The sequence below is a fragment of the Sciurus vulgaris genome, assembly GCF_902686455.1.
Source record: "Sciurus vulgaris genome assembly, chromosome: 8".
NCBI lineage: Eukaryota > Metazoa > Chordata > Mammalia > Rodentia > Sciuridae > Sciurus > Sciurus vulgaris.
The window spans coordinates 131,263,745-131,403,968 of NC_136468.1; the positions used below are offsets into that span (position 1 = coordinate 131,263,745).

General features: G+C 54.2%; 2 protein-coding genes across 6 annotated transcripts in view; both read left to right on the plus strand.

Moving 5' to 3' along the window:
- Positions 1-1,028: 1,028 nt before the first annotated feature.
- GRK3 (G protein-coupled receptor kinase 3) lies at positions 1,029-118,373 on the plus strand. 3 transcript variants are annotated; one of them, XM_079151334.1, is made up of 21 exons: positions 1,029-1,147; positions 31,786-31,862; positions 59,979-60,052; positions 70,193-70,294; positions 72,153-72,227; positions 76,165-76,226; positions 80,155-80,206; positions 81,611-81,702; positions 83,260-83,359; positions 88,015-88,093; positions 89,991-90,121; positions 92,277-92,371; positions 96,102-96,209; positions 102,625-102,691; positions 103,610-103,710; positions 107,375-107,441; positions 108,639-108,734; positions 111,929-112,091; positions 113,919-114,055; positions 115,861-115,974; positions 117,357-118,372. In XM_079151334.1, the coding sequence occupies exons 2-21, from the start codon at positions 31,799-31,801 to the stop codon at positions 117,516-117,518; spliced, it is 1,941 nt and encodes a 646-aa protein (XP_079007460.1). In that variant the 5' UTR covers positions 1,029-1,147; positions 31,786-31,798; the 3' UTR covers positions 117,519-118,372. The 3 variants fall into 3 exon arrangements, with proteins under 3 accessions (XP_079007460.1, XP_079007459.1, XP_079007461.1); XM_079151333.1 differs by lacking the exon at positions 1,029-1,147 and adding an exon at positions 9,593-9,845 and having other exon boundaries at positions 117,357-118,373; XM_079151335.1 differs by lacking the exons at positions 1,029-1,147; positions 59,979-60,052.
- Positions 118,374-132,476: 14,103 nt separating this feature from the next.
- Positions 132,477-140,224, plus strand: part of MYO18B (myosin XVIIIB) — a 223,701-nt gene continuing 215,953 nt past the window's right edge. For 2 of the 3 annotated variants that reach the window (XM_079151214.1, XM_079151216.1), the window contains exon 1: positions 132,477-132,621. The gene's annotated coding sequence lies outside the window, so the exon portion shown is untranslated. The remainder of the gene's footprint in view (positions 132,622-140,224) is intronic. The other variant, XM_079151215.1, reaches the window with a different exon arrangement.

The following is a 140,224-nucleotide window of genomic DNA, read 5'->3' on the forward strand; positions in this document are numbered from 1 at the left end:
TTAAGGAAACCAAATTAAATTGAATCATCAGAAAGTCACTGGAGATACCCCGAAACAGAGTTGAGAGAGTCAGTGTGTTTCCAGGCTGGATTCTGGGCACCTGTGGGGCTGTTTCTGCTAAACTGTGGGCTCATTTTTTTTTTCTTTTCTTTTTCTTTTTTCTTTTTTTTTTTTTTGTACCAGGGGTGCTTAACCACTGAGCAACATCCCCAGTTCTTTTTTGTATTTTGTTTAGAGACAGGGTCTCACTGAGTTGCTTAGGGCCTCACTAAGTTGCTGAGGCTGGCTTTGAACTCGAGATCCTCCTGCCTCAGCCTCCCATGCCGCTGGGAGGACAGACGGGCTCATTTCTCTAAGTGACGGTGACATCCACGTTTGCTCAGAAGTTTCCGGAGCGCTTACATTGCTCAGCGACAGAGGTAAAGGAAAAAGAGAGAGAGAGAGAGAGAGAGAGAGAGAGAGAGAGAGAGAGAGAGAGAGAGAGAGAGATCTAATAATAGCAATGGAAAGGGGGAGAGGGAAGTGACTGGGGAAAGCAGCCAAAGGGCTCACCCGGAACCAAGCCGCACGGAAACAGTGGTTTTTGGAAACAGTGGTTTTAACGCGGCGGGTATCAGCGGGATGCGGAAGGGAACTGCAGCTCTGTGGTCACAGAGCGTGAGATAGTTTGCCCGTCCTTAGGGGAAACAGGCAGGAGGGGGGGTCTAGGGAGGGCTGCTGGGGGGGGGGGTGGGAGTCTAGACATGGGAGCTCAGGACACCAAAGCTCTCCAGGGTTGTCACAAGAAAATGAGAGAATCAGACGTGCAGAGCTCAGGATCCCACGTGGGATCCCAGCTGTGGCAGGATCCCGTGCGCTGGGCGAGGGAGCCCAGGAGTGAGAGGTTTGTTTTGCCCGGGAGAACTCCAGGCAGCGTGCAGACCGGAGTCTCCACCTGCGAATGGTCAAGTTCACGCGCATAATAAATACATCTGGCGATGCTTTGGTGAGGCCCAGGTGGTAAAGAACCCGTTCGACTTCTAGGTGCTGAAAATCGGCCTCCAGCCAATAGTTGGCGAGAATCCAAAGCCCTGAACCGAACAGGCCACGTTTGATTGGCAGCAGCCGCGTCAGCTTGGAGGAGGATTCTTCCCCAGTCAAGCCTCAGGTGAGACCAAGGCCCCGGCTGACACACGCCTGCAGCCTGGCGAGACCCTAAAGGCGAACCCGTGAAGCCATACCCAGACTCTCCATCCCCAGAGACTTTGAGATGCTGGGGGTGTGTCGTTTCCAGGGGCCAAGAGCGCGGTCCTATCCCTGCGCCTCAGATCCTCCCACAGAAGTCCCGCCCCTGTGGGGAGACCTGTCATTCAGTTCAGAAGCGCAATCTGATTGGCCAACCCTTCTTAGTTTCAGGGCTAGTGATGGACAACCACAGGAGTCCAGATGGGAGAAAACCGCCCCGGGGAGGGGATGCGTCCGGCCTGTAACTCATGACCAGCAGCTGAAGCCTCATGGGCCAAACTGCCCAGGACGTCTGGGTGGTAATTCCACGGTCTTGGGCAATGACTCTCTCTCCGGCGCATCTGTTAGCTCTAAGCGTAATCGGAAGGGTCACGGACGGTCCGGAGCAGGCAGTTAGATGTAGCACCACTTCTTGAGCAAGGGTTCAGCCGGGGAAGCTTCCAGATCAATTCATTGCACGCTCTAGGTCCACCTAGGACAGCCTGCAGAGGGGAGCGTGCAGATGCTGGCAGTCCTGCCTGGGGCCCCAGGGTGACCCTGGAGAACTTTGTCCCTGGCCAGTTAGCCCACCAAGTCACCATTTGCATGTGGTCTCTATCTGCAGAGTGCACGCTGACCCAGGCTCTTCCGGGGAGGAGTACAGGGGCGCTTTGGTCGGCTGTTGCTTGGCGTTTTTGTTTGTTTAGAAAAATTAAGGCCTGGATGCACAGAGCTATCATTTATTTGTTTCCTCTCATTTCTATTTATAGAAAGTATTCCAGAAAAATCCAGCCCCCACCCCCTCCCCAGGCCTGCATGAAAGAGAGGGAAAGGTCATTATCCAGAGCACAGCCGGAATCCTCTTTGGAAAGGTCAGCCTGACCAGGTCACCTCCCTGCTTAATGCGCATGCAGGGTTCCCTGCTGCTCTCAGGACAAAGCCCTTCCTGTGACCTCCAGGGTCCTGCAGGCTCTGGCCTGTCTCAGGCTTGTCTCCTTGTCTCACAGCACTGTCCCCTGCTGTCCCTTCTTGCTCTTCTGCCCCCCCTCCAATTGTCCACGGAGGAGGCAGTGTCTGAACACTTCCTGCTCATTCTTTGGCTCAGCTTAAATGTTACCTCCTCCCAGAAGCCCTCCAGAACTCGCACCCAATTGTGAAGTGTCCTGTTCTAGGATATCTATATCCTTTGGGCCCGTAGCACAAGTTGAATTAAACAACCAATTCACTGCCAGATCCCCCCAGGCCCTGATTAGAATGTTGTTCTGTGAAGTTAAGGGCTATGCCTGGCTCCCACGATCAGGTCCCAGAGAATATTTGCTAAATAAATGATGGATGGAGCAACGGAGGTCAGTGTAACAGAGGAACCCCCCGGGGGCGGGGGAGGGGGCGAATGTCCTCACCCTCCAATGGTAACTGCAGGGGCTGCAGAGGACTGAGGTCTGGTTTGGAGACAGATCCGCAGAAGGTCGTGGGGTAGCAAGTCAGAGGGTGACCTTTGCTGGTTTACAGGGACAGGAGGGCTTTGGGTTTGGCGCCGTTCCAATCCCCAATTAGGTCTTAAAGCCTTCAAAACTGGCCCCGAGTCTGTGGCTCTGGCCCAGTGGTCAGGATTCCAGGACATTTTGTGGTCTCCTGCCAAATTCTGGGCTCTGTTCCTTCCGGAAGCAATTATGTGCGGATAGGGCCCTGGGAGTGCGTGGGGTGCCTTCAGGCCCAGGCATGGGGACCCTAGGCCTGACCTCCATGCAGGCCATGTGGCGCGCCCTTCCTGGTGTCTCGGGATCGTATTTATGGAACCCTCTCGCTGACCTTGATTCCCTCACCTTCAAGGGGAGACCCTGTGTCCAGGGAGGGGCCGGCACTTATCCAAGGTCACAGGCAACGTTAGGGGTGGGGTTCAGATGGAGGCCTTTCTCATTGTGCTGTCCACGTTCTTGCCTCTCAACTACATCACAGCCCTGAAATCTCTCCACTTCCACAAGTTCTGCCTGGATGATTCCCAGGTTTAAAGAAAAACCTGTGGCCCCAACGCATCTCCTCTCTCTCTCTCTCTCACACATGCACACACACCAAATAATCCTGATGCATGGAATTCTTTGAAGAAGGGTAAAACTTACTATTTTATAAGCAAACATAGGATTTAAAATTCACACCTTTCTGGGAAAGTTGATCCCACCAAAAATCAAAAATTCACACTAAGGTGTAAATGACTAATAGGACTTTCTTCTTCTTCTTCTTTTAATAAGAAGGAGAATCTGGAGAAGAAGAGAGGAACATTTTTTGCTTCAAGGACTAAAGGAGAGATAGAAGCAAGAGGAGAGGAAGGGAGAAGAGCGGATAGTATAGGAAAGAGAGAGGACCCTCAGAAAAGAAGCTTTGACAGATTTGTACTATGGCTTAGAAGTGGCTCAGTGGCTTCTCTCCCAGGCAGCTGCCAAGGGCAGTGTCTGGGCAGAGATTTGCCTGGTGTGGAACCAAGGAATCCTTGAAGGACAGGATTCTAGGCAAAGGAGACGGAGCAAAGCTCCCAGGCCTGGCGTTGGCTTGGCCCGTGTGGCCCGAGCTCGTTGAGGGGGACCTGGGAGGCCATTTGGAGAGAGAATCCTAATTATTTTCTTTGCAGGCTTAAACATGGCAATGCTATCTTGTTTGATTCAGCAGCCCCATGACCCAGAGCACAAGGACACTCAGAGGACAGGGCTTATGGGGATCAGAGGGCCTGGGTTCAAATCCTAAGAATTCTGTTCCTTTTTCCACAAATGACTTGAATTTTTTTTTTTTTTTTTCAAATAGTTAAAACCAGACCAACCACCATGATCACAGGCATTTGGGGAAGATTTGATGAGATTAAGTGTTTAATGTGATAATGGACACGACTTAAGTTCTTAACAAAGGTTGTTTATTATTTTCATCTTCTAATAGAAGAAACGGCTTATTTGGAAGAGTGCTTCAATGTAGTTCTAAACCTCCCAGGATGTTCCCGTATCTTGGCAGAGGAGTGATTCCTTCAGGTAGCACACTCCTGGTAGTCCATCTCTGTGGAACGAGTGAGACTGTGAACTCACGTGCCAGGGGTCAGGGGAAGAGAGGTGGAACACAGCAGTGTGCGTGGAGGAGTTGGAAGATAATTTGGGAGGCAATGGGGAGCTATTGAATGTTCTTGAGCAGGGACAAGGGAGCATCTGGTGGATGGAAGGAGGGAGGGTTTAGAAGTAGGATGAGGCATTGGCAGGTTGTGGGAATCTTCCAGAAAGAGATGTGACAGAGACTGGTTCTGGGGGTTCTGGAGAGAAGGAAGGGGGTTTCCTCTTGTACTCACTATTGTTTAGGGGCCTACAAATCACCCCAGACCTGTGTGATGTGCCGGCCTGCCTATGGGGCCACCTCATCCTACTCCTGGATTGCTACCCGAGACCCCAGGGTCCCCCTTATTCATCTGTCCACCCTCCGACTGGTCCTGCTCCCCAGCCAGAAGACGTATGTGAAAAGGCCCATGTGATTTGGTTTCTCCCTGATTAGGGCCTCGTACCGGCTTCTGCTGCCCCACAGTGACCCCCAAGTCCTCTGGCCCATCTTTCCCTCCCTCCTCTCGTCCCTTGGGGCTCAGCGGATGTGCCCCTTTTCTAATCAGGTCTGAACAACCTCGGGGTCTGGACTCAAGGTTCCGGGGTGACCTGAGTCCCCCACACATTCCTGTGTGTGAGTCCCCTGGGCCTCGGGTTCCATGGCAGAGAGACTGTCCTGTTGACCAGGCCAGCAAGGCGGAGCCGGCCAGGCTGGGAAGAGATGGAGGTGGCCCATGTGGCAGGCCCCCCAAATGGCTCAGCCTTGCAAGGGGGTGACTGGGGGACCTGTAGGACTTCTCTGAGCAGGCGGGGGCTGTGGTGGTCTTTCTTGCGTTGGTTGTGATGTGACTTCCCAGCTGAACGGCACAGGTCCTTTCGGACAGAATGTCATGGAGAGGCCACCAGGTTAAGGCCACCAGGTTAAGGCCACCAGGTTAAGGCCACCAGGTTAAGGCTATGCAAAACAGCCCAGCCTTTGTGACTTCCCCGTCCGGAACCACGGCCGTCTTGGGTGTCTGAGGACTCGGGGGCCACTGCCTTTGCCCACCTGACGTGGCTCCTTCACGCTGGTCCTCGTGTGGACCCCAGGGCGGGCGGCGGTGTCCTCACCCAGGCCAGGGCCGCTGGAGAGGCACTGCGTGTCCCTCACTGCGGCAGGTGAGGGCTCGGCCCTGCTCCTGAGCGCCCCTGTACCCGCCTCGGGCTGGCCGTCGCTGGCCGCTCAAGGCCTCCCAGCTCCTCTTGCGTTAGGCAAAGGATTCGGTCCTCTCGGTCCCTGGGCCTGAAGCCCCTGGACTCACCTTTGCAGAGCTAAGCCCATCCGGGTCCTTCCCTCTGCCCACCTTTCCAGACCCAGGATCTGTGGGGACCTGGTGGTTTGGGCTCATCCTTTTTTTAAAACAGGTTTTTAAATTTCATTTGTTCTCATTAGTCCTGCATGACAGTAGAATGCATTTATATATTTTGATAGATCCGACATAAATGGAGGGTGATCTCTCATTCTTCTGATCGTACAGGTTGGAGGGTCTCATGGGTCATGTAGTGACACATGTCCGCGAGGTCACAAGGTCTGTTTCACTCCCCTGTCATTCCTTCCCCACCTCCCTTCCCCTCCCTTTTCTCCCCTCCGCCTAATATAAAGTGACTCTATTCTTCCCTATGGGCTCATCCTTTAATTGGCACTTAGATTTTCGGCTGATACAAGGTCGAATCTTTGGAGCAATCTGCGATCTTTATGTCAATCACTCGTTCACCTCCTCACTTACCGATTCCACATGGATCTATTGAGCAAGGTCGAGCAATCCCGTTACTGTCTGTGAGAGCCAGCTGCGGCACAGAGAGGCTAGGCAACTTGTCTAAGTTGGCACAGCTTAGAAGTACTGGTGCTGGGTTTTCATTTGACGTTCAGAAATCGTCTGCACCCAAACCCTCCGGCTTCTCTTTAGAGGGACTTCCTGCCCGGGAGTCCCCGCCTAGAAATGTTTATACCCATATAGTTAAAGGAAGTTACCTCTGTATCGAACTCAATTTCAGTGCTAGTAAAACCCAAACTGGTCTTGCACATTTCAGCAGATCTTTTAAAATGTTGTGTGGCTGCCATTAAAATCTGCAAAGCTGTGCCGACTCCGGTGGCATGAAAAGCAGTATATGGTCTGTGAGGGACGATGAGCAGAAGCGGGACCTTCGTTACAGGTGGATGGGGGCGGTTGGCTAGAAACGCCCGCAGAGACATTTATCCGGGAGGAGGTGGTTGGAAATGATACCACTCAAACCTCTGTTCCGTGTGGTGTCCTTGAGAAGTGACGGCAGTTCGAGGGACCTTCACGTCCCCTCAAAAGTCCCTCTGACCCGGGAGGGATCTGAATAGCGAGATTTGAATGAATGAGGATCAAGCATGTTCTGCAGTTCTCAAACATCTTTCAGTTGGCATTGATCTTTCTTTTTTTTTTTTTCATTTGCGATTGATTTTTGGAATGACATTTCTCCCTGCCTGGCTCCTTTCCGATTTTATCACCCAGGGATTCTGTGAGTAGAAAGACCCAGTCAATCCTGGAATCTAAAACAAATAAGACCAGTCCTTCCTCCTAGTAGCTTGTTTCTGCCTTGGAAGCTGTTATCAAAATAAACCCCGGAGAGCTTGAACTTTAATGTATTCATCTCAGCAGCATCTCCCCTCCTGATGGAAATTGTAGGGAAGAGCAAAGGGAACATAATGAACCTTGAGGGAACTCTGGAGTCTCATCTATTATCATGAGCAGCTTGAACCAAGTCGTTTAAATCTCTGGGGGCGGAGGAGGGTGGGAAACGTCATTATTTGTAAGGGAGCACTACTGGCTAAGCACCAATGAGCTGCTATTTGTTTTCTCTCTTCGTCTTAGGGATTACAGGCTGCTGGTGGTGTTTAGCGACAGGATCCAGCAGTTCAGTTATGACAACTTCATCACTTTCATTAACGCCTTTGGTTTGCAATGAGCACAGAAAGCTGTTTGGTACGGAAAGCTGTCCAGTCCAGGGATGGACTGGAGCAAGGGGGTAGAGAGATTGGGGGAGTTCACACATTATTAATACCAGAGAGAAATACCCCCGGGTAATGGAAACAGCCGATTTGCATGGTGCTCAGCAACCTGAGCACATTTTGAACTCTCTATTCTTTCTGCTAGAAGAGTGATCGCTTGTTTATAAATGCTTTTTTTTTTTTTTTTGCCACTAGGTTCCTAGGAGTGCCCTGGGGAGATGTTATTTTTGGTAAGGGGTCTTCCTGCTTCAAGTGCAATGAATGACTGAGAATAACTAGTTTCACTATCTTCTCTAGCATGCAAGGGGGAAAAGAAGCAAATAAGAGGAAGTAAATTGTTGAGCTAGTAGGTGTCTGCAAGGTGGGTTTGTACATGTGCACACGTACAGCTCTGTGCTTTCAACAAACCCCTGGGGGGCAAGTGACCTCTTTATCACCTGTGAGCTCGAAAAAGAACAGAGAGGTAAAATGTTGCTTTGGAGATCACTCTGCTAGTTAGAATAGAGCCGGGAGTTGATGTCAGGGGTCTTGTTCCAGACTCACTACACGGTTGCTATGGGAAAAACAAACACTCCCCCACTGTACATGGAGCTGATGTCCACGTGGACCAAGAAAATGCAGGTGCATGTATTCATCTGGTGATGTGATCATTGGATATGATAAAGACATATTGGGAAAAAAATTGTATTAATTAAATTGTAAACTTCTGTCTTGGGGACTGGGGGAACTTACCCTTCCTCCTGGGGTGTCCCTTGATAAGACAGTCTGTTCCTGTTTTTAGGCAAAAAAAAAAAAAAAAAAAGTGTGTGGGGGTGGGGGGATGGAAACTCCACGTTGGGCTCTGCACTTCTGTCTCATTAATAGATTCGCCCCTAGATCCTGGCCCAAGTTTCGGACTTTGTGCTGCCAGACCAGTTTCCTCCACTCACATTCCTACTTCTTAGAGCCCTCTTGTCCTTTTCTGGACAACTTGACGCATATTGTGCCTCGGATCTTGAGAAATGTCTGGAAAAACTGGCCAACTGCAAGGGCAGCCTTAGCAGGGAAACAAGGAGGAGGGCGGCCGGGTGGGACAGAAAACAAAAGCCAGCAGGGTTCCTGTGGTGACGGAATCAGGCGTCTTCTGCTGTGACATTCCATGAACTAGCCAAAATTTGACCATAACCACTTCTGGTGGATCCTGTTAACCCTGTCATTCTAGCCCAGTGTAGGCTCAGGGTGCAACGTGACCAATTCTGGAGAATTAAAGGGATTTCCTGCTCCGGCTTTTTTTTTCAGATTTTCTGGATGTCCTTTCACATCACTCTAGCCTGGGTGGCACATGGATTCTGAATGCAGACTTCTGTGCACCATTGCAGAAAAATAAGAAGTAACTGAAAACCCCGGGCGGGGGTGGGGAGTGGTGAAAAAAGATACCAACTCTGAGGATCAGGAAGCTGGAAACTCCCTCCTGCCTTGTGTCGGGTCTCTAGCTTTTGCACTTCCCTAAAGTCGCCCCTGCGGTGGGTCTGGGTCCTCAGTAGGTGCTCTGTAATTGTCTTCTGAACCGATGGCAAAACCCGGGAGTCAGAGCCCTGGAGCGCTAAGCGATCGTCCGAGCACCCGCTCCCACTCCTTTCCCCTGAGTGCAAGTGGGCAGCGAGCGCTTCCATCCGAGCTCTGCTCCCTGGGGGCGACTCCCACCGGATTCGGTCAGGCTGAGCACGCGACAAGCAACTTTCCTTAGCTTTTAGGTTTCTCTCCGCTGTCTTTACGGGGGTGGGGGATGGCGTGCAGGGTCACGAGGGAGGCTGGGGGCGCGGCCCGCCGGAAGTTGTTCAAAGGTGGCCGGGACCCTCCGCGTGGGCAGGTGGGACACGTGCGTTTCTGGGATCACCCCAGACCTCCCGGAGGATGCTGATTGACAGTGTCCAGTTGGAGAAGAACCGAGCCCAAGGCGCAGAGACCTCCCGCATGCCCCCTGGGTGGTGGGCATCTGGCCCCGGGCTCTCCTCCGGGAGAGGGCTGGCGTGGGGGTGCGGAGAGCTGGGGGCGGGAAGTCGGGGCGGCGGGTGAGGACGGGGAGGGGGAGGGAGGGGAGGAGCGGGGAGGAAGTCCCTCGTGGCCACCCGAGGGGAGGGTGCCCGCGGGGCTTGGTCAGGAGGCGCGGGGCGGGCCGCTGGGCGCGTGGGGCACTGACGGTTGGGCGCGCGCTCCCCGCGGACCCCCGCGGCTGGGGCCGGGCCGGGGGCGGCGGCGCGTGCGCGGGGCGGCGGCGGCGGCGGACGGGGAGCGCGCGGGCGCGCGGGGACCCCGGCGGGCGCGAGGCGGCGGCGCGCGAGGGCGCGCGGCGGGCGCGCGCGGGGGGGCTGCCCCGGGGCGGCCCCCCCACGTCGGGGCGCGGCGGGCGGCGGCGGCGGGAGCGCGTCCCGTCCCGGTGCCCAGGAGCCGCCGCCGCCGCTCGCCAACATGGCGGACCTGGAGGCCGTGCTGGCCGATGTCAGCTACCTGATGGCCATGGAGAAGAGCAAGGCCACCCCGGCCGCCCGCGCCAGCAAGAAGATCGTGCTGCCCGAGCCCAGGTACCGGCTCCCCGCGCCCGCGCGGCCCCCGCGCCGCCGCCCCGGGGCCGCCAGCGACCCCCTGCGTCCGGGAGGGGCGGGCGCTCGGTGGCCGCTGCCCCGGGCTGGCGGCCGACCTCCGGGAGCGGGCGCTGCGGGCCCCGCCTCGTCCTGCCGCTCCCTGAAATGGGGCTGCGGAGCGCGGCTGGGGGCGCAGGAGAGAGCGCTCCGAAGTGCGCCCCGCGCAGCCGGCGCCCCAGCAAGGGCCGGCGGGATGCGGTGGGGACTTGGCCGGACCGGCCCCTTCCCTGCCGCCCGCTCCTGCCCCAGCCTGGCCGCCCTCGGTTCCCCGTCCGCCTTTCCAGCCCGGTTCTTAGGGTCCTGCTTGATCCCCTCAGAGCGGTTCCCTCTTGCCCTCTCCCTGTCCCTCGTCTCGCCCCATCTCTGTCACCCACCGATCCCGTCCCTGTTCTCCTGAAGCCCCATCCTTAGGGTCCCCTCTGCCCCAGCTCGTCATTCCCTTGAGCCATCCTGGTGGTTCTTTCCCTGGTGCCCGCCGTCCTCCTTTCCAACTCCATCCTTTGCTCGGCTCCCTCTGGGCGCTTTAGCTGGAGAGTGCAGGCTGGTCGCCTTTTGTCCCAGGTCAAACTGGGGCTTTCAGCTTAGCCCCTCTGGAGGTCTGTCTGTCTACTCAGCTTCCTGGGCTGTATTCCTCCCTATCGCCCCAGGCAGGAGTGAGTGGATATTGACCTACTCAAGGTTCTCTTTTGATACTGAGTCACCTGAGCTGCTTTTCTTAACACGTCTCCTGGTGGCACTTTCTTAAAAAGGTTGCAATGGGATTCGCTTAAAAACTCACACAGAACGGGTGATGCCAGACAGGAATTGTTAAATTAGCAAGGAGGGGGCCACCGTTGAATTGTCCACCCGTTTGGCAAAGTCCATCCAAGTTGTCATTTTATCTCGAGTGATTCATGATTGATTTTACTAGGATTTGTTTGGTTTTAGGGTTTTACTAGTTCGTGTTATGAGCAGTAGCCCAGAAGAGATCAGGTTTTTAGTGAGTTTTAACTCGATCACCAGAGCCACCAGCGTAGGGTGTATTTTCCCAGCCTCACATCCATCGTGAGTGGTTGTGACTCCTTGATGCAGAATAACCCTGGATGGGAAAACGGGTGAAAAGAGGCATCATCTTTATGGGGGGGAGTAGAACCCATGCAATTCTGTAAAATGCTGGGATCTAAACCCAGGCTGTTCTCCCTTTGAAATCAGTGGTCCTTGAGGTGTTAGATGCCCAAGATAACTCAACTGTTACCTGACATAAGAAACAAACTCCTACAATGGTCAGTGATCACCAGATTGTGTTTACAAGTGCTCTCATGAGCTCTGTGATACAGAAAACATCCATCCCTTTGAGTTATTTGCTTTGAAAAGTCAGATCCTGTAAGTAAAGACATGCTTGCTGCGTATTTTTGGTTTGTAGGATGTGCTGCTCTTGATAAGCAATGCCAAGTGCTGAAAAAGCAGGAAAAGCAAGCACAGACCTCTGTGGGTTGCTGCGGATCGGATACTCCTAGAGTTGAAAATATCTGAAGCTATTGGAAAATCAGTGCTGCTTAACATTTCTGGCAGATGCGAAATTTACTTTGTGAACAAGATCCCCTACACCAAACCTAGAGTTCAATCAACATCATCATCAACAACAATAATTATGCATTTCCATAAATGCGATAGAAAGATGCCTCATTTCTTTTTCTCCTGCCTTTCCGAAAAGGGTGGGGAGCCTTCAATATATAGGTCTCTATATATAACACCAATTAATCTCAACTTCTGAGTAGGTTTATTTTGGGGGGAGGGGCATATAGTATCACTAAAATCAGGCCCTCGTCTTCATCGTCTTTTTTGGTGTTTAAACTTCTGCCTTTTCAGCGTCCCTCTCAGGAGCATGGCTATGGGCCCGGGGTACCCACTTCCTTGTGTGGAAGCCTTTGGTTTTTAGGAGTATTTTTTGGTAATGTTTGTAGGGGAGAAATAGGTGATGAAGAGCTTATTTCTTTTGACATTTTTAGAATTGAGGAATGTCAACAGGAGAGTAACTGAAGGAAAAGGCCCTTTGGTGATTGTTACTCTGTTGCTGTTTTTCAAACAGGCTCTTGAAATAGGCCAGTGGAACCTCCTCCCTGGATTCTACTTTGCTTTGTATTTATCTCAATGACTTTGGCTCTACTTTTGTAATAGAACCGTTTACATAGTAACACTCACTCCTTGGGCTCTGCCTGGCTCTGGGACATTGGTAAAGCATTTTACAGATTTTTTTTTTTTTTTAATCTCAGCTAAACGATCCACTGGATCTAGGAGTGGGATTCGCAGGAAAGTTAATGTCATGTTAAATCGTCTCAGCATAGTGACTCAGAGACCAGGATGCTGCTCTTCTCTCTGGGTAAAGGGACTGGTCAGATGCTTTGCTCTCAGCTTCCAGAGTTGACCAGTTTCTCTCTCCGCTTCATTGTGGAGGGAACCGTGTCAATCACTATGCTGATTTCCGGCTGATTAACTGAAGTTACTGCAGCGTTCCCTGGGCTTCCCTATTTTAGTGACTCTGCTTTGCCCCCAGCTTTAAAACAGAAAACTTGAGGACCAAGCGACAGATCGCTAGTTGAATCGAAGCCCCACTGGGTCTGCACTGCTCTCCCTCCTCTGCCTGTTCCAGGAGCCTGACAGAGTGGAACATTTAGTCCAGGGGGAGAATTTGCTTCCCTGAGATGGCGAGAGGCAAACGTTTTGTTGTGTTGACACATTATTCAATTAAGGAACCAATGAGCATGAATCCTGCAAAGACTGACTATTTGTTCAAATCACATAGCTACTTTAGTTTACTGAGACGTTTGTGAAGCTAATGTAGCTGCTAATGGGACCTATTGGGAATGATGAACTGGGACCCACGGACTCACCGTGCAGGCCCCGATCAAACAGGAACAGGAAGACGCCAGGGCTCATTGGACACTGTGCTAGAAAAGAAATTCTTGATTGCATCTGGGTCTAGTTCCTAAGCAAAGGCCGGGTGTGATTAAGACAGCTTCTGCCTTAGGTTCTATTTCTCTCGTGGCCTTTTTCAAACAGAATGAAATTGAACTGACTCGCTATCAGACAGTTGAAGGAAGTTGAATAACTAGAACTTGATCTTTCCCCGGGAGTCTCGCTCCTGTTCATTGAACATTGCAAAATGTAGATCAGCTATGGCAAAGCGTGTCGTGTCAGTGATTCGTACAACATGACGGGAAGATCCGAAAAGAACATTTTCACATTCTTTAGGCTGTTTAATACCCTAGTTGAGTACATAGTGGTAGAGCCATTTCCATGAGCTAGGTGTGGGCGTGGGGACACTGACAAACCCCACTGCAGCCCCTTCCTTCAAGGAATCCAGTGGGAAATGTACAGAGCTGAGTCAAGAAAGGCGTTTGCTTTCAAGTGCAGTTGCTGGAAGATTCTATTTAGCCATGGACAAGCAGCATTCAGAGGACTTTTATTCTACAGGCACAGAACACATTATGCCCTCTAAGTGTTTTGTAATAATTTGCTAATGGCTCTTTTTGAAGAACCATCCAGACATGGTAACACAGTTCTATGGCAGTTTGCATCTTCCTGTTTTTAAAACTACCACTTGTAATTGATCTTGCAAAGTGGTGCAGTTTTAAGTGGTGCAGTTTTCTTCTTTTGTGGAAATGTGTCTATTTTGTAATTTGGTGTCTCTCACCAGCGAGCGGTCGGTGGGTAACGGGAAATATTCCTCCATTTGCCTCAGTGGCTGTTCTGTGGCCACACTCTTCTGACCCCAGAGCCTAACTTGGAGCTGGAGAGCCCATGTGAGAAGAATAGAGAGGGCTGGGTGTGTTATTCAGAGGTAGAGCACTTGCCCAGCATGCAGGAGGCCTTGGTTTTGAGTGCCAGGACCGGGTGGGGAGAAAGGAAAGCTTTCAGGAAGAAAGGATTCTTTTCTATCCATCTGTGCTAATATGAATTAAAAAAACAAAAACCAAAAACCGAAAAACAAAAACAACAACAACAAAAAACCAGTGTTCTTCTTTCCTCTTTTTTTTTTTTTCCACAAGACACAAATTCAAAAGGTAATTTGTTCTGACCTCTCAGTTATTGTTTCATTCTTGGTCAAAGTCAGTTTGTGCCAGGGACTTCAAGATGCAAGGGTTGTATGTAGCTGTCAGTTCTTAGAATCCGATGCTCCAGTGCAATTGGTTTTGGACCTAGAATCTGCCTTGTCCTTGCCCATTACAAAATGCTTTGAATCAAGAGCCCCATAGATCTCTCCAGGTACAGGAGGTCCCAGCCTTGAAGCAATCAGTTCTTAGAGACAGCCTTTTCAAGTGCTTCCCCAGTACACTGCACTTGGCTTTACCAAGCATCTGTGTGGGCAAGGATGGAGACTGAGAGGAGAGCATCTGCACGTAGGGAAGGGCAGGGCAGGCCTTCTTCAGTCTGGGGTGGATGGCCAGCAGAGCCCTGAGATGCTGAGTGATAGGAAGCAGGACTCCTCCGGGCCTGTAGCCCCGAGAAGGGAAGAGGTTGTGTCCGCCAGGTCATGCTGTAGTAACTGTTCTGGGTTGAGAGCTTACCCTCTGGCAGGCAGTTGGCGGAAGCAGTTCATGTGTTCCTCACCCTCGACTGACCGGGTGAGTAGTAGCACTGGCACATTTTATAGAACAGCCAGGTGCTGAGGGAGGTGGGGAAGGTGAGCCCAGGTAGCAGTGACAGCTCTGGGGGTGGGATTGGAGCTCAGCCCTTCCCACCTTGCTGAGCCTCTTGGCCAAGACCAGGAGCATGTGCTTTGCCTCTGATTTTTCAAGGAGTGGCTGAAGCCATAGTTTATATATATATTTTTAATACATATAGTATATATGTATATATACTATGTATACTTTATATATATATAAATATATAAATTATATTTTATATATAGTATACATATAGTTTATATATATATATATACACATAGCATTTATAGAATTTCTTTTAACCTGAAGCCAAACCATGCTGCTGACGATCCCCATCAGCAGCTGAGCAGTGAGACTGTCCTCAGAGGCTGCTGGAGAACAGCTGTCCCTCCGGGACCCGCGCAATTGGTGATCATGACTAAGTGAATAGGCAGTCGGCTCCTTATTTCCCACGAGGAGCGCGAGGGTTAATGCCCGTTCTGTTTAACAGGAGAAACGCGATCTTGCTGGTGTTGGTGAGAAACTGTGCAAGAGACCCCTCCCCCCCTCCACACGGCCCGTCTGGATTTCTACCTGGGTTCTGATTCGGAAGAAAGGAGAGTCTGGCCCCTCCCCGGCCCTCAGATGGATTTCTGGGAAAAGAGCAAAAGGGGACAATGATATTTTTGGCTTTATTTGCAATAAAAGTCACTTTCCCCTTCAAGCAACCTTCCTGTGTGATCACAGTGAGGAACGCTGCTGTGGGGGGAGGTGCACCCCGGAGCACCACCTTTTCGGCCTGTCCCTGTCCCTCTCTGGACACTTGCTGTGAGGAGGCGGGATGGCCAGTTTGCCGGCCCTGCCTCTGCTCTGGTTGGATCCCTTACTTGGTGCGTCGTGTGCACGCTGATGGGCCGGGTGTCTGGAACCCCCCCCACACACACTTTCTCCTCTCCTTTCTATTTTTATCATTGATTAGAAGCTGGAACCCCCGGGTCTTTTCTGATTGCTCTATGGGCCTAATATGCAGAAGTAATAAGTCGGTTCCTCGCATCCCATAAAAGCATTTTCTAATTTTGGAAGTCGTCTTCCGGGTCATTGATGCTTCAGCTGGAGCATAAGCATACTTTAATTCTCTGTATGGCTTCATAGAAAAGGCCTGACACAGTACTGTGACAGCACTGTGCTGCTCAGATACTGGCGACAGGTGGCACGGAGGTGCCCCGGACTGGCCCGGCCTGGCCTGCCTGCTACCGTTACCTTCTCCCCGGGCCCCTGGGAGATGACCTCCCTGCTCAGAGACTTGAAGGCCCGCTCCTCCACCACCCCTCCTTTCCCTGCCGTCCCTACCACCTGCCGTGCTGTGCTAACAGGGGAGGTTCTAGATCAGGAGCCCAGAGACCCAGAGCTGCCTCCGCGGCAACTTGCCAGGGACCTCAGCAAGCCCCCGAAGCCCAGCGTTCAACCTCCCTACCTGTAACAGGCGCTGTTTGTTCGTTTCTGAAAATAAAAGTGTCCCAATAGAAATCTCGGTCTCATGAGCATTTTTTAAAAATCCACACATTCATAAAAGTGGAAACAGTAAAATCACATTGGATTTCAGATACAGAAAACTCAAAAGAAAAAGGTTGGAGGAACTATTTAAAAACTCGAGTTTTCTTTAATTCACACCGTAGGGCTTTTGTGGGGGGACTGTTTGCAGTAGGAGATGGAACCACACCTTTACAAGGTGCAGAAGAGCAGCGGGTGGTGGAGCCAGGAGACCCGAGCCCTGCACTCCGGGGGGCGGGGTGCTGGGACTTTTGACAGCAGGTTGTTGGTTGGCCGGTGCAGAGAAGGGCAAATGCTGACCCTCATCCTGCAAGCAGGGGAATCTCCCGGGTTTCCCCTTGGCTTTCTTCCTGGTCTGCTTGTCATGGCCCTGTGTGTCTAGAACCCTCCCCACTGGCCGCTTTGCTCAGTTCTTTTCATCCTTCCCTCCTCCTTTCAGCGGTCACTCTGGGTCTGTCCATCCAGCGGGTCTGGGCTCTGGTGCGTCAGTGGCTGAGAGTTCCCAGGCATGCCGCTCCTACATGCGGGTAAGCAGCGATTAGGAGACTGACTCATTCCCTGGAGGTCTTTGCTTCAGGAAGATGAACCAGAGTCATGATGTCAGAGCAGCTGGCTGCAGGGTATGGAGCCCAAGTGACTCACCCCCGTCTTCCTTAGACACCAACAGATTCCACGTTAATAGCCCGGACGGTAGCGCCTCGTGCCGGGAAAGCTCTTGGAGGGCGTCCGGTCCAGTCACGCATGGACAGGCATCTCCGGTGAGCACCTTTGGACACTCTGGTGTTAGAAAGCTGCCTGGTAAGACGTTCTGCACATTATCTCCTGTGTCCCCTTGTGGTCCTGAGTCCCTATGTTGTCCCGTAAGTGACAGAGCTTCACACATTTGAAGGCAGCACTTTGTGCCTGTGGTGGCTTTTATAGAAGCTGTCCTCGTTCCTTTAGTTATTCTGCGTATCATGCTGACGTCCACATGCTTTGCTGGGGTCAGTGTCAACATTACTCAGCCAGTAAGAACGTCACGATACATGAAGATATTAAAACAGTATTTGTGGCATCCTCATGATTAACTCAGTAATGATAAAACTAGTAATGCACTCGATTTCGAGTATACACATAGGTTCCCCCTAGAGTTCCACTGTAGGAGAAAAAATTGGGGCTGATGATTTACCTTCCTGATACCCGATTGCCGAGGGGTAGGTGTCTGTATCAGCCAGAGCTCAGGAGCAAGGTGGGGGTCCCCTACATATCAAGATCACAGCTGTGGTTTGCCGAGTGCTAAGTGACTTGGGCCCATGTGATTGTGAGATTATGATGGGCCAAAATATCTTAGGGAGAAGATGAGCTTCAATTATGCTGAAAAGTCACCTTTCTGAGGACATTTCAGGTATTTAAAAACATAAAATCCCATTAACCAGAGAAGATAGCGGGTTTCTTTAATTTTAGCAAGAAAACATTTTAAAATAATATTCTTGCATAATATCTTCGGAATATTTGTGCTTCGTGTGATTAAGTCAGCTCACTGATCTTTATTATCTTGTGTGGAAGATCCTAAGTCTGTTGATATTTTCAGGTTGTTTCTATGGACTTTTCTGTATCCATATTGCTTTCGATAAGAGTCCAAGTCAAAAACGAGCCAGCCAGGTACTTGGAATGGCTTTTTTTACCCAGCCGTTAAAATACTGCAACCTTCCATCTTGCTTTGAAAACGTCTAAGGCTGTGCTGAGATTTTGGATAGATCTTCTTTTAAGAGCACGTGGGGGCGGGTAGCTCAGTGGTGAGCACTCACCCAGCTGCCTGAGCCCTGGGTTCCGTCCCCAGCACCTCAACCTCAGCAAGAGGGGTTTGGTGGCAGCGGATCTATGATTCCCTCCACAATGGAACTGGTCCTAATGGGGGAGGTGGAGGGACGTGACACCCGGTGTGTGGCTTTACTCGCCCGTTGGAGTTCCTGTTTCTCCGATGGTAAGGACACCCCAGTGGGAAAGGATTTGTGCAGCGAATCTGTCCCCACAGCAGAGCCCGGTGTCCTGTGTCTGGCCGTCCCTCTGTTCCTTCTTGGACCCCTTTCCTTCTCCTTCCTTTCCAGCTGCCATGGAGAGGAGCTTATTACGTATGCACAACGTGCCGATGGCAGTCGGCGTGGGAGGAGAGTGACTTTGGCCGGATGGCACTTCTTGGCTAACAAATGAGAGGGTTCTTCCAGGCTGACTTTGCTCCCCATGAAAGGAACCGGGTGTGGACAGGGGTTTCTCAGGGCTCCATCGTCTGGTCGATGGGCTTCTTCAACTCCACATGGAAAACCAGCTGTATCATCTCTGCATTTTTGTCCATGGGATGGAGCGGTCTCCTTGATGCTGGATCCATGTTTCCAGTTGTTTCATGCAAAATTCAGGTTACGCCGTCGGAAGAGCTTACGTGGGTGGGAACGCTTTCCCCTTAGAACTTTAGACCAAGAATCACAGAGCGTGGGATCTCGTGAGGATCTGGCGCAGCGTACACGATCTGGCGGGAGAGATGGAAGAAGACCAACGCCGGTGGCCGGGCTGCGCCCAAGTCCCTCTTCCCCTCACTCCCGTGTGCTGCACAGGGGCCAGTGCTGACCTGAGCAGCCAACTGACTGGGCTTGTCATTTAGCGCTGGGTGTGTGCACGTCACTCGTCAAACCTGGTGACAACAGATGAGAATTCTTTCACGTTGGAAGCCTAGACTTGAACGGAGAGCTTGCTTGTTTATGTAGAGATGGGTCTGGCTATGCTGCCCGGGCTGGCCTTGAACTCCAGCTCAAGTGTTGCTGCCTCACCTCCCGCACAGTGGGGCTGCAAGTGGCCCACCACACCCGGACCACTTAACCCCACTGATCCTCATACATGGTGCTTTGTAGTCACATGTGAATCTACTTTTTTTTCTTTTAAATAATTATCTATAGTAGGCAGAAATTTTTAAAAACTGAAGAAAATTACTCTAGACAGGTCCATCAGGAGAAGGTGAGAGGTAGATTCTGACCATCTGGGGAGACCCAGCTCCTTAGACCCTCAACCATGGAGCCTGAGTCTGTGCTCAGGGCGGGCTGGCTGTCCTGTGGTTGCCCCGTGGGAAGCAAAGTGACTCTCAGAGGTGGCCTGGTGCGCCCAGGGCACGGTCCATGGGTCAGGTGGGTAAAGCATAGCTCTTTAGCCCCAGCCGTTGGACCCAGCCCTCCGAGGCGGCGTCATGCCCATGTAGAACGTGAACTCCTTTCCACGGGTGGCTTCTGCGATGGCTGATCTTGCACATTCCTCCGTCCGCTGCTGTCATGGCGGGCAGGCCTCCACTGAACTTGATCACACAGGCGTCCCACCCAGGCCCCTGGAGGGTTCTCGGCCCGCCGTGTTACATATGGTCATGGTCTGAATTCTGAGGCCGGGCCAGGCGTCTGTCCTTATTTGGGGAGTCTCGGAAATGGCTCCACAACGCTCATCATTGCTGTTGTAGGAGGAGGAAATTCAGGATGAGGGAGACGTTCCTTGCTCAAGGCCACGCTGATAATGAGCAGCACAGCTGAGCCCAGCCGGCCTCCCGTCTCCAGGTCCATGCATGGTAATAAAGCCTCCGGCTGGGAGGCTGGCTGTTTCCACGCACCTCTGCTTCGGGGGCGAACGCCGTCACTTTCAGGCACCAGTAACAGTTTGAAAACGCATCATCCTCGCTGCGTAAAGGTGATCAGCTCCGAGTCGGAGCAGCGCAGCTTCATCAGACACTTGCACTTCGTGGAGAAAGTACCAGTAGTTCCCTAGAGGACCAGATGGGGTAGCAGGGTAGTAATTACTTAATAGTGATAGCAATGCTGTCCCTTGAGAAAAGCTACCTGTCAAGGGTTCTTAAAGGTCTTTACCTCAAAAACATCTCTTTGTAATTCCCAGGAACATCCTTATTTTAATTATCATTATTATTATTATTATTTCGGGTGGCACTGGGGCCACATGCTGGGCCAGTGCTCCACCACTGAGTGAGACATTTGGTCCCATACTTATTTTATTTTATTTTGGTGCCAGACATTGAACCCAGAGGCACCTAACCACTGAGCCACCTCCCCAGCCCTGTTTCATAGTTTATTTAGAGACAGGGTCTTGCTGAGTTGCTTAGGGCCTCACTGAGGCTGGCTTTGAACCTGTGATCCTCCTGCCTCAGCCTTTGGAATGACAGGTGTGCACCACTGTTCCCCGCTCCACCCTTATTTTAAAAAACAAAATCAAAATCCATCCTTCTCCCTGTTTGTAGGCAAATGGATAAACTCAAGTTGACCACAACTTGAGTTTACACTAGATACATAAAGGATTTTTTTTTTTTTTTTTTTTTTTTTTAACTTAGGGCTGATACTCATTAGTGATCCATTCCTAAAATGTGTCGGAAAATTACTCGGGCATGTTGCACGTTCAGCCGTTTCGGGGAGAGCTTGTTGAGCTTACGCTGGGGCTCCTGCATCAGTTCCCTGGGCACCTGGGAACCCGGGTGGGCTCTCCCCTGTCCCTAGGGCTGTGCTGTCTCCATCCCTTGAGTGGCAACCTGAGACGTCAGGACTGCCGTGTGCCTCGCCCTCTGCTCGCTAGGGTGGATACTTCTGCACATTTTCCTTTGGTACGACGTGTGAGACTTTCTCTAGGATCAGTGCCTAGAAATAAGTGACGTCTGAGTGTTTTGCTGGATGATGTTAAATTGTCCTCTGTGTTTGAAGGATAAAGAGAGCAGCCAAGAGATTGTGGGCTCCGTTCAGAAGTCACTATTTGCAGGAATGTCCTTGGTTTGACGTTACTGCGTACAAACCATGGAGATGTATAATTGGGTAAAACGAATGCTGTGGTTGGTGGGAACCAGGACTTTAATTGTAAATGAAGAGAGGCTCGAGGATGACTTGAGAGTTAAGGAAAGACCCTGTGAGGTTAAATTTGAACTTTAAAGTCACCGGAAATCCGTGTTTCTTTCCCCTTTTCGTGTGTACGTGTTAGCTGCAGCCGTGGGAAAGTCCAAGAAACCGTGGAACCCTTCCCCGTCGTCACACCCCGCACGGCCGTGCCTGGCCCCAGGTGTGCAGGGCCACTTGAGGGGTGCCTGGGAAACCCGTGCAAGAGGGGTGGGGCGCCACATCTAGCTAGCTCAGCCGCCAGAAGAAGGGTCTCCGCTGACCAAAGGTGGGGCCACTGGGACATCGAAAGGACTTGAATCCAGTTGATTAAAACACGGAGTATAGGAAAACCCATTGAGGTGGGAGGGACTGGCCCTTTAAAACGTCCCGCCCCGTCCCCTGCACCTGTGCGGACATCATGTCCCACAACAGAGGGGTGTCACGGTTGCCCGTGGAATTAAGGCAGCCAGGGCCGATTTAGGCTAGGAGAGAGTCTCCCGGGTTATCAGGAGAGCCAGGGTCCCTGACACAGCCTGGGAACGAGTCCCTGCCCTTGCTGGCTTTGACGGTGGAGGAAGGGGCTGTGGACCCCTAGGATCTGGGCAAGGCAGGACAGTGGGCTGTGCCTTAGAGCCTCTGCAATGGAACGCCAACAGTGTGACCCCCGGCCCAGGGAGACCGGTTCAGACCTCCGAGCTGTGGATCTGGAAGGTAATCTGCTGTTGCTTTAAGCACCAGTAGCCAACCGAAGCACTCATGGTCTCCAAAGAAGAGGTCCCCAAACAAAGCACAGCAGAGCGTGCTCTTTGATCCCCACGGGCAGCAGACCTGGTGATGTGGCATGTGGCCTGAGATTTGCTTCAAGGTGCTTTAGCAGATCAGGAAGGGGTGGACCACAGGACCCGTCTAGAATCTTCATCTCTGCGTAGGACAGCCTGGACGGCGGGTCACTGGGCTCCCTGTACGGTCCTCTGCCCTTCTGTGTGTTGGAGAACTCTGACTGATGTCTAAGACAGCAGCTGGGTGGTCATGGGAAGATGACAGCCGTCTTCCTGCAGGACCAGTGCTGGCTGGCATTCGGGACGCACGGGTGACCTAGCCTGTAGATCCCTGTGACAACCTTGTGCACAGAAAGGAACGCACGCCTGGTGACGGCCTCCACTTCACGGAGGCGACGGGCTTCTTGGAAGCCTCATTAGATGACTCAAAAAGAGTCTCCTTGGCTCTGATCAGGGAGTTGTGGGGAGAGTTTTAATAAGCTTGTTTGCAAACCAGTGTCCTGACTAATCCTGTCAGTGTGGACAGATTTACAACCCGGGACCGGACGATTTCCAGAGGAGAACCAGGAGGAAATGGAGGGGAGAAGCACAACTATACTTCCCGGGTGCGAAACACAGACCCAACTCCATTCAGATCTTGTATTATCTGTTAAATCATAGTCCTAGTGTTCAAACTCAGCAGGCAAGTAACACCCCTGCTAGCTAAGACGGCCGCCCTCCAAACACGCTGATGCACCTACGGAAATCTTTCTCGTTAAGATTACTTCAACAGCTCTCTGTTTTTAAATCACATGAATGTGAATATTAATTTGTCAAAACATTTCAAAATGATTCCTTTAAAATAAGTGCTTCCTAATGTGTTACACTGAATCGGCCCCCACTAAGTAATTACCATCAAGACGAGGGTGAGGAGCAGCCGAACCTTAGTAAGAAGTGAGAGAAAACGTGAATCAACAGACAGCTACCACCTATTACTCGAAAGGGGCTCCATCTTGTGCAGATGTTGATTCTCAAATCCGCGGATTCAAGATCAAAATCCACACGAGATTCTGAAGAACCTCACAAGCTGCTCTTCGTTGATCTAGAAGAGAAAATGGGCCAAATAACCGGCGGAAGGCCTCTAATCCCAGCAGGTAGGGAGGCTGAGCCTCAGCAACTTAGCAAGGCCCTAAGCAACTCAGTGAGACCCTGTTTCTAAAATAAAATATAAAAAGGGCTGGGGATGTGGCTCAGTGGTTAAGTGGCCCTGGGTTCAATCCCTGGTGCCATAAATAAATAAATATAAAATTAAAAACACCAATATATTTGGTCTGTCCTACCAAATATAAAGCATTGCTATAGCAATTAAAGCTGTACATATGCATATGTATTTGAATGTGGTTTATGAGCAGAAAGGGCTGTGTGTGGTAGCTGTCATAGAAAGTCATAATCCCCTCGAATCACACACAGAAGTACATTCCAGGTCGTTTAATGAGATAATCATAAGATAGCAACAGTGCAGAAATAGGAGGGAATATATTTTTGTCGCTCTGGGGTACAGAGGGCTTTCCCTAGCAGATCCCAAACCTAGAAACCATAAAGGAGGTCAGTGGTTGTGAGGACAGGAAACAGAAGTTCTCAAGGGACAGCGTTGCCATCCAGCAAGTTAAAAGACAAGTGCAGACTGAGAGTGTCCCTTATCTGAAACGCGTGGGCAGGGAGAGTTTTGGAGTTTGGGTTCTGGAATTCTTGCCGTGCATAGATGTCTCAGGGGTGGGACCCAGGTCCAAACACAGATTCCACTAATGCTTCCTGGACAGCCCGATCACACAGGCTGAGGGAACTGTATTCAAAATGTCCAGTGCCCCTGCATCCCGGCTGCCTTCTGTCACGGGAGGCCAGGTGTGGAACTTTCTACATGCCACACCACACAGGGACTCCAAAAGTTTCAGGTTCTGGGGCATTTCAGATTTTCACATGAGGGATGCTCAACCGGTAACAAAAACTACTACCTGGGGCGTTTCGCTAAGTCCTGGCCTGGGCCTCCCTGGCCTAGGCCCAGCCGGAGTGGGCGAAGTGTGGCCACTGGATAAGTCCGTGTGTTGCTGTTGTGACTTCATCTGTCAGTCACAGGGAAGAAGAGTTTGCTAAAAAAAAAAAAAAAAAAAAAAAAAAAAAAAAAAAAAAGAAACCCACGGAAACTGGACGTTAATGTCATGGGTGGTAATTTTGGAATTTCTTCTCATATAATGGCAAAAAGTGAGTCCAAAAGTGGGGGCTGTCTGTGGCCTGGCATTTCGCTCTGTGTGTTTCTTCTTTTGCATCGTTGCCCTCCCTTGGCCACGAGTCCCGTGTTTGTGGTGCAGGCTGAGGTGCTCCTTGGGCCCTTGGCCAGGCCCTGGCTGCTCCCTGCCACCCTTGCCAGGTGCCCCTCGCTGCCGCAGGTCAGCCGCAGTGAGCCGCACTCTGTGGCCACACCCCGTGGCGGACCCCGTGGTAGCCACGCACCACCCTGGACGGGCACTGCCTGTCCACTCCAGGGCCACCCTCCAGATGTGGGCTCTGTAAGGCAGGGCGGTGGAGCACAATGCCTGGCGCATAGTAGGGATGCAGCGCGTGTCTTTTGAATGAACGGGTGACAGGTGAGTGCGCTTCCTCGTCCTCCCCAGGGGCGCAGAGGTGGGGGCTGCTCTGGTAGATAGACCTGCCGGAGCAGTGGGCTCCCGAGGCAGCCGCGGTGCGTCAGGAATGCCGGGCACATCTGAACGCTGCGGCGTCTTGTGCACGTTAGGGCGTGATGTTCAGCTGTGGAGTTGGATTCATTTGGCCTTGGAGCTTTTTTGAAGCTATGAAGGTGCGCGCTCTCTGAACAATGCTGCTTATGCGAGAAGAATACTGGCCAGAGAAACGGATTTGCTATTGATTAATGCGATACCAGCAAGGATTGCGCAAGGGGAGGGATGGGGGCTCTAAACTCCCGAAGTCCTGGGGGAGACGCTTCTGGAAGACTCACTCGCTCTGAAAATGTCTGAATGCTCTGTGTAGGGAGGACGAGTCAGCCAGGATCCCGGCTCTTCTGCTCTCAGATCTTCTCTTTAGACCGAAATAATTTGAGTCACTTAGACAAAGGGAAATCTGCTGTCCTTTGAGATGTTACTGAAAGGCCATTTCTCCCTGTTAGTGTGTGGCCTAAGCCATGGTAACACAGACCCCAGGATGCAGCCACCCACGTCTCGGCCACACCACAGAGCGGTTCCTTCGTGGTCTCCGAGGGAAGGCGAGGCACTGGATTTTAAGATCCCTTCTCAGGTGGTCCCAGAGTTCAGCCAAGGCTGAGAACTCCCGGGCAGAGTCACTCTGAGCTGACCAGGGAGGGAGCTAGGTCTGCAGCCCAAGGCCGGCCTTGACCGCAGCCTGCCGAGGAACCTGGTTGGGCCAGCCTCCGTGGGAGGGTCACCTTGGGGCCCAGGCGGGAGCTCGGACCATGAGAGGGAAGTGGGGAGGCGGAACAGCAGCTTCCAGGGAAGCGACCGGGAAGTAGCGTGAATCACTTCTCTTCATCAGGTTCTGTTGGTGAGGCTGGGTCAGGTGACCTGCCTGTGGCATTGACCTGGCTGGCTGGCTGGCTGCTGCTGCTTCCTGGGGCGGGAAGGTGTCCACTGCTGATGGTGGAAAGCCTGATGTGTGCGTAAGGCGGCATCCGTTCGCTGGCTACCTTCGTGGCTAATGACCAGGTCTAACTGAGCAGATCGGGGGGCTCCTGTGGGCGGCCACGTCCATCTGAGTGCATTTACACCCGGGCACACATGAGCTCAGGCTGCGGGGAGCCCGAGTTTCCTGTTGATACTGACCGTAAGGTCTCGGCCGGCTCCTCCTGGCCGCGTCCTCTGTGAGAGCGGACCCCTGCCGTCGCTTGTTCCTCACTGAGTTGGTACAAGGCTTGGAGACCCAGGAAAGTGATTCCGATCAGGCCAGGCCAGTGACGCCCACTGAGCTCCTCGGTCCTCGCTCTTGAAGAGTCTGAGAGTGCAGTTGGAAGGGGACGTGGGTCTTGGTAGCCTGTCCCATTTTCTAGAGACCCTTCTCGTCTCCCTGGGCACGGCCTCATTGTAGGAACCATTCCCGGGGACAGAGCTGGTGTGAGTGAGTGAAACCTGTTCATCCTTCTGTGTTTGTGGCCGGGCTCTTCCGGGCCCCTAGCAGATCCTGAGCGCACCCAGGCTGATGGAAACACGCTGTGCCGTAGCACGTCATGGCCTCTGTTTACGAGGACGATGGCTTCTCATTCACTGCCTTGGGGATGCACGGAGGCAGCTCAGGCCCTGTGGGAGGGCAGGTGGTGAGGGATGCTGACTGGCGTCCCTCAAGATGCACCTGTAGCAGGAGACTGAGACACAGTGGCCACTGAACATTGTGGGGAGCCTGGGGTGGGGGTGACAGACAGCCTGTAGCGGGTGGGGCTTACCTGTAGCAGTTGGGGGTCACAGATCCATATCTTAGAGGACACGTAGGATATGTTTTCCCATGTTGGAAAAATAAAAAAACATTCATCGGATGGGTATTTACAGGGGATTGAGTCATGAAAGAGCCATTTCACGGAGAGTGAGGACAACCCAGTGCACCCCCAGGTAGGGAGGCAGCATACAATGTGGCCGCTAGGCCTGGCCGTGGCCACAGACGGGAGACGCCTCTGCTCAGGGCTGGTCCAAAAGGGCCTCGATGAGCTGGTGAATGGAATCCACGATGATCATTGTATCCAATTTAAAGAGATGATTTGGACTATGGCAGTTTTGTGCCGTTAGTTAGGTAGATTGACGAGCCTATAAAGCTGTCCAAGTAGTGCCTGTGCCCCGTGACTTTTGTGTGAGGACTGCTTCTCTTTCCTTCTTCTTTTTTTTTTTTTGGTCAGTGACATTCAAATACGTTTAATGTCACTTTAATATGCAGTTATACATAGCAAAGAAAGAGGCATTCAAAGCAGTGTGGACTGCCAAAATATTGTAGGGCTGGCACATGGGGACTTAAATCCGCATGCCGTTGATTGGGTTGTGATCTTCCGTCGTGAATGGGCCTGGGATGAACCGGTTGGTGCCGTGGGAATTACATGCCAGACTCCTCTGCCAAAGGTCTGGTGACCAAGGGAACTTGGAATGAGCTGACCCCAATTGATCCTCGTAAAATACTTGCTGCTTCAGGATCCACGCGGTTTTAAATCTAGTGGGAAAGTTGGTTTTCTTTCCGTTTTTTTTTAGCTGCCAGTGGATCTTTATTTTATTTATTTGCGGTGCTGAGACTCGAACCCAGGGCCTCCCGCGTGGTAGGCAATCGCTCCCCCACTGAGCCACGTCCCCAGCCCAGTGGGAAAGTTTTGATTGTGACTTTGGATAACTAACGTAGCTCTGTTCTGCTGATTGACTAGTTTGTGGAAAATATCTAGCAACTGCCTTTGAAAAAAAGAAGCAGTTTCATTTTGAGGAAATTGAATCTTGGCGTGAGAGCCGAGTCATCTTAACTTAAAATGAAGTCTGCCTCCTGGGTTCCGTGGTGGCCAGGAGTGGGAACACCTCCCATCTGGAGCCGCTGGGGGTTCACCAAGCACCCCACCACCCTGGCCGCCCATCATAGCGGTCGCCTGTGCTACCAGCTTCTTATTTTTCTTTTGATCATTTTTTGTTTTTGTTTTAAGGCAATAGAGCACATTTAAATGTTCTTAAAATGCATTTTATTTGGGACATTACAATTTAAAAAATTCAACCTCTTATGGACTAGGGAGGCTTTTGATAACGGTGGCTTTCTGATGATACTATGCATACTGTCGTTTCTCTGCTGCTGAGGCGAGTCCAGGTCCAACAGCAGACCTTCCCCGGGGTCCCCGGGAGGGGGTCTGGCGGCTGGTCTTTCAGCCACATTAGTCGTAGAAATGTTTGAAAAATCGTGACACAATGCTGGTCCTACTTACCATGCCGTCACATAGCAGGGCCTCCCCTCCCGCAGGTCATGGCGAGGAGGGTGGGTGGTCTCCAAGGCCTTCGTGCTCATTTATTTTAGTTTTTGATGTTCATTTTTAAAATACACATTGGCCCTCCAGTCAGCATCTGTGGTCTTCCCGGGCCCTATTTTGGTGGGGAGGGTGCAGAAGTTATGATCCTGGAGTTCAGAGGCCAGAAGTTGATTCTTCAACGCTTTCTGTAATGAAGATTCCATGCCCCTGCAGGAGGAGGGGACAGCAGCGTGACCTTGACGCTGCCGTGGCAGGTCCGTGCACAGCCAGTCTGGCTTCCTCCGCACCTCAGCCCGTCCTCGGTCCCCCCATACCTCCTGTGCGCCTGAGATGATGTCGCAGGACGCCTAGACAGAACATACCATTTTATCTGAAGTACTTCTGCATGTGTTCCTAAAAGATTAGAACTCTTTTGAAATACAAAGCAACTGTTGAAAAAATACTTCCTTAATATGCTCCAATATTCAATTCATGTTCATATTTCTCCAGTTGGTTTTTTTTTTTTTTTTGGGGGGGGGGTGGTCCCAGGGATTGAACCCAGGGTGCTTAACCACTGAGCCACCTCCCCAGCCCTTTTTATATTTGATTTAGGCACAGGGTCTCACTAAGTTGCTTAGTGCCTCACTAAGTTGCTGAAGCTGACTTTGAACTCATGATCCTCCTGCCTGAGCCTCCCAAGCCGCTGGGATTTCAGGCCTGCACCACCTCACCCAGTTTCTGCAATTTTTAAAAAGTTTATGCCACCTGAGAAGAACCAGGCATGAAAGACCACATTCTGCCATTCCACTTATACGTATCTTCTAGAAAAGGCCAGAGGAAGCAAGACAGAGGGAAGACATGGTAGCTCCCACACTCTGGTGGGAACAGGGTTTGGTAGCCTGAGGGCACAAGAGAATTTTTGGCACAATGAAAAGTGCTTTCAAATATGAATCGAGGTGACATAAGTTTAGTAGAAATCAATGAAGCAGACCCTTCTAAGTCGTGTGCAATATCAATTATAGCTCAAGAATGCTATAAAGAAAAAGAATAGATGGGAAAACCAATCAACCTGGATCCAAACCTACTATAATTGCATTAAATGCAACCCGTGTAAACATTTCAGTGAAATGTCAGCTGGGATGGGAAAGCAAGATCCTGTTGTAAGCTATGAACTCAACACTTCCTTCAAACAGAAAGACAGATACTGGAAGGGAAAAAAGACAAAGTCAACCCCACGGGAACCCTAGCGGGTGTGACCGATCAATAGCTGGTGCAGCAGACTGAGCTCACAGTCGCCAGTGTCTCGGGCTCCCTGTACTGACGAGGCCCAGCAGTCTCAATTGCTGCAAAAGTCCGTGCCAGAGACAGACTCAGAAGGCACAGTGGACAGTTCACAACTGCACTCGGAGATTCCAGCACCCTCCTCTCAGTCATTTATGGAAGAAGTAGACAGAAGGTCAGTAAGGATGTAGAAGAATCTCAGCGACATTGTCAACTTGCTGGACCCCATTGACATTTACAGATCAGTGTGTCCAACAAGAGCACACACGATTCTGTTCAAACATACACAAAATACTCAACAAGATAGATCCCCTTCCAAGTAACAAAACAAACATCTACGAATCTTAAAAGAACTGATTCTTTCAGCATGCATTCTGTGGATACCAAAGCATGAAACTGAAATTCAATAACTGAAAGAAAACTAGCCGTCTCCAAGTGTTTGGAAAAGAAGCCCCACAGTATTAAATGACTAACAAGTCAAGGGACACACGTATCAAGGGAAATTAGAAAATAATTGGAATTGAAAGAAAATGAAAATAGAACGAATCTCCGCCTGTGAGATGCAGCTAAGTCATTGCCTACAGGGAGTTGAGGACTTTGAATGCTTGCATTAGAAATGTGTGAATTTGTCAATCCACCTTCTTAAAAAGTTAGAAAAACAGCAATTAAGACAACACAGTATTTATGTAAGGAGAATCCTAAAGATCAATGCCACAGGTCAGTCCAAGGGTAGACCTACACATTCTTGGTGTTGAACCAACCAAGGCACCAAAAGGATTCAGTGATGAAGGATGCTCTTTTTAACCAGTGATCCTGGGATACGTGGGGATTATGAAGAAACTGGGAATGGTGATTCCTGCCTTATACTATGCACAAAAATTCATCTGAAATGGAAATGAGACCTGAATGTAGAAGCTAAAACTCCAAAAGAAAAATACAGATCAAAGTCTTCATGACCTTGGGATGTCATGACTTCTTAGCAGAGTGTCCATCAAAGAAATAATCAAGAAACTGATAGAAGAGCTTAAATATTCTACTCTTAGCAGAACTCCATGAAGAAAATGCAGAGTTAAGGTGCTATCTGGGAGAAAATATTAGCACCACTAAATCTGACAGAGCTCTTATTGCCAGGCTACATAAAGACATCTCACCCCTGAACGATCAGACGTTTCCATTAAAAGGCAAAAGGTTTGACTACACACCTCATACAAGAAGGTGGATGGATTCCATTAACCGTGTACAAACTTGCTCATTGTCATTATCCATCAGGGACATGCAAATTAAAATACAAATTAAGATACTGCTACATGCTCAACAGAGTGGCTAAAATGTAAAAAGATGAGTAACCCAAGTGTTGACAAGAACACGGAGCCCTGAAGCCATCCTGTGTCGGCAATGGGAATGTAAAATTCCCATTCCCAAATGTAAAATTCCCTAGCTGGGAGCCCAGCTAAGAATAGAGGTAGCTCCACCATTCTTCATGATGTGAAATATACATTACCACGTGACCAACAATGTCAGATTTGGATCTTTATGCCCAAGAAATGAAAACACATCCATAAATTGACTAACTCATAGATGTATGGAGCACCTTTCTTCCTAATAGCCCCCAAATGGAAGCTGGGGAGGCTGAGGCAGGAGGATCGCAGTTCAAAGCCAGCCTCAGCAACTTAGCAAGGCTCTAAGCAACTCAGTGAGACCCTGTCTCTAAATAAAATGCAAAACAGGACTGGGGATGTGGCTCAGTGGTTAAGTGCCCCTGAGTTCAATCCCTGGGAATAATAACAATAATAATAATCATCATCATCATTCAGGGTATGTGTGGCTAGGTTTATGTGGTCTCTGTTTCATTTCATTGATCAATTTGCTTATCTCTTCTTAATTACTTAGCTTCATAATAAGCCCCAATATCTTCATTTTCTTTTTTCGGAGACATTTTGGCTATTTTTGATCCTGTATTATTCTGTATAAATGATAGAAAAAGTAAATCGTTTTCTGTGTTCTACAGAAAGCCCTGTTGGAATATTGATGGGGATCATACTGATTTTATAGTTCAATTTGGGTAGTGTTTGGCTTTTTACAATGTTAATTCTTCCTGCTCATAACTGTGGTTTATCTTTCCATTTATTTGGATCTTCTTTAATGTCTCTCAGTATGATTTGTAATTTTCCCCATAAATTTCTTAAACATATTTTGACAGATTTTGATTTTAAGGCTTTGGATTTTATAAAATTTCGTCATGAGTGAACTCTTTCTAAATTAGTTTCCTATGGTTCATTGTTGGTGTAGAGAAACGTGATTTTTTAAAAATATGAATCCTATGTATACAGGACGCCTTTCAGAGAGAAGCTCACGAAACGCCGGGTGTCGATGCGCATGTGGTGTGTGTGCATGTTGGTGCGTGAGGATGTTGGTGTGGGTATGTGTGTGTGTGTGCGTGTGCATGTTGGTGCGTGTGTGTTGGTGCGTGTGTTGGTGCGTGTGTGTTGGTGCGTGTGCGTGTTGGTGCGTGTGCGTGTTGGTGTGTGTGCGCATTGGTGCGTGTGCGCATGTGTGCATGAGATGTCCATCGAGGGCGAAGGGGCTCCAGGGTGCCCATGGGTGCTGGTCCTCAGTTCTGGGAGAGCAGGTGCCAGAGCCCTGAAGTCACCAGCTTCAGTCTGCTCAGCCCTGTGGCGGGGCCCCAAGACAGTGGGAAGGGGTCTCCTCTAAAGAGAGTGTCTGGGGCACAACCCCCGCCCCCACTTCCTCATGGTCACTCATGGAGGAGGCTGTGTTTTAAAGATGTGCCACCTTCTCTTTCAGTATCCGGAGCGTGATGCAGAAGTATCTCCAGGAGAGAAACGAAATAACCTTCGACAAGATTTTCAACCAGAGAATCGGTGAGTCCTGCTCGCGCGTCTGGCTGGCTGTGATCGCGGTGCAGGAGCCGAGCGGAACTCCGGGGATTTAGAAATAGGACCCCTGGAAACTGTGTGCGGCGAGTAGGATTCTTCATGACGGTATTTCTGACGTGTCCTGTGAATGAGCTCTTGGGACACGGACTAGTTCAGCTGGGTTTTAAGGCCGTTTGGGGTTTCCCAAATTCAAAACGCAACTGAACGCAATGGCCCGCCCCTTGGGGGTGCAGAGCTGGTCAGTAGAGTCAGGAGGTGAAGGGCAGAGAGATTTATTACTTGCAGCCTGTCAGGGGTGCACTGGGTGTTTCCCAGAGCCGTGTCCCTGAGCACCTGGGGAGTCTCAGCATCTGGGGCAGAGGTGGGCCACTCCTGGGCATGCTCAGGTAGGGCATCACGTGCTCAAAGATGGGGATGGGATGCCCCCCGGGTGGGATGAAGCGCAGAGTGAGAGGGTCCTCAGCAGAGCCCGCTCCAGGTCACCTGGAAGACAGCAGGTGGGCGGGTAGGTAGTGGGTGTAAGCCAGCTCCTTGTCCTGTTGTCTGGAGGCCTGATCAGAAACAGAAGTGACTTCCAGGGGAGTTGGCAGGTGGCAGCTTGTCCTGGAAATTCTTGTTGTCCAGGCAGCCAAAGGACAGGGCTCCTGGTGGTCAGAGAAGAAGCTCCCCCTGGACCCCTTGGCACTTGTGTGTGGGCCCCTCCCTCTCGCTGAGAGCTCCTTGGCCTCTCCCGCTGTGGGCTTTGCTTGGTGGCTGGGGGCTGGGGCGTGTCTCCGAGGCTGGCTGTCTCCTCTTCCGCCTGGGGCTCCGTCACTTGGTGTCATCGGTTTCCATGGGGGGTGGTTTCCTGTGCTCTTCTTTATCATCAGGACCACTACTGGGCTACTCTTCCCCCTGTAGCTCATTCCATTTTCTACTCTGCGGGCACCAGGACACTGGCCCAGGTCAGGGACCATCTCTTCCTGGTTCATGCCCTACCCTGGCCAGTGCTGGTCTCCTCGGGTCAGGGGTACCGTGATGCAGGGGCGCCGCGGTGCAGGCTACTAGGCTGCAGGGGTGCTGTGTGCAGGGGCGCCCGCGGTACAGGGGTGCTTCTGGTCCACTAGCCCTCGGTGCTCAGGGAAGGCAGGGTTGCGCAAGGATTGCTTTGGCAGCATTTCGGGGCTGGTGAAGTCGTGGGGAACATGGTCTCCTCCACCTTCCAGGGCTGGCGGCTTGTTTACAGGCGCTGTCCTCGGGTCACTTAGACCCACAGCCTTTCTGCCGCCTTCTTCTCTTCCATCCCATAGAGAGTTCCTGTTGTCCAGATGTTTCCTAAACACACTTCCCTCCACCAGGGTAGGATGTGCCTACCTGGTAGCCAGACCGCGATTCCGCCCGCAGCGCTGACCAGGCTGGTGATCCAGGGTTGCTGCGGCAGTCAGCCATGGAGCGGGGAAAGCTGGGTGCCCCTCCCCTCCCCTGGCGCCTGGCCTACCTCGCACGCCACTTGGAGGTCTGCTGGGGAGCATGTGTCTTAGCTTTTAAATTATTTTATTGCTGGAGGAAATGACTTTATTGCAATTCTAAGAAATCAAAGTTCCCTGGGACTCTATTTGTGTGTACGGTCAGCCCTGCCTATCCGTGATTTCTGTATTCGTGTAATCTCCTGGCTACAGATGGAAAATATCACCAAAAAAAGAAAAAGAATTGTGTCTGTACTAAAGATGCACAGTGCTGCAGCCAGGCTCCCAAACCATTCAGCGAGACAGCTATTTCCGAAGAATGTACATGGCGCAAGGTATCGAGAGGTCATTTAAAGCGTGCTGGAGGTGCGCAGAGGTTACAGGCAAATCCTGTGCCCTTTTATGTAGAAATGGGACTTGAGCCTCTGTGGAGGTTGGTGTCTGCAGGGGTCCAGGGATGGATGCCCCTTGGGCAGCAAGGACAACTTCTGTCCCTAGAAGTAATGGAGACTGCCAGCCCTTCGAGACAGCAGGTTCTTCCAGATTCTTCTGGACTTCCTCTGTTTGCAGATGAGAGCGTAGACTGACCCAAGGGAGGGAAGTGGCTTCTGATTCCCAGTTCGCCTAGATTTTTAAGACAGAATCATAGTGTTCTTTTTTTCTTGAGGTGCAGTAGAAACCCGAGCAGAAAGTCTTTGGATTTTTGTAAAGCACTTTCTAAAATCTAGTATGCAAAATTAGCCATTCCATGAGGGTGGTCTTCCATAGGAGCAGCTTCTGTGCCCCTGGAAGTCACGTGGTAAAGAGCGTGGGGGGGAGGGGTGGAGAAGCAGGCATGGCCGAGGGAAGCGCTTGGCCGGCTAGTGTCCCTGCTGCATAGACAGAGTTCATCCTGAGCCTCAGGTCATGGCTGGGAGCAGGTAAGGTGAATGGTTTTAGCTCTCCTGTCTCTGGTCATAGCTCTCTGCCATTATTTTTGTGGTGTTTGCTACTGATTTTGTGCTACATACCTTTGGAAGGGAAAGGAAAAGTAGTTATCCTTCTATTTGTTGATCAAGAATTGCAATTTTTATGGGTTTATTGAGATGCATTTCTCTCTCTCTCTTTTTTTTTTTTTTTTTTTTGCGGTGCTGGGGATTGAACCAGGGCCTTGTGCTTGTGAGGCAGGCTCTCTACCAACTGAGCTACATCCCCAGCCCGAGATGCATTTCTTAGAGTGGACAGTCCACCCACTGGACTGCACAGCTCAGCCGTGTCGGGTGGAGTCGGCGCCGGGTGGCTGTCTCCAAGGTCTATATTACAAGGTCTTCATCACTCTTAAAAGAGACTCTGCCCACCACCTGTCCCCCTGCCCGTCCCCAGTCCCTGGCAACCACGGATCCACTTCCTGCCTCTGTTGGGCATGGTGCAGAAGCAGATGGCACGCCGGTGGCCTGACTCAGGACTCTGTGCCGTGCTTTCGATGACTGTCCAGGTCTACCTGCATCCGAGCTTCGCTGCTTTCTGTAGCCCAGTAGGATTCCTCGGTGTGGCTGAGCCCCGTGCTGGTTATCCGTGGTCAGCTGAGGGACGTTGGGGCTACTTGTGCTTGGTGGCCCTGTGGTAGATGCTGTTGTCACAGGAGGGAGGTTTTTAACCACGTTTTGCAGGCGCTTCCCTGTTCAGACCTCACCGTGGCCGGGGGTGAGGCTGCCTCCCCGGCTCAGCTCGGGCCGGTTTCTGCAGCACTGGGGACTCGCCCTTCCTCCGCATCTTCTGCTCCTCTCTCCCTTGAGCCCCTCCCCTGCCTGTGCCCACCGGCACACCTCCAGCCCCCGATGTGTCTTCTCCCCGGTTTGTACTAAGCCTGGCTCCCTGGCACTGGAGCACGTGCCCCGACAGCCTGAGGTTGACGTGGCCTCTGCTCTCGCGGTTGAGGCCTGGTGGGCTCTACTCTCACTGACGGGGTGGGAGTTGCATCTTGGCTAAGCTGTTAAAAAATAACACAAGACAAAAATGGCCTAAATGAAGGATTATTCCTCTCCTTCTTCTCAGTTTCTAAGCTTGGAGCTAGGCAGGAGAAGCCAGGTCTAGACAGGAAAGGATAGTGGCTGACTGGGGCCTTGGACAGGGACAAGTGACGGGCTGGACCCCGCTGTGTCATCATGTGTCCCGTTTGTCTGTCTGGCCTGTCCCTTTGCTCCACAGCATTCCCACCTCTGCCTGGTGAGGTGTGGCTGGAGAGGAGTGGAAGGTGGCCTGGGGGAGGGGCTTGTCGGACCCTCCAGCTCCTCTTTCCCTCTTCCTGGTCCAGTACAGACCCTGCCTCTCCCCTCAGCTGTCCTGTGCCCCTCTCTGGTTCTCTTGTCCCCCCCCCCCCCCCCCATGCCTGTGACTTGCTGAGACACCTGTCGGCTCTGGAGGTTGCCCTTCAGCCGGTGGCTGACTGGCTGGCTTGTAAATTAACTTTGTGGGACACAGACCTGGAGGTCTTTCGTCTCCTGGCCTCTGACGCTTGTGGGGTCACGGCGGTCTGCGGGCCTGTTGGCTGCGCTCACATGGTTGCTCAGTCCTTTCCTATCTGCACAAGGGGGATTTGGCGGTGACACCCGAGGCTCCCGCAGCCCGGGCTCTCCGTGGGCACGGAAGCTCTTCAAACTGTTGATTGGAAACATTTCATCAGTCAAGAGTGGACCCAGTAATGAGCTCACGTGTGCACACCCAGACAGAGATGGGAGCACACACATGTGTACGTGCACACACACATATTCATCCATGCCCCCCCTGAATCAGTGTTTCTCAACATTTCACTAGCCTCGTTTTGTCCATCCTGCCGTTTTCGGTGGTCACTGGAAGACTTCAGCCGGGCGCAGTGTTCTGCCCCTGCGGCCTCTCCACAAACGGAGCCTGCGTCCTGGCCACCCAGCGCTTTCACCCGGCAGCGGCCTTCACGAGGCTTCCTAGTGTGACGCCGAGTGTATTTTCCCGATTATCTTAAAAATATCCTTTTACTCTGGGTCCCACTATTGTCCTTGAGGTCCAGCCGTGACGTCCCTCTCTGAGTCCAGCGCAGGCCTGTGCGCACAGGCGAGGGACCGCTGAGGGCGCGGCCTCGCTTCCCGCCACCTGAGAGTCAGCGCTCACCGCCAATCAGACTCTAGGCCCCGTGCGGTGCTGGGAGCGCGGCGCAGGGTCTCCCTCCTCCGCCCGCTGCCGCCCGCTGTAAAGGGCGAGCTTCCAAACTGTCCTGCCCCTTCCGCTCTTGCTGCTGGGACTCGTTCCTCAGTCTGTGTAGTTGACTACACAGTTCATGTAGGAAGGTCCCGGTTGGGTGGGATCCCAGGACGACAGCCCCGTCTTTGCCTGCTGGAGGTGCGCCCGCCAGTGCGCCAGTGCGCCAGTGCGCCAGTGCGCGGCTGAAGGAGACTTTGCGCGCGCGGGGCAGGTCCTTGTCTTTGCTGGCTCCATCCGCTCTCGTGAGCCCTTTAACAGCAGCGTGTCCCAGGAGACCACGGGAAGAGCAGGTGAGGAGACAGATTCCAGTCGTGGTTGCTGGCTTTGCAGATGGGGGACGGCAGGACAGGGGAGGTGGGCATTCACCAGGAGTGACGGTGACCCCCAGGGACCTCAGTCCTTCCAACAGGGAGGCTGCCAGCAGGTGCAGGGAGTTTGGAGCCGCCCCAGAGTTGCTAGGTAAGAACCCAGACCTGCTCGCACCACCAGCCCACCTGGATTCTGACCTGTGCGTTGAGAGGTACCAAGCGGCTATTGCTTTCGAGTTTCCAAGTTTGCAGTGACTTTTACAGTGATGGGGAACTTCAGCAGTCGAATGCCTGACTCAGTGCCAGCATTCCACACAGAGGGGTTAGACAGGAGCCACTTCCATGTCCCCCTCCTCCCTGTATGGAAATCACACCTCTTAGGAGATGTCAGTAACTGGTTACTAACTCGCTGTCGGTCAAGATCGCGCACCTAAACCTTCTCAGCTTGACTCACTGAGAGGCTGGTTTTAAAGGGATACTGGTTTCTGAGCGGGCCGTGACATCAACGTATCAGTCACAGCTAAGATGACTCCGCTACTATTTTCTCCAGTAAGGTGTTGAAATGGCAGTTCCATCATGTGCCAGGGAGGCACATGGCATCAGTGTGTTCCATCTGCCTGGGGACCGCCAGCTTAGCGGCTCTGTCTCCATACCCCCTCCTGTTAGAGGAGGATGTTTCAAATCATAAGGAGGCTCCAAAATAGATACTTAGTGCACCAAGTATGCAGATGTTATTCCCATGTGTAGAGAACATCATGTTAATGAAATATTACATGACGTGTTGCCATGGAAGCCATTTCATTTTATAACACTGACTCCAGAGCTGAGTCCAGAGTTGGAATGTTAATCTTTCTGAATTTCTGTGAAATAATTGGGTGTCTGATACTTGATTTTTGGTAGGAAAACACTGTGATTTTCTACTTCGTAAAAAACAGGTCAAGATAGTTTTTGTGTGGAGAAATATATCTATTGTCATTATGTAATTTGATGATCTTTTATTAAATTTCTAGAGTTACACGACCATCACCACATCACCACAATTTGAAGACATTGCCATGCTATGAAAGACCCCTTTGTGCCCACCGCTGGTCACTTCCGGCCCCCACCCTCTGCTCTGGCAGCCCCAGGTCTGCTTTCTGCCTCTGTAGATTTGCTTTTCTGGGCATTTTGTAAAAATGGAGTCAGGTGGCTGGTGGCCCTGGGTCTCCTCTGTGCCTGAGGTTTTGGAGGCGCGTTTGCCCCCTGTGTGTCAGTGCCACGTTCCTTTGTCACTGTGTGGTATCCCATTGTGTGGCCGCAGGTACCCAGTGGATCCCTGTACCAGGTGATGGACAGTAGGTTTTGTTCCCACTTTGTGTCTGTGTTGAACAAAGCTGCTATGAATGTTTGCATACAAGTTATTCTGTGGACAAAGTGTTTCCGTTTCTCTCCGGTGTGTACCTGGGAATGCAGCTGCCGACTTGAAAGTCCTGTTTGATCTTCTAGGAATCACCACATTGCTTTCCAGGTGGCTGCACTGTCTTATGTTCTCAACATCAGACCCAAGGGCTCGGAACACCAAATGCTCCTTGCTACTTAGTATTGTCTCTTTTCTTTTCAGGGGCGGGTACCGGGGATTGAACTCAGGGGCACTCAACCACTGAACCACATCCCCAGCCCTATTTTCTATTTTCTTTAGAGACAGAGTCTCACTGAATTGCTTAGGGCCTCGCTGTTGCTGAGGCTGGCTTTGAACTCTCAATCCTCTTGCCTCAGCCTCCGGAGTACACTCAGCTAGTGTTCTCTCTTTCTGACTGAAGTGGTAGTGACATGGTATCTCATTGTGATTTTGGTTTGTATTTCCCTCACAGTTGATGAAATGCAACACGTTTGGGCTAATTAGCCATTTGTATACTTTTTTGGTGAAATGTCTTTTTAAAGCTTTTGCTTATTTGAAACCTGGGATTCTCTTCGTCTGTGTTATTTATCATATATGTGGTTCACAAATATTTCCTTCCAGGTGGTGCCTCTTCATGTCCATTTTCTTAATGGTGACTTGAAACACAGAAGATTTTAATACTGACGAAGTCCACTTTATACATCTTCTCTTATAAATCATACTTCAGTGCCATTATCTAAGACAGTCTTGTCCAACTGAAATGCCCAAAGATTTTTTTTTTTTTTTCTGTTTTTCTTCAAGGGCTATTTTTTGTTTTAGCTTGTACATTTAGGTCTCTGGTTGATTTTGAGTAACTTTTTATGCACAGTGTGAGGCAGAGGTCGACGTCTTCTTTTCTGCAGGTGGGTATCCAGTTGTCTGAAAAGCATTTGTCAAAAAGATGTTCTTTTCCCACTGGATCGATTGTCTTTGTCATTTTTGTTGAAAAGTAACTGACCATCCATGTCAGAACTTATATCTCTGGACTCTCGACTTGGGTCCTTTACCTGCGTGTCTGACCTTCTCGCCAGTTCCATCCTGCCTCAGTTACGACAGCTCGTGGGCTTCAGAAGTGGGAAATAACAATCCCCCTGGTGTTCATTCCCCACCCCCCAAGTTTGGCTGTTCTGGTCCTTTGCATTTCCATATGAATTTTTTAGCATGAGTTTTTCAGTTTCTGCCAAAGAAGTGGTGCTGGGACTTTGACTGAGGTTGATTGGAAACTACGCTGTAATCGGGGAGAATTGCCATTCTCAGGACATCAAATCTTCCAGTCCGTGAACGTGAACCAGCCTCACTTTCTACTTTAACTTCTCCCAGCACTGCTTTGTCGTTTTCTGTCTTGAACATCTTAGTAAATCTATTCCTGAGTATTTGAATCTTTTTGATGCTGCTGTGAATGGGGTTGCTTCCCTGGTTTCATTTTTGATTGCTCATGGCTAGTACATGGAAATGGAATATGTTTTGGTAAGCAATCTTGAATCCAGCAATGTTCCTGAACTGGTTCATTAGTTCTAGAAAGTTCTCTGTGTGTGTATGGGCCGGTGTGTGTTTCTTAGAATTTTCTCTATTCTGTTTGAATAAAAATAGTCTTATTTCTTTCTAATCTGGTTTCTTTTATTCTTCTCAATTTTTACTTTTCATTTGTATTTCTTAATTTTTATTTTATTGGTGTCAGTCATCTTTGGTACGATTTAAAAGAACATTTATCTGGACAGAATGCATCACTTATATTTGGTTCTTGGGACCGAGACATAAGGAATATATCTGCCATGGGCTTTGAAGATGTTTTATGATAAAAAATAATGCATTGGTAAAACTTAAATTACTGTATTACAAGGTCCTTTTTTTTTTTTTTTTTTTAAAAGGAAACATTTCTGAGCTGTCCCTGTAGAAATAAAAGTGGACACCAATACATGATAGGTACTTATTGTTAAAAATGTACACAAACCACAAAAACACCAGTAGAACATTTTTGGATTACTTTCTTGTCTGTTTCAGTGGACAAAGGTGCCAATTTATTTTATAATTCACAAAGTTATTGCTTGTGGTGTTTTGTACTTTAAAACAGAACGGATGGGTAGAACGTGAAAGTGTTTGTAACTGGGCAGTTTTCGTATTCAAAGGTGGGGTTCAGTTGTAGCAAATGGACCCTTTGCCTGTGGCCTTTGGAGGGAAATCTGAACCTGGGAACTGGCTTCAGTCTTGGTTTTTCCTTTTGTTTCTACCTTTGTTTGGAAGTGTTTGCTTCTGTCACAGTGAAGGGCCTTCCCCTGACTAATGCCCCAGGTTCCCACCCTCTCTTGTCAATAAAACTCTCTCCAGCTCAGAGCAACCAACCTCTCCAAGGGAAGACAAACCTGGGCCTGTCCAGTTCTGCAGCGGTTACCCATGCCTTCCTGGAGACTGTAGGCAGGGAAGGAGTTAAAGAATGAGTCATAAGGTGAGTCTTCTCACCTGACACCCTTCTCCCTGCTGTGTTGACCACAGTGGGCTGGCGTCTACTCAAACTGAGGGGGTGCCACCCTGTCCTGAGTTGCAGCCTCTGTACTTTGGAAAATTTGGTACATCTGAGAAGTTTGGGGCAAGGAGGATTTAAAAAGGATAAAAAGGCTACACCAGTACTCAGAGAAAACTTTTTTTTTTTTTTTTTCCAATTCATGCAAGTTCTAAAAGCAGCTATAATGATCATTTCCAGAAAAAACAAAAACTCAGAAACACAGTCAGTGAGCCCCTCCCCACCAATCGCTGGGCCTGCAGGCATGCTGGTGTGTGGCCACCGAGCCTCCGTCCACGGGCTGGCAGATCTGGGTTATCTTTCACTTCTTTGCTACTTGTTTTTTCTGGGCTGTTTGGAGTTGATGATTGACAGGGATTGCTGTTAGCTCAGGACACTGATGGTGTCCTGCACACTCGACACCCTGCTGCGTGTTTTATGTGCCAGCTCGTGAGGAGACCAACTCACGCCACCCCTGGGAGGCAGAGCCTGGGCTGGAAGTCATCCTGGAGTGGAGTCCTGTAACCAGGAAAAGGCCAGCACACCCGTGGACTTCCTCCCTCCCTTCCAAAAGCATGAACGGTGCAATTCCCACCCAATAAATAATGATACTGAAATCCAGACTCTGGGGCCAGGCACAGAGACTTCTGGGGCTTGTCCTCTTGGCTTGCTTTGTTGGATGAGAACTTCATTATGGAGTATGTGCTGAGTGCTTCACGGGACACCTCAGCAAGCAAAATGGCACCCGGAGAAGACCGCGCCAGGCCACAGGGAGCTCCCTGCCAAAGATGGGCACCCAGGTGTTTGCAAAACCCGCAGGCCTTGCAGTCCAGGCACCCCCGAGATGCATGCTGGGGCTGCTGGTCATTTTTCTAAGGCGTGAATTTAAAACCCAAGGCCAATGTGGGGATCAGCTGTTCAGCCAGGGGATGAGCCTGGCAGATGAGCCCACCTCTGCCAAAGCAAGGACTTTGTCGCTCTGCCCTGCGGGGGGCACATCCAGGAGGCTGCTGCTGGGGACGTCAGTTACCCACAAGCTTTTAAACTGGCAGTGGAGGGCGACTGGTCCTTGAAGGAATGTGAAGGTCCTCTGAGAGTCTGGCCGTTCCAGGCGGCCGTTCGAGGTGTCTTAAAACACCCTGATTTTGGCTCTTTTGCAAAGACCTTTTCTGAAGGTTTGATGCTTCTTTTCTTTTTGTTTTTAACCGATATTTTTTTATTTATTTGATTTATTTATCTGATTACTTCACTCTTGATTTATCTTAGTCCTTCTGCTTCCAAAGCCCACACGTTCTAAGACAACTGCCGGACTTTTGTGGAAGCGGAGAGAGGGGATGGGGAGGGGGCTGGTCTGGGGTTTGCATTTGCGTTGGAAAGGACACCAGCAAAGACCCACCCCCTTGTGTTTACCTGGGTGCCAGGTGCCCAGACCCTCAGCTGGAGCTGCAGGGGGTGGGGGCAGGGAGCTGGGTGGGAGGAGGCTGGAGAGGCCGTGAGCCCCTGAGGACTCTGGCTGGGGGTGAGGACTCAGGACACTGTGAGCCCTGGGTAACGCAGTGAGGGTCAAGGGTCAAGGATCAGTCTGGCTGCTGTGGAAGCATGGGTGGGGAAGATGAGGGGGCAGAGTCAGAGCCCTGGGGACGGGGGAGGCCCTGAGAGGTGAGGCTGGCTTTTCGACCAGGGAGGCCGGGGCTGAGGAGAAGTCCTTGCCTTCCGGATTCCGAAGGTGGAGCCCCCAGGATGTGCAGGTGGCCCAGGGCGTGCGCGGAGGGGCGTGGGCACAGTGTCCCCAGGCTCAGTGAGGACTGGAGGGGCCGGGGCATCGGCGGTGAGCCTGCTCCTGGGGTGGAGGCGACGTGCGTGCACAGGGCCACGCGGGGTCTCCCCAGGCCCTTGGCCGCTGCCCCGGGCCCTCGGCACCTGCCCGAGGCTAAGAGCCGCGTCCCCCTCGAGAGCTCCCTTGTGGCTCACAGGAGCGTCGCTCCTTCCCCACGTGGGTCAGGAGAGTCATCCCAACAGAGGAGCGCAGGACGCGGGAGGTCCCCCGGAGACCGTCCACGACCTTGGGGCCCTGAGAGGGGAACCAGGACAGCTTTGCCGTTCTCACCTCGCAAAATGCTCTTATTTTCCAAGTCTTTTTTTTTTTAATTCAAATTTTCATTTTTTTGGTCATGGGTGAAAGGTTAAAAAAAAGCATCGCTCTTGGTCTTCAGAGTGGGCTCCTGAGGAATGTGCCTCCTCAGCGTGTAAGGTACGACTGCTGAAGGACATGGAGAGCAGTTCTGGTCTGTGTCTTCGGATTTAAGCCAACAGGCGAGTGTGGAGCCGGAGCTGGAGAGGGCTGGAGGGAGCAGCCTCCGGGACCTCGGCGTGGGCTGCCTTCCTCCCTGGTCGTCTTTTAGGTCGCTCTTTCCAGAAACATCTGACTCCTTCCTATGAGCTGCGCACGAGGGAGAATCCAGTGTTGCTTGCCTGCTGGCGGACGCCTCTGGGCTGATGTTTTTGCTTCTAGAACAACTTTATGGATGCACAAGATGCAAACAGCAGGTGCATCCGTTTGGAGCATGGAGGTCGAGTCTCGACCCCTGGGCTACCTGCGCACCTGCAGCCACCGACCTCTGGGTGGCTCATGTCACTCTGGCCCTTGGCATTCATTGCCCAGCCTGGGACCCTGGACCTGCATTCAGCCTCCATGGATTCCGTTTGCCCTTTCCAGAACTTCACGGGATGGACGGGAACGGTACACACGTCCTCTGGCCTGTGTGACGGAGGACGATGTCCTGGGGAGCCCCCGGGGGCTCATTGGGGATTCTGCCTCACTGTTGTGTAGTACTCCACCGTGTAGAACCGGCACCGTTCACCTGGTCAGGAACACGGGGTGGTTCCGGTTGGGCAATTGGGAATACAGCTGCTGAGGCTTGCTGAGAACTCAGCCCCTCCGTTCTCTTTGGCATGCGGATGGCGGGATCCTCTGCAGTGCGCGCGCAGTAGGACCACGGTCACTTTGAGGAGCCGACCTTTGCCTTAGTGCGATGTCCTTCCTGGCCTGGTGACAGACTGCTCTGACGTCCACTCTGCCCAGTGCTGACTTCCTCCTGGCCGCCGGGCCTCGGTGCCCGCCTAGATCACCTCCTCTCCATTCTCTGACTGGCATGGTCTGCGTGTACTTGAAAGTGTTAGTTCAGGCACAAGGTGGTCGAGTTGGTTATTTTTTAGTAAAACGCTAATGATCTGTCACCTAGTTGGAATGTTTAGGCCATTTACATTCACGCTTATCAGATTGTTGGACTCAAGGCTCTTGTGTGTGTTTGTCCCTTTTTCTCCTCTCCCTGTCCTCTTTTGAGCTGGAGATTTTGGCGTGTCATGTGGCTGCCACTCTGGCTTATTGACTGCATTTTATTTTATTTTTATTATTATTATTTTTGTTTTTTGGTACTGGGAATTGAACCCAGAGGCTCTTGACCACTGAGCCACGTCCCCAGCGAAGGTGCTGAGGCTGGCTTTGATCTCGTGATCCTCCTGCCTCAGCCTCCAGAGCCGCTGGGATGACAGGCGTGTGCCCCCGTGTCCGACTGGCTGGACCTCTCGTTACACCCATTTATTTATTTATGTTTTCGGGACCTCAGCTTCTCTGAGTGCCTGCTGCCGTCACTCAGCCAGGCTGCTGTGCTCGGCTTGGCTTGTGCCGGCCCTCCTGGGCCTCCTGGTTCATTCCCGTCGTCTCTCATGGGCTGCAGCCCTTCCGCATCAGAGGCGGTCTCTTGTATACCCGCTTCGGTCCAGTTTTCCGGCAGTTGATGGCGAGGGATCGGGTCTGGCCCCCAGTGCTATATTATGCCCTCAAGTGTCATTTTATCTTTGAAATAAAACATTTGGCTCCGGGTGGGCAAGTGGGCAAAGCCTTTGAAACTGGGCTCTCTGTGAAGTCCTCGACACCCAGCCCTGGCTGTGACCCCACAGAGCAACAGGAGGACGAGGACCACGGTGTCCCCAGTCACGGGGCACGCCCGGTGGCAGAAGCTCTGAGGGAGCCGCGCCCTGGCCCTAGCAGGTGGTGACATCACGGCGCCCTGGGCGCCCCGGGCTCCGCGTGGACCCTGCTGAGACTCCGGAGCAGCCCTGTGAGGAGGGCGTCCTTGGCCCCTTAGTGAGGAGCCCTGAAGCCACGGGACTCATGTGTCCTGGAGCGGCATGAGCTGACGTGGCTACAGACCAGGGCCACCTCCCGTCCTGTGCCGAGCTGCCCGTCTGACCAGCTAGGACCATCCGAAGCTGGTCTCCGACTGTGGCCCGAGGTGTGTGGAGGCAGCGTGGCTGAGGCTGCCAGGCCTTGGGCTTCCTTCCTGCGGCCGCGCCCACCGCGGCCAGCACACCTCCCTTCAGCCTCCCTCCTCCCTGCCTGTCACCTCCCCGGCCTATCAGAACAGCCAAGGAGCGCGCAGTCAGGTGGACCCGGTGAGACCCAGGCACACACAGCCCTCGGCCCGGGTCTCATCCCCCCTCCTCCTGCTGATGAGGAAACCAAGACCCCTGGGCAGGGAGGGAGGCTTCCCCACAGCTGCTGGTGCACAGGGGCCACCAGGACAGGGTGTGCTGACCATGAGGGGGGCCAGGGCTCGGCCAGCGGGGGACGCCGTGGTGACAGCCAGGAGGAAGTCTGCTCAGGGACCCAGGGACAGTGACAAGCAGGGGACAGTGGGCGGAGACCATGGGCGGTGCTCAGGGTGATTGTTCCGGGGACATTTCTTCCAAAAGCCCAGAGAGAAGGGCACATCCCCCGAAGCCCGGAGGGGCAGCACCCTAGGCAGGGGCAGCGGGGACAGGTAGAGCCGTCTGTGCACTGAGATGCGTGGGACAGGTGGTCGCAGGCCCTCCTTGACAGAGTGGGCGGGTGCCTCCTGCTTGTTCTGCCCCTGTGTGTCCCTGTCCCCTGCCCCGGGCAACCTCCGCCCCTGCCCATAGCCACAGCTTCGTCTCCAGCCCCGGCCAGCTTGCTGCAGCCCACGGCTCCTGGGCTGGTGGAGGATCACTTCTGTGTACTGTGTCACCCGTCACCAGGCCTCTGCCACAACCCATCCCGGCCTCAGCAACCGGCCCCTCCCACCAGAGACGCCAGCTTTCTGTGCTGGGACCAGAACAGCTGCAGAGCAGGGAGAGTTTATGTGGGGGCTCCTGCTTCTGGAGGTCTCAGTCCACAGACAGCAGGCTCCCTTCCTGGGGGCTCCAGGTGAGGCAGGACGTCGTGGTGGCAGAGGGAAGTGGTTCACGTGAGGATCGGGAGGCAGAGAGAGAGACTCCACTGGCCAGATACAAATGTATACCCCACGGCCACGTCCCCGATCCCGCCCCTCCAGCCACACCCCTCCACTTCAGGGACTGCTCAGTCAGTCCCGCCAGGGATCGAGTCACTGAAGGGTGACGACTCTGACCACCCCTCACTTCTCCTCTGAACCTTCTTGCATTTTCTCACGCGTGAGCTTTTGCAAGGCCACCTCACCTCCAAACCATAACAAGTGCAAAATGGTGTCGGCCTTGGTATAAAATCCGAATTTACGTCACTTACTCTCCAGAGTCAGGTTGCGCCATGACAGCCGTGGGATGTGCCGGTCCACAGGGGGTCTCCTCCCTCTTCCCGCCATGGGAATCTGCTGGGGTGAGTGACAGGTGAGCATCTCTGCAAATACCGAGATCTGCTGGGCAGAGTGACAGGTGGTGGAATAGCGGCCCCCTTGTGGTCCGAGGCAACCCTGCCGGTGGCCGTGAGCAGGCACTGTTAGTCCATAGGCGCCAACACCGCCTATGTGACTTTAGGTCAGGGAAGGGGACAGGGTGCAAGGCCATCTGGGGAAAGGCTTGGCCACAGGGGAGTGTCATCTTGCAGAGTGCAAGGGAGGGAGAAGGTACGGCATCACAATACTGAATTCCGACTCTGCGCAAAGGGCTTCTGCTCTAAACTTCTGCCTTAGGAGCCTAAGTTTTTATTTCTTTGCAAAACAATTGCCCATTTATATTAAAAACTATTCCCAGCAGGCATTTTGGCACTTGGATGCTTTCAGTGGACATGAAGTACGGAGTAATTGATAAAGGGAGCCCAGGTCTGGTGGTGAATGGGCCCCTGGGCCTGCTGGCCACGGTCCAGCCCTCGCACAGCCGCCCACCTTGGCCACCCCGCCGGGAAACGTGGACTTCCTGCCCTGAGCGCTCGCTCTCCCCGCCCTCTCCTGGCCCTCCGTGGTCCACCCACCTCAGCACGTCCAGCCTCTGCACCTCCCGTCTGAAACCCTCCTTGGTGACCCACAATCGTGCTGCGCCTCCCTCCACGTGTGAGCCGAGTGTGTGTTGAGCCGTGAGTCCTCCTGGTGTCATGCCGGGTCAGCGGGAACAACCGGCCAGAGCAGGGAGGGCTGTGTCCCTAGGCCTGACAGCCTCCGGGCCGGCCGTTCCAGTGGCAGGGTGCGCCGAGCAGGAAAATGCTGGAGGGGTTTCCGGCTCGAGGAACAGGACAGCGAGCCAGACGAGGACCACACAGGCCACCCAGACGGCCATGGTCTCTCCAGGTGGGGAACTGGGGGCCCGAGGGCAGCAGGACTGGCTTCCCACAGAAAAGCCCTGGACACGCACAAGCAGGGCACACATCGCCATGGCCGCCACAGGCCGGAGCTGTCGGAGGTGGGCACTGAGAAGGAACAGCCGGAACCTAGATGGGAGGAAGAACTTCAGTCTCACCGGAAAGTGGGAGCACAAACTAAAGTCACTCGAAGGACTTTTTAAATGTTTCAAATTGGCAAGAAAAAAAATCCAAAAGTTCAAGAAGGTGCTTTTGCTGTGGGCTTAAAAGCAGGCCACCCAGCCCATGGCTGGTGGGGGGCAAACAGGTCCCCTGCACCGGGGCTCCCGTGCTCAGGGCTGCACAAATGACAGGGTGTCCTTGGGACCTTGGGCACAGAAGTCCCCTGGGGGTCTCCTCGCAGTTCTTGAACACGGGAGCCACGCCGGACGGACGTGTGCAGGGTTGTGTGTTGCAGGAGTTTTGTAAAAACAGGCTTTGAAATGATCCAAGTGCCCACCACGGCGGGGGGGGGGCAGTCTGTACATTGAGATGTCCCTAGGGTGGGCTGTCACACAGCCCCCAGCGGGAACCGGGGAGCGCTGGTGACAGGCCCGGAAAGAGGTCCAGCAGAGCTGGAATGCAGGGGCTGGCGGGGACGGTGTGCGGCCACGGTGTGGACACGGCATGGATGGCGTTGGATGGCGCGTGGGTGATGTGTGGACAGCGTGTGGATGGCACGTGGACACCACGTGGACGCTGTGTGGACCCCGGGCAGCAGAGCAGGCCTTCTGGAACCCCCGTTAGTGGAGGCGCTGAGGCAGGGCAGGCGTGGAAAGAGAGTTTTATTTAAAGAGCGGGTCACCTTGGTGATGGGTTGGAGCAGGAGCGGAAGGGCTTGGGGAGTTGCAGGCTGGGCGGCCTTTGACCTTTCCCACCAGCGCCCTTTCCTGATCGACCCTGGGGTTTAGGGTCTGTGTTGACTGGCTTTCTGTCCCGGCTTCTTCCCCCCTTGTGGCTTCACCTCCCCGTGTGGCCTTGGGAGCTGGTGCAGACCCCGCCCCACAGGCGCCACAGGGCTGCTGGAGGGTGACAGAAAGACAAAGAGGAGGACGGTTGTCACTCGGTACCTTGCAGTGTGTTTAGAATTCGGCACCCTACTGTCTATTCACGTAGCAAAGATGAAGAGTCGCACTAAAGTGGGCTAATGACTTGGAAACGGTAAGAACCCAGGGCCCTGGGGACACTGAGGAAGGACCACGCCCCTTAGCCTAGAGGGGAGGACATGATGCGTGGACATGGCAGGGGGCTCACGCGCTGGGACCTGGCTGGGTAGGGCGGAGCCAGGTGTGTGGTGGGGCCGGCGGGGCCTCTGTGCCCTCTCACCATTCTCTGCTGCTTCAGAGCAGGGCAGGGGCCTGCTCAGATCCAGCAGCAGCCTGAGGGTGACTCGAGCGGAGACTGGCCGAGTGGCGGGGAGCCCAGGGCATCTCTGCCCTACAAAGTGGAGTCAGCACCTACTGCCAGGCCCCCAGGCGCTCCCTGTGCAGGTGCGGCCAGCAGAATCACAAGCGCTTGAGCGCACACCTCTCAGGAGGGCGGCACGCGCTGTCACCGAGCAGACGCACACACGTCAGGTGGCTGGCTGTGCCTCGTCTTCTCCTGGCGATCCCGGCCATCTCCATCTGTCCTGGTCACGTTTGGTCTGCAATGTTCCCAAAGAGGCTGCGCCGATGGCCCTTCTCCCGGAGTTGGCAGACTTCCAGCCGCTCCGCCTCCTCAGCAGCACTACGGTGATCTTTCCCTTTTGCTTTTCTTCTGGGTCGTAGTTTGCACTTTCCCGGTGACTCCCGAGGTTGGACACCTTTTCCTGTGCTTCTTGGCTTTTCCGTACCTTCTTCAGCGACAGCGTTCAAGTCTTTGCTTAAAAACAAGTTTTAGAGCGGATTATGTGTGCTCTTATTTTTGAGCATTGAGGATTCTTCACATACACTGGGTGCAAGGCCTGTATGGACATATAGTTAGCAAATAGTTTCTCCAAATACGTGGCTTGTCTTTGTGTTTTCTTTAAGCAGGTCTTGATGAGCAGACCTTTCGAGTGTAAGGAAGTGCAGTCTGCTTTCTCTTTGGTAGATCACGTGGGATCTTAGTGACGTGTGCTCACCCCAGGGTTGGAAAGATGTTCCTATGTGATTTCTTTCTGCAGAGGTTGTGGTTGAAGGTCCATTTCAGCCTGTGTTCCATTCTGAGTTCCTGTTTGAGAGGTTGACTGTTTCTGTACCTGGATCTTCCATGGATCCAGCTCCATTTCCTGGAGAGACTCTTGTTTCCACGTGGTGCCTCCTTCGGCATCTCTTCTGATCCGATGTGGGGTTCCCCTTTTCTCCGCAGCACGCTGCCTGGATTATCGTAGGTTCACAGTGTGCCTTGAAACCCGACTGGGTGAACCTCCAACTTTGGTCTTCTTTGGTCTTCTTTTTCAGAAAAAATTTTTTTTTCTCATTCCTTTGCTTTTCTCCACGTAATTTTAGAATCAGTTCATGGATTGTGACAAAAATTGCTATTGGATTTCTGACTGGGATTATGCTAAGTCTGTAGATGGATTATGAGACATTGAGCCTTCCAATCCGTGAGCAAGGTCTTCATTTATTTGGATCTTTTGATTTTGTTCATCAGTATCTTGTCATTTTTTTTATCATGCAGATCACACACATACCTGGTCAGATTTCTGCCTAAATGTTGCAATTTTCGGTGCTATTATAAATTTTGCTGATTTAACTTTAAATTTCCCATTTTTCATTGCTGGCGTGGAGAACTCATTTACCAATAGTGGTGTGCACAAAGTATACCAATGAAAATATTTAATTAGTTGACTGCTGATATTACAATGGAGGGCTCTTTTGAGCCCATCACTCAGTAAAATAATGTTGGTTCTATCATTTCAAGAGAGCATTTTAAGGAATTCATTTTTATGTTGTATTTTTTAATGCTTTTTGACCAACTTTCAAAAGTTTATAAAAATTGCATTAAAATAATTTGATTATGGGGCCTTTTTGTTTTTCCATGCAGCATAATTATGGCGGGCAGCCACCATCTGCTCTTTGGATAATTTAATTCTTGCTGTCAGACCACTGTGTTGCCGCCTCCCGTTTGGACCGTGACCTTCCAGGCTTCCGCTAACTGGCTTGCCTCTGGGCGTCTCCTCTTCCCTCTCGACCCCACAATGACCAGCTCTGTTTATGCGCTCCTTACCATTCATTCCGTGACTTTCTAATTTGACGAACTTTATTGTATTTAGAGAAATAGAATTTTAGGATCGAAGATATTCTGGGAATTAATCCAAGGCCTTCCTCTTTTAAACTTGGAGGGAAAAAAAAAAAAAAAAAAAAAAAAACAAAACTCTCACCAGAGACACTGGGCGTGCATTTTGCTAATTTGCTAATTTTGCTCATTTGTCCAGTTGGGCAGTGAATGCGCAAGGTCAGCTGTGTAATGCTGCCCGCCCTGCAGCGGGACCCTGGGCCGAGCCACCGCCTGTGCTGTGGCACCGCATCTCCAAGCGTGAGGAGGGGTGGGCGGTGGAAGGGGATTTCTGGACACCCGGGAGTTGGTGGTGTGCGTGCTCCGTGGGGTTCAGGCCACGGGCAGGGAGAAGCGGACGGAGCATCAGGCAGCTGCGTGCCTGACCGGGAGCCCGTGAACACGGCCGCCTCTGAGGCATGGAAATAGAACCAGGAACTCGTGGCTGTAATGGGCTAGTTACGGGGGCGCCCTGCCCTTCTCTGCTGCCGATCTGCCCAGCGTTGCTCTCGTTGGATCAGCGTTCGCATCCTGTTGTGTTTGTTCAAGGGTTAAAAGTTGTTCCCCCCCCCCCCCCCCCCCAGTGTCAAACTCTACTTCTTAGGCTTTTAGGAAACTGCTGATTATAAAAGAAAGAAATATTTGAAAAGCCAAGTCGACAGCAATCATAGCTATTATTAATCACATACAGCCTTTAGCTGTTAAAAATCAGGGGTTATTTTTCTCTAGCACAATTACTCTTTTCCCAATAATCACATAGCATTTGAGCCATGAGTTATTTTTACCACTCTACCTCTTTCCTTGGAGCTTTATATTTTGGTGTAATTTTAAACCTACAGAGAAGCCCAGCAGCCAGCGCAGGCGCGCTGGACCCTGTGAGCGTCCACACCCGCACCCTCTTCCCGCCTTCGCTTCCTGCTGTTTTCCCTCCCCTTAACTTTTCCTCCGAATCTCTTGGGGTGTTTTGGAGACATCACACCTCCTGGCCATTATGTAGGTAAGTCTGTATTTCTTTGTTTTTCTTTATTTATGTATTTTGGTACCCGGGACACTCGACCACTGAACCACCTCCCCAGCCTTTTTATGGATCTTATTTAGAGACAGGGTCTCGCTGAGTCGCTTAGGGCCTCGCTAAGTTGCGGAGGCTGGCTTTGAACACACGATCCTCCTGCCTCAGCCTCCCGAGCTGCTGGGATGACAGGCGTGCACCACAGTCCGGCCAGGTCTGTATTTCATAAGAACAGGTCACTGTCTTGGAGCGCCACAGCGGTGTTCAAGATCAGGAAATGCGCCACTGCTGTCCCACCCAGGGTCCGAGCTTGCGCTCCAGCCTTGGTCCCGATGCCCTAGTTCCCTGCCGTTTCTGGGTCTGGGGTCGCGCCTGCGCTTAGTCCTGGGTCTTCCCTCTTGGAGGGTTTCCTGAGCAGCATCTGTCAAAGGTGCAGGACAGCCGTCCCGCAAACCGCCCCGTACTTGGCTCACTTCTGCATCCTCAGAGCGGCTGGAGGTGGCTCGCGGTGCTGTTCCCGCAAATCAAGTCGCGGCTCTGCCGACTCAGTAGTTGAGAGCGGCGGTTCTGGCCCTTTCCTTCAAGTGGGTGTTGAGTCCTCCCTCGTGGCTTTGCACGTCTTCCCGTTTTGCGGGATGTGATTCTGATGCCATGGAAGTCGATTTTGCTCCTTATGGGACTTTCCCCACTGCCTTCCGCACCCAGGGGTGCTCCGACTACACCCCTCCTTCTGTGATGTCCGGCTGTAAGGAAAGCTTTCCCGTCTCCCTGTTTATCTCCTTACTTATGCGGTGCCGACGGAGGGACCCTTAGTTTAGCGAACGGGCTCCCTCGTCTATTTTGTTATCATGATTGTCACTCTTTCTGCGGGGTGGGGGCGGGTGGGGGCCTTGCCACAGCGCCACGCCCCGCCCACGGTCCTCTACTTTGAGCCTCAGTTGTCCGGGTTTGGGCTGGAGGAGCCCCGCAGGCCGGCTCTCGTGCCTGCCGGTACCTCCCTGTGATCTTTCCAGAAACTTCTTCTGGGCACAGGTGTCTGGGCCTCTCGCTGTCTCCTGCTCCTCTTCCCGCCTGGGCCCTGGTTCCCCTGGATGGAGAACGGTGTTTAGAAACCAGCTCTCGGGCCCTGGAGTCACTCCCTCCTTTAGTGGAGAGATCTAGAAAGTGTGTGTGTGTGTATGTGTGTGTGTGTGTGTGTGTGTGTGTGTGTGTGTGTGTGTGTGACCGTCCATCTGTCCGTCTGTCCATCCACCCTGCTTACAGTGGTGCGTCCACACAGACACTCGAGACACTCCAGCTCCAGCGGGTGCTGCGGCCGGCCTCCCTGTCCCTCCGCTGTCCTCTGTCCTTCAGGCGGGCTCCAGAGTGTGCACGGGAACGCCCTGGGGTGGTTTCGGAAGTGTGGACCCGTGTCACCGCAGGCCTCCGGGCTAGAGGTAATATTTGTTCCGTTCTTTTTTAAAAGTAAATCTGCTTGTAGCTTTGCACACAGTTTAACTCTGATAAATACCTTAGCCCATAGAGACCCCACCTCTCTGGAAAGACAGCTCGCTCTCACCCCCAGAAGGTTCCCTCGGGCCTCGTCCCAGGCAGCTCGTGGCTCTAGGGACGAGCACTTTCCTGATTTTTTAAGCCACAGCTTTTCCTGTTCTGGGATTTTGTACGTAGGGAGTCATACTGTGTATTTTCCTGGACGCATGGCATTATTTACCCAGAAAAATGTCTGACATTTACTCAACGCGACGGTTCATTTTCGGTGTCCGCATGACTGGTTTCAGCAACACCCAGAGAGCTGGTTTAGCACGGTTCTAGGTGTGTCCGTGACTCTGCGTCTGGAAGGGATCAACTTCTGAATCAGTGGACCTAGTAAAGAGGTTGCAGTCACCACTGCGGCTGGGCACCGTGCAGTCCATGTGGGCCTGCAGGAGTGGCACAGGCGGGGCCAGGCAGACTCCATCCTGAGCAGGTGCCCGTCCCCCTGCCCCCGGACATCGGAACTCCTGGTCCTCAGGCCGGGGGCCCCGGGATGTAACCCCGCAGGCCCACCCGGTTCTCAGCCCTTCAGACACAGGCTGCCCCTCTGAGGGCCTGCTTCTCCCACCTGCAGACAGCTCCCCCGGGGCCTCTCGAGCTCCAGGATGGCCTGAGCGAATTCCTGTAGTACGTCTCCTCCTCAGCATGTGGGCATCTGCTGCGGCCGGCTTCTCTGCAGAACCTGGCCTGGCATACTCAGGTCTCTGGGTGTAGCAGTAATTCATCTTATTGCAGAATAGTTTTCTATTTTATGAAAAGACCACCGTTTGCTTATTTTCTTTTTGATAGAACTTGGATCATTTCAAATAAATTATGAATAAGGTGCAATGGCAAGCTGGGCTTGGTGGGGCACGCCTGTCACCCAGCAGCTTGGGAGGCTGAGGCAGGAGGATCTCGAGTTCAAAGCCAGCCTCAGCAACAGCAAGGCCCTGAGCAACTCAGTGAGACCCTGTCTCTAAATAAAATACAGAATAGGGCTGGGGACGTGGCTCAGTGGCCGAGTGCCCCTGTTTCAATCCTGGTACCAACAACAAAAGAAGTCGCTATGACGATTCGTGGACAAGGTCTCCTGGAGACATGTTTCCAGATAAACACCTAACAGGGATCACCGAGTTTTGTGTTGTGCGTGTTTAACTTTGTAAGAAGCTTTGACTATTTCCTCACATGATTATATATTCTCTGGCTTGTTCCAAAGCTGCATATAGAACCAGCAGCGTGTGTGTGTAGATTTACTAGAAGGAACTGGTGCCTGTGATCTTGGAGGCTGGCAGTCTGAATCCACAGTGCAGACCGGCAGGGTGCAGATGGTACCTGAAGGCGCCTACTGGGGTTGCCCCTCTCCAGGGGAGATTGGACTTTGTTCTCTTCAGGCCTTCAACTGATTGGATGCGGCCCACCTACTTAAGTGATCACTTACTCAAATTTTGCAGATTTAAATGCTAATCGCATCCCCAAGCGCCTTCCAAATTGGCACATAAAATTGACCATTACAAGTCTACTTGAGCCAACTTGACACTCCCCTGCATCTCTTTACACTGTAATTAGCCTCCAAATAAAGACTAAGTCAAGGCCATGTTTCTGCCTAATGGCATATAATGACACTTCCTGCACCTGAGAGCCCTTGAGCCCCCAGCACACAAGGGGAAGCCAGGGCCTCGGAGGGTCTTTCCTGTCCTCCCTGGTGCGATGTGGAGTCACCACCTCTCACACACCGTGGCAGTGTGTCACTGCATGGTGACAGAGGAGAGGGGAGAAAGCAGAGGTCGCTGTGCGTACACACACACACGCATACACACACACACACACACACACACACACACAAGCAGTAAGGAGGAACCAGGTGTTGATGTGCTGCTTCTGTAGCTGGTCGCATGGTCACTCATGGCTGCTGTTCACGCTATGGACTCACTTGCCTCCCATTCCCTGCTGCCTGGGCCACCGGCCGGCATCTCCAGGGTCCTCCACCTGGTGCGGTGGCAAGCCTGCTCTGGCCCTTGGCACTTCTGCATGCGTTGGGTTGCAGCTTCTGTCGGCTCTAATCACAGGGCCAGGCCTCCTGCCCTTCTGCCCTCTTCACCTGCCGTGGAGCCCAGTCCAGCCTCCCTGACAGTCGCCCTCACCCTGCCTGCTGTTGAGGGCGGGGCAGGAGGAGCCCAGGGCCCGCCCACCAAGACCCTCCCCCGCTGCCATCCCTGGCCCCCCCCACCCCCCCCATCTCTCCCTGGGAGACTCCAGCCTCTGCCCGTTCCTAGTTCTTTTGGGTGGTTCCTCTTCTAGGAATCCACTTGCAGGGGTTTTGTTTGTTTGAATGTATATAAACAAGGTCCTTTTCTGGTGTAGATTTCGGGAGATGCCCCGGGCTGTGGCTGGTCCCTTCTCTTCACAGTGCCTTTTGATGAGAAGTCCTCCATCGTGAGAAAGTGTGATTTACAAGTTTTGTTTGTACTCTTAAGAAATGCTGTGCATAAATATTTTCAGTGAAGGTATTTTATGATTTTTCCCTTTTTGTTTTGTTCTGTGATGATTCTTAATTTAATTATTTAGAGGGCACGGAGTAACAGCTCCTCTCATCCCAAGGCCCACCCCAATTTTGATGTCTGTTTTTCCAGCATCATTTGCTAAACAAACTTGAATCGACTGTCTAAATATGGGTGTGTTTCTGGACTCTGTTCTGTTCCATTGATCCAGCCTTACACCAGTGCCACGCTGTACCGATTCCCATAATGGCATGATGAATCTTGAAATCAGCGCATGTCACTCGACTCTGTTCTCCTCTCCCTGGATGTTTTGGATGCTCAGTTGCTTCTGCATTTCCATATAAGTTTTAGAATCAGCTTGTTACTGCCTTTGAAAAATCCTCCTGGGTTTATGTGCAATTACATTGAACCTGCATTTCACTGTGAAGATAATTAACATGTAAGCAATACTGAGTCTTCTGATCCATGAATGAGTGTGCGTTTCCATTTATTTAGATTTTCAATTTCCCTTGGTAATATTTTGTAGTTTTTAGCATAGTGGGTCTTACCTTGTCTCTTGTTTATTTATTTCTAAGTATCAAGTATATTTGATATTAGTGAGAATGGATGTGCTTTTAAAATCCCATTTTAAAATTGTGTTCTGTGAGCGTGTAGGAATTTCACCGAGTCTTATCCAATGACCATAAATCTTTTCGCATTTCTAACACGTGTGTATTCTGGTAGTTTCTTTGTATGTAGAATTTGCTATGTAGGTAACCAGGCTGTCTATGAATAGAATCCATTTGGATCTTCCTTTCCAATGTGAATAACCTTTATTTCATTTTCGTACCTTATCGCACTGGCTAAACTGCAAGTGAACAGAAGGTGTGAGATCATACATCCCAGCCTTTGCTAATCTGGCATGTCTTGTCTTTTTTCATTTCGCAGCTCGAAAGTTTTCATAGACTCTTCTATATGAAATGCATCTTCCTTTTTCATAGTGCAGCTTAGCTTGTATTTAATTCCTCTTTATTATTTACCCAGCACAAGTGCTGTGTGTTTCTTACGCTGACCTAAACCCCGGAGGAGGAAATGCCATCTGTCTTCCCTCTGAATCTTCAGTGCATGACATATATTCTTAGTAGACACTCAGTAAATCTTTTGTAGAATCACTCCATGCTAGTAGATATTTCAGAAGTTACGCAATTGATTCTCCTTCCCAGTGTTTAACCTCCTTGGCAAAAATGAGGGAGAGTGGTATTTCTCGCAAAGTGTTTCAAAGTTCTCTTTCACCCTTTATAAATTTTGGAGGTCAGATTTCACATTTTTTCACAGAAACCATGTATGCATATTTAATGCTTTCAAAAGGTCTGAACTCATTGATATTTTCTAGAAAGCATTGCAATTCTTGGTACTAATTTTTGCAAACTACTGTAGTGGCAAATTGGAATAGATTGCCTTTCCGGGGTGTTGTCTACACTAAAAAGTCAGTGAGCACTCAGGAAGTGAGTGTTCAGCATTCAGGAAATCGCAGTGCCTCCAGTTCAGAGTCAAGGTGTAATGCATTCCACCGTTGTCTAATGGGGAGGTGTTGAGTTTCATTTTTATTCTTTAAAATGTGGCGAAATTAAGGCTGGCAATGTGGCTCAGTGGTTAGCGTGATCCCCTAGCGTGCGTAAGGTCCCAGGTTCGATCCGCAGCACCACGAGAAATAAAACAACCAAAATGTGGAGACATTGCAATGGAGACTTGAACTTGTTAGGCAGAGTATTCCTTTTTGTGTTTTGAGACGGGGTCTTGCAAAATAAAAAAAAATAAGTAAAAATTAAAAAAAAAGGACTGGGGACGTAACTCAGTGGTTTAATGGGTTTATTTTCCTGGCCCTGGGCTTAATCTCCAGTCCTGCAAAAAGAAGACAGAAGGAAAGGAGGGAAGGGAGGGAGAGAGCGGGGGAGGTGTTTCCTTATTTTGCCCGCTGGCCTTTGGTGCGTGCTCCCATCTGAGGGGTGCTTCTTCGCTTTCTGCGTGATTTCAGGCTGGGAAGGCAACTTGCTTTCAGCCTGGTGCTCTGGGGTCCATCCCAAAGGCAAAGTATCTGTCTTCTTGCTGCCTCATTTGAACAGCTGCGCTTAAACAGCTGGTCGAAAGGAAAGCTCCCGTATAGACCGTAGCAGTGTGTCACAGCCAGCCCTTGGCTTGTCTACACCTGACCTTGGAAACCGTGTGAAAGCAGCAGGTGACAGCATTGAACTTGAAGGCCCTTCACTCGGCCCCTCCCCCTCCCTCCCTCAGTCGTGGGAGGTAGGCATAGGGAAGTCACCGGAGGCCTGTGGGCACTTTGGCGGTCACAAGTGCCATCCACCAAGTGCGCTGTGCCCCGCGTGTGTGTGAACTGAGAGAAGGCCCTGGAAGGAAAGGAAGTCTGGGCGGAACCGGGGACAGCCGGGGCGGAGCCCTGAGGAGGAAGAGAGGGAGCCAGCTGGGTGCCGGGCTGGAGAGGAGCATCATCCGCAGGTTCCAGAGGCGCCGAAGGCTCTGGCCAGTCCATCCCAAGAGCAGGCCAGGCCAGTGGCCCAGCGGGTGGTTTGTTTTGTTTTGTTGTCATTTAATGTCTCGAAAACGTCTGCGTTTTAAAGTGATCCAAATATCCAAGTCCAAAGTCTCATCTTAGTCTTCCAAAAAGTAGAAGGAAAGGCACACCAAGCAACAGCGGAGGCCCAGCCAAGGAGACCGGACACACCCACCCGACGTGTGGGCATGGCCGGGGACACCGTCTGGCGAGGGGGCGACCCCGACCCTGGGCGGGTGGCTTCTGCTAATTGTCTCTGTTCCTCTGAAGGAAGCACCGTATCCTTGAAGAGCAGAACACGCCGTTTGTTCCGGTGCCCGGGGGCATTCCCTACACAGGCCAATCTCGGGCCCACGTCAAATCTCAGTGAATTTAAAAGCATGGAAACCTCCCTGACCACAGCCCGGGTCAGCGGTCATCACTACCTGAAAACACCCGGGAAGACCCCGCCTGCTTGGAACTGAAACGGCCCACTTCAGAATGGCCCGCGAGTCAGAGGAGAGATGACGAGGGACATTAGGCGTGACTGTATGAACAGCCGGCCACCACTCCTGTAGGACAGAGGGCCGGAGTCGCGGCTCAGAGCCCGTGTCCCTTGGCCTCCCGCCCCCTCCGCCGTCCAGGCGCTGCGCGTCTGCCTGAGAGGAGCCTGGCGGGGCTCCCAGGGCCTGCGCGCTCCTGACCCTCAGTCCTTCCCTTTGGTTCCGGTGCCCAGACACTTACCATCTTCTAAGGTGCTGTCCTGCAACTGCGGAGGGGACTTTACGGGGCAGGAAACACGCGTGCAGAGTCCCTGATCCTCGTGCCAAGGCTGATTAAGATCTCATCAACGCCGCTTCCTCTCCCAGTCTCACTTGGGGAAGAACGTTCGTCCACCTCCTCCCCACACTTCAGACTTCCTGCCAGTCTGTGGTTCCTCCTGTGGTTCTGTTCCTGCTAACAGTCCTTCCGTCCTTGTGACTTCCTGGGGTTTTCCGATCTCCAGCTGTCTCCACGTAGACTGGCGTTGGCTGGTCCCATTCAAGCGCAGTGAGGTTGAGGTTGGAGGAGCAGGCGCGAGGCCAGGGGCTAGCTTTGCAGGGGTGGGGGACTTGGTCAGATAGGTGACAAGAGAGTGGTGGATATTTTGACAGATGCACAGGGGCAGAGTCATGGAAACAAATATTCACTCAGCAAACACCTGCTGACCTCGTGTGGGGCAGACTCTGTGCGGCAGGTAGCATCTGACTTGTCAGAGCAGAATTCAGAGCGGAGGTGGCTCTTGGGTGCCCTGTGAGGTCTGAGCCAGTTGCCCTACAGCCCAGAGGAGAGCCGGGTTCTGGCGTGTGGTCCTGATCCTCTGGAGGTGAGGCGTGGCTCCTGAGGGAGCAGAGCGGGAGGTGGCAGGGGACGAGGTGTTTGGGGCAGGTGGAGGCAACAGTGGGCAGCAAGGCCGCCGGCCTCTGTCTGCTAAGGGACTTGGTCTTGGGCGTCACCTCTGAGCCCTGTGGTGACTCCCCTGCACTTCCTGTTCTGCGCACCAGGGGTCCCGTGGGGTCGTCCCTAGCCTAGGGATGGTGCATATTCCGATGGGTGGGGTGTGAGCAGGGAAGGCCCCCAGGTGTGCTGGGCTCTCACCTGGAGTGCGTCCCTCCAGGTGCCATTAGCCTCTTGAAATCCTTTTTTCTCTTTTTTTCAATTTTTAATTTTTTTTCCCTAAGGTAGGGGAGGAAGAGGTTGAGATATAAACTCACTAGTTTGAAGACACCCTCTGGGGTAAGATTTCAATTTACTGCCCACCCTGAATATTTTTATTCTTTTCCTTTAGGTTTCTTGCTATTTAAAGATTTTTGTTTGAATGAAATTAATGAAGCTGTACCTCAGGTGAAGTTTTATGAAGAGGTAAGAAGTGACTGTTTTACTGATGCTTTTACTTCAAAAGCATATTTCAACTGTACTTTGGAAAGTATTAATATGACTAAATGTCTCATATCTACTTAGAAATTCGGTAAAAGCAGTTAGCAGTGCAGCGCACGCTGCGTGTCAGCAACGTGGAGAACGCCTGCAAAATCCAGGCGTGCGATACAGATCAGATAGATCCCCACAGGCCTCTGAGCTCCGAGAGGCCAGGGAGAGTAGCTGGGCCGGAATTCCAGAGAGTGGGATCCTCCAGGGGCGTCGGGGTGACCAGCCACTTGAGTTTTGGGGGAAGCTGATTTTGGAGACCTGCCGGGTTTGACAGAGAAACTGGCAAAGGCTTTTTGGCCATGTTGGAGTAACAGACTGGGGCCTTGGGGGGCTTCAAACACACGGCTGCTTCCCCCGCAGGCTGGCTTACATGTGAGTTGCAGGGACTGAGGGGAAGAGGGCAGAAGTTCTGGAAGGCACACTGAACAGAGCTTTGGGAGGAGCCAAGCAGCCCTAGAGAGCCTGGCCTGTGCACCCTGAGGATCTGCGGCCGCTTTCTCCCGGGGCAGCGCTTGATCTGGGGAGCAGCGGACAGATGAGGATTCAGGCTTGGCTGGTGACAGGAGGTTGCTTCTGGGGGACAGGCCAGGAGAGGTTCTGGGCTGGACTGAAAATGGTGTAAGGCTGAAGGACCCCAAACATATGCTGAGCCTCCCTCCTGAGACATCCCTGAGAGTTGGGAGGCCAAGGAGCTGAGCAGGGAATGTCTTCAGGGAAAAGCTCAATCTAGTGCTGAGGAGACAGAAATCCCCCGCTGAGACCCATGGTGGGCCATGCCTGGGGAAGGGGACCACCCAGAGACAAGCAGGTCCTACAGAAATGGTAACCCAGACCCAACGCACCTCAGTCCTATGATGGCCGATGCGCCCCTCCCCCAGGTCTTGGAAGAGTCCAAGGGACACTGTGTCTTTCTGTGCAGATGTAAGATAATCATACATACAGACGTTATAGTATTAAGGATGCAGGAAGAACCGCTAGACATGCTAAGAGGAAAGACCACAGGGCTCACAGGCAGGAGAAGCAGACCCCCCAGGTGAATGGGGATCGGAGTCAGTCGACAGAATTGTCAATTCAGAATACCCGTGAATAAGGCGTTCTGGAAAACAAAAAACATGGGCAAGGCAGATGGAGGGCTGTATGATTTCAGCATAATTTGAATTTATTATGAAGAATCAAATGGGCATTCTAGAACAGAAAGTGAAATGTCGAGGATAGAACTTAATGGTGGGGTTTGGGCTGGGGTCGTGGCTCAGTGGTAGAGCGCATGCCTTGCACGTGTGAGGCACTGGGTTTCATCCTCAGCACGGCATATAAAGAAATGAGTAAAATAAAGGTCGTCGACAACTTAAAAAACAAAAAGAACTTTATGGTGGGGTTTATAGCAGATAGGTTCAAATACAGGATATGATTAATAAATAGGAAGGCAGATCAGGAGGTAACCTGAAAGCAAAACACAGAGAGAAAATTAACAGGGGGGGGAAAAAAAAAGATAAGAATATCAAAGGCATGTGGAGCATAGGCCTGATTCAGGTAGAACTGGAGTTCCAGGAAGAAGAGGGGAACAGGGCAGAAGCAGCATTTGAAGAGTAAGATCATAGCTCTAAATCTACTTAGGTATAATGTAAATGGACTAAACACCCCAAGTAAAAGACATGTTTCTCAGAAAGAATGAAGAAACAAAACCCTGTATTACACAGTTTATAAGAAAAATACTAACAAACTAACTGTAAGGATAATGCTAACAGTTTCACTACAGGATGAAAACCAGCTGATTATAGTTTAAGAAACAAATTGAGAAAACTGTCAGCAGAATGAATACAAAGGAGACATATCTTTAGACACCAGTTTAAGGCTATGAACATTTATGCAAAGCAAAACCTCAAAAGCAGCCCACGCCCAGACAAGGAAGACACGCTACTTTTAAATCCCAGGTTTTCAGTTCTGTCAATAGTCCAACAAAATCGACACAAGTGCATTGAATTAAATAGGTTGGAAATCATGATCTAGAGCTCACATATAAATTATATTATTATGTTATCATCATATTCTTATTTTAATAACATTATGTTATATATTATCTACTTGGAGTTTTTACAGGTCTGCCATATCTGGGCCAATGGACCAAAATGGGTGAAGAGAAATGATTCTGTAAAAAAAATCAAAGGCACCACAGTGATCAACCTAGAATTTTATACCCAGCAAAAATGTCCTTTGAAAGTGAAAGAGAAATAAAACTCTGTCCAGACAGACAAAACCTGAGGGGATGGATCAGATGGATCATACTCCCTTTGCGGAGTATCCTGGAGAGGTACTTGAGGCAGAAGGAGGACAATCCTGGTGACATTGGAGGGAGGAGCAGTGAGCACTAAAGGGTGACCCGTCAGTACCCATGAATGAGTGCTTCGCTGACTATGCAGAACAGTAGCTCCTCATTTCTAGAGTCAAAATGTACACATAACCAAAATGACTGCCAGACAAAAGGCAGGAGAGGGTGCTTGAAGTTAAAGTATCTTAAGGTTCTAAGATGGTTGGGGGGGTCATCAAAGTGAGGGTTCCCATTGGGCTGAGCCCCATCAAGGGTGTGGATTGTAACCTCTAAGGTGACCGCTAAGAAAGCAAAGTGTGGATATCTAACAAGTTAAAACAGAAAAACAGAATGAAATATTTGATTGATCAAGAAAGGTAGTAAAGGAATACAAGGAGGAGATAAAGTAGTTTAAACTGCAAACAAAGCAGGGTAAGATCATAGCTGTAAAGCTAATTACATTTAATGTAAATGGACCAGAATCTCCAAGTAAAAGACTTGAGGTTTTCAGACTGGTTAAAGAAGCAAAACCCTGTCATTATCCCATTTATAAGAAGGATACTTATAACAGAAAGAGGAAGACGATCTATAATATACCCACCAACCAAACAAAATTGCTGCGACCACACTCCTATTAGACAAGCTACATGGTAATGCTACTTTGAGATGGAGAGAGGGGTTTCTTAGTGATAAAGCGTTCAATCTGACAAGTATAAGTCTTAAACCAGTATGTTGCAAATAACACAAGTTCCAAGTACATAAAGCAAAAATAGATAAAAAAAAAGACAAATCTACAATCCTAATGGAAGATATTAATATACTTCCTGCTTACAAAACAGATGAAATAACTAATAAGGACACAGAATATCTTGACCTGATTGACATATATAGATGCCACACCTAGCAAAAATAGAATTCTCCTTCTTTGAAGTACACATGGACTTTTAGCAAAATAGATCATGTACTGGCCCCTAAAGGAAGCATCTAAAAATTTCAAGATTTAAATGGCTGTTCTTTTCCGATCACAATAGATTTGAGCTCAAATTGAATAAGAGTTAACTAGGAAATCTTAACTGGCTGGAAATTACTATACCTCCAAATAATTAGAGGTCAAAGGAGAAATTAAAATAGAAATTAGGAAATATTTTAAATTAAAATATACTTAATAAATGACATGCTACTAACATTTTTTTTTTTTTGCTTTAAATGATCCAATGCAAATGTAGCATAATTAGGGCTGATACTAATAATCTTGAGGCAAATTTGAAAATCAGAGAAAAACTCCTTTCTTTTTGGCTTTTTGATACGTGTGTGACAGTGTCATAGTTTCCACTTTTAAAAATTATATCGATGTGTTTTCAGGAAGAGGTTCAGATGTAGAAAAGTAAACTAAGAAAGAAACTAAGTATCACATAAGAAAAGTAAACTAAATCTAAAAAGATTTTACTTGGTCTAAAGTAAACTTATGTGAGCCATAACCAGTTTTATCTGGGTAAGTATCATGCTTCATCTGTCAGTTTTTTCCCTTCTTGTGTTCCTGAACTCTGCATTCCAGCACGGACTACACACCTTGGCAAGGAGCGAACCTCCCTCAGCAGAAGACCTTGCCGGGTTCAAGTACCTGGGGCTCAATACCAGTCTCGAACCAATGTGGACTTTGCACACTGACATTTTCAGTAGTTTTTCCTTGCCCCGTTGGTTTTGTTTATCTAACAAATTCATCTTTAATTTCTGGATGTCGTTTGACTCCTGTTCTTAGAGAATTCTGCTGCGGCATCTTGAGGCGCACATTTTGCAGGGTCCATTTCCGCTGTCCCGTGGCTGGAGGTCCCAGCTGCTCATCCCGGCATTTGCCGCATCTGCATGTGGCTGCCTTGTGTTACCTACCTCCACGCCCCAGTCTCTCCGCCTTCCTACCTAGAACTTGCACTCGAGCCGGTCCGGACAGCCAGCTCTCCTGGGCCTTCTCTGGCCTGTCCCCACCTGGAGGGCCACATCTCCTTCCTGGCTTGCGGACGCCTAGCGTCATTTAAGGCTAGCTCAGGATGGACGGCCTCACGTTCTCTCCAAGCCCCTGGAGGAACACAAGCGCCCAGCCCCAGGATGGCGCGGTCGGTCTGCGGTGTCCCTGGCCTGTTTGCCAGGTGCCCCTGTCCCTGTGCGAGCCGCAGGTGTTGTCCTCGTCCCCTGGCTGGGATCTGGTACAGCAGAGCCTCCTCCGCGCCGCAGGCACCGGGCAGGCCACTCCCTGCCCTGAACCACACCCCGCGCCGGAGTCTGGGCGCACGCATGCGCAGGCGCCGCTCTGGCTCTCGAGGGGCTCCAGGTGCCCCCTGTCAAGTGAGGGAGGTGGTTGTCCCTGCCCGCTTCTCAGGCTGCCTGCAGGCTTCAGTCAGCATGCCAGGAGAGCGGCGGCTTTCTAAACCGTGGTGACCCCGATGAGCTGTCCGGCTGGCGGCACAGCTGTCCCAGCGCCACAGTGGTGGAGAGCTCCCGCCGCACATCAGGCCGCCCGGGTGTGGGCTGGTCTCCGCTGCCTGCTCGCTGGCGGCCTTGGCGAACCGCCGAGCTGCTCTCCACCGACGGGGTCTTTGCCCAGAGAGGACGGCAGTGCTGGCGCCGGTCTCACGCGTGCGTCCCACGCTTAGAGCAGCGTCCCGCCTGCAGTTGCTGCTCAGTGTGTTGAAGTGCTCGCTTCGGGTTCCAGTAGGACAGTGAGGAAGCTGCGAAAGTGCCCGTGAAAGGGAGAACAACAAGGTCAGAGGTCAGGCTCCTGCGAAGAATTGCCGTCACTCATTAAACCAGTCTCTGGACACTGGTATCCAAAGAAGAGCGTCCTCGTCCTTGCTCCCTCGGAGCTTACTCTGAGAGCAGACTCAGCCCAGAGTGGCATATGGCTTGGTGGCCGCGTTAGATGGACGAATCAGAGAACATGAGCTTGTCAGGGGGCTGTTCTGGAAGTGGAAGGAGGAGAGCATTGTAGGTTAAAGTCGTGGCCAGGACAGAGTCCCTCTCATGGTGGGGCGGAGCTTGGCTGCTGGAGGACGGCAGGAGACCGGGGTGGTGTGGCAGTGAAGAGGGAAGCCAGGGGCGTGGCATGAAATTGGACTGAAGAGTATGTCAGTCAGCTTTGCGTTGCTGTGACAAAACACTTGAGAAAAACAACTTAAAGGAGGAAAGGTTTATTTGGCTCACGGTTCCAGAGGTTCCAGTCCACAGATGCTTGTCCCCATCACTGTGAGCTTGCAGAGAAGCAGAGCATCGTGGCAGGGAGTGCATGGTGGAGTGAATCTGATCGGCTGGTGGCGGCTGGGAAGCAGAGAGTGAGAGAAGGGGGCAGGGACAGTACCCTTCTGGGGAATGCCCCAGTGACCTTCTTCCCCTTCCACCTCCTGGAGTTCACACCTCCCAATAATGCCATAAAACGGTGACTCCATCTGCGGACTGACCCACTGATGAGGTCAGAGCCCTCTGACCAGTCACTTCCCACAGTCCCCGCTCCGAACATTGCTGCCCTGGGCTCAAGCCTCAGTACCTGGTCCCGTGGGAACATTTCATAACCACACCATGACAAAGAGGGACACAGGGTTTGGGGGAGGCTGGAGCCACAGATCAGATTCTATTCTCCAGCCTAGGGAAGAGGTTAATCAGGAGCGAGAGGGGTAGCGTTCTGTAATTGTCCCAATGGGGTCAAGGGGCATGGTGGCTGATGTGCCCCACCGTCTGCATCCGCGTCAGCTTCCTATCTGATTGTCCTGCTAATTGACAAGAAGGGCGTACAGATCTCCAGTTCCAGTCCCAGAACACGCATTCCTTCTCCCTCTCCTGGTGTTTTTGTGTGACTGTGGGCTCTGTTCCTAGGTGCGCGCTCAGGTCTCAGGGATGTCTCTCTGTAGAGCAGAGGCCCAGCCACAGCTTAAGCTCAGAGAGCAGAGCCGCGCTGGAATCTGCCTCCTAGTTGCTGGTGACATTTTGGGCCTTGAAGCTGGCTTCCCTGGGCCATGGAGCCAGGTCAGCCTCTCGTGCTGGCGTCTTCACGGTGGGCCTTTCCCAATCCGTCTGCCGGGTCTGCGTTTTTATTTGCAAAGTGTTTCCCGTAGGTAGACGTGGAAGGGTCTTGGCCAGCCCTCTCCTCTGACAGTTTCCACTTCTTAGTGGAATGATCTGAGCCGCGATGTGTATCTTTTAAAGGATCTGCTGAGTTTCTTCAACCTGTAAATTTGTCTTTCACCAAATCTAGGAAAATTGGTAGAATTATTTCCTGGAGCATTTTTCTACCTCTTCTCTCCTCTCTCCTTCTGGGACTCCAGGTGTAGGTATGTTTGATCTTTGGATATTCATCCCGTGTCTCTGACGCTGTCCTCAGGTTCAGCCCTCTTTCTTTTGGCATCTCCACTCGGCTCTCCATCCATCCCTTCAGGGTTTTATTTTGGATGCTGTATTTTTTTCTTCCGGAATTCCTGTTTGGGTCGTTTTAGAATCATTCTTTTTTTCTTTCTTTTTTTTTCCTCTGCCATTTCCTATCTTTTTCTTCATTACACGAGGCGTTTCTGTCGTGTCCAGTTATAAGAGCTGCTCTAACATCCTCGTCTGGTGGTTCCAGGCTCCGGGTCTTCTCGGATTGGTTCCCGCTGGTGGGCTGGCTGTCTTCTTGCCTCCGGGGCATCTTCCTGTTTCTTCTCAGGCAGTGACCCCCGAGGGCGCCGTGAGCAGGCGACCCCCGACCCCGTCATGCTCTCTGCTTGTCTGGCAGGCAGCTAACCCCAGCTCTGTGCCCCCTGCCCTGGGCCGCGGCCCCATCTTGCTCAGTCCTCCCCAGCCTTTGCAGGGCTGCCCAGGGTCCGCCGTGCTCACGTGTCATTTGGGGCCCGTTGGAGGTTTTGACAGAATGAGCGCCTGGGACTTTGGAGCTGTCCTTCTGTGACTTCCTGTTTTCAGCTGTGTCTTCCCTCCCGGCTTCTGTCCGACGCCCCTTCTCCACTGTGTGCGTGCTTCGGGGTGTTCCCCGGCCCCGCTGTGTCATGGTGCTTCCTGAACGTCCCACGTTCACGGCTGTCATCTCAGGAGCTCGACGCCCCTTACTTACCAGAAGCAGAGCCTCGTTTAGTGATGCGCTTTGAAGGTAAAGCAAACGTGATTTGTCGGCGAGTTGGCTGTGGAGGGCCCTGATGACCTGGGTGAGGGCCAAAGGTGGAACCGGGCCGGTGGTTCGTTTTTGGCTTAGTAGAGGGGAGGGTGGTTTGGACCTGTCTGGCTACAGAACAGAGGACAGGGAGTCGGGTTGGGAGTCTGGAGGTGCTTTCTAGATATTCAACTGGAATGGTGAACACGGGCTGGATACTTAGAAGCTGGAGCTCAAGGTCTGCAGTGTCACCCCAGCACAGCTGGTACCCGAAACCATGGGACCCGGCGGCTCTCCCCCGGGAGGAAGGAGCTGGGGGGAAGGGATGTCCTGGGAGCCCTGCAGGGTTCACAAATCAAGCTGAGGAGGACGAGCCAGTGACAGAGGCTGAGAAGCTGGGGCCAGCCCTGGAGGGAGAGATCCTGGTGGTCAGAGAAGCAGGGTTCATGGTCGGCTGGCTCCAGTGCTGTTGAGAAGCTGGCCAAGGTGGGGACAGAGGAGTGAGCCTGGGACTGGGTGGGGGATGACTTGGACCATCTTTCTCGTCCACCTCACTGTGGGCAGTGGGAGACATGGGTGGTGTGACCTGCAGCCCTGGCAGCTGTGGACGGAAGGTGCTCGCTCTCAGGGCTCGGGTGGTCTGGGCCCCGTGTCCAGCCATGAGTGTGTGCCCACAGCACACAGGAGCCACACCCCGGCGCGTGTGCCTTGCCGGAGGCCTTTCCATCCGGAGGCGGGGAAGACTGTCCACCTGCCGTGTGGACCCCTGCTTGCTCAGGCACCTGGACGGGAAACCCGCCAGAATCCTAGTGGCCGTGTGCCGCGTGCTTGCTGTGATGAAGGACATTCTGTTCCAGACGCCCTGGAGCTTGGCTGCCTGCTCTGCAATCCGTGGCCTTGGTGGAGAATGAATCTCAGCTGCGGCCGCAGGGCCCGCTCTGCCTGCTGAGCCACCTTCCCATTGTTCAGGTTGAGCTTGCAGGCTCAGGGCTTTAGGGAAAGTCAGCCTCGTGGCTCAGAGCGTGTCTGTGCGGCCGGGGCCGCCAGCTCACAGAAACGTCCAGGGAGTGAGCACTTGCTCAGCCAGGCGCCCCTGTGCCCGCGGGCCCCCTGGAACGTGGACTTGCCTTTCATTGCATGTGTGCTCTGCTCATGAGTGACAGCTCCGTGGAAGGTTTGATTTCTGGAGGCCGATGCAACGTCAAGGCAGGGCCCTTGGCCTTGGGTCAGCAGCGGTCTGCTCTAGCATTCGAGCATTCTGGGGGCACCTGCCGGAAACAAAACCCCCGTACGCATCGACCGAGCCCGAGACCTTTGCTTTCTCATCCAACTGTGGAGCTGCCTGGCTGCCGTCACCTTGCGGCTGGCAAGTTTGCAGCTGGCGCGACGTGTGCGGCTGTCCGCCTGCTCTCCCCGGGTCCTCTGGTGGTGCCTGCGCCCTGGACAGAGCCCTTTCCTCCTGGACGGGGCTCGGCCCACCCCAGCTTCCCTGCCTTTGTGTCTGAGCTCATGTCTGTTCCCAGGGAACTGCCTTCCAGGCCCGGTAGCAACCTGAGTGTGAACTGCCAGCGTTGGTCTCACTGAGGGGCTCTCTGGACACTGGGACGATCCCAGTAACTTCTCGGTGTGTGAACCACCGACTCGCCTGTGGGATCTCAGTGGCTCCGTCCCATCCTCACCCCACCCCCACCCCCGCCCCCCGGAACCGAGCTGTGTCTCTATCTGGAATTCCTAGAAGGTTTACAGGTGTTGATCTGAGCTGTCAGTCCGTCTGCAAGGCACACGGGTGACTTATTTCTGTTCAGTTACGACTTGCCCACAGGAGTCCCTAGCCCAGCTCGTAGCCCCCAGCACGAAAGCGCTCAGGTGCTGGGGAAGAAGCAGCCCACCATTAGACATCTTCCCAAAGTCAGCCTTAGGTGCCGGCCGCCCTCGCGTTGCCGGTCTCTGCTGCGGCTGTTCCCCCAGCTCCCTTCCCGTCCGTGTTTCACTCTTGTCCTTTGTGTTTCTGTAAGTAAGTGGGGACGCCTTTCTGAGGCCGGCGGAACCCTTCCCCAGGAGGCAGCCTCGTTGTCCAGCCCGCCCCAGCCTCCCCAGCTCTCCCAGGGCAGGGTTTGAAGGAACCGTTTTACTGATGCTTTTAGAGTGAGAAAACCACTGCTTTTATCCAGGGGTTAACTCCTTTCTAAAATATTTGCTTTAGTTGATTTTCAGGAATCTCTTTGTAGGAATCCTGACAATATTTTTTTTTTCTGCTCTTAGTTGTGGAATACCATGGCCGGGTGAGGACAAACCCCATCGTAACTCTTAGATCTGAATTACAGCCGAAGTTAAATGATTTGTGCTGGGGCCAAGGACAGGCAGGGCCGGCCAGCCAGGGCTAGTGTAGCGGCGGGTCATCGTAAGCACAGCCCTGTGGTCTCCTGACACCATGTGCTTCTCCATGCCCGCGGTGAGGCCCATGGTGGAGGAAAAGCCCTGAGTGTGTGTCTCCAGCTGAGTTTAAACCGCCACCTTGGGAGTGGCGCCTCCTGGGGACACGGGGGCAGTCTTGCTGGAACCCAGGAGGTAATGTCCAGGCTGGTAATGTCACCAGATGACGTGTCCAGGTGCCCTGTCTTAACACTGACCACTCTTCAACTCCCAGATCAAAGAGTACGAGAAGCTGGACAACCAGGAGGACCGGCTGAGCCGGAGCCGGCAGATTTACGACACCTACGTCATGAAGGAGCTTCTGTCCTGTTCCCACGTAAGCCCCAGCTCCTCGGGAGCCGGTCAGCCTGAGGGGAAGGACGGTGGGCGGTGCCTAAGAAGGACGGTCCAGGGCGGGGCCTGTCCCTTGCCCTGCTGTCACCTGCCGGGGAAGATGGAAGGGGTGCCTGCCGTGTCTCCATGGCTTAGGACGTTCCCGAAAGCCGATCCTTGCTCTGCAAGAAGCTGAGGAACTAAAATCGCTAGTTTAGATGAATCGAAGAAAAAGTCTCGATTCCAGACTTTCCAGAGAAAACCCGGCTTTACTATCTGTAACGCTCTCCTCTCACAAGTAGGCTAATCAAGTATCAATTGGTGTAAATCTTAAATGGTGTCAGTGAGTTAACAAGCAGGATTGTAATTATTTTCTTAGTTTTGTTCATGAGTGGTGAAATGCCGACTGGAGTAAATGCTTTTCCTTGTAAGTCGATGAACAGTGACATTCAGCCATAGGATAAACGAGGTTCTTCGGGAATTATTTCACCAGAAGTGAGTGGAATACTCGGTGATGAGAATTCGCTCTGCGAAGGCTCTGCATTAAGAACATTTTCAGCCAGGCGCAATGACACACGCCTGTCATCCCAGCGGCTGGGGATGCGGCTCAGTTGCTCGAGTGCCCCTGGGTTCAACCCCCAGTACCAAAAAAAAAAAGATGTTTCTTAAAGGAACCTACTGACAGTCCTGGCTGCCCACATTCAGTACAGTAGCCACGGGCCACGTGCATGGCTGTTTGAATTTGTTTGAATTATTTAGAATCAGATGGGATTAAGAATTTGATTCATTACTTCCTCCCGAGTCACATTTCTGGTGCCCACAGCCCACGTGGCCAGAGGCTGGCCTGCCCGGAGGTGCAGGTTCATGGCTGTGGTCAGGGCAGGACGCCCCTTGCACCCCTGCCCAGCATCCAGCTGCGCACGGCTCTCCAGAGGCTGGAAGGGCTGTGGCTGCTGGTGGCCTCCCGGGCCGCGCAGGTGGCTCCTTGGTCTCTGCACCCACCTTGCTTTGATGGAAGCAGTTTCTGGGCTGGAGCTGATTCTCTGCACCCAGGCCCCGCTACTTCTGGAATGGCTGAGCCCCAGGCGCACGCCAGTGTTCGCAGGAAGGCTTGTGAGCTCGGTTTTTAGGAAGTGCAGTGGCTGGCGGAGTTTTGAGCCCTAGGAGGTGGTTTTATTTTTTTATTTTTATTTTTTTTTGCGGTGCTGGGGATCAAACCCAGGGCCTTGTGCTTGCAAGCACTCTACCGACTGAGCTATCTCCCCAGCCCTAGGAGGTGGTTTTTAAAGTTATTCTTACTGAACGTTGTTCCAGAAGGCACAGGTAAAGTTCAGGGGGGCTGCAGTCTGTAGTTCACCTCAGTGGGGGCTCCACCTGCACAGCTCCCCATCCTGTGACTGCAGCCAGGCTCCCCTGAACGCACAGCCTCTGGCTGCCGTCACTGGGCATTTGATTTTTAGGTGAGTGTCCACGTGCCGCTTTACGTAGGAGGAGGTTTATGGTTTTAGAAGGCGGTTATCAGGGAGCGCAGGTGTCCGATTGCCCGCAGCTGTTGCGGGTGTTCAGTTCCTTTACACTCTATCATCCCAGTGACCTTGACCTCCGTGGGAGTAGCCGTCCTGTCAGGCCCCTGTGCTGCCACAGCCCGGGCTTGGGTCTGAGAACCCCGGACACCCGAGGGACAGGTGTGCATTGGGGCAGCCTCGCCGCAGCTGGAGGGTCTTGGAGGATGCTATAACCAGCACAGGTCGCCATTTAGCGACTGTGGTGTTAACGAGTCACCTGTTGCGGTATCGGGAGCCACCGAGGTTCCTCAAATCCATCATCATTCAAAAATCATTGTTTTTGATTTTTTTTGAAAGCCATTCTCCAAGCAAGCCGTGGAGCACGTGCAGCGTCACCTGTCCAGGAAACAAGTGACGCCGACTCTTTTTCAGGTAAGATAGAATTTCTTCAGGATAGGGGTCTCCGATCTGCTTTAGCAGTTGGACTTGGCGACGTGCCTTTTGCGGGTGCGCCTGCCCTAGAGGGCAGGTTCGAGGCCAGGTCCTCGTCTGGACCGGCGGGGGCTCAGCGCCACTTGCCTTTTCATTGAAATGGGCGCCTCTGCCAGCGAGCATGGTGCACTCCCTGGAGAAGGTCCCTGGAGACGGTCCCACGAGGACCACGCTCTAGAAACCCACCCGGGTAAGACAGTGGAGAAGAACGCCCTTCCACGTTTGACACTTTGATGCCTGCGGTGAACAGGGACTTCCCGAGATGCGTCCTCGCCGCCATCACCCTCCCGACCAAACAGGATCTGCTTTCAGGAATCAAGGGTGACTCCTCGGTCACCCTGGAGTCACAGCGGAGGCTCCCCGTTCCCTCAGTGCTCCTGCCTCCACCCAGCACAGCTTGGGGAGCTGGTCCCCAGCTCTCGGCCTGGGTGTGGCGGCTCCTCCCCGGAGCCTGGGCATAGAGGTGGCAGGAGGTTTGCCAAAGCAGTCCAGCTCTCAGAAGGATGAGGGAGTTTTTCTATTTCTACAAATTATTTTAAAAAAATGAAAGAATACCACTGTTGACGGTAACGATTTTCATAAGTGAAAGCGATCTTCCCTTTTCTTGGATTTTTCAGTCAGTCACAGGGAGGTAAGCTGGTTTTCGATTTGCCATCTTAGGACAGTATCTCTCGATGCAAAATCCAGAGAAGATACTGATTTGGCTCTTAGAGCAGTTGGACGGTCACAGATCGGGTGTCACCTTTCAGTCAGAACAGTCAGACGGCCTTTCCAGGAAACACAGGACCCGTCCGCAGGGTCCAGGGCGTCCCAAGCTCAGGTTCTGGAATCGGTCAGCAGCTGAGTTTCAGCTGAGGGGAAGCAGAAGCGGCCTCCCGCTCCCGTCCCTCGTCTGTGAGGGAGGTGGCGGGCCTGTCCCTCACGGGGGCTCTTGAAGATTCTGAACAAGGTCGCTTTTCACGGTCTGCCCACCCCAGTCCTCCCTGAACGTTGGGTCTGATCAGATTTCGCAGCGTCCACGCTCTGACTGCACTGTCTGCTCTGTGTTGTCTCCGTGCTGTTTTCCTGCCAGAATTTCGGTTCTCAGCTGCCTCTGCCTCGCGAGCAGAGCTCTGCGGTCGCTGCCGTGAAGGCCGCTCAGCTCTCCTCACCCCACCTGCCGTAGCACTCAGCTTTCCTTTAATCTAACGAAAGGCTGGAACCTGGATAATGCATGAAGAAAAGAGGTTGATTTAACTTGGTGGTTTAGAGGCCAGAAGTCCAAGACTGGACAGCCCATCAGCAGCCTCTGGCGGGGCCCGGTGGCTGCGGCACATCAAGGCCTGTGGCGCCATGGCAGGGAGGTGCAGGAAGGAGAGGGCACACCCCAAGGCAGGAGGGACGAGGCCAGGGAGGCCCGCTGCGCTTTGTAGCAGCCCTCGTGAGAACCGGCCGGCGTCCCCGGAGGGCTGCTGAGTCCCTCCAGAGGACAGCGTGGCGCCTGCTCCCTGCCCCGGGCTCCAGCTCTGACCAGGTTCTACGTGGAGGACCAGGTTCCAGCCAGTGACCCTGGGGACACGGTCAGGCCGTTCTCATTCGGGGTCAGCTTTTCCTCCGGCACAGGCGACGTCGGAGCCAGATCGTTCCAGGTGAGACAGGAGGGCACCAAGAGTCCTCTCGCACCTGCGAGCACTTCCGTTTAGAGGCTGTTTCCTCAGCCTGTCTTCGTAGGACACTTTACTCATTTGGTTCATTAAGAAAAAAAACGCAGGCGTGGTGTCGTGGTGACGCTGATGTGGCAGGGTGGAGTCTGCTCCACAGGCCAGGAGATGCCACTCGCCTTCCAGTGAGGAGTGAGTCGGTGCCACTCACGGGGTCCCATCAGAGCACGGCCGTCGTGTGGCCAGGAGTTGCCTTTGGGCCTCCTGGCTATGGCCGTGCACCGACCAGCGCGTTGGTGGGATCCACCGTCAGAACTGTTCTGAGGGCAACAACGAAACGCTTTTTGTTGACTTCCTTTTGTTCACCGAAATGACTTTGGAGACCTAAGTGCAGAGGCAGGTGTGGGGGCGGCAGCCGGGAGGGGTCCTGGTGGCGTTTGGGTGCCTTAGCGGCGCCCAGCCCTGTGCTCGGGACGGCCTCGGTGTGCTCGGTCCTCCCGGTGGCCTCGCGAAGCAGGCGTGACTACGCCTTTGCGGATGCAGGGAGCTGGGGACCAGAGAGCCGCGCGGTCGCTGGTAGCTGCACAAGGCTCCTGCCCTGCTGCCTGGGCATGTGGGGTGGCTCCTTCTGCGGGAGGGGGAGTTTCGGTCCCGTTGAGAAGCAGCGGTGTCCTGGGGGCCAGTTCCTGAAGCCGTCTGTGGACGGAAAGGGCGGGAAGCTGGGTGAAATGGGACAGCTAGGCAGCGGCCGAGGTTTCAGTGACTAGAAAGCCCGCGATAGCTGGAGTCGGCCCTTCGTAGATGGTGAGTAGCGCTGGGTCTGCTCTGTGTTTTGGAGTCTCTTGAGCCTCTTGGGACTTAAAGGACTCAGCCGAGATGGAGGTTGCACGTAGATGTGTCCTTGGGGGGTTTCGGTGCTGGAAAGAACTTCAGAGGTCATTCACCAAGGAGAACACAGTCCATGTGGTTTCAGGGACCACTCTCAAGACAGCGATGGCTTATCCTCGCCAGCACAGTCTCCTCTGGTGGCGGGAGAGGGTCCCCTGAGCAGCCCCGGGCGCTCATGGGCACGTCTACTTGCTGTGGCTCCTGCAGTCTTCCTACTCTCAGTCCGTGGAGACTCCTTCCTGGTCTGCTCACCCTCTCTCCTAAACTTTCAGGGTGATATATGAAGACACGGGAAATTTTAAGTCTTGCCTTGTTTAATGAACCTAGGGTATCAAGATATTGCCCCAGCCTGTAATCTGAGTGACTCGGGAGGCTGAGGCAGGAGGATGGTGAGTTCAAAGCCAGCCTCTCAAAAGGGAGGCCCTAAGCAACTCAGGGAGACCCTGTCTCTAAATAAAATGCAAAATAGGGCTGGGGAGGTGGCTCAGGGGTCAAGTGCCCCGGATTCAATCCCTGGTACCCCCTCAAAAAAAGATTTTCCCCCAAAGATCTAATTGACTGTCAAACTGTGAAATAGGGCCCTTTGCCTTTTTCTTGTTCTTGACTCAAAGGTCATCCATGAAACAGAAAAGGCCACACTGTTTATTTCATAATATGCGAAGGGTGCCCCCTGCCCCCCGCCGGGGAAGGTGGTGCAGGAGGCCTGGCTCAGCCCGCTCAGCCATCCCTGTCAGGCAGTGGCAATGCACCTCTCCAGCCCGGGAGCCTCCAGGTGCCAGAGGGCCGGGGTTACTTCTCCTCTGGTTCCCTCACCATTCTGAGGGGTATAAACCCCATTGCTCACGTCACTAAATATAGGAATTTACCTCTGTTGCTCTATCAGCGTTGAGTCTTCAAGCCTCAGTGTTAAGACAGATTGCAGAGGCTTTTTAGTTGTTTGCAAGATGTGCTACTTAGCTCACGGGCCCCATCCAAAATGATCCCATTGTTCAGAAATCATCAGGAATTTCGAGATGGTGACCGAGAACATCAGCCACTCCCGGGTTCACCCAGCAAGTCCCAGTCACTTAGGAAGTGTCAGCCACTTGCCAGGAGCCCCGTGAGGCAGGTCACAGTGGCCAGGGTGCAGGCCTGCCCTGCCCTGGTGGCCTCTGGTGGAGACGCTGTAATGTAAGTCGTACTGGTGCTAAGTCTGCGCACCCTGGGCAAGCACCCAGAAGGTTCCGTATAGAGGTCAGCGTCCCGCGAGCGTGCGGCTGGGGACCTCACCCTGAGTCTCACTGGTCTGTGTTTTCACTTTAATTCATGCCCATTCACACAGCATGGAATTTCTTTTCCATCCTTTCCAGCCATACATAGAAGAAATCCGTGAAAGTCTTCGAGGCGACATTTTTCAAAAATTTATGGAAAGGTATGAAACTTTATGCTTATATACGAAATCTAGTATTATGTGGGTGTCTGCCATTCTGCTCTGTCTGTGCTGTCCTTAAAATGTGTGAGAAACAGCTGGGCTGTGGCTCAGTGGTAAGCGCTTGCCTAGCACGTGCAAGGCCCTGGGGTCCACCCCCGCCTGGCGCTGCAAAAGAAAAAAAAAATCTTTTTAAATGTGTTAACTTATTCATTCGACAGGTGTTTGTTGGCTGTGACCCACGTGCCGGGCTGTGCTAGACTGTTTCCTCAGTATTTTGTGTTATAATTTGGGGGTTTATGCAGCCTCGCATCCCTCTGAGCTTCAGGTCTCTGGCGACATGTTCTGAACTGTAACTGGAGCAGGCAGGGGACCTCCCGTTTCACGCGTCTGGTCGCGAGACCTTGGCTAACGCACGCTCGCTGATTGTCATCGGATTGGCTGGCTTGGGTGCTGAAGGCCGACTCCCAAGCCAGGCCTAGGTGATGTGGGTTTGTGACCCTGTGCATCGCTGACACACCGGACAGACAGGTCCCTGTCGGTCACTCGGGCCGTAGCCGTGTTGGTCATAGAGTTCCGGAGTCTGTCACGGGACATTGCCCTCCTGTGCCTTTCCAGCCACCTCCCGGCCAGCTTCAGTGTCATAATGTGCTATGGGAATTGGACTTTCTTAAAAACAAATCTGCATTCACCCTGACCGCCCTTCCCTCCATACACCCGGCTAACTTCCAGACAATTGCCGTGACGATGGTCTCTCACGGCGGGAGCCGCGTGCAGCTGCTCAGAAATCGCCCATAAGAACAAAGGCTACTTTCTCACTGTCTTCTTCCCATCCTCAGAGAACTAAAGCAACAAAAGAAAAAGAAAAAAGAAAAAAAGGTAGTGTTGTGATTCCACTGGAGTCTGAGAATTTGCCTGGAGTAGAGTCAGTAGTTTGGGGAACTAATATTCATACAAATGGTCGCCCTCTTCTGAGTAGCAGCAGAAACTTCGCCAGAAAGCAGCCCAGAGAAACAGGGTGTGGGGCGCATCCGGCCGGGTGGCAGCCTTGGCCCTGGCCGTCGCCGCTGCAGCTGCTTCTGAAATCGACCTTTCCCTCCTGTGGGCCAACCTTGCTTTGATGTCATCCCCCTGGAAGAGGGAAGAGGCGGGGATGGTAGTTAAGTGGCAGGAGGCTTCTCCCTGGTGTCCGCTCCCTGGGCTGGGTGACTGCCCCTTGCTCCCAGGCTGGCTCGCGGGGTCTGGTCCTTTTCCTCCCCAGTTAGCCATTCGGGTGCAGCTGCTTGGAGTGTCAGGAGCACACTGCCTGTTTGGAAGCACTTACAGTTTGATGCAAATAAGTTATTTTTAAAGTCATTTTATGAATCCATACACCTTTTAGTTCTTTTGTGTTAATGAATTTTCAAGTTCAAAAAAAAAAAAAAAAAAAAAATCCACGTCAGGTCCAGAGTGTGGAATTCGGGGTTTTGCAAAGCACCTGCCCTCCAGACTCAAGGCGTTGTGGTGATCTCGTTGGAGCCCCAGGGGGCTCGTTGGGGAAGGTGACTCCCCACCTTTGCGGTGTGATAGGTGAGAGGACGCCCTCAGCTCGCAGGGTCTGTCTCTGCCTCCTCCTAAGCCAGGGCAGGGTGCAGGGTGGGTTCTGGGGGCTGGATCTGGGAGGAGGCCCATCCATGCCTTCTGGTTGAGGCCCAGGAGCAAAGCTGCTCAGGAGCCCCGAGGCTGCTTCACATTACAGCGGAAACGGTCTCCCACCCTTGCTGCTCCCATCAGGCATTGCTGGGCCCTTAACCTGGGGCTTCCTGAGGCACTTTGGGGGCGTCTGCAGGACTTGGCGGCCTGACGGTCACAACATGTCCCTCTGCCCCAGGTACTCATTAGGAATAATGAGCGCTCAGGTCACCGGCTGGAGGAGCTGAGCCTGGACACCCAGGGGCCCCATGCCCCCCAGAGAGGCACATTCACAGTAGACTCGTGCCTACTGGGCAAGATGCGCGTTTCCCTCTTCCTGGTTGGCCAGGCCTCCAAGGCAAGTTCCAAAGGTGTCAGATCACCCGTCACCAGCTCTGAAGTCCAGAATTTGTGAGAGAAGCCGGTGAGTGGTCCCTCAGACTGAGGGACCCTGCAGGCGGGCTGCGGGCCCATCGGTGCGGAGGCCACACAGGCGGAGCTGTGCCCTCTGCCTACGCCGTGCTCTCGAGAGCCGTTTGGAATGCCTCGAAGCTCCCCCTTAATCCACCACTTCATAAAGACGTCGGGGCAGAGGACATCCGGACGTCGCTTTAGATTCATGGAAGCAGGTCGCTAGGCGATGACAAAGAATTCTTCTGGTTTTGGATTTTAGTTTGATTATTACCCTATCCATAAAGGATGCTCACTTCTAAAAGGCCTGTCAACGAAGTCCCAAGGGAATCGTGATGGTTGGCCGTCTCCGGTGTTCTCCTTGGCGGACTCTGATAAATACCTTGCCCTTGAGGACAGCGTCTCCTACCCCGTTTCTTTCCCTTTCCCTCTGTTGATTCTAAGAACCCCAAATCCCGTGCCTAGCCAGGAACCTCGCCAGGGCTAGACGGGACCCAGCCATCTCCAGGAAGATCCTCTGCTTGCCAGAATCAGCCTAGTGGCCACCCCCACCCACCCTTGTGTATTTACGTGAGAATTTATCTCCTTATTTTTTCGGCCTCGTGCACACTGAGCAAGCCTCCACCACTGAGCCCGCCCCGTGAAGGCTGGTCGCTAGCAGACGCCTGGCACAAGGTGGCTCGCAGATAGGAGAAGCCACCCCCAAAAGGTGGCCCGATGTAGGGTGGGAGTGGGTGGATGCTCTTCCTCCCTCCTGGGTGAAGACGCTGGTCCCGCTGCAGACCGCTGCAGTTGAGGGAGCAGCTCTGCACCTGGGCCTGGGCCCCTCTTCTGCACCATTTGTATCTTTAGGAGCCGGCCTGAGTCTGGGGACAGATGCTCTGGGCTGCGGCGTGGCTCTGCCCGCTCTCAGTGGCCAGTGGCCAGGCCACTGGGAGGCCTCGGTCTTCTCAGCTGGCAAGTGGGGGTCCCAGTGGAGCCTGGGAAGGAGGAGGTGAGCAGGCCCAGCTCGCGGGGAGCCTGCGTTCCAGTGTGGGCTGCTCTTAAAACTATTTGCAGACGTTGATTTTTCATGTCCTTTGGAGCCACATTGTCCAACAAGACAGCCACTAGCCACATGCAACGACGGAGCCCTCGAAGTGTGACTGGTCTTAGGTAAAATGCAGAAGACGCACCAGCCACCAGAGACGGGTGTGAACAGGAGTGTGCAGGAGCTCACTGGTGGTCTCCTGGGGCTCCCGTCAGAGTGGTGGTGTTTCCATGGGTACACGGAATACGTCATCAAAGTCAGACTCTACGTGTGGCTCGTCTTGTCTCCCTGTTGGACAGTGCTCATTCCAGGACAGATCTCAGTGTAGCTTGTGATGGCTGAAGGAGACGTGGATTTTTTTTAAATCCATGTGAACTAAAGATATTATTTTATTTTAATCGTGAACTAAAGCTAAGGATGCCAGTGAATGCTTTGTGGAAAAAAAGCTATTAAAGAAAACTTGGGCAGGGTGGGGTGACCCATGCCCGTGATCCCAGCGACGTGGAAGGCTGAGGCAGGAGGATCTCTAGTTGGAGGCCAGCCTCAGCAATTTAGTGAGAGCTGGCTCAAAATAAAAAAATAAAGAGGGCTGGGCATGTGGCTCAGGGTTAAGAGGGCTGGGCATGTGGCTCAGTGTTAAGCCCCTGGGTTCAATCCCTAGTATCCCCCACCACAGAAATAAACTGCCCGCAGAAAAAATTGCCCTGTTTCAGAAACAACCCAAATCGTGCCATTCTGGTGTATCTTATAACATTGTTCTATACATCCGATTGATTTGCTATTTAATTTTCCAGTAACTATTTTTATATTCTCTTTTAGCGACAAATTCACTAGATTTTGTCAGTGGAAAAACGTAGAATTAAATATTCATGTGAGTATCATCTTTTTATTTTTTTCCTTCTTTAAATAAAAACTTCCCGTGGCTCCTTGCCCCCCATCCCGTGAGAAAATCCTTCATTCTGGACCCCACTCCCCGAGGGGTGAACAGATGTTGTCCTACCGTTTCGTTGGTGTGTTAGAAACCCCCCTTCTTCCCCCCAGCCAACAGCTGGAGGTTAACCGTCTCACATTCATGGCCAACGTGCTTACTGACGGAAGAAAGGGTATTTTAAGCAGCGACTGACCCTTTGACAAATATGATACTAAAAATACGCACCTCCTCTTTAATGCAACTTCCACATTCCGTCTCTCTCCATTCTTACAGTTTCTTCTCTTTTGCTTTTTATGGGACGTAACACTACAGTCAGGTCTACTCAGACACTATGATGTCATCAGCAAACAGGGCTTGTCTTGCAGTCACTGTGGGGTGACAGACGTGGACTTGGGGCCCTCCTCCCCCCTCTTCAGGGGTCTCGACTCTTAGCTCTAGTGTCAGTGGGTCCAGGGCGGCCCCTTTACGTCATGTCCCCAGCGCAGGGTCTCCAAGCTCCCTCCGTCCGCGAGGCCTGGAACTGGGCAAAGGAGTGGACTGGATTTTTATTTTCCCCTAGCCTCCCCTTGACAGCACATTTCCCGGCAGGATTTAAAAGCAAGAAGCAACAACGCACTTTTTGCGATCCCTCCTTTACCCTGGGGGTTTCTCTCAGTCGCTGCTCCTGGGCTGACCTGGGGTCCTCGGGACTCAGCATCCATCGCAAAGCCCAGGGTCCAAGAGCAGGCTGACGGGAGGCGGATGTGACGCTCCCAGGGTGGGGGGGCCCGAGAGACTCTCATCCTCAACTTGCTGGGATGTGTCCATGAGTCGGCCTTTGTGGTGGCCTGACGCCCCTTACCCAGGAGCCCTCTCCCTCCCCTGATGTGATTGACAGGAGCTCCCGTGGCTGCCTCTGCTGGGCCTCCCGGTCCTGTGGCCCCCAGTTCCGAAAACAGAGCCCCCCGCCCCCGACTCAGGCCCTTCCTGCCGTGTGGCAGCCAGAACTGTTGGGTTCCCCGGGCCTCCTCCTTCAGGGTAGCCGAGGCTGCTTCTCCCACTTCCGGATTCCCACACTCGCTGTGTCTGGCGATCTAAGGTCGCACGGGTGGCCAAGGACTGGATCCCGCTGTCCTCTTCCCGCGGGTGTCCACTCTGGGCCTGTGCTCCTGGGAGGCAGGGCGGGGGGGGTCAGGGACAATCTCACGCTGTGCACCGCATTCTTCAGCCTAGGGACAGTCTCCTGGAGGGGAGGGGATCCCGCAATGGAATTGCGACATGTATCTCGCATGAAAAAGAATATCTGTGACGACCTGCTGTGTCGTGTGTGATTTCAGGTTTTCACTCTGTGCTCTGATTTCACAGCTGACCATGAATGACTTCAGTGTACATAGGATCATTGGACGAGGCGGATTTGGGGAAGTATATGGTTGCAGGAAAGCGGACACTGGAAAAATGTAAGCCTTCGGTCTTCGCGTGTTTTACCGGAACTAGTAAGGGAAGTGTTTGCTTGCGTCCAAAGGAAATCCCTATGTAGCAATAGGGACGCCACGATCTCTTTCCCGAGGTGATTTACTGCAGAAGGGAGTGAGCCAGAGGCCTGGCACTCCCAAGCTGGAAGTCCGGGTGGTGCTGAGACGGTGCAGCCGGGCCGTCCAGGGGAGGGTCCTGGGGTCACACCAGGGGAGCAGGTCAGGTCCACGCTGTCCTGGACACATGTGGCCCCTGTGCCTCTGGATCCTGGCCTGTAAAAGCAGCAGGTGGACGTGGCTCGTCGAGAGACTGAAGCTTGGTTCCTGCCCGTTGGGGGCTGGCCCGGGGACTTTGGTCCTGCCGGATGCCCGTAACTGTCACTTGCACTTCCTTCACTTGGGTTGGTTGGTTTCCTCGGGTCAGCCTGTGCAGGTAGTCCACACATCCACTAAGTCGCACGGTGTTGCAGAGTAAATCATATGGCCTCATCCCTTCCTCCCGAATTATTATTTCCACTGACACTCAGGAAGCCCCAGAGGGCTCGTGCCCACCCTGTGGCCCGGGCCTGGGCGCGCTGGGCATGCTGCTGTTCCCGGCTGCCGGGACGGGCCCGGTGGAAACCTCAGCAGAGAGCCGTAGGCGCCAAGCAAGGTGTTTTGGAAATTCCTTTCGTGAACATGAACCGTTTGAAGAACACACGGCTCTGTTTGCTCCCTGTACTTCATCCCTAATGAGGCCGATTAGCGGCCGTTGATTGATAGCTAGACGCCTGGAAAGCGGCAGGGGCGTCCACCTGGGGCACTTGGCTCAGCCGCCCTGAGCTCTGATTAAGGAGCCCTGGTGGGTCTCTGGGCCCCAGCCCGCGAGACCACGTGCGCCTGAGCTCCAGGCGCGAGGCCATCAGCGGGAAATTCAGTCACACGCGCAGAACTGTCGGTCCCCAGAACTCCTCCTCGGCCGCCTCGGCCGCCACGGCCCTTCAGCTTTCGGTAGCCCTGCTACAAGGCTCCCGGCGACTGTGGGATCGGCCAGACCCCCTGGCTGCGCGTCATTGATATGAAGTTCATTGGTTGGCAGTGGTCTTCTCCACGAGCTTTAACCGTGGATATGCAAATCTTATTTATTATTTGAAGTATCACAGTAGGTTAGATATCGAGATTAAAAAGAGACCAATGTGGGACTCTTGGCTCAGTGTCCCCTCATCAAAGGCTGGCCACTGATGAGTTAATTCATGATTCCTGCCTGGTGACGGGCCCCACGCACCCCTAGTAGGCAGGAGCAATGCCCAAAGTTCATTCATATCCTCTACTTGATGCTCTATTTAACTGGGACTTCCGCCCCTGGGATGATGGAGACGTCCTAAGTCCCGCTAGGTGTCCCCCCCGTACCTGCAGAGCCAGTGTTCCTTCTGTGACACCCGTGCTGTTTTCACTCTCCGAACATCGCCTCCATCTTTAGAAACTGGCTGCGGCCGGCTGCATGGCGTTCGCGCCGGTCAGAGGCACCTGCGGGGCCTGTTCCAGGCGTGTCTGTGCTTCCAGGTACGCCATGAAGTGCCTGGACAAGAAGCGGATCAAGATGAAGCAGGGGGAGACGCTGGCCCTGAACGAGCGGATCATGCTGTCCCTCGTCAGCACAGGGGTAAGTGTCCCTCCTTCCTCTTTGCTTTTGACGTCTGTCCGTCCGTCTCAGAGCAGGACAGCTTATGTCCTCTGCTGACCACAGGGTGGAACAAGTCCTGGGTGGTCTTCCTGAGTCTGGCAGTTGGGGGGTGTAACAGCCTTCACCGGGCTCCCAGGAGGTCTCGAGACGCTGCCCTTCATTTGTCCTTGACTTCCTGAGATGGCAGGGAATCATCATGACAGAAAGAAATCACTGGAACATGGCAAAATGTTGACCGGCCCCGGAGGACCCCGGGAGAGGCAGCTCCTGCCTCCACCCGTGCATCACAGGGCGCAGCGGGGCTGACGGAGTCCGAGGGTCCTCCGGGGCCTGGGCAGCGAAGCCTCCACAGGGGACTCATCTCCCTGGCGGAGCCGGCTGCTCCCTGCCCCCCCCCCGGGGCCTCCGACGTCCCCACCCCGCAGCTCATTCCCATTTCCCGTCTTGTTTACGTGCCAGCCCCAGTTTTAGCGCAGCACTTGCAGAAATGACCCCTTCCCCCGTGTCCTCTTCATTTCCGAAGCGGCTTCCCGTTCTGACTGCTGTGTGCGGCCAGTGCTGTCACGGATCCACACCTCGGCTCTGCCAGGGGTGGTGGTGAACACCGGTGATCGCGGCGGCTCAGGAGGCTGAGGCAAGAGGACGGCAAGTTCAAGGCCGGCCTCGGCAACTTAGCGAGGCCCTGGCTTGAATTATTAAAAGAAGGCTGGGGGCACAAAAAAGAAGAACAAAAGAAAGAAAAAGAAGCTGGGGAGGTGGCTCTGTGATCAAGCAACCCAGGGTTCAAATCCCAGTACCAAAATGGATAAATAAATAAACGAAACCTCGGCTTTGAGGCTGCAGTGTCCTCGGGGTGGGGCACTTGCCTGGCACGCACAGGCCCTGGCTTCCATCGCCGGCTCTGCAGAAAACAGCCCAGCACCCCCCCCACACACCTTCAGCTTGTATTCGTGTGTGAAGAGACCACTGTGTCCACGACCTGTCCAGGACAGCCTGTCCGCGGCCCGCGCTAGCCGCTCCTGGCTGGGGGAGGGGACTCGGGACGGGGGCAGGCAGACTCCTCCTGTGTAGCCCACCTGGGTTCGATGTTGGAACCCCACCCAGCCCGCAGGCTTCTGCTCAGGGACGCAGGCGGGGGCTTCTACACGTCGCCGGATCGTGCCCAGCCGACCTCACCAGAGGATTCGAAAGAATCCAGTTTTAATGGCTGATCAAAGAATCCCTGTCAACTCGCGAGCCAGGGACCTGAGGCCGAGGGGGTTCATTCCTTGGCCCAACGTCTCCTGACGCCCCGGCCAGCCCTGCTTTCCTGTCGGCGTGTTGCGGGTGAAGCAGTTGCCTGTCACCTGTGTTGATGAATCACGGTCTGTTCTCCCAGCCTCAGTTTTAAGTGCGTCTAGAAGGCCTGTGTGCTGTCGAAGCAAAGGAATAGCAAAATCTAGCTGAACGGTAGCAAAGGAAAAGCCCCTGGCTCAGAGGTTCCTAATGACAGGCTTCTGTCTTCCAACCCACGGCCTGAAGCCTCTCAAACAAGACTCCTCGGGCGCGCGTGAGCTAGGGAGCCGGTCGGAGTGGCTGCCCGCGGTCTGCGCCCTGCTGGGTGCTGTTGGCCTCATCTGCGGCCCAGTGCCACACGTGCACGCAGTCGCTGGAGTCCTTGGTAGTCACTGAAATACTGATTTTTAATGGGTTGTCTCAGAGTCTTGGATGTTTATTCTCAAGAAGGCCGCTGGGAAGATGTTTTGATGTTGGAGAAACGTGAGGACGGTTTTCATGTAGCGTTTTAATATTTATTATATTCAGATGAGGGAGAATCTGGTTAAGAAGTTGTTTGATTTCTCACTGGTGTGACCTTAAGGGAATAAGTTTAAAAATGGGGTTATATTGGGCTGCTGCTTTGAACTAATTTAAGAGAATTATTTATATTTTTATTTAAATATTACACTCTATTGCTTTTTTTAATTTTATAAAGATAAAATGTAACCTAGATAGGATTGTTTTTTTGTTGTTGTTGTTTTTTGGTATCAGGGATTGAACTCAGGGACACTCACCTGCTGAGCCACCTCTCCAGCCCTGTTTTGTATTTGATTTAGAGACAGGGTCTCACAGAGTTGCTTTGGGCCTCGCCGTTGCTGAGGCTGGCTTTGAACCAGAGATCCTCCTTCCTCAGCCTCCCAAGCCTCGGGGATGACAGGCGTGCACCACCGCGCCCAGCTTATGTGATTGTTGTTTGGGCATCAGAGGCCACTTTTGTGAACTTGTGGTAATGCTCAGCTCAAGTCCACCCCGTGGGGCAGGGCTATTGGGTGCCGTGCCCCGTGTCCTGTGGTGGGAACTGAGCTGCATTGGCACCTGCTATTTGCACATGTGTCTGATCCACCTCTGCTCCCACCCTTCACCCACTAAGGAGGCAGTGGGACTCCCTGTTTCCAGCTGGCTTGTGCCGTGCTCACGTGAGAGAAAGGCAAGCATGCACGTTTGAGAACCAGGGAAAGCGTGCTGTCCCTGGGAGGACCTGCAGCAAGCTCACGGAGGGGCCGCGTGGGCACCCGGAGGGCCTGGCGCTGCTGCTTCAGGCCACTTTGTCCTTGTACTGCTGCAGAGGGAGGCGAGGCCGGAGCTGTGGAAGACAGTGCCAGGGCTGGGAGGGAACTGGCCGGTGGAGGGGCAGCCTTCAGCCCCCCAGGAGGCTCTGTGAGGGGCAGGGACGGTCGTGTTAGAGTTTGGCCACATCTGGGCAGGTCCAGGCTGAGGCTGATGAGGGGGCTGGAGGAGCCGGCGGGAGCTGGTAGGAAAGCTTCCTCCCAGGAACAGAGCAGAGAGGGGACTCTGGAGAGGGCGGGAGAGGGGCTTGCACCCTGGCTGGCTGCCAGGTGTCTCTGGGGCCTCAGGCAAGTCATTTGCTTTTAGGGACCCTGGCTTCCTTGTCTTTAAAATCAAGGTGTCGGACCAGGTGGGTTTTTTTTGAGTCCTTCCTAGTCCAGAGGCCTCTGATAAAATTCACACCCCATCTTAGTAACATCTTAAGGAGACTTTGACCTTCTGCCCTTGTCTCGGGGCCTGCATTGGAGGAACCGTACACCACCAGATTCGGAAATCCCCTGGAAAGCCCAGGTGTCCCCCTGGTCACATGGGTGCAGTTCCCAGTTCAAGCTGGGGAAGACCCTGGCTTTACCAAGCTCTGGGTCCACACGCTTCTCTGCTCTGCAGGAGCAAGGGTACCTGGGGAATCCCTTCAAGCAGGAAGTTCGATGCCTGACGTAGAAGGGCAGCCATCTGCAGAAGGTCATGGGAAGGCCTGGAGGAGGACAGGTGGGCTCTGTGCAGGACAGGCCATAGATGACCCCAGGACTTCTAGCAGAGGGACAGCATGACCTACAAGTGGAATCAATCTTGAAACCAGAAGAGACAGACACCCTTTCCACAGAACTTTAAGGGAAACCAGGCCAACACCAAATGAAGGTCACAGTCCACCCTGGAGTGATTTTCTCTGGAACATTTATGGAAATTGAGTTCAAGTTCACGAGTCTTTAGTACACAGGAACGTGTCCACTCAAAATTGCTGAAATGCCCTTACGTAGAGGTTTTCACAGGGCAAGTTTGGTTTACAGATTATTCTGTGGGAACTTGAACGTGTCCTTTGGAATTTAATGATTTGCCGTATCTGTTAAGAAAGTGGATATAAATAGTCTCTGCCATTTTAAAATTCAAATCACTTCAGTGGGGATTACACGCTGTGTGTAAAGAATCTGGCGAATCCGCCAGAGCGCTGGTGGGCTTCCCCAAGGAAACGGGAGTGGGTCTCCAGCACCCAGGACTGGAGCCAGGTCACCAGTGTGCCAGACGCCTCCGCGCTGCTCTGCCGGTCGCTGACCCCACGCCCACGCTCACCGCCCTCCAGATTTCCAACGCTGTGACTTAGCTCTCCCGATGTCGTCTTACAAAAAAATGCGCCCCTCTTTGTGTGGGGCTGTCACTCAGGGTCAAGCATGAGTCGAGTCTGTGTTACACGCCGGGGGCCTAGATGACAGAGACCGCGTGCGACCTGCTAAGCCTGCGGCTCGCAGTGTTGAGCCCTCTGCAGATGATGTCTGCGACCCTGCCCCACGACGCGCTGCCGTATGAAGACCCCTCCCTGACTTCGGGGTCTGTGCTGAGACACACTTGAGGTGTTTCCTGGTTCAGGCCGCATTTGAGCAGTGCCCTTACAAACATTCCTGGGCAGGGGTCCGGGTGCATCTACGTGCCGGTTGCTCCCGGTGTCTGCCTCGGAGCGGGATCACCTGGTGTCTGCCTTGGAGTGGGTCAGGGCGCTTGCAGGTGATGCTCGGCCTTGGCGAATCCCACCCAGGGGCTTGCTGAAGTGGCCGACCTATTGTACACTCCCAGCAGACGGGTCTCGAGTGCAATCGAAAAACAGGGCTGGGGATGTGGCTCAGTAAAAGAAAAGTGAGAGAAGATGTGGTCTGCGTGGTCGCCGGTGGACGGGGCGGAGGGAGGCTCCAGGTCCGGCTGGGTGGGGCGCACCTGCGTCTCCCCTGGGCCTTCGGCGGACCTCTCCTCCGGGGCTGCGCGGGGCGGGTCCAGCGGTAGACCTGCCCCGCCCTCCTCTCACCAGCCCCGTTCTCCCCCAGGACTGCCCGTTCATCGTGTGCATGACCTACGCCTTCCACACCCCGGATAAGCTCTGCTTCATCCTGGACCTGATGAACGGTGAGCCCCCAAGCCCCAACCCCGCAGCCGCTGCCCAGACCCAGGCTGCCCTGCTGGGCCAGGCAGCTGGCGGCCGTGTCCCCCCCAAAGGCTGTGACTCCAAATGGTTCCACCCTTTGGTTTTCAGCTAAAATCCATTTTACACTGTGGATTGTGATTTCCCTCCAGGCCTGCCAGCCTCTCCCCAGGAAGCTGGATTTTCTAGAAAATATTCTCATGAACAGCAGTGAAATTTGACTTTCTGGAATGCAGCTGGTCTGGGGCTTTCATTAGCTCAGTTCCTGGGCCTCAAGTCTTAGGAATGAAACACCTCACAAGAATGCAGGCCCAAGATAGGCGTGCGCCTGGACACCAGCTTTGCAGGACCCGCCGGGGCCGGTGCTAAGCTCAGACCATCTGCCTGCCTTCTGTATCCGCAGCACTGAGTCCCTCATCTAAACTATGAACCAGGACCCTGAGAACACCAAGTTCCCTTCAGCTGGAAAAGTCACTTTCTAAGACTAGAAAGGGAGTAGGTGGCCTGGTGTATATTCAAAGTGGTTTTAGTAACAAGAGCGGAGATGAGAAGGCTGCCTTTCAGATATGCAGAGGCCTGCTTCTGTTTTGAAGTTCACTCGAAGTTTTACTATATTTCTTTTTTTCTCTTGTTTTTTTTTTTTTTTTAATTATTTTGGTACTAGGAGTTGAACCCAGAGGTGCTTAACCCCTGAGCCACCTCCCCAGCCCTATTCTACATATTTTATTTAGAGACAAGGTCTCGCTGAGTTGCTTAGAGCCTCCCTAGGTTGCTGAGGCTGGCTTTGCACTCATGATCCTCCTGCCTCAGCCTCCAGAGCTGCTGGGATGAGAAGCGGGCACCACGGTGCCCAGCTAGTTTGACTGTATTCTGAGTGTTTGACTGAGAGCCAGATCTAGCCAAAAACACAAAGGGACTTCACAGACAGGATGACCAGCCAGCGATGCCAACCAACACCGCGGCACATGTCCCACGGGATCCTGTGGAACGGTTGCCTGTGCCCGCCAGGGGCCTTTGGGATCCTTCACATCTTGATCTGTAGGGACCGAGCAGCAGTGTGGGGAGGGAAGACCCTTGTAAAAACCAGGGCCACGAGGGTAGACACACAGGAGCACTTATAAATGAATGGAGGCTTTCCCTGTGGTTCACAGAAACACCCCTTACTGTTGGTGACCCTGTCCCTTTAACAGGAGGCCACATGCGCGTTTCCTTTTCCCAGTGTGGCATTAAGAGAAACTTCAGACCTACAACAGAGTCGAAGAACCTCACTAGGGACACTCAGATCCCCACCACCGGATTTTGCCTGTAAAAATGTTCCTGTATTTGCTTTGTCAGATATTTCTCCAAGCTGGGTGTGGTGGCGCAGGCCTGTAGTCCCAGTGACTCAAGAGGCTGAGGCTGGAGGATGGCAAGTTCGAGGCCAGCCTCAGCCACTTGGAGAGACCCTGCCCCACAACGAAACATAGCTCAGAGCTAGAGCACCCCGCATTCAAACCCCAGTACAAAAGCAAACACCAGCCTCTCATGGGACCGGTTTTGATTTTCCTGTCTGTGGAGGGGATGGTCGCCGAGCCATCTTTGGATCTGCACTTAGGTCGATTCAGTTACTGGACGGGATTTGTGTCAGCGAGGAGGGTTAGCTGGTCCCCGCTTGCTGGCCTAGCTGGGAGCCGAGCTTCCAGCCCACAGAGGCCCATCCCGCCCCCTAAGCCTGCTGGTAGCTGTAGTTTTCTCTGAGTCGTCAGGCACTCTACTGAGGTCAAAGGTCGGTGTGGAGACCAAGCTCTGGCCTCTTTCTGCTGGGCAGTGACTGTTGGGGTGCCAGTGATTTTGTTGTGCTTTGAACGACCCTCAGTGAGCGGGCTCCGCCTCTGATTCCAGGGGGCGACCTGCACTACCACCTCTCCCAGCACGGGGTGTTCTCTGAGCGGGAGACGCGCTTCTACGCCTGTGAGATCATCCTGGGGCTGGAGCACATGCACAGCTGCTGCGTCGTGTACCGGGACCTGAAGGTGAGCTCGGGCCCGCAGCGCGGGGGCCGGAAGCCTGTGTGCAGTCGGTCCGCCCAGACCACACTCTGCAGGGACGGAACCCCCGGCCAGCCCTGTCGTCACGGTAACCTCAGTGCCTGCTCCAGTGCCCCATGCAGCGTGACACCAAGAATTGAAAGCAGTTAGCTGGGCACGATGGCACGTGCCTGTCATCCCAGTGGCTCGGAGGCTGGGGCAGGAGGGTCGCGAGTTCAAAGCCAGCCTCAGCAACCTAGCGAGGTGCTAAGCAACTCAGTGAGACCCTGTCTCTAAACATAGTATTAAAAAGGGCTGGGGAGGTGGCTCAGGGATCAAGTGCCCCTGAGTTCAATCCCCAGTACCAAAAATAAAAAAAAAAAAAAAAAAAAAAAATATATATATATATATATATAATGTATGTATTTATGTGTATATATATATGCATATATATGGAGAGAGAGAATACGCAATTAGTAATGAAAAGTAGGGTGGGCAGTTTTGGAGTCCTGCCCATTTTATAATTAATCGTAACTCAGTTGATTGTATCAGTTACGCAGCCGACTTGGCCTCAGCCCCGTCAGAGCCACGGAAGCCCCAAGCCGAATGGCAGATCCTGCTCCTCTGAGCCGCACGGGCTGGCGCAGTGGCTGGCGGCTCTGCCCGCGGCCTTCCCGCTGCGCCTTGCTTTGAGCTGGCCTTCAACACCCTCAGTCGGGGTTTAGATCCCTGAACTCTGTGACCACCAGGATCTCCGTGCTCCGCCCAGGCATTGAAAACGAAGAGGCGACTATGATTCGGGGTGTTCCCACCGCAGACCGCGGGCGAGGTCCCCGGCTCTGCAGGGAGTCGGGAGGGTGACGCTCGTGCAGGTGTGACGGCCAAGACAGGCGGAGGCCAGAGGGAGGGTGGCACTGCGGACGTCTCATGCGGCGTCTAGACGTGGCGCTGATGACGGGTGAAGCCGACGGGCCTGCCCCCCGGCCCGCGGGAGGAGAAGATGCCGGGAGGGAGGTTCGCTCTCCCTCCAGGTCCCTTCCCGAGGGCCCGCGGTGCCCCCTCTCCTGAGGGAGCGGAGGCGGTGATCAGCTTCAAGCTTGCCTTCTGAAATCGTAGACACTGGATCTTGTTTTTGAGCACGCTGTGTTTTTCTCAAGACCCTTTGTGCATTTCAAAGCTTTCGTCAGGGTTAGAGGATTAATCCCTTAGCGTTCACGTGAGCGTAAAGAAGAAAACGCATTTTATTGAATCAGAAATAATTAGACATTGGTTGGCTCGTGACATTTTATTTCTTTATGCAAGTTTCACAGAAGAGTACACTACATGCTGAAGGCCCATGAAGTGCCGTTGTAATGTATTCTAATTTAAATCTATAACCGGTTTCTAATCATCTTTCTGCTGTATTTTTGTTTTCTAAGTTATTGAGGAGGCAGTGGCTTTATTTAATTTCTATACAAACTTAAGTCACTCATGATTATTCATGCTTCAATTTTGTAACAGCCTGCCATTATTTTTATTTCAAGCAAAACAATAGTTGATCTCTGGCAGAAAAAATGTCATTATGAAGACTGTAATTCAGTGCGTGTTAGGGAAGGGAGCTTCGTTTTCCATGACCAGCCTGGCCAAATCTAATCTTAATGGATACTTTTCTCAGGGTTGTGGGCAGAATCCTATTTGGCCATTTGGTAGGGCCCTTGGTTAATGGCGTGCAGATAAACAGAGATGACATTTATGGGGCTTAGTGTGGCACCACGGAGCGGCTGGATTTCCTAGGTATGTCCTGGTGGGCTCCCTTCTGTTCAGTGCTACGTGGACGGCCAGCAGCCCGGCTCCCCATTGCCCAGAGGCCCCATCCCGCTGTCCCGCGGTCGCTGGGTGCTGTAGAACCGCAGTGGGGACCTTCGGGGTCACCTGCCAAGGGCCGTTTCCCAGGTAGCAGAACCCTCCCGCCCTCTGCCTGCCTCCGTGTCCCGCGGAGGTTAAGGTAGACAGTGCTGCCCTCAGGTCCTGCCCTGCTTTGACGTGATGGTGTAAGCTGTGATTCGTGATCAGGAAAAACCATGACAACAGCCGCACAGTGCAGAGTGTGCCTGCTTACAGACGTCCCCTGCGCCGGTGGCATCCTGGGGACTCCTGAAGCTCATGGTCTGTTTCTGTTCAGCCAGCAAATATCCTCTTGGATGAACATGGACACGTAAGGATATCGGATCTCGGTCTGGCCTGTGATTTTTCAAAAAAGAAGCCGCACGCAAGTGTGTAAGTAGCACACCGGCCGCTCCCTGGCCTTCCTCTGCTGCCACTCGCGGTTCTCTGGGACGCTGGCTTGGCCGCTGGTTCCCTGCTGCTCTCACAAGCTCTGGTTTTCAACACGTGAGCGTGCGAGTTGGGGGATCCGGTATTACAGGTTTCGGAGCAGAAACAGGAGTGGGTGGAGCTGGGCACACGGGCCCATGCCCGTCATCCCAGGGGCTCAGGAGGCTGAGGCAGGAGGATGTCGAGTTCAAAGCCAGCCTCAGCAACAGCGAGGCCCTGAGCAACTCAGTGAGACCCTGTCTCTAAGTAAAATACAAACTAGGACTGGGGAGGTGGCACAGTGGTCGAGTGCCCCCGAGTTCAATTCCCAGTTGCTCCCCGTCCCTGCCCAAGGACAGAGGGGTGGGCTTCCTGTCACTGTCTGTGGGGAGCATGAATGAGTCCAGAGTTTAACAGCCTGCTTGGGGATGGGGGTTAGTTGGAAGGAGTCAGGCCTTCCAAAGGACTTGCCTCATGCTACCTGTGTGACCCTAAGCAAGAGAGTGACCTCTTTGACCCTCAGTCTCTTCTTCTACAGAGGTGGTAGTAAATCCCTTGAAGCTGTTTGTCACAGGAGATATGGGAGAGTCCATGTGCTAAGGGAGGTGCGGGCGGCTGCACCGAGCCCTCTCAGGCCGCGACAAGGTCAAGTCTCCCTTTTCATCTCCTTTCCTTCTTTTTCCAAAGGACTTTTTTGTTTTTTGTTTTTTGGTTTTTTTTTTTTTCCCCTCTGAAAATAAATTAGGATTTCTTCTGAAATGAAAGAAGCTAAATGTTCACTTGCAATTAAAGCTTTTAATAAAGGTCACATTGCTATATCTGGACATTGCACCAATCCGCCTCGTGACCATAGAGGGGCCTCAGCTCCTCCACAGACACGGTGCCTGACCAGTGCACACGGGCACTGGTTCCCGGAACCCACTGATAGGACGGCAGCCTGCAAGCGTCTGCCCCCAGGGCTCCGTGGGGACCCCTGGAACACGTGCTGGCTTTCATTTCCGCGTCCTTGCTGTCCGTTTATCGGGGGACCTGGCGCGTGCGCTTTGCAGTGAAGCAGATGACTTCTGCTTTGTCTCTCTACCTCTCACGTTTAGCACCGAATCCTTTCTCGTCCCTCTCGAGCGAGCATTTGTGTCCGTGGTGAATGGCTTTGGGTGGCTCCAGCCCTCTCAGGTCATGCACCCACCTGGGCAGGAAATCGGGCGCAGCCCCTTCTCTGTGTGAGCAGCAGTGAGTGGTTCTGAACCGTCCTACTTCGTGAGGGACGCCGTTGGGTCGAGCTTGCCCTTTAAAACCGGGGTCCGGTGTTAACAGTGAGCAGCTGTGTTTCTGTAAACACTTCTTCCACCGAGTCTGGGCCACCGTGATCAAAGCATCAGCATTTGCTGGCACTTACCATTACGAGGCCAGAGTGGAGGTTGTGTGAGCTTCTCCCAGGGAGTCCATCAGGCATTTTTAAGAGAGTCATTTGAATTTTTAATGCCACAGCGATTTGGTATGCTAATTTCTTCAATTTACCGTAGTCATAACCAAATAGGAATCCAAGAGTTCATAAGAGTTAATCTTGCAAAAGGATCGACTTTCAGACAGGAGGTTACTTATTTCTGTACAGGGCGGAGTGGCTGTTTGCTGACGGTCCCATCAGCTTGCAGGGGGCTGTTGTGTCACCTTGGTGCACACAGGGCCTGGAGGAGGCCGGCTGCCCGGCCGAACCAGCGAGCGCGAGGCCGCCACATCCAAAGCCCCGCCCGGGCGACGCCGCTCGTTGCCCCCATGCAGGAGCGGCCTGAGGCTCCGGCGGAGGCCTCAGGGCCAGCAGGCCGGGCAGCCTCTCCTGCACCTGGTGTGACCTGGTTTCTTCTGTAAGGAGAGGGTGGTGACAATGGGCTCCTGTGTCCTTGTGAGGACCAGCCCACTAAGTGATCCCACAGCGTCTGTTCCACGTTTGCTGGGTGCCCGCTGCTGGTGACGTGGTGGGGACAGGCCCACTCCCTGTTCAGATCCCACAGCCCCCAGGATGTGTCCAGGAAGTGGCGGGTGGGAAGAGGCGGTTTGGCCAGGTTGTGTGTCTACACGCGGCACACTGGCATCGTGACCGGCTCCTGGCCGAAGCTGGCTGCGTGGTGGCGAGCTCTGGAGTGCCAAGAGATCTCTCTGGGCTGGGCGGAAGAGCTGGCCAGGGCTTCACCCAGAGCTCGGCTCCTCAGGTCCATTCAAGGCTGCGGAGCTGGCCCTCGGGCTCCACCTGGAAGCGCTCTACCTACAAAGCAGCACCGTGGTCGAGCCTCCGGGTCCGACTTTAGACTCTGGCTGTTCAGTGACCGAATCAAAGATTATTCCAAACTCACGTCTAGCTTAGGAGTAGCCGTGAAAAAGTCGAAGGAAACAGGTGTCAGCGACCCATCTGAGGACCAGCTTATTTTACCGAGGGACATGCAGTGGACTGGTCACAGCGTCTTGGGCGTTCAAGTTCAAGTGCTCGTCCAGTGTTAACTGCAGTCGGTCCTTAGCAGATCGCAGCGGGACGCGTTAGCTGCCCGTGGGAACCAGAACAGCAGGGGGCAGGAGCTCCTGGGGGCGGTGGGCGTGGTTCATCCCGGGAGGCGTCTTTCCATTCCAGAATGGAGAGTCGATCCTCAGGATCACGGGCCGAAAGGTCACCAAGAGGGCTTTCGGGGCAGTGCTGAATTCGGCCTCCCAGAAATCGGCCTGGACGCCTGGCCGGGCTGTCTGAGCCGGCGTACCTCAGGGCCCTGCACTGCCGCCTTCAGGACGGCTGGACCTGCCCCCGGGACAGCAGCACGCATCGTCCCCTCTTCACGAGACGCTTTCAAAGTGCTCCTCTCAGGCAGGGGCTCCTGGACCCAGGTGTCCCGGGCCGTGACGGGCCAGGTGGCTTTCTGAGCAGAGGTGAACTTAAAGTGATTGCACCCAGGTGGGAGTGGAGGGCGGAGCCCGCAGGCACCCGGCCCTCCCACGTGCGGGAGCTGTTCTTGGCCGCGGGACATCTGCAGTCCCCTCGGCACCCGGGAGGGAGGTGTTACCTCCTCACCCCTGTTACCGATGAGGGGAATCGGTGAGGTGCGAGGGGTGCAGGGCTTGCGATAGGGGCGTTTCTGAGGCCCTTTCGGGGTGCGCCTTGGAGAAGGTCCCCGGGAGCCCCTTGCTCCTCAGGAAGCAGCACCTGCTCAGCCCCTGGCGGAGGCAGGTAGGCCGGGAGGGAGCAGAAGGCTTTACAGTCGCACCCCAGGGCCTAGGTGACCAGGCTGGGCCCAGGCCTTTTCCCAGCTGCCCGCTGACCATCTTCCTGTCTCTTTGTGCCCAAGTCCTCTGACCTTCAGCAGCTTACAGAGGCCCCCGCCCCCATCCCTGTGCCTCATCCACTTAGGAACTTGGGGGTTGTGCTCCCCTTTCCTCTCCGCCCCGCCCCCTGCAGGCCTGCACCTCTGACCTGAGCTGTAGCCAGGGCGGAGGTGGGACCAGCTGAGACTGGGACTTCACCCCTGGGCCCTGGGGCTCCGTCCATACTCACTGCACCTGTGAACTGGTTTCTACGACTTCACTCGCTAATGAGGGCGGAGGCGAGGAGGTGGGCCTCCCGCGGAGGCTGTGGGCGTGGTGGCGCGTCCTGCGCACCGCGGCGCCCCTGTGCACCCTGGAGCCTGATCTGTGACCGCTCTGCCCTCTCCTCCAGGGGCACCCACGGCTACATGGCCCCCGAGGTGCTGCAGAAGGGGACGGCCTACGACAGCAGCGCCGACTGGTTCTCGCTGGGCTGCATGCTCTTCAAGCTCCTGAGAGGGTGAGTGGGCTGCCCGCCAAGGCACCCGCTGGGGACCCAGAAGGCTGGGGTGGGGGTGGCCCCGGGGGCGGGATTGCCTGGGGTACCAGGGCCCCGAGTCCGACACCCAGCACCACAGGAAGGACGCACGGAGCTGGGAAGCAAGGAGGCCCTGTGTTACCTCAAGTCCACAGTGGCCTCACTCTGGAAGGTGATGCCGGGCTCTTCCTCCCCGGAAGCCTGGGAGCTCACGGTCAGAGGTCCCGCAGGAACCACACTACTTTTAAACCTAAAATAAGACTGTTTTGAGATGTTTCCACTGACCATTCGTGTTCTGGAGTATCGAAGACTTGTGTTGAAGTGTAGATGATCAAAGGAGGTGGACGAATGTTTTCCACGTGAATCCATCACTCACTGTTGTCTTGAGAGCGTAACGCATTTTGAATTTTTAAATTAATATTATACTCGGCTCCTGTTCCAAACTACCAAAGATGATAGAGCGGAGAGGATTGGGGAAGGGAAGTGGTCACAAAAGAGGTTCTTCTGTGGAACGCCTAACGGCGAGGCGAAGTTGCCATGAATCCAGAGACGTTTCTGCCAACCTCCGTGGAGAGTTCGCTTCTGTTTTATTTTCTGGCGACAATGGGGGTTGAACTAGGGCATCTGGTGGCTCAGTCAGTCGCGACAGCTTTCTGGTATTCTTCACTCACAGACGCAGAAGGCACTTCGCCGTCTCCTAGTCAGGACGCCCCTCTGCCGCCCGTCCTGCACAGCCCTGCAGCGGGCTGGCGTGTCCATCGCAGCCTTGGTGAGCACCTCGGCCTCTTGCTCCAGGAGCACATTTGGAGGAGACGCCCACCTTCCCCAGACCAGGCTCGGAGCCCCTCACTGTGTCCTCAGGACAGATAATCCATTGCTCGCTGCCCGCCGAGTCCCCGGGGACCCACAATCGTATTATTGCTTAGCCAGTCGGGTCCGTTGTTCGTAATTGAATCACTGTGTTTGCAGAGCCTGGTTGGGCTTTAATTCCTGTCGTCAGACAAGCTGACCTGATTAGAGAGTTTATGCAAAGCAAACCAGAGAAGGCCAGGCCCAGGGGACAGCCCGTCTCCCAGGGGAGCTGCCACGAGGTGGTGGCAATGCCAGTCTTTGTTTTGATCGCTGCTGGGGACAGGATGGAGACACAGAATCCGTGTGGACGGAGTTTGAGGCTGATGGGAAACCGAGACAGATCAGCCAGGGGAGAAGAGGGTCACCAGTCAGGCCCAGCAGAGATGTCTACGAGGCCTCCACTTGGTTGGCTTCGTGGCCCTTTCTGTAAATGCACCGGTGTGTGCAGGCTGGAGGCTGCTCTCGCCCTGCACTGCACTCTTGGGCACTGGATTGTCTGGTTGCATGGACACCACGGTGTGGCTGTGGCCGATAAAGCCAGGCCCGTCTAAATTGGCCACACCTCAGCTTGGCTGCACGGGGAGACTCGTTCTCTTAGTGAAGTCTCGGTCACACTAGGTGGGAGCCTTCTGCCCGTGCGGCTCCTGTCGGGGGTCTTGGCTGACGTGACTTCCGAGGGTGGTCAGAGGATGGGAAGGAGGAGGATGGTGGAAGGGGTGGGGACGGTGGCTTCCATGGAAAGGCTGGAAGGGGCGGCCCAGCAGCCAGGGGGCCGGAAGGAGTGGCACCCCCTGTCGGGAGCGTGCAGAACTGCAGGGGCAGGAAATTCAAGACTGGTACAAGAATGTCCGTTCCAGGCCTGAGTTGCCTGCCGGGAGGAGGGTCCTGCTGTCTGGTTACCATTCATTGAGCCCCAGAGAGAAAATCCTTCCATTTTAAGATGGACAGGGTGAGGCATGTGTCCCCATAATACCTGTGATTCATGCCATTCTTTCCATGATCTGTGCAAAAGTCCTTCACAGAAACCTGCAGTATTCAAAGCAAAGCATGGCCAGTGTGTCTTGGCTCCAGTGGTCTGAGTGAGGGTCGACGCATCTTTTAAAAAGGTGTTTTTAGTTGTCGATGGACCTTTATTTGATTAACTAATTTAGATGTGCTGAGAATCGGACCCAGGGCCTCACACGAGCTGGGTCAGTGCTCTACCCCTGTGGCAGTGGGGAGTGGGGAGGCAGGAGGGCCCTGGGCACAGGGCGAGGAGCGCAGAGCAGGCGTCCCGGCTCAGCAGGGCGGCGGCCTCACGTCGGGCCACGCTGGGGGTGGTGTGTGAGTGGGCCTTGCAGGGTGGACGGGATCGAAGCCCAGTTGGGGGTGGGTGACAGAGGGTCCATGTTGGGGACCGGGAGCAGCCGGCTGCTGTCCTCCAGGGGTGCCTGGCCTGGTGGGTCCCAGGCAGAGTGAGAAGACCAGGTTAGGACCTGTTGGCCTCTGATGCCATGCTGGGCGTGTGGCCGGGTCCCCACGGCCCCCAACCCTGAAGACTCTGAGCAGGAGTGACTGGGCAGGAGGCTTTGGACGGGCCAGCCTGGCCACCACGGGGAGAGGGCGCTTTGCCTGTGCAGGCGTCAGAGCTGAGGAGTGCCCAGCACGGCGCTGGGAGAACAGTGGCATCGCCACCAAATCCAGCAGCTGGGCGCCTCGGAGGCCCAGAGTGAGCCCAGGGTCCTGAGGCCTTCCAGGAGCAGGCCCGTGGTGGGGTCCTCAGGAGGCATGACTGCGCACGGGGGTCTTCATCCCCTGAGCCGCAAACCAGCGCAGCAGCCACACGTGGGGACCTCAGGGCCGCCCCTGGGTGTCCCGTGTTCCCACGCTGTGGAGAAGGCAGCCCGTGGAGCTGTGCACATGGAGCCCGTGGAAACAGTGCAGCCAGACCCCGAGGGGCAGAGCACTGGCTTGGGGGCCTCCGGGGGCCTGGCTGAGGGTGGCCTGTCCCCTCAGCACCCTGGTACCTTGAGGAACAGCCCCTGTCGACCTGGAGACACATGGAGACACGCCTGGAGACACATGGAGACACGCCTGGAGACTCCTGGAGTCACCTGGGGACACCCCTGCACAGCACAGTGCCCTCCCACAGAGCCTTCCAGCCCCAAACGCTGACCGCTGAGATTCAGAGATGCTGCTCTAGAGCCGGCGCCCGCCCCCTCCTCCCACCCTGGCAGCGAGCTCTCGGGGTCCCGGGCAGTCTTTTCCACCTCGGTCCCTGAGCCTCAGCCCTTCCGCCCTGGCCGGCGTGTCCGTGGCGTCTCCCTGTCACTCTGCGCCCCCGCTCTGCCTGGTGCTCAGAGGCATGCCCCGGGTGGAGGGGAAGGCCCCGTGGGAGTCACGGGCCTGGCGCGGCTGTGTCCTGGGGCGCCAGTGCTGCGGGCGGCGGTCCACAGGCTGCGTCTTCAGACGGGGACCTCTACGCGTGTCTCAAACAATGCCCACAGGTACTTCAGGTCATCTGCGTGTGAAAACCTGTCTGCATGGCACATCTGCGGCATTGCCAGCCGATCCCTCTCTGGACTTGAGACGACTGTCAACTCAGTGGCTCCAGCTTGAGCTTGTCACCATTGACTGTCCATCCCTGGGGGTCAGACCTGGCGGAGCCTGGGCGGTGACCTGGGGCGAGGTGGGCGCTGCCTGGGGTTGTCTCGTCCGTGTTCAGAAAGGAAGGGAAGGTCCTACCTACTGACCACTCTCGGCTGAGACTCAGGAGGCACGTTTAAGTGCCTTGCAATCATTTTGAATGGCCACTGCAGCTGGGGCTGGACATTCCGTACGCCATCCATTGTGCCACAGAGCCAGTTCCCAGCATGCAGTCTTCTGAATTCTGAAGTCAGGTTTTGCCGTGAGTGCTTCCTTGTCTTGCCTTGAACCCACCCTTGTGGGTGCGTGCTTGGAGCTCGCCTGCCGGGTGCTTCCTCCATATTCCTCTCTCCGGAGCCGCTTCCCAGCTAATGCGGGGAACATCGTCCGCTCCCCACGCCCACCATGCTGAGGGCTGCCACTGATTGCCGCACCCGTGGGTCCAGTCCCACGCGGCCCCCATGCTACCAGGACGTGGCGCGTGGTGCTGGAGAGCTTGGCACTGCAGCGGGAGCTGTTGACAGGCCTGCGCTGTCTCCTATTTAACGCACCCACATCAGGGAGCAGCTGGGACCACAAGGGATCTGGGACCACGTGCCCCACTCAGAGTGGAGATCATGACTGTTGTAGGTTTTCTTTAACATTTTCCAAAATAGAAGCCAAATCTTTAGCTTTGTTCACAAAGAATAATCAAGAGTGCGTTGGAAGCAGATGTGCATCGGGATTCTGACTTGAACGCCCGACTCCCTCACCACGCTGCCCCATGGCGCCTCACTGAGTTGGACGGGCGTCGCTCTATTTATAAGTGGGCTCTGGAGTGCCAGCCACGTGCTGGCCGTCCCCTCACGCTTCTCTCTCTGTGGTCTCGTGAAAGACTTTTAAATTTAGCACAGAGACTGTTCTGGAACACAATGGGCCTCTACAAGGTCAGAGCACAGCCCTTTCCTTCCGGCCTTGGAATGCAGGCAGGGCATGAGGGTCAAGTGCAGGCGGGGAGGCCGGCTTGTCTTTGCCGTTTTGTGCTGCTCTACCGGATTGCCACAGCTGGGCGGTGACAGAGAGAGACGTTCACTTCTCACTGTGGTGGAGGCTGAGAGGGAAGTTGGAGAGAGCCAGCCTGCCCCGCGTCACAGGTGGAGGGCCCGGGAGCAAAGAGCAGGGGCAGCCGGCGCCACACCCCTGAGACAAGGACGGGGGCGCGGGTCACAGTGGCCGTCAGCACCCCTGCACGTGGGGGGGCGGCGTCCCCACCTTGGCAGGGGTCCTTCAGCTTTGCAGTAGGAGCCAGCTGAGCCCAGGAGAGCTCTCCCTGAACCCCTTCTCGCAGGCCGGGGAGCTCTGAATCAGGAGCAGCCAGAGCAGGACGCACGTCCTCAGAAGGCAGGATGCACTTGTATGCCCTTCCTCTGGAACTCTCGCCGGGTTAATGTTTTTATGGATTTATGCAAAAGAAAATGATGGAGGTGTGTTTTAAAAAAATAATATCTTCTAAATAAGAGGTCATATTTTATTTTTACAGCCAATTGCTTTTTAATGCAGCAGCCGCGTCTTTTCCTACGTGGGAACGAGGGGGAATAACCATCGCCTGTCCAAATCTATTTTAAACAGGCCTGCTCGCTCCCACCCTGCCTTGTTTGGATTCTGTTTTTCAAATTAAGTGGTGGACGCAGCTGTGTGTTCACTGTGTGCCGAGGGATGACAGGCATCACGGAGCCCTCTCTTGCACAGGGAGAAAATCAAAGCGTCCTCCAGGCGGGAGACTCTGCCCCATGCCAGTCTCTCCAGGGGGTGGGTCACGGTGTGACTTCAGTGCCACTGCTAGGAAGTGGCAGCGTGAAGACAATGGAATTTGTTTTTTTTAGAAGCCCCATGATAGATGTGCTCAACATGCTGGTCCTTTTCATGAAGTCAGTGGTAAAATGCCCCACCTCCATCATGTCCTGCGTGCCTGATAGATGATTTACGGATGTCACCCTGCAGGCCTGTGTTGCCACAAGGGAGCTCCATCCCATACGTCCCTTCTGTAATTTTCAAAGAGATAAATGGGCTCTGTGGGGGCAGTTTACATGTTCAGGAGCGTCGCCTGGTGACAAGCTTCTCCGGAGTCTTGAACACGTGGCGGAGTGAGAAGACCCTGCCACACGGTTTTCCAAGTGTCACTCCTCTGTGAACAGGCCCAGGGCCCTGTCTTGGGGACTGGCTGCCCTCTGCCACCCCACTAGCTGTTCAGGGGTCTTTGCCTCAGTTTCCTTCTCCCTCCTGTGGGGAGCGACGCATGGTCCCCATCTTCCAGGTGAAGGACTAGGTGCTGCGGGTTTGTATCTGGCTGCCAGACAGTGAGCAGGAAGTCACAGCTGGACCTGGCTCCTGCAACCAAGGTCTGGTCTCTGCAGGGCTGGAACACCAGCACCCAGAGCCGCCAGCCCCTGGGGGTGCCCGATGGTCCACAGCCATCATCACAGAGGAAGGGACCGCTGCCCATTGCTGGCTTCCAGGGAGACACACTCCACCCAGATCATGCTGTTGGACTGTAGTTCCTGGGATGATTTTAGGGCCAGTGTTCATTCAGCTGAAAAGATTGCATGGAGGTCGTGGACATCTCAAGCACTTGAGCGTCAGACGTGGGCAGGTGCCTTTCATTTCATGATGGCTTGCTGGTGGCTCATCTTCCCCCTGAGCGTTTTCACTGGAGCTTGCCCTGCAGAGAGAATCAGGCAGGTGAGGCGGGATGGACATCCTGCTTGTTCAGGATGGTCACCATGTTTTTATTATTTTTTTCTGGAAATGATGCCCATGATTTTTGCATTTCTGCAGTTTTTAATGAGCAGTAGCAGGACATTTGTACTTTCACCAAATGTTAGTCAATATGTGTGCTCCTACCTGGTGACATATTTTAATAGAATGTTCTTTATCTCCACAGTCACAGCCCTTTCAGACAACATAAAACCAAAGATAAGCATGAAATAGACCGGATGACTCTCACCATGGTAAGCATGAGATAGACCAGATGCACCCACCATGGTAAGCATGAGATAGACCAGATGTTCTCACCACGGTAATCATGAGGTAGACCAGATGCTCTCACCACAGTAATCGTGAGGTAGACCAAATGCTCTCACCATGGTAAGCATATGGTAGACCAGATGTACCCACCATGGTAAGCGTGAGGTAGACCAGATGCACCCACCATGGTAAGCGTGAGGTAGACCAGATGCACCCACCATGGTAAGCGTGAAGTAGACCAGATGCACCCACCATGGTAAGCGTGAGGTAGACCAGATGTACCCACCATGGTAAGCGTGAAGTAGACCAGATGCACCCACCATGGTAAGCGTGAGGTAGACCAGATGTACCCACCATGGTAAGCGTGAAGTAGACCAGATGCACCCACCAAGGTAAGCGTGAGGTACACCAGATGCTCTCCGCGTGGCGAGGGGATTAAAGATTCTGTTCTCACCTGCATCAGGGCTTTCAGACATCATTCCAGGAAACATAAAAATAATATGAAATACCATATAAAATATGGACAAATACTGTAAAACAGTATAAAGTATTATATGTAATATGCAAAAGTTGGCTTTCGTGAAATAAATAAGCAGAGGTACAATTCCTATCAAGAACATCTAAAAGGAAAATGAGATAGATGCCAAGGCAGGAATCAAGATTCACAAGCAAGCAGCCTAAGAAAGTTCTGGAAAGTCGAGAACGGGGAGATCCAGCCCAGGGAGGGATGCGGAGAGGCAGGAGGACGTTGGGCGCCCGGATCTCGCCCGCCCGGGGTTGCCTCTGGCTCCCTTGGCCGACCTCTCCAGGCGCAGTCTTCCATGCTGTCCCGACCTGAGGGGCCTCTGGGTGAGGGTGCTGCCCCCAGGAGCTGGGTTTTGAACTCTCGCTCTCTTCCCTAGAACGTGGAGCTTCCGGACACCTTCTCCCCGGAACTGAAGTCCCTCCTGGAGGGCCTGCTCCAGCGGGAAGTGAGCCAGCGGCTGGGCTGTCATGGAGGCGGGTAGGCCGAGGTCTTCTCTCCTTGCACCAGGGGGAGAGAGATGTGTGCGCGTTGTTCTGCGTGTCCTGTAACCGAGAAGTCCACAGCCCTTTAGCCATAACACCGGCCTGGTAGACCATGGAATGAACGCTGGCATTGAAGTCCGCGGTCCACCTGGTGAATGACCCGTGTCTTGACCATGGCAGCGAGATGCTCTGATCGGCTCCCGTGATTTCTGTCACGCGTACCTGAGTAACTGCCGTCTCCTTCATGCTCTCTGTCCCCTGCCCCCCAAAGCACCCCGGAACAGTCAGACCGGGAAGGAGGCTTGTAGAGAAGTGCCCACCACAGACTAAACCCAGCCTGCTTCAAGTGGAGAGGACAGTGCCTGGGTGTGCATGTGCCCTGCGTGTGTGTCTGTGTTTTCAGAGTGGCAGGTATATGCCTGTGCTCATTATTCCTGGATGCCGTATGTATTTTATTTAGGCCACAGCTAAACAATATGCTCATATGCACATTTCCTTTTTATCAGTCCCCCTGAGGGGCTGCATTCCCGGGGATAACGAAGCCCCGGCCACTGCCCCTCCCTTGCCCACGGCTCACGTGCATCCACACGCTATTCCGGGCTCCTCTTCTGCCTCCTTCTGTCGCTTTGAATCATAGATTTAGCCAATGGTGCCTTTCCCACCAACTAAAAACAGCCTCTCTTGAGTTCCTACTGTATACAGTGTGGCTTTGACCTTCTCTCTGGTCCTTGATTGCTTCTCTTTCACTAATGTGGTCACATTCGTTTTTACTTTGCCATATGAAGTTGTCACTCTCTTCTCCTTATTCTTTGCTCAAATGGATCATGATCTTTGTGCTTTGCAGAGGTTGATTTCAAAAGTTGCAGATGAAACAGTATTTACATCACAGAGCTTCCACTTAGTCTGGTAATAGACCTTCAATTTTATTTGTATGACATGAAATACGTGTATATGAAGAGATAATATCACAGGTGTGGGCTTTTATTTTCCCTGGTTTTCTTCACATCATACCACCTACCAGCTCCAACATAAACCTTGTGATTTCAGCTAATTTTCTTCTTTGCAGCCGACGCTGCCCTACTCTGCACTCCTGGTCTGAATCAGTATTTACTTGATCCCTGGCCTCTACACTCTTTTAGCTGGAGTGTGTTCCCAAGGAACTCCTTGGAGAGGGGCCATGAGAGGCCCCATCTCTGGGTTCTTACCTAGACTTTCTTCCCACTGTTCATAGACATGACCGATATGCAGGCCAGACTCAGAACAGTCACTAGCAACTTGCCAGCACTTTGAAGATGCTGCTTTATTGTGTACAAGTAAACAGTCCGTCTGGCCATGTAACTCTCATGGGTTCCTGATGCCAGGTGCTTTCTCTCAAAGACTCATGCTGTCCAGCTTAGGGGAGAGTCTTGTTTAATTTACATAACATTTCCTCCATTTCTCTCAGAAGTCCATTCGCTGGATGCTGGGACTTCTAGGCTAGTCCTCTATGCTCCTGATCTTATATACTATCCATATCTTTGCTTTGACTCTTTATTATGCTTTCTGATCATTTAAGTTTTCGACCCTTTTATTGATTTATTTTGAAAAATGTAGCAAGTTTAGTTTCTGACCGTAGAATCTTTCAGGGGTTGTCTCAGTCAGCTTTTTTTGCTACTGCGACTAAAAGACACAACCAGAACAATTGTAGAGGAGGAAAGTTTATTTGGAGACTCACAGTTTTGAAGGTCTCAATCCACAGACAGCAGGCTCCATTTCTCTGGGCTCGAGGTGAGGCTGAACATCATGGCAGAAGAGTGTGGCGAAAGGAAGTAGCTCACATGATCAGGAAGCAGACTCCACTTGTCAGATATAAAATTTACACCCCAAGGCCACACCCCCAAGACCCACCTCCTCCAGCCACGCCCCACCTGCCTCCAGTCACCACTGAGTTCATCCCTCAGGGGATTAATCTGCTGGTTCCGTCAAGACTCTTGTAACCCAGTCATTTCTCCTCTTGACCTTCTTGCCTTGTCTCCCGTGTGAGCTTTTGGGGACACCTCACATCCAAACCATGACAGGGGCTTCCCTCCTACTAGAATGAACACCTAGCTACGGGTGCTTGGGGGTTGGTGAGGGGAAGGAGGTGTGGTGGCAGGTGTCCATCGGCATCAACACCAAGGACCCCGTGCTGTGTCCCAGTCCTGTGCGTCACACTCTCACGCCCTGTGAAGAACCTGGGGGTCAGCACACGGCTTTGTCCCCAGGACCCCAGCTTGGCCACTCTGTCTAGTCCCAGCTCCCTGTCCACCCCCCAGCCTGTCTACTGATGACCCTGGCTGCCGTATCCAGGGTGGATGTGCATCTCCATGCTCTGCTGCCGCTCAGTGCCTGTTGGAAAGGAGCGACGCTGAGCCAGAGGCCGCCTCTGCGGGGATCTCCCTGTGAGGAATCCAGGCTGCGCGTCTAGCTTGTGTCTGGGTGTAGTGACGGGGGCAGGAACCGCAGCAGAGCAGCGGAAAGCCCCAGCGCTTCTGGTGGACATGCCCAGAGTCTCGGTGACCTGGACCCCACCCCACTCAGCGGCTCCTGAGCCCAGCTGGACTCGGCATTGACGTGGGGTGGAGATGGCGTTCAGCAAACAGGCAGCCTAGAGGACAAGGGCTGTGAGAGGGACCAGGAGTGACATGAGCAAGGCAGCGGGCCGACGGGCACTAGCCTCTGAGGATGACGGGAGACCTGTGCAGGTGGAGGGCTTATGGAGGGAGGGCCTCGGACATGCTGTGGTTCAGAAGAGCCAGGAAGGCTGGAAGCTGAGGATGGAGGAAGGGGACAGGTAAAGAATGGATCCGAGAGGTGGGCCTGGCCAGGTCCGCTCGGCCCTTGTGTCCCTGGGGCACGGTACTGAAATGTGTCTTCAGTTCACGGGGAAGCTGCTGGAAGGTCTGGAGCAGGTGGGGTGGTTCCAGACATGACCTGCCGTGGGCGCGGCGGGGGCTGGGAGCGAGGGGCAGCAGAGCAGAGCAGGCAAGAGGAGCGTGGCCCGGGTGGTGGCGGAGCAGCTGGGACCCGCCATGGGGTCCCCAAAGGGCTGCTGAGGAGGCTCTTGGACACGAGGCCTCTGCAGCCGGGACTTGATGTCACGTGAAGTCACCAAAGTACCTCAGGCCTGGGTGGGCCATGGCGGGTGGCTGAGGACAGCCCTGGGCTCTGCGGCACAGAAGGACAGGGGCGCGCTGCTGGGGGCGGGGCTCTCGCCCCTCATCTAAGCAAGTGCTGGGTGCATGGCTGCCATTTCCTGCCCTTTTACCATCGGGACTAGCAGGCATTTGCCACAGATTTCTTAAGCGTGTAGCTCTCCACTTGAATTCTCACGACCTCGGGTCGCCTCTCACAGGTCTGCAGGCTGGGTGTGTCCTCTGCTGTTCCGTCTGAGATTTCACCCGTCCACACCCAAGCCGCGTGGCACGGGAGGGGCTTTTGTGTGTCGGTGGCAACGCCATCAATAGTCGGATGGTCTCCCAGAATCAGCCCGCGGTGTCCCCAAAAGTCACAGCACATCCCGTGCTGCTCCGAGAGCAGCATCCGTCCCGTGCTGCCTGGGAGCCGGCAGTGGTCCCTGGGGGTCTGGATGGGCCTCTCACGTCCCCAGCACTCAGCACCTTTGGGACCTCTCTCCCCAGTGCCCAGGAGGTGAAGGAACACGGCTTCTTCAGGGGCATCGACTGGCAGCACGTCTACTTGCAGAAGGTATGTGCCCCCGTGCCCTCACGGCTGGCTTCCTGGAACCCGTCCCCGCTCCCGCTTCCTGTGTCCACAGAGCTCTGCCACCTTGGCTGACCCCCTTGGGGACGACCCCTCCCTCTTGGTTTTCCTCTCTGGATTGGCGCTGCCGTCCTCGGGCTCGGCGTCTGCAGACCCCCGAGTCGTAGGTGGGAGACAGGCGGGAAGGAAAATGGCATCCGTAGCGAACAGGCACTGATATTCCCCCCGGTTGGTTATTCCCCAGACACACAGTAGAGCACTGTTTACATTGTACTAGGACCGTGTCATCTAAGGTGACTTGGAGTGTCCTGGGGTCGGGGGGTGCAGGTTCCAGCCACAGACCTGTGGTTCTGCATCAGGGTCTCGGGAACGTGCTCATCTGGTGAATGTGCCGGGGGTCCTGGGACCCGTCCTCAGGTGCTGAGGGATGACTTCTACAAATTTTGAAAATATCCCCTCTGCAAGTTAATTAAAGGTGAAATAGAGCCGTCGCGGAGCTAACTCAGATGTCCATGGAGTCAGGACATTGCGTTTCTGTCCATCTGCTTGAATTCTTATCTTCCTGTGACCACGTCCTCTTTAAAAGTCCACCAGAAGCCTTTGGCATGAGCATGGGTATCTTGTAGCCCAGTCCCACAGAGTTTAAGAATCCGCATGATTTGATATCACCACAATTCCCTTATTATTATTATTATTTTTTTATTCTTTTAAAGTATTTTTTGTGGCGCTGGGGATTGGCGGTTCTGCGTGAACGCGAGCTGCCGAGGAGGGACCATGGTGTGGAAAGGAGGCCCTGAGGGGCTGGTCCTGCAGACAGGATCCAGTGAGGCCATCGCCCAGGCCACACCTACTGGTGTTGGAGCTGGCGCTTCTGCAGGTCCGTGGTGGCGGGTTTTGGCTCCTGGACCAAAGGCACACCACGTCACCTGAGCTGAGCGGGGCTGCCGTCGCGAGACTTCATTCTATTTTAAAATTATCGAGGACTTGGAGGTCTCCTTTCGTCCTGAGACTCGGCTTTTCCCTCGGGCTGCCCCGTGCAGACCCCGTGAGAAGGCGCTCGGCTCGCACGGCCCCAGCCTGCCGCTCAGAGCGCAGCGCGTCGACGTCCCCCAGCCCCTGTCGCTGACTGCTGGGTGGTGCAAAGGGCAGCTGAGAAGGAACCTGCCTCCTGGCTTCTTTCAGTACCCACCACCCCTGATCCCTCCCCGGGGAGAGGTCAACGCCGCAGACGCCTTCGACATCGGCTCGTTTGATGAAGAGGACACCAAAGGCGTCAAGGTGCGTGCGTGGGGCTCCCTTCTGGGTTGGGTGGAGAGTTCCTGCTGTGTCCGCTCAGCCCAGCGGCTTCAGTGTGGGCAGTTTGTAGAACGTCACCTGCAAGTGAATAGCTCCGTAGTCGACGTGCAACTTAAAGACCTGCCTCAGTTAGACTCCATCAAAGCTCCCTTTGTGCTGCTGATTTATTTTATTTTTATTTTTATTTTGTTGGGTACCAGGGATTGAACCCAGGGGCACTCGACCACTGAGCCACCTCCCCAGCCCTATTTTGTATTTTATTTATGGACAGGGTCTCCCTGAGTTGCCTAGGCCCTCGCTAAGTTGTCGAGGCTGGCCTTGAACTTTCCATCCTCCTGCCTCGGCCTCCAGAGTGGCAGGGTTGACAGGCAGTCACCACTGCGCCTGGCTGTGCTAATTTTGTTTTTGACAAACTGCAAAACGGTCAGCTCTTGGTTGATCTGGAATATTTGTGATGGAAAGAAAACGTGAATGAACGTGAGCCAGAGAACATCCTCATATCCAGCGCAGCTCACCTGGTGCCTGGGCTCCATAGTTGTGATTCTCCCACGTGGGTGGCCCTGCCCCGGGAAGTGCGGGCGGCAGGGCCGTGTGAGGCGTCAGAGGGGACGCAGTCCTACCTTTGGTGTCATCCCCGGAACTTTTCGAGCTTCTGTTCTGTTCGTATCATCGTTTTCCGACCAGAGACAAGACATGATCACAGACATGAGTCACGTGGGAAAACCTTCGTCTTCAAGACGCAAAGTCGCAGTGCGTCACTGCGCGTCAGAGTCATCTGCCCCGCGAGGCCCCCAGCGCCCTTCCCCCTCCGAGTCCCCTCTCCCCAGGTCCCCTCCCCTCCAGAAGACAGTGGCACTGTTAAGCGCACACCGCCAGGTACAGAGGAAGGACTGAGGGGAACCCACGGCAGGCAGGAGCTCTGACTGGGGACAGAGGTGGTGGCTAGGGGCCCGAGGAAGTGCTGGGACGGTCCTGGGGAGGAGAGTGGCCTGCTGAGGCCACCTGCATGGCGAGCTGGGGAGGAAGTGGCCCGCTGGCCAGAGCCGCAGCTCCAGGAGTGGAGGCAGAGCTGGGGTGTTCACAGGAGCAGCTCCCAGGAGGAGGTGATGGCAAGAGGGCCAAGGCTAGGCCACAGGTGTGGCAGGTGTGAGGGGACCGGCCAGCCCAGAGGTACCCCTGGGGTCCGCAGCCCTGGCCTCCCGGGACAGCAGCAGCATGCCCAGGCCTGCCCACCACTAGGCCTGGCTGCAGCCTGGGTCAGAGCCTGGCCAGCAGGTGCCAGCCGTCCACGTACAAGGCTATTTAAAAGGGGCCTTGCTGCCATCAGATATGCCACCGTCCGTCAAGAGGTACTGAACTTAAATCGCTGGCCCATGGAAGCCCGTGGAAATTCTCATGCGATAGAGACCCTCTGACCCCAGCGTTTGGTGAACCGGAATCTGCAGACTTGGTGCAAAGCTGCCGGTCCCGGCCCTGAGCCCTGGTTTGCCCGCCTGTGAGGTGGGTGGTCTCAGGCTGAGCTTTCTGCAGGAGGAGTGAGGCGGGAGGCAGGAGCCCAGTCGCAGCCCAGGGGCGCTGTCCAGCAGCGGGTCTTCAGATCATGCCCATCTTTACCTTTGAAAAGCAGCCCCCACCCCCTCTGTTCTTTAAAGAGGAAACGCTCCTCCCTCACCGCCCATCAACCTGAACCCTCTTCTTAAAGCCACACTGAACTGTGTGGCTCAGTCCCAGGGACGGAGGCTTCTGGAAGTCATAGAAGGCGCACAGTGTGTCTATAAAGCAGAGCTGGTGAGGGCAGAACAGCCGCCTGTTAGGAGCGCGGGCTTTGACTGCTGAGGCCTTGGGCCTCAGCTGCACACTTGGGCGCACTTGTCGCTCATCACGCCCAGGACAACTGGCCTCTCTGGACGAGTGAATAAAGGAGAAGGGGACCCGTCCTGGCAGCCCCGGGGGTGGGAATGGGGCGCCATCGCAGCAGCCCGGTCAGGCCACCGGGATGGAGGGCCCAGTCCAGTGTGCGGGTCGCACGCTCCCCCGGGGTTTCCTTGATTTGCCAGGGACCTCAGGCAAGAGCCTCCGCCCGCCAGGCCTTTCTAAAGAGCCTGCCTGCTGCGGTGCAGATCCCTGCTTACTTCTCAAAGGAGAAAGGGCCTCGAGTCCCGGGAGACAGCCGGGCTTCTCACTAGACCCGGCTCGCGAACAGCTCCTGGCCCCTGTAGCTCAGGCACAGGACAACTCTTTCTTTTCTTTTTTTTTCCTTTTTTTTTTTTTTTGGTGCTGGGGGGCGGAGCACAGGAAGAGCACTGAGCCACATCCCCAACCCCTTTTTATTTTTTATTTAGAGACAGGGTCTCCCCGAGTTGCTTAGGGCCTCTGCGTTGTTTAGGCTGGCCTCAAACCTGTGATCCTCCTGCCTTGGCCTCCCGAGTCTCTGGGACTGCAGGCAGGCACCACTGCACCAGGCTCTTTGCCCATTTTCAAAGTGCAGCCTCAGTTGGAGGGCAGAGGAAGAATTTGAATAAGTGGAAGCAAAATGCTGTCAGTAAGTGTGATTTTTATTACAGCGCGTCTAAGAGACCGCGTCGCCTAAACGCTCCACACCATTAAGCATGGTTTTTATTACAGCAACTCTCTCAGGCTCTGATGCTACACTGTCCACATACCTTGGGTTTATTGTCCGTATATATTTATAGTGTTTAATTAGTTGGAAAGTTCATGGGAAGAAGAGTAAATCAGCCTCGGCGACCTCCTGCTTTCCTAACTTTTCAGATTGGCCGATGGTAGGTCGGAAACCTTCGCGGCTTCTCCCTTAGAATGACTTCTAAAATCATATTTTCCTATTCTGTACACAAGATATCCCCACTGTGCTCACAGCCGTACTTGGTGGTCAGGATCAACCGGTACGGCAGGTTGGTTTCTGTGGCACAGACGCCCAGAAGGTGGTGCGGACGGGGCCCCACCTCCCTGCCCCTGGCCACGGAGAGCTGAGCGGCCGTGCTGGGTCCTGGTGCCTGGGTCGTCCCTGGTGGAGACGGATGACCCCCCAGGCCCCCGCGTGGCCGTGTGCTTTTGCCCCGTCACCCCCTGGGTATGGTTGTGCTGGGGTCACTGCGGGTGGCACCGTGAGCCTCTGAGAGCGTGCTGGGTCATGAACGTCTTGATCTCCTAACGACCAGCTGCTCGACTGCGACCAGGAGCTGTACAAGAACTTCCCCTTGGTCATCTCGGAACGCTGGCAGCAGGAGGTAACGGAGACCGTTTACGAGGCCGTCAACGCGGACACGGACAAGGCGGAGGCCAGGAAGAGGGCCAAGAACAAGCAGCTGGGCCACGAGGAAGGTAAGAGGCCACGCGCTCCCGGAGAAGCGTGGCGGCACGTGCGTTTTCCAGCAGCACCCACGTGACTAGTTTGACGAGCACTGGAGGCGTTTGGCCTGATGTTCCAGAGCCTCTAAAAGGCCCAGCCTCGGGTCATCAGGGAGGCCCCCGGGCACGTGAGCAGGACCCTCCTTGGCCCCTCGGCTCTTCCTCGAGGGGGACGCGCCCACGTGGGATGGGGCCAGGCCTGCCCTGTTCCCATCAGCACCGGCCCCGGCAAGGGACTGGGCTGGACATGTCGCTTGTCAAGAGAGAGAAGCGTGTCCCCACATCCGTAGCACAGACCGCACTGAACTCGGCTGGCGGGTGCTTTCTGGTTTACAAAGATGGAGCGCCCGTTAGGATTTCCAAAGTAGAAAAGGAAACGGCGAGCATTAGAGGGAAGCCAGCCGTGGCTCCTGACGTTCCCAGGGCTTCACTTGCCGGGCTGGTGGGACTGCTGTAGTGGAAGGTTGAGGTCAGACACCATCTGACCCACCCTGAGGCTGCAGCCCTGGGCGGGCAGCCTTGCGCCCGGTTAGGAAGGACCGAGGCGCGTCCCGTCCGCCTCAGGGCAGCTGCTGCGGGCGTCTGGCTGTGGGATCCAGGGGTGTCAGTGGACACCTTCCTGGGGACGTTTATCGCCTATTTAGGGCAGCTGCCTCCGTCCTGGCATTCTGGGGACTTTCCTATGTGAACCCACGGGCTTTGCCTCCCTGCCTCGGCGTGTGCGGGGCTGTGGCCTGCTATGTACGCTGGTGCTCGGAGAGCTGGTCCCGGGGCCCAGTCACAGTGGGACACGCCCACCACGGCCGGTCTTACCCCGGAAACTGTACCAACGGTCATTTGCTCAGTAGAGGGCCTGATGGCCTAGGATCCTGGGAAACTGGACCCAGGAAACGCATGGCCTGAATGGCCTTGTGGAAGTGCGTCGTTTCCGCCAGGACCACGACTGGGTGACAGGCTGACACCCGTCTTCACACGTTAGCCCTTAGTGATGGGTGATCTTGGTTGGCCACCTCAGAAGTCAGCTTCACAGAAAAACAGGGTCCAGGTTGAGCTCGCTTATGACTTAGCTCTACCTCGAAAGCCAAGCTCTCCTGCTCAGAGCTGCCCAGGCCCCGGCCCTGCCCTCTGCGCCATGCCCTTCCCGCCCACCCCGGACACAGCAGGAGGCGGCTGCGTGGTCTGTGGTCGCATCTGTCCCAGGTCTTAGCTCCCCTGGGCAGTTCTGTCCTTCCTGTTCCCTGGACGTGCCCAGCATCGGGCCTCACAGGGTAGTTGTCCAGGGAAGGAGAAGCTCAGCCACCGAGCCGCATCAGGGGTCCCCAAGCTGCCACCCAGGCTCCGAGGACACAGTGGGGCGAATGGTCTCTGCACAGCCACAGGTTGAGGGAGAAGCTCAGCCCCCGGCTCAGGAAGGGACCTGTCACCCTGCTGACCTGGGTGACAAAGGCCGCCTCTGGTGTCGCCCGTAAGGATAGGAGGAGGAAAGGGACCTTCCCCTCCCGCAGAGGGCAGGGGGTTCCCCGCACGCCCCGCAGAAGCAGATGGCGTGGGGACACACTCCCGCCCCTCAGAGCAAGAAACGCGCCTCCCGGGTCCTCCGAGCACGGAGAGTCGCGTTCGGTGCGTTGGCAGAGGCGGCCAGGGAGCCGCGCGTCTGCGGACCTGAGCCTGAAGAGCCGCGCTCGCGGCGAGGTGTCTCCCGAGGGTGGACCCTTGATTTCCCCGAAGCCGAAGTCTTCCTGCCCTGGAGTCGTGAGCCTTGGCCTCCAGTGCCGCGCCTCACCGGCGTTTCCTCCTCAGATTACGCGCTGGGCAAGGACTGCATCCTGCACGGCTACATGCTGAAGCTGGGCAACCCCTTCCTCACGCAGTGGCAGCGCCGCTACTTCTACCTCTTCCCCAACAGACTCGAGTGGAGAGGCGAGGGCGAGGCGCGGGTGAGTCCCGGGGCGAGCGGGGCCTGGGGTCCCGGGACCTCCCCCGCATGCACCGGGTCGGGGCGTCCCCACCTTCTCTTCTAGACCCCCCAGCGCGGTCCAGGCGCAGGAAGGGCTCTGCAGTACCTGAAAACAGAAGGTGTGGCCCCGGGGAGACCCCGAGGCAGGCGGTGTGGACGCGGCTCCGTCTCCTCATCCGCAACGTGGGAGAGTGGGAATCACGGCGGCCCCCTTCCCGCCTGCTCGCCTGAGTCCAGCTGCTGTAGAACAAGTCATCTCTGCTCAGCAGCCCCAGGGTCTGACCCTCGACCTGTGGCGGGCGAGGAGACAGGGCTTAGACGGGCAGGGTCTGGGCAGGGTCTGGGCCGGGCACAGCTGGGCAGCGCCAGTGCGAGGGTTCAGACCCTTGTCCCGCTGGGCCTCTCCTTTAGCTCCCTGCAGTGCTGGGCACAAGGCGGGGTCACCAGACGGCGCTCCCTCTCGTCATTCAGGGGACAGGAAGCTGCGCGGCTCTCGGGTCCCCCATGGAGCCCATGGCTATTGTTTGTAAGACACAAAGAAATCTCTGGTCCGCACCATAACTGTTGGCAGGTCAGGCAGCATTGATTAAGCACCTCCTGTGTACTGAGCCAGGGCCGATGGCCATGGAGGGACCAACGGTGGGGTCGGCCTGCCCTCTGCTCCTGGGGAAGGGATGTCTGTCCCTGTAAGCAGGGTGACAGTCCCAGACATCACTATGTATTAGGGGTCAGAACGCGACCAGCTCCTCGCCTGGGGTCAGGACTGGAACTGGCAGACCTCCAGCTTGCCCCTGGACGTCGGGCTGTGTTTGGGAACCCTGGTGGGGAAGTCGCCACTGAGCCATGAATGACTGGACCTGCGAATTCCACACACAAAAAAGATAGACGGGCTCTCAGGGTCGTCTGTGCCGTAGAAGCCGTTAGCTTCTGGGCTGGGACCTGGGCGGTGGGATCTGTGGGGCTCTGAACGCCCGCGCGGCAGGTGCGGTGCCTATGGAGGTGGCCTGGAGGTCAGGCCGTGCCCAGGGAGGGAGGACTGGCGTCTGTCCATCCACACTGTCGTGTGAGGAAGGAGATCCACCCCGCTTTTCAGGATATTTGGGAAATCAAAGCGACGATTTCCTGTGCTCAACACAAGCGGCAGGAGTGGCCTTGGCTTTGAAAGGCTCAGGTGCTCCTTTGAGAAGCCGCAGGCCCAAGGGCTCTGCGAGGGCGGAGGGGGACTCGGAGCTGATGGCCCTGTTGTCTGTCGTTTAGGATTCCTGGAGTATTTACCCCCAAAAACACAAAATGGCCAGGAACTCATGACGCCTGGTCTTCGCCCTGTGCGGTGGCACCGTACGCCCAGGGTCACAGTCTCTTAAGTCTGTCACCTGCATTCACAGTGCCATCTGGATAGCACCTGACATTGCCAGGCCTTTTCTGAGTCGCTGTCAGCCGTACACCAGGCTTGGCCTTCCCTCACGGCCTGACGGTGGCACCTGAGAGGGTGACCCTCCACCAGCCCAGATCCGTTCTGTGGCAGGGGAACGCATGCCCTTGGCCTCCCAGAAACATGGCTTTCTTTGCAATTTCTTTGAGACACTGTCATTTGGATTTTGCTACATGTTCCTTTGCGGCCATCTCCCCTTCGGTTCTAGAATATCATCAAAGAAAGAAAAATGCCGCATCTTTCTGTTTTTGAACTTGTTCTGAGTTCTCGGTATCATCACTTATTCATTTAAGAAATCATGAAATACTTTGAAGTAACTTTCTTTTTTTGTTTTGTTTTGTTTTCATGGTTAGCAAAATTTACTGACCATGGAACAGATTCTCTCTGTGGAAGAAACTCAGATTAAAGACAAAAAGTGCATTTTGTTCCGAATAAAAGGAGGAAAGCAGTTTGTCCTGCAGTGCGAGGTGAGTGCTGCTTGTGTCCTCTCAGGCGGGGGTTGGAACCACTGTATGATACCCAGCACAGCTGGCCGCCCGGCACAGTGGGGCCCTAGTGGGTCCTGCGTCTCTCCCAAACGGAGCCCGTTTCCAGCTGATCAACAGGTAGTTTTAAAAAGAAAATATTTCATGTCCTGAGCAGGTGCTGAATTGCATCAAATAAATTTTCCATAACTATTGAGTTGGTTAAGTTAATTCTTTTATTTTGCTACTAAGGTGAATTGTGCTATTTGATTTACAAATGTAAACCAGCCTTATGTTCTTGGAGTTAAACCAGTTTATTTATGGTATATCATCCTATCGATATGTCCTTGGATTTAAGCATTTAATATCATGTCCAAGGGTTTTGCATAAATGCTTGTGGAAAAACTGGATGGCCATTATCCTTTCCTATAATAATGAAAGTTTGGGCTTTAAGTTTATTCTAACTTCACACACACAAAAAGTCTATTTTGAGCAAATTTTTCCCTATTAATTACTGATTCAATTTCTCTAACACAAACACAAACTATGCATGGCTTCTGTCTCTTGTGTTTTTTACGTTTCATTTCCCTTGCATTTTGTACATCTGGACCAAATTTTCAAATTGATTCACATTTGGTTGGTCGTAACCTTCTTTCATTAACTGTTCATCTGTGTTCTGACATGGGTGATTTGTACCTCGTGCATTTTTTTCTTGGCTAGATTTTCTCAATCGTGTGTTTACTTTGTCTTTGAACAGTTTTCTATCCTCCATTTACTTAACACTTAATTCGATGCCTATTTCTCTCTCCTGCTTAGTAGAAGAATTATTGTCAATTTAAAAAAAAAATTTTTTTTAAATTAAAAAAAAATATTTGAAAATGGAAGGAGGAAATACTTGAACTGACTTCGTGGAAACCCCGTGGCACTCGCTGGGGGGTAGAGTTTTACCTGTGACCTGAGGGTCTGGGTCCCTCCGACCTTCCAGCACGTTTGAGGTTGGCCTTCATATGTTTAAACAAACGGAAGGGACAAAGGGGCTTCTCCCAGGGGCGGTGCTGTGGTTCTTTTCCTCCAGTGGAGGGACAGCCCGGCTTCCCCTTCTGATCTGTTTTCTCTGGTGTGCGGTGGGGGGCGGGTTTGAGAGCCCTTCAGGGAGGTGAGCGAGGAGCAGACGCCAAGACGCGCCCTGGCAACATCTTTGCTGACCTGCACGGAGAAGGTGCCTGCTGGGCTGTGGGACTCCTCCCCACCGACTGTCATCCACGGTCGTTCTAGAAACCAGAGGGGAGCCCTCACCAAACTGAAGGCGGTCCCCGTGCTGGGCCCGCTCCCTGCGGGAGGCCGTGGGTGGGCCTGTCCCAGCTGCGCCTCCTGTTTCCCTCCAGAGCGACCCCGAGTTTGTGCAGTGGAAGAAGGAGCTGACCGAGACCTTCACCGAGGCCCAGCGGCTGCTGCGACGCGCGCCCAAGTTCCTCAACAGGCCTCGGGCCAGCCTGGTGGAGTTTGCCAAGCCCCCGCTGTGCCACAGAAGCAGCAATGGCCTCTAGCAGAGGCCGCACCGGGCTCTCCACACGGGGCAGAGCGTGGGGGTCGGCGCAGACGTGCGAGGCTGTGACGGCGGAGGTGACGGGCCCTGGGACTTACATCCGGGGCCTGGAGACCCAGGGCGCCAGGTACCCCCACTGGGAGTGGGACCTCCCCTGCCCGCCGGCCCCTTCTCGCCAAGTGGCACTCGGCCACCCTGGAGACCGAAGCTCCTTTTCTTTGCTGGACACTTACTTTGGTGTCCATGAACCTAGAACTCGCAGGGGTTCCTACTCAGCACTTATTTTTGTGTCTGATATCACACGATCTCAGACTCCCCGCGGGGCGTGAAGGCCTGCGGCTGTTGCAGGTCCTGGCTCCGTGTCCCCACAGGGCTGCGGGCTGCAGCGCCCTTCCCTGCACACTGGAGAACCAGCGCCTGGTTGCCAGGGTTGGAAGCTGAAGCCCCTGGCGGGCAGCAGTGGCCAGAGTGCGCTGCCCAGCCTCTGACGGTCCTGCTCCAGGGGCGCAGCAGGCGGCGTGGCGAATGGGGTTCACCTGCCAGCCTACCCCTGGGAGGCCCCCAGGGTCCCCAGGCAGAGCCGTGAGGTGTCAGACTGGGAGCAGGAGCAGCCTTGGGACGCCTGCAGGTGCCCAGGTCCCAAGAGGGCCTGGCGGCGGCTGGCTTGGGATCCACCCTGAGCGCCTGCAGCACGCGGGCATTCTGGTTCCTTCTGCCTGAGCCCTCGAGGTGGTTGGCAGCAAGGTGTGAGGGGAGGAAGGGGACCCTCGCTTGACATTCGGTGGGATCTGAATGAGTTTTATTTAGAAAAAAGGAGGAGGCCGAGGAGAAGTCCTCCCAAGTGCGTCTGCGGTGGGCCGCTGCCCAGCGGAAAGGCCCAGCGGCATCCTCCCCAGGGTCTGTGTCCCCGCCCCCTCCATGCCCTGTGACGTCCCGAGTAACCCTGGGTGACAGAGCCAGCCAGGCCACCAGACTGAAGAGTCGTTCTCGAAGGCTACTACTCGTCCAGTTCTCGGTGTAGTTTTATCGTCTGTCTCTAAATTAATTACCGACAATATAACTTGTCCTGTTGATCGTTTGTATCCTGTCCTTGATATCTTCAGTAGTTCCAGATTGTGGTCTCTCTGTTTCTGTGCCACAGCCATTGGGAAGGTAAACTTCCTACTGAGAGGTGTTTAGAGAGTCGAGTGGATCACTTTCTGAAAAGTCTGCACGGCCAGGGGTTGATTTTGGGCCAGCCGTTGGGGTTGTATCCGTCGCAGCCCCAGCTCGGGGTTGCGGTGAGCGTGGTCTGGTGGGCTGTGTGCTCTTGCCAGGGGGCAGGGCGGGCCACACCCCACCCCATCCCTCAGTGGGTGGAATAGCCCTCGGATTCTGTTCCAGAGACACACACTGCACGCCACCAAAAACGGAGATGCAGCCGTGGAGCTGAAGAAGAGGGTGTCTTCCCAGCTCCGGATGGCAAGCCCTCGGGCACCAGGCCCCTCCTCGGGGACAAGGGGCCTGCTGGGGAGGGCCGGGTTCACCTGGTGCATCTCACGCTGGGCGTCAGCTCGACCAAGGCAGCTCCGAACCATGATTCGGCTTCTCCCTGCCTGCTGTGAAATCAGACCCATCTACATCTCTTTCAAAAACACGGTTTTGCTCTAGGGTTCTCCTGCAAGGTCCTGACCAGGTGTCCCAAGGACGCCAGGCACACCAGATGCAGACACCGCGGGGCCTGAGCCGGGCGCGACTGTTGGAGTTTTCGGAGTGTCGATGAATCCCTAGATGTTTGGTCCTTCCCACATTAAGACAGAAGTCAGCCCAGGTTTTCTCATTACTTTAGAAATCTGGATTTCTATAGTTGGAATGTTTTTAACATTGTCGAGGAAGACAATTGAGGTGGCTATTATTTTTATGAAATCTATGCTATAATAAGCCTCCACTTCATGATTCAAAAAAGAATCAGTAGCAAAGCCTAAAAATAATAGACCGCTTTAAGCTGCCATATAACACATTCAGAATAAATTAGAAACTTTTGCGATTCCAAGTTTATTCTTAACTTACAACGTTCGCGGTTGCATTTGTCACTCACATCCTTGTGGTTCACTGTGTTTCCTTCTTGACCGCGTTTAAGGAAGGTTTTTCAGCAAAACTTCTCAAAATTGGTTTCATGTTTCCCCGCGAATGCAAAGTACGCAGGCCGCTGGTCAGTTTCTCGACACTAGAGTTTCAAATTCTGCGCGTTAAAGAAAGGCGCCAGCCTGGGAGGCAGGCAGGAGGATCACACGTTCAAAGCCAGCCTCAGCAACTGAGCAAGGCCCTGAGCAACTCAGCAAGACCCTGTCTCTAAATAAGAAGTAAAAAGGGCTGGGGACGTGGCTCAGTGGTTAACATCCCTGGGTTCAATCCGGTACCTACAAAATAAGGGGGGCCAGGTGCGGAGTGAGGCTCTCCCAGAGAGGGAAGCACCCCGCCCAGGCAGGCAGCCAAGAAGGCCTGTTGGCCACCAAATGAGAGTTTGCTTGGTTTGTACTTTGACAAGTGTCACAGGGCTATTAGAAGCAATTGTGCGGAGGCCCCACCGGCCATTAAAAATACCGCTGACACTACTACTAAAGATCAAAGTGGGTCTGATTTTTGCATTTCACTCAGAATCTGTAGCAGGGCCAGTTCAAAGCAACATCTGACACTTTCCAGTGGAGTTGATTTTTCAAATAATCGCTTTGATTTTTAACATCATCAAGAAGAAAACAAAATTCTCTAAGCATCATCCTTTTGGTATGATGTAAATCTTCATAAAAGTGCTTTGAGATGTGGGTGGTGTACGTAAGATCATCCTGCACGGTTTAATCCTCGGAATTCTTTGCTCAGTTGCGTTCAGGGAAACGGCTGTGTCCCTCACAGACGCAGGACGAATTCAGTCCCTCAGGGCCTGGGAAGGAGGGGCAGGCTTCACAGAGACCACCGTGGCGGGGATGAGGCCACGGAAGGTAGGCGGGCCCCCCGGAGACCACAGAGCACCAAGCGAGTGCCAGCCTGAAGCCAGGTGGGTCTTTGGAACTAGCACGATCGTCGCTGTAAGACTCGGTCACCCCACTTCCGAAGCTGGAGCCGCTGACCTGGGTAGGAGGCCAGCCGCTGCCTGCTCCTGCCTGGCCCAGACCCAAAGCTCCAGGCGTCTGTCGCCCCAGCATCACACGGGCAATTTGCAGCGCGGGGCGGTGGGAGCGCATTGGCCAGCGGGTGAGCTGGGGACATCGTCACAGATCCGTTGACGTTCTGATAAACCAGGGACATTGGTGCCACACTCATTGCCACAGGGATCTTTCATGGTTTAAATTTTCAAAACAAATCTTTTTTTTTTTTCCCTAAAGATGGAACACGACTCCCTGCTCCCACGTGAGTTTGGCTTGAGAGCTTTATTGCTCGCGTTCGTGTTAATATGAATTTTCTTAATTTAGACCACGTAGGTTTTTTTTTTGTTTGTTTTGTTTTGTTTTTAATCTGCTCTAGAATGAAGGAAGTGCAACCCTAAAACAGGACTCTCAGGTTGGCACTGGTCATCATGCCCTTGGGATTTTCTTGGTCCTCAAAGAGCTCTTCTTTTACCGTGACAGGGACGTCCCCTCCTTCAGGATTGCAGGCTGCAGAAGGGGCTGTGCTCCTGACCCAGCTGTGGTGTTGATCAAAGCAGGACCCCAAATTTTAAACTGTTCTTATTCAAAAACAAACTCTACAGAAAGTGGGTTGAAAGCTTGTGAATTTCATCACAAGGAACCTACAGGGGGAAATCCTTCTTTTCCAAGTTAACTCAAGGGCAGAGAGTAGAGCTACCTCTCCACAGCCCGAGTCTCAAAGTCATCTCTGGAAACTGTCACCCTCTGCCTCCAGCTTTAATTTGGTCCCAAATATTAAAGGTCTTCGATGGGATGAGGAACAGCGAAACACGTCTGGTGGTGTGTCGGCAGGACAAAGGACTTGAGATCTTGCGCCTTCTCTCTTGGCTGGCTACGTTCTGTGGTTCTATGTTATAGGTGGTTTATAGGACATTTTTTAACTCTGTTGTTATATTGTATTCTTCTGTGTTTTAGCCGTAACAGATTGGGCTTTTTCTGGGGAGCATAAGGGTCGCTGAAGTACAAATATCCATGAAACGAGTTCTATTTGAGCACCAAAGTATTTTATGTTATTTGTTGAACCCACTTAACTCTGTGTTCAGCAAAAACACTCCGTATCACTTCTTCCCCTTGATCGTTATTCAGTTCACTATTTAAAGAAATGGCAGTCTCTTCTGTTTTTCACGTAATAAAATCAAAGCCGTGCAAACAGCACGGTGGACGGGCCTCTCTTTAGAGGTGTCCCGCATGCTCGCCTGGACGGCCCCATCAGGAGAAGCTGCAGCCAGACCTGGAAAGCCAGGCATTGTCTAGGGTCCTGATGAGCTGGGGTCGTCCTTCCTTCCTTCTCCAGGGTGATCCCCCCGGGAGCTGAGGTGTGACCTCAGCCTCCCTCCCAACCCCCCGGGGCCCGCTCCCCCCACTTGGCCCTGACATTGTCTCAAGTTCAGGTTCGTCAACTTCCGTGGAAAGTTCTCTTTCACTCTTCTAGATACACGGCAAGCTGTGTTTAAAAAAACATGCTTGGCTAAGTGGGTCTGAACGTGACTTGTTCCCCTCCATTGTTCAGAACAATGGGGAAAACAGGATCCTAAAAGCAAATGTCCCCTAGTAGCATTAAAAGTTTGCAGGAACCAGGCGTGGTGGTGCCTGTCATCCCAGCAGCTTGGGAGGCTGAGGCAGGAGGTTCGCCAGTTCAAGGCCAGCCTCGCAACTTAGTGAAGGGCCTGAGCAACTCAGCAAGATCCTATCTCTAAATGAATCGAGATGTAAATAAATCAATCCCTACTACAAAAAAAAAAAAAAAAAAAAAAAATTACAGGCTCTGCGTGGAACAGAGTGAAGAGCTGTCCCCGTGAGGGAGCGTCTCTTTTGCCCTTGGATGCTTCCCTCCGCCTGTGCTGTGGGCACGTGGCCATCCACGTAGAGACACGTTGACTATATTCTTGGCAAAGTTTGAGGCCCTTGGAGAAGTGAATCCGTCTTCTGTTGCGCTTTGCTGTGCCACGTGAAGGCGGAGCACCGGACAGACATCGTAATGTCCGTTGCCCCTGGACACTGGTCTTTTCGTCTCCATGGGTACCATGCCGGTGGAGGTCCGTCCCCGCTGGGTGAGATGCTGCTCCGGGCCCACGTCTCCTGCACTGGACGAGGGACGTCCCCCAGCCATCAGGGTCTCTCTCACAGTCACCTCTGGGCAGCCAGCTGGTCTTCTGCGTCGGCGAAGGGCTCACGAAAGAATCCGCGCGCAGATGATCTGCTTCAGTGTGCTGTTTGTCCCCCAGGAAGACCGCCGCGCTTTACCAGGCTGTTCAGATGCCAGGTGACTGGGAAGACCCTGATGTGGGGGAGTCCTCGCCAGGCTGAGGCTGCAAAAGGGAGGGGGACCCCCCCGCACCTGGGCCGATGGCACCGATTTCCAGAGCGCAGCCAGTTCCCCAGGTCCAGGGAGTGGAGAAGGCTGCCTGAGACCCTTGTGGCATGTCTGGCAAGGACCAGGTCAGGAAAGCCCAGGGAAAGCTCAGGAGGTCCACCTGGCCTCCGGTTTTTGAGAGGCCAGCCCGCTCCCAGGGTGACCTTGGACTTCCTCCTGGAAGAGACAGCCACCCCTTGCACCCTGTCCCTGCTCCCCAGAGATGTGCATATCACTTTAAGCCAGAAATCCCAGGGGGTGGTCCCCAAGCCACAGCTGCCTCCGCTTGTGGGTTTGCAGGTGGGGGTGGGCTGGGCACCTCCTCTCTGACCTGTCTCTCGATAGACTGGGAAAGGAGGAGGTCCCAACTGGCTGGCACGGCCAGCGAGCATGTCTGAGCTTTGATTTGAAACCTCTTTAGCAGAACAGCTGATGGAGGCCCAGCTGTGGGGTATGTGGCCGGTTCCACGGGCAGAGGTGGCTGCCGTCTGGAAGCTCTTGGTCTGTAATCAGGGGCCTGAGAGCTGCTGAAATCAAGCCACCTCCCTGTTAAGGGGCAGGGGGAGCAAATGGCACTGAGGACCCAAGTCCCAGCACGGTCACTGTGGACGACCTCTGTGGTCCTCAGTTTTCCCATCCTAAGTTAAGAGGTTGACTTTGACGACCTTGAAGGATCATTTTGGCAAAAACATCCTCCCTCTGGGACCAAAGGTAAGTGGAAGGGACGTACCTGAAGCTGCGCCTGGGGCGCTCCCTCAGGGTCCTGCGGCTTCTCCCACGGTGCACTGTGGGTAACTTCCACATTTGTCTCCCTTTGAACCGTGAGCTCCTCCACACAGGTGCCTCCCGCTCACCTGGGCGTGAACCAGGTATCAAGTGGAAGGGGAGCGATCCAGCAGTCACAGGGCACTTTGACCAGTCTGGATCCTGGAGATTTAAAAGGTTTTCAGTCCAAATGATTCAGGCTGGTTTTTTGCAATGATCAGATTAGCCACATACCACCCTCGGCCTTTCTGGGGGACTCACCTGTGCAGCTTTGGGAAATGGATCTAGTGACTCTCAGTAACGGGCATCCGTCTTCGAGAAGAAAAATGGAAGACTCAGGCAGATGACCCACAGCAAGGAAGTGTTTCCCCTCCTTTATGGACACCTCAAGCAACAGATTTATACATTTTTTAAATTTTTATTTTGTGACCACGTTATCTGGGTAAAACGCCTACTTATTTTTTATTTATTTATTTTTTATTTTTGGTACCAGGGATTGAACCCAGGGGCACTCAACCACTGAGCCACATCCCCAGCCCTATTTTGTATTCTTTTTCAGACAGGGTCTCACTGAGTTGCTAAGTGCTGAGGCTGGCCTTGAACTCACGATCCTCCTGCCTCAGTCTCCCGAGCGGCTGGGATGACAGGCGTGCACCACTGTGCCTTGCTTTTTCACCTACCCTTCCAGCTGAAGCCGCAGTCTTGATTGGTCACCTGCAAACCACACCTCTGCCTAGAGCTAGCATAAGGCAGGAGGAAGTGGCGTCTTTGGGTCTAGGGGTGACACCCAGGCTCCGGCTCACTCCCAGGAACCTCGGAACCTGCACTAACTCACCTGTGCAGCAGACTCAGGGATCGACCATACACACCCCATGCCCACTCCCAGTTCTGTGGATTGAACAAAGGGAAATGCACCCTGGGTTCACAGGAGCGTGGGACACGCAGCACTCACCCTTGACAGACCCCGTGAACCGTTGGTGGATTTTCAACAGCAACGTCAAACCTGGGCTCACAGTGGCCGGGGAGTGCCACCCGGTCTGCAGCCCGGGCATTGTGACCCCCTATTGTCAGGAGTGACTAACGTGCAGAGCTGATGCCCCAGAGAAGGCAAGAAAGAACTGGGGTGCTGCCCAGAGCATATGCCGCTAAGTGCAGCCTCCAAGAAGGGAACATGCTTCCGATCCACGCAACCACCATGGGCTTCCAGGGGGAGACAGGCGCCAGTCAACCCCAGCCACGCCCGGCTGCCGGTTCAAAACGAGCCTCCCACTCTGGTTTCTGATGCAGACGGAGCTCTGAGGATGCGGCTCTCTGGCGGTCTTTCTTCTTGGGGGAGAAGCAGATTCGGGGCCCCCTGGCCCAGGAGCTGTGCAGCTGGTTAGCTCTGCCTCCGCCCGCTGGTCTATCCTCCAGTCCTGCGCCGTTTCTGCCCAGCTCCCCTTTCACGCTCCCGGCGACAAAGCTCACTCGGCCAGGCCCGAAGGGGCGGTCGGACGCAGTTCCTGTTTGGTCCTCACCACTTTCTCCTATGTTTTCTTTCTGGTGCTGGGGACGGAATCCAGGGCCGTGCGTGTGCTAAGCGCCGGCTCCACCACTGAGCCACCCCCGGCCCCTCACGGCCTTCTCAGTGGCTCCGAGCATGAAGGATGGACCTGAGGACCTGAGGACCTGTGGACCTGAGGTTCAACATCAGATGCCAAAACAGAAGGCCTCCCTCAGCCTCTTCCCCCAGGATCAACAGGGCAGGGAGCCCCGGGAGTAGACGTGCGTCATCGCGTGATCATGGCAAGCACGTGGGCACATGTCCACGTTCACTTTGGTCAGGCCGCCTCGGATCTCTTTTCAAAATGTCATCTGGGTAAAATGTGGATCCATTTTAGATTTGAAGCTAAAATTGCATATTGAAAATTCTAGGACAACCACTGAAAGAATAACAATAATTAACTTCCAAACTACTCTAATTAAAGAAAAAGAAACTAAAGAAATGGAAAATTAGAAAGGAAAATGCTCAATTACTTAAAAGGCAAAGAAGGCGAGGAAAAATGTTTAATTTTAGTTCCGTAAAAGATACACAGGGCTGGGGGCGTAGCTCAGTGGCAGGACTCTTGCTTAGTAGGTGTGAGGCCCTGGGTTCAACCCCCAGCACCAAACCAATAAACAAAACAAAACGAAAACCAGACAGAAAGGCCAGCTATGAAACAGGAAGAAGCTATTTGCAATACAAAGGAGTAGTAGATATAATATATAAAGAACTCCTAGAAATCAATAAGAAGACAGAGAGTCTAGTGGGAAAGTAGACAAAAGGCATAGAGAAAACAGGTATCCAGTAACCCAGAAAGACCTGACATTATCATTAACCAGGGAACTGCATGTTACTAGTTTCCATTTCAGGAAGACAAAATATTTAAATTAATAGTCAAATATTGTTCACGTGCTGGTAAAAATGAAAAGCAACCAGTGTCTCTGTGCTTGAAGCTGTGCACAATGCCATTGTCCTTTAGATATTTTTCTAGAGAACATGCCCCCGTGCATCCCCTATGGCCTATGAACTCCATGCTCCATTGGGCATCTGTTCTGTTAGAGGCTTTGACATGAGCACGTGGATACAAGAACGTTCCATGTGATGTTTGTAACAACAGAACAAAGACTGAACCAACTCAAGGCCCATCCTCTGTGGGGTGGATAAATGCAGGGCAGGGTCTTCACAGTGCCCATGAGTCACAGTGACGTGCACCAACAGCGAAACGGTGAGTGGCAGAAGAGCCAGTCACAAAAAGATGGGTCTGGGGTGATACATTTATGCAAAGTAGGCAAACAAGCTAAAAGATCATTGATAAACCTGAGAATGATTATTGGGAAACTCAATACAGGAGACAATCAGTGGAAAATTCCAAATAGTAGCTACTTCTGGGAGATGGAAGGAGTGGGGAAGGCATCGTATTGTATTTCTCATCCCCACATGTAACTCCACATATGTGTCCCCATGTGTATGTGTGACATATTTGACATCTTTATTTTAACTCTGCAAGAAGTCAATGTGCTATACTGAGCATATTTTCTGCAGGTTATTTTCAGATACTGCAGATGATCTTGGGCCTAGAGGAATATTGAAATGGGAAGATGTTCCCAGGGCCCAAGGCCACATGGATTCCATTTGGGACAGTGTGTCTGTGGGTTGAAAAGCATCTCTGGAAGGTGAAGCCATTGGCTGCAGTGGCTGCCTGGGGTCAGAGGCAGTGAGCCATCTGTGTGGGCAGGGGCTGGCTTCCTTTGCTCATCCACAGTGGGCTTGAGTTACACTCGTAACAGGTTCATCAACCTTTCCCCAGGGCCTGGGCCCCGCGGGCTGGATCCGCAGGCTCCCCCATGTCTGACTTGGGGCTGGATTCAGAAGCCGGAGCACCTAAGGGACCAGAGGACAGCGAGGGACCCGAGGCTGGAGTACCGTCCCTCAGCTTTCTCCCACTGGGTTGCCTTGGGCCCGCCGGCCCCCAGCTGTCAATAACAGCTCCCCAGGTGACTCCAGGTGACTCCAGGTGACTCCTCCAGCCAGACCTCCCTTTTCCCTTGAGATCAGGAGCTGGGACGGGCTCCAGCTGCCGAGGAGCCCCTGGGGTCTCCGCGCTCCCTGGTGGCCTCCTGGATGCTGCCCGTGACTTGGGCCATGATACTCTGCTCCTGCGGACCAGTTTGAGACTGCGTCTTCAGTCACCACTCCTGGGCCGACACACGCGTCCTCTGCCCCCAGTCCTGTCCCCAGCGGGCACAGTGTCGAACTTGCGACGTGCCGGTGGGCTGTGACATGATGGGGCTCCCCAAGACCCTCCCCTTCCTCAGGCCCTGGGGTGGGAAGCGCGGAGAGTGGGCTTCGCGAAGCTCGGCATCACTGGCGTGTTGGGCCGGGTCGTTCTTCCAGGGAGCTGGGCTGTGTATTATGGGGTGTTCAGGAGCGTGGCTGGCTTCTAGCCCTTAGAGGACCCAGCCCCAGGACGACCACCCAAAGTGTCTCCAGACATTGCAACGGTCTCTGGGGCCCCATCACCCCCAACGAGAACCTCTGGTTTAGATGATGGAAGTGACCGGTGTGTTTGGGGACAGAATTGGGTCAGCGACTCCAACCAGGGTGAAGGCTGGTGCCAGGCTTGGTGGCCAGGGCCCTAGCCCCTGGGAGAGATCGACCGTGTGGTTCGAGGGCACCGCCACCCAGGAAATGTGCTGGACAGATTGACTGAGGGGGGTCCTGTCGGCCCCAGGACCAAGGGTGGGAGAGTGGGTGCCCCTGTTAAAACTGCAGGAGGGGATCTGCTCCTCACGGGGCCAGGGCCGCCTCCGACCCCCGCTTTACCGCCATCTTGACGTTGGCGTGTCTGGTGTATTTTCCTAGACGGCCGATCAGATCCTCAGTGGGGACAGGGACAGGAAATGCCATACCCATGAGCTTCCCCTTCAGCTTGAGGCTGGCTTTGCTCACAGCCTCGGCAGGGCCATCGGACGCGGCCTGAGGATGAGCAGGACCACGGCCACCACGGCACAGTTTGCCAGGGGCGTCCTCCGCCTGTGGTAGCAGGGACAGAGCAGATCCTGGACACATGTGAGCCACCCGCCTTGCCAGGCCCGTCCTGGACGGCCTTGGCTGGGGAGCCCGTCCTGGCTGTCCAGATCCTCCTTCACGGAAGACCTTGACCCAGTGGCAGGCAGTGCCGTCGTCAGCCCAGCCGTCATGCCCTCAGGATGGCCCACCCGGTGTCACGCCCTTCCTGGGGTGGCCTTCCTGCAAAGGCCTGGCCTTCTTGTCACCTGAACAACCTGGTCCAGAGGTCAGGGTGGGTGAGTCCGGGTGGTCCTGGGGTTCTCAGGATGGCTGGCCACTTCTGTTTGCCAATCCCGATCCCTTCCCCGTTTGTCACTAGACATGGATGCCAGGGGTGGTCCCTCATGGACGCTGTTCAGTCACCCCCCAGGAACCCGACCTGCAGCCGTTGGTACTAGGAGTGCCCAGGAGGAAGCATGGGACTGGCTCCCCCAGGGCCGGGCTGGCATGGCAGCCGCTGGGAAAGGTGGGAGGAGGAGGGACATTAACCGCTGTTGGTCACGGGGTGTCCACACGTTCGGGATGGGGGCTACTAGCGGAAGGCGCTGCAGAGGCTGGGGCGTCAGACGCGCATTCGAGGGGAAACTGTAAGTCTGGGACAGGGGGATTCTGGAGTCGCTATCACTCAGCTCCATTTGGAAAACACACTAGGAAGCAGAAGGACAGCGGCCCGCTGGACACTGGAGGCCGGAGGACATCCTGGGAGCAAGTGAGGCCCAGCAGGGGGCAGAGAAGGCTGTGGGCCAGAGCAGGACCTCACGGTGGGATGGGGCGAGCCACAGGGACGGTCCCGCTCCCGGCCAGCGCCGGCTCGCTCTGGGAAAGATGGAGACCTTGTCACAGGACGTGGGGTGTCAGCACCGAGGCCCTGGAAACTCCAGCTCCCCAGCATCCTGAGACCCTTCAGAGGCTGCGGACGCTCCGCCTATTGAGGCTGAGGCAGGGGCCGCGTGGCCTGAGGTCTGCCCCACCGCGCCTGCCCAGTCCCCTGACCCTCAGCTCAGCTTAAGTGGGGCCTGATAAGGGAGGAGGGGACGGGACTGCACAGCGGAGCCAGCAGGGACCTGCGGGAGCCGGGAGGGCGTGCAGGCTGGGCGCTGCGGCGGCTGCTGGGGACCCGGATGCGGCTGGACAGCTAGGATGGCTCCCGTGGGCTCTGGGCTCTACCCCGGCCAGGACAGCGGGAGACGCCAACGCACTGCAGGCTGACTCCAGCACCTTGGAAAGCCCATGCTGAGGAGTGGAGACCAGTGCTAAGGCCGACGGGAAAGAAGGACAAGGCCGCAGGGTCCCGGGCACGCCTGAGGGCCGTGCCGCCTGTGCTCGGGGCTGTCAGAGGGGGCCCCAAGCTGTCCAGAGCTCAGTGGCGGCTCTCCTCTGCAGAAAGCACTGTGCGGGGAGAGGCTTTTACAGACCTGCCTTGGGGTCACTCAGTCATTCAACAAACCCCCACCGATGTCACGGGGACTTGAATAGCCTGAGGGGTAAGGAGGCCATTGTAGAGGGGAACTGGGAGGCCGGCAGGTGAGGCCACTCCCCAGTGCACACTGTGGAAAAGGCCAGCACTGGGTCCCACTCCAAGGCCCGACCTCCCCCACACCCCGGGCTCTGTCAGGCACCCCGGCTTCCTGGTTCCGGGATGGGCTTCCTGGGGGCTTCGGAGGAGATTGCGCCACCTCCTCCAGATCGTGGACTATGGCTCACCCATTTATTGTTCACCCCAAATTCCATAAGCATCTAGTCAGTGCTGGGAGTGACTCTAGAGACCCCTGACTGGTAGACAGACAGACATCTAGAAAAAGCATGACTTGGGGCAGGTTCTCAGACACCTGCGCCAGCCTGGCTTCCGCGCATGTGGTTATTCATCCCATAAGCACATATTGAGCACTTACTGCGTACCAGCCACTGTAGGAGAGAGACTCAGCACACAGTGCCCTTCATTGCTACGGGGGCCATGCACGTGACCCAGGTGCCAGCAACAGTCACGTGGGGGGATTCCCGCGACTGTGGTGCACACAGACCTCCCACTCGGTTCCCACGTGTGCACACACATGCACGCAGCTCTCTGAGGGGCCCCAAGGTGACAGGGCGGATGGAGGCCCTCATCCCAAGGGTGGCGAGCAGGCGGGGCAGGCGGGGCTGGCGGGGCGTGGAGATGATCAACGGAATGCAGCGACCCAAGGGGCACGCAGACCGGCCACCCAGAGGCCCTCAGTGTGTTCCAACAGAAAACGTGAGGATGACCAGGAGACTGAGGTCAATTGTCGCAATAAAATGCCCCCCGTTCTTTGGTCATTTTGTGGACCCAGAACTCACCAGCTGGAAAGGCCAAGCCTCCAGGGGGAAGGGCCAGGGGCCCAGCAGCAGGTGGGAAACGACTCCCCTGGTCTTTGCCCAGAAGGACCTCTGGCCACGCAGACTGTCCAGACACCACCCCCGAGTAGCACCGTGATCCCCTCTCTTGGTGACCGCATGCTAATGCCACCCGGTGAACCCCGCGTGGCCAGTCCTCCCGATGCCTTGGTAGGAACACCCTCACTTCCCCTTCCTCTCCTGTCCCCTGGGGACAAAGCCTGGAGCCCGGGGGAGAAACGTTAGCCTACGAGGGCTGTCCTACACCACAGCGTGGCCCACGCACGTCACAGCTGGCTGTCCTGGGGGACAAGGATCCACCCACTTCAGGACCTTGAGAGAGGCCTTTCTGAGAAGAAAAACCAAAGACATGTCCCAGGACTCCCTGGGCACAGACGGTTTCCTGAGGGTCCACAGAACCACCACCAGCGGTCACGGCTTTCAGGAACCCCCTTCCCTGAACCCAGAGATCATTTCTGAACATCAGCTCCATGGTTAAGGCCAACAGCCAGGAGCAGAGCAGGACAGAAAGCCCCGGGAGCGAGGTTGCATGGGGGCGGTGGCCTTTCAATGCCAACCCACACAGCCGGTCTGGAGGAAGTGACTCGGAGACCTGTTGTCCCCCATCTCGCCCCCTGGAGCAGCCTGGGACGCCCCACGCCACCCTCCCCTGGGGCCCCGGAGCTGTCTGCAATTGCCCGTGCGTTGAAGGAGGGCCATTCCCAGACACTCCTCCTAGGGCTTCAGTGAACTTCCGACTGAGGACGGATTCTCAAGACTCCGGAGGAAACGTGTACCGTGGGAAATTATTGCTGAATTCCTTCATCTATGGAGACCCCTTGCCAGGTGCAGTGACACATGCCTGTCATCCGAGCGCCTCAGGAGGCTGGGGCAGGAGGATCAGGAGTTCAAAGCCAGCCTCAGCAACTTAGCAAGGCCCTAAGCCACTCAGCAAGACCCTGTCTTCAAATAAAATAGAAAATAGGGCTGGGGACGTGGCTCGGTGGTCGAGTGCCCCTGAGTTTAATCCCTGGTACTCAAATTTTTAAAAAATTAAAAAAAATAAATATTGGCTTCTGTCCTTCCAGGCAGTGGGTGAAGCACATTTTTTTTAAGTGGTGGGGACCGAGCTCAGAGTCCTGCACGTGAGCTCTGCCCCTGAGCTTCTGAGCCACCCCTCAGCCCCAGGGCAAAGCACCTTCTATAGCACATAGTGTCCTGTGAGCTTTCCGGGGTCAGCACGGCCTGGGGTTGAGTTCCAGCTCTCCATGGCCTTGGGCGAGTTGGTTGACCCTTCCGTGCCTCAGTTTCCCCACCGATAAAGTGGGGGCAGTTGCCTGGAATTTACCGGCCACCCGAGAAGCCCAGTGGACATGTTTTCTCACTTTGGCTGCCTACCAGGAGGCCTCAGCAATCCTTCCAGAAATTTCCCTCCAGCCTCTGGTTGGAATGCAGAGCTGCTTCCTCCCCGACCCAAATCCTACAGCCTCCCTGTAGCCAGCCCTGGGACACACACACAACGGCCGAGAATGTGCTTGCGTGAGGAACTGTCCCCTCCCCTGCGGAGCTGTCCCCTCCCCTGCTCTGTGCCACCAAATATGTCCATGCTCTCTGCGGCCTGGTCAACGGCCACCCCTAGCCAGACCTGGAGCTCACGGGCTAATTTTAGAAATGACTTGTCGACTCAGCTGCTGGATCACATTGGCTCCCGCGGAGGGTGGGGGAGCGGCCGGGAGGAGCGGCCAGGAGGACAAGTGTGCGAGGGAGCGGGGAGGGTGCTCCTGACCGCTCTCCGTCGCCCTGCTCCCCATCGCTGGGGCCTTTGGTGGCCGCCTGGGAGACCTCTCACTCAGGAGTGGTGCTTGCGTCCCGTGGCCACCAGGTACTGAGGGTTGGCGCTGGGGACCTTGAGAGAAAGGCCTTTCTGAATTTCTGGAATGTGCCTTGGGGGCTGGGCTGGGAGGCCCCTGGCCTTTGGGTCTATTTTGGGCCTTTCTGGTCTTGAGGATCCTGAGGTCTTTTTCCTTGATTGGTGGCTCCTGCCGCTCACTTCGAGGACAAGACTACTTTGTGGAAGAATGTTAGAGCCCAAGGCCGGGCCCAGGGCACCCACTTTGCGCGGATCTTTTGCGGGGACCCGGTTCAGAATCCTTTTAGAGAATGTGCTCAGGTCCTCTGCTGTGGCCTGGGGCCCGGCTGTTGGCCTCAGCTGCCCGGGATCCCTGCTCGGCCGGTGGTCTGTGTGCGGTGAGGGAGCCACGCTCTGCCTTCATGTTTTCAACCCGGCCCAGCGTCGCGGTTTTAATTTGAATTTTAATGGTTTTTAATTTCAAATTTCAAATGTGTGCGTGGTGGGGGAGGGGCTCAGGTTCATGGCTGGAGGTTTTAAGGTCACCCTGCGCTTCCCTGAGAGGGGCTGCCTGATGCGCTGCGCCCGTTCCAGGCTCTTCTCTGAATGAAGAAGATCCACAGGTCTCAGTGGCCTGAGGGAGGCACGGGGAGGGGCTGTACTTCCCGGTGGAGCTGCCTCTCCTCCACGGCCTCCCGGCTGTGGGCCTCCGGCCGCGGCCTCTGTGCCGCTTCCCTGGGAGGAGGTTGCGGGGGGACAGTCCTCTTGGCCCTCCGTGGGCTCCAGGCTGCCCAGCCTGGCCGTGACCCACAAGTGCAGGTCCTGGGCTTCCACCCTGCAGCGTCTGGAAAGCTAGGCGGGTACTTTCAGTTTGCGGCCATCCAAGAGGAGGCCTGTCCTGCTCAGTGCCCCAGTTGACCAAAGCTGAGGACCTCTAGTGCCCAAGAGCGATGGCGGTTCCTGGGCGGGCTGTCTTCCCTCCTGACTGAAGGGGTGTTTTCCTGTCCTGGGTGATAAGCCCTGAGTGTCGGAGGAGCAGGGGGAGGGGGAGGGGGAGGGGTGGGGGGAGGGCAAGGGAGGGGAGGGAGGGGTCTCCCGGTCCCCTGCTTTGGAGGGAATGCTGTCACCAATCAGCAGATGTGCCGTCCACTCCCACTCGGGTCTGGCCACCTTGAGTAGCGGGTTTCGGGCTCAGCGGACTGTGACCTTGGGCACACCCCACTCTCTTGAGCGATCCTGGGGACGGCGCAGGAGCCTCGCAGATGGTCCCCTGCGGTGAGCAGGAACCCCAGAGGCGGCTGCCCGGCACGTGGCTGCCCAGCCTGGTCAGGAGTGGGTGTGGGTACTCAGGCTCTGACCCTGGCAGGGGTTTGGCTAGGCCGCCATTCACCTCCTGGGTCATCCAGGGGTGACCACGGAGGCTCCGAGCCAGAGAGACCTCCCCGGAGCTGCCACAGGCCAGGCCTCTGGCGTCTCTACCAGGCCATGACAGGGCAGCCCTGCCGGGTGCCCGGTGCCCGGCCCTCGGTAGATGGGAACAGCGGCAGGGTTCACCTTAGGTGGATGACTGGCGGCCGTGGGACAGGGCACGGTTCACAGTAGAACTACGTGGTACCGAAGGATTTGAAAGATGGAGGAGCTGGGTTTTAGACAAGCTCAGGGTTTCCTGAGCACCATCCATTCAACCCCCTCCGTTTACCCACGGTGCTTTCAAGGCACAGAGAGGGGAGGTAACTTGCTTAAGGACACACAGCTCTGCAGTAACAGCTTAGATCAGCTCCTGCCTTGGAGGCTAATGAGATAATACTCCAATCTCCACCCCGGAACCTCTTCCATCCTCCTCCAACGCTTGAAAGCAAGGATTAAATCTCAGTTCTTGTTTGGATGGGGGCAATAAAAATGAATCATAAGGCACAAGTGCAGTCCTTGGACATCAGGGGACTCTGTCCCCACCCATGAGGGCCGGAGCGCTCTCAGCTGCTCCTGGGGCCCCAGCTGGGCACTGAGCTCCGATGTCATGGCGGACAGCTGGGTGAGCCGCTGAGACAGACACATCTGCCCCCGGGATCCAATGTCTGGCTCACGCTTAGCACGCCTGGGAGCTCAGCCGTGACTCTGTAGCCATTTTACAGATCAGGACGTGAGACTTGGAGGCTTCGGGGACGCGAGGTCAGGCCGAGAGAAAGGAAAGTGGGTCGCTTCGGCTGCTATCATGAAGGCAGGGGAGCAACGCCTGGGGCACTCACTGCTCACTTAATGCCGCGGTCAAGGTCACGGAGCAGGGGGACCACACCTGTCCTACAGGGTGGGAAGGAGCGTCAGAGGGGCTGGGACTTTCTTTCCTTGGGTTTTCCTGTTAACGGTGACTGGCTCCTTGTCTCATTTCTTTCTATGTCACACTTATTTCTCACTCAAAGCAAAGATGACGCTGTCCCCCTTTCCCATAATGCTCCTCTGCACGTGACGAGGTCATTCTAGACCAGGGTCTGGACCCGCATCCACCTTGGCACTATGGGCATTTGGGGCTGGATAGGTTCTTTGTGGCACACGTTGTATAGGATGCTTAGGGGCACCCTGGGTCTTGACCCACGAGAGGCCAGAAGCACCTTCTGTCCAGCTGGGTCAACCAGCAATGTCTTTGGGCACTGCCAGATGCCCATTGGCACAACTAACTGGCGAAAAACATGGGTCTAGTAGAACTTTCTAGAAACCTTCGTACCTGTGCTAATATGGTGTCCACTCATCCCTCGTGGCTATTGAGAACTTGAAACATGGCTCACACAACAGAGAAGCAGATTTTAAAATTTTATGTACAGTGATATAAACTGAACTAGTCATGGCTAGCAGCTACCATATTCGTGACATTTTAAGAGGTAACATCAGATCTTCACTAGAAACTCAAACCCTCAGAGCAGCCGGGGCAGGGCTCCAGGTGATGTGTGACTAGCTTCGTGCTTCCTTATGGCAGGGGAAACCCCAGCCTGGAAAGAGCAATGCTTAGCATGGGTGCCCCCCTGACCATTGCCATGCCTCGGGCAGACATTGCTAGTCAATCACAGCACACTTTCCTGTTGAATCCAGACACAGCTTTAGGATCCTTCTCTAGACCACACTGTAGGCAGCCCGAACTACCAGTCAGTCAGCGCTGACATGCAAGGGAAGCCCTAGTGGCTGTCGGTGCACTAGGCCATGAGGGCAATCTGCACGGTCCAGCAAGGAGCATGTGGCCAACCGAGGTCAGCATGTCAACCACAGATATGGACAGGAGGGTCAATGTGCTGGGGGAGATGAGACTGTTTTCTCTAATTTTCCTAAGAAACATCCACTCCATAATTTAGGGATTGGGGGGCTGTTGGCTTAGCCACTGGTGTGCAAAGCATTTGGAAGTTTTCATCGACCTGGGACTTGAAATGACCGACGGGATGTAGCGACAGCCAAGGACCCTATAATAAAGTTGGTAATTGCCCATGGGCATAAGGAGCGCCCATACTCTGGTCTCCCGGTGAAGCGGGTGAGGAAGGACAGCGCCCCCACCTGACAGAGGGGGGCGTTGCAGCCCTGAAGACTGGGCATGGGCAGGGTGTCTGAGTGTGGGACTGAGCTGGGCTGCGTTGGCCCTGTCCCCCTCCCACAGAGCGAAATGTCACTTTGCTGCAAAGGGCGGGTCAGAAGACCCCAGCGGGCAGGGCTCAGTCGCACTGCGTCTGGAAGTCACTTCCTTGGGGGAGCAGAGGACAGCACCAGATAAGAGAGCTGGGCAGACTCCACAGTGGAGAAGGGGTTCACCGTGTCGTCTGTCCCTCAGAGGGCAGGGCCGGGCCAGCATGTGGCAGTCCTGGTGAGGCAGCTCTCTGTCTGGGTGGAAGAGGTGTCGGGCCTCAGGCCCTGAGGGGCAGAAACTGGTTCTGTTGTCACCCAGACCTGCAAGGCCTTGAGAGCTATTTCCTCTGCTTGGACCATGAATGCTGCTTACAGACCCTTTCCATTATGGTCTGGCTCTTTGGCCACCAAGGCAAGGCTTAGGTGAGCTCGGCGGAGTCACTTTAACCCACTTGACCCATCTGTGGCACGTAGGTAGGCCTGGCACCTTCCCCTCCTGCTGAGCTCAGGGCAGACATTAATAATCAATCACAGGACTTTATTACCACTGAGCCCAGACAAAGACTTAGAGTCCATCCCAAAGAATACTGCAGGTGGCCATTGCCCACCTACCCATGTTACGTGAGAGTTGAGACCTACTCGCCCCTGGCTGTATCTGTCAAGGTCCTTCCAGAAAATAGCACATTCGACTCTGCTGGAGAATCTGTGTAATAGAGCAGCTCCTCCAAGGAAGGCCTGTTGGGTTTGAGGAACAGCAAAGTCTGTTGGGGTGCTCAGAGGCTAGCCGCGGGGCGAAGGAGGAGAGAGAGGAGCGCAGGGAAGCTGGGACCCTGGCAAGGACTGCTCACAGGGCCTGTGGGGGGAGATGGAGCCCCGTATGGAGGCAGCATCTCCCAGGCCCTAGCTGCTCCTGTGCGGGCCCCTGCCAGCCCTCTCCAAAGAGGCCAAAGGGCAGGAGAGCTGTGGCAGGGGAGGGGCATGGAGACTGGCGGCCTCCCCCGAGGACCTGAGGTGGCCCTCAAGAGGGCAAGCCACCTGGAGCTGGAGCCACGATCCCATTCCTGTTACCAGCCTCTCCCAGGCGGCTCTTCTCCGGGGCAGCTCAGGGCTCCTGCAGTGAGCAGAGGGAGCCAGGGCCGCTCAGCAGAGGAGAGCTGGCCTGGATCCCTCTGGTCCCCTGCTGATGCGGGATTCCCGGGGTACAGCCAGGCGGCACAGGGAGGAGCCACGTGGGTCAGCCCCGCAGGCACAGGCCAGACGGGGAGGGCGGATGTGCATCTGCACAGCGAAGGGCAGGGGCTCAGGGGCGTCTGCAAGCCCCCAGCATCCTCCCTGCTCTGCATGCCTGGCCTCCGTCCATGTGACCTTGAGAGGCACCTGGGGCCAGGGAGCCCACTCACCTCAGTGAGCCCCGTGCCTGAGCCCCCAGCGGCTCCCCTCTGCCCGCCTCCAGACCTGTGAGCCAGCTGGGGACCTGACAGTGAGACTTCCAAACCAAACTGTGGGCAAGATGGGATTGTAAGCAAAGGCAGAAAGGGCAGAGGATGGACGGCGACGTCCACCACATGTTCAGCTGTCCTGGAGAAGCTGCTGCACGCAGGGACACGTGGCAGGCCAGACCAGGAGACCAGCCTGCTGCGGTGGCCCAGGCCTCTGGGGTCAGACCATCTGTGTCCAAGAAGCAGCCACACCTCCTCCTGGTTGGGGGCAAAGCACGTCCTCTCCCTCCACGCGAGTGTCATGGGATGGGACTACTCACCCAATCCACCTTGAAGAGCAAATGACGGCATCTGCTCAAGTTCCCAGTGCCCAGAATGCCAGGGGCCACTATGACCCCTGGCTCTTCTTTCTTTCCCTCCTCCCCTTCACATGGGGCAGCAGGAATCTCAGAGGGGCGCCCGATGATCCAGGTCATCTCCCCTCCTCTGGTGCTGCCTCAAGTGAGTTAACCTCACTGATCCCCGAACAACCTACATCCAGCACCAGACGCCAAACAGACGCAAAGTAAATTTCCACAACCCCTCCCGGCAGCCCAGCCCCATCTATGCCTCACTCACTTGAGCCACCGTCTCAGGGTTTCACGTTGTGCCCCAGGACCTGGGACTCCTCTGGGCCCTCAACCTGGCACCCCCAGCTTGGTGATCTCTTAACGTCGCTGATGTGGAGCTGTGACGAGGAGCTGGCCTCCACTGAGGGAGTTGGACACATCTGGAGGCAGATCTCACCCCAATCTTGCTGGGTGTCCTGGGCAAGTGCCTTAACCTCTCTGAGCTGCTGTCTGCTCTATGGAAATGATGCCAACCTTGTGGCACTGTAATGAGAATAAAATATGGTGATAGATCTAACAATTAAATTCTAGGCTCAGTAGGAAGCTCAGAGTTCTGGGGCAGCTTAGGGGTCCTGATTGCTTCTTGCTAAGTGTCAGAGAGTCCTCTGGTGCTGGCCTGGGCTGGAGTCTCTGGTTCATCAGAGGTCAAGAGAAAAATGAAAAGTTGACTGAGAGAAGTTAACGGTGATCAGACTCCTGATCAAATGTGTGTGTCCCCATTTCACAGATGAAAGAAACTGAGTCTCTGAGAGCTTCCCGAGCTCTCCAGAAGGTAAACCGCGATCACAGGCCCACCGTGTGCACCCAGCACTGCGGGACGTCAGAAATCCCTCTCGGCCACGCTCCTAATCACTCATGCACTCACTCAGTCATTCAACAAGTATTTATCAAAGAAGGGAAGACAGAGGTTCTGGCTCTGAAGGGCAGAGGGGCGGGATGGGGACTAGGCTCCAGCTGAAATGGGAGCGGTGGTGGGTTTATTGAGAGAATGACTTTAAACAAAGACTGCAGGAGGTGAAGGTATGAGATGTGCAGAAGGAAAAGCATTTAAGGCAGCAGGAACAGCACAGGCAAAGTCCTGGGGTGCGAGGGTGCCTGGAAGGGGGTCTTCAGGGGGCTCCTGAAGAGGAGGATGCAAGGACAGGTGGTCCTAAGGGACCCTGTGGGCCACCACAAAGACTTGGCATCTATTATGAGACAGGAGAGGTCTGGCTGCCTTGTGGGACTGGACATTTACGGGCAGCAGGGACGCGTGGAGAGCGGCTGGGCTGTTCAGAGGCAGCGAGCACGACTGGAGGCGGTGTCCAGCCAGCCCTCCCTCACCCCTAGGGTTGCCTCGAGACCTGCGGTGTGAATTCAGTGTCCCGGGCCTCCTCCTGGGCTTAGGACAGCAGCTGATGTGGCCCGTGTGGCTTGAGGCTGGAAGGGTCATGGTGATAAGAACACTTGCTTAAATTAAAGCTTGACGAAGCCCGGGCGGCACTGGCTCCTGGCCCGGGGTCAGTGGGGCTGGCGGGGAGCCGAGGGGCGGACCCAGGGAGCCAGCGCCCCGCGGGGAACTCAGTGTCCCCGGAGCAGAGGCCGCAGTCGGGGCACCCGGCAGCCCCCACCACGGCAGGCCTCCCCCTGGAGCCTCCGCTGGGGAGGGGATTCTCGGGCAGCAGGTGGCCCGGGCTGCAGGGGAGGGGACGGAGCCAACACAGCCACCTCACCCACACGTCAGGCCTATTCATAACCTGGGCTGTGACCTGTGAGTCACTGGGGGCCGCTCCAGTGTCCCCCGAGGGACAGGCGGTGCACGTCTGTCCCCCCTTCCCGGGTCCCGCCCCTGCATCCTCTGAGCTCAGCCCCCTGCTTCAGGCTGGGGGTCGGGGGCGGCCTCGCACTGGGCTTTTTGCACTTGGACGCGTTTCCCGGGTCCTCCTTGGGCACGGGACCTCACGGGCGCTGAGTGTCCCTTTCACACCCTGGACCTGGAGGTGCCTCCTCGGGAGGCTGTGCGGGAGGAGGCCCGGCCCTGCCGGGCGGGGCTGCCAGGCCAGCTCCCGGCGGGCTTCGTGGAAGCTGCGCATCCCCGGGGTGCAGACGCCCCCGCGGGCGACCTCAAGCTCCCGGGCTGGCTCCGCTGAGCTGAGTGGGAAGCAGCGGCGCAGGAGGCGCTCTCGCGAGAGGTGCCAGCGCCTCAGTGGGCGGGGCCCGCCAGGCTCC

Coding starts and splice junctions, on each gene's coding strand:
- GRK3 (XM_079151333.1), top strand. CDS start 9,733: ATGGCGGACCTGGAGGCCGTGCTGGCCGATGTCAGCTACCTGATGGCC. Junction 80,207..81,610: donor ACGTAGAATTAAATATTCAT/GTGAGTATCATC, acceptor CTGATTTCACAG/CTGACCATGAATGACTTCAG. Junction 96,210..102,624: donor CTCTTCAAGCTCCTGAGAGG/GTGAGTGGGCTG, acceptor TTATCTCCACAG/TCACAGCCCTTTCAGACAAC.